The following is a 109,016-nucleotide window of genomic DNA, read 5'->3' as shown; positions in this document are numbered from 1 at the left end:
CGGCAATCCCGGGTTTGTGATCTCTGCAATCCCGGGTTTGTGATCTCGGCAATCCGGGTTTGTGATCTCAGAATTCCCGGGTTTGTGATCTCGGCAATCCCGGGTTTGTGATCTCAGAATTCCCGGGTTTGTGATCTCGGCAATCCCGGGTTTGTGATCTCGGCAATCCCGGGTTTGTGATCTCGGCAATCCCGGTTTGTGATCTCTGCAATCCCGGGTTTGTGATCTCGGCAATCCCGGGTTTGTGATCTCGGCATTCCCGGGTTTGTGATCTCAGAATTCCCGGGTTTGTGATCTCGGCATTCCCGGGATCCCCCTGCGCTCAGGGTTTGTCCCCACAGTGACACAGTGACATTGTCCCTGTCCCGGGTCATTCCCAGTGACACAGTGACATCGTCCCTGTCCCGAGTCATTCCCAGTGACACCAGAGCCATCGTCCCTGTCCCGAGTCATTCCCACAGTGACACCAGAGCCATCGTCCCTGTCCCGGGTCATTCCTCTTTATTCCATCCCCGGACGTTGCTCATTAAAAATAGAAGCGATTTCCTGAAATTTGGAGTTTGAAGCTCAGACGAGCGGCCTCGGACGCGCTGATGCCGAGGGGACGGGACACAGAGAGGGGGACAGGACACAGAGGGGGGGACAGGACACAGAGGGGGGACAGGACACAGAGGGGGGGACAGGAGCCCTCACACCCCCTGGGGACACCGCCAGCGTCACCGGGAGAGCCCCAGGTCCTGGCAGGGGGAAGCTCGGGTCCTGGCAGGGGGAAGGACACAGGTCCTGGCAGGAAGAAGGACTCAGGTCCTGCAGGGGAAAGGACTCAGGTCCTGGCAGGGTAAGGACACAGGTCCTGGCAGGGTAAGGACACAGGTCCTGGAAGGAGGATTAGCCGGGTCCTGGCAGGGGAAGGACACAGGTCCTGGAAGGAGGATTTGCCGGGTCCCAGCAGGGGGAAGGACTCAGGTCCTGGCAGGGGAAAGGACTCAGGTCCTGGCAGGGAGAAGGACACAGGTCCCGGCAGGAGGATTAGCCGGGTCCCGGCAGAGGGAAGGACTCAGGTCCTGGCAGGGGAAGGACACAGGTCCTGGCAGGGGGATTAGCCGGGTCCTGGCAGCTCCTCGGAGCCCCCTCCCGTGTCCCCCCCCTCTCCGGTCCCGGCGGCTCCGTGAGCGCTCCGTGCTCCGCGCTGGGCTCGCAGGGGTTAACGCTGCTCCACAGGGCTCCGAGGGACCCGAACCGGGCGGAGGCTGCGGGAGAGGAGAAAAAAGAGCGGCGTGAGCCGGGCCCGGAGCTGCGGGACCGCGGGGATGGAGCGGCGGGGATGGAGCAGCTCCGTGAGGGAACCGCGGGGATGGAGCAGCGGGGATGGAGCAGCTCCGTGCTGCAGGGGTGGTGATAGAGCAACTCCGTGCTGGAGAAGCATGGATGGAGCAACTCTGTGCTGGAGAAGCGGGAATGGAGCAGCAGGAAGGGAGCAGCTCCGTGCGGGAGATGCAGGGATGGAGCATCTCCGTGCTGGAGAAGCGGAATTGGAGCAGCTCCGTGTGGGAGAAGCAGGGATAGAGCAGCAGGGATGGAGCAGCTCCGTGCGGGAGATGCAGGAATGGAGCAGCAGGAATGGAGCAGCTCCGTGCGGGAGAAGCGGGAGAAGCAGGGATAAAGCAGCAGGAATGGAGCAGCTCCGTGCGGGAGAAGCGGAACTGGCGCAGCTCTGTGCTGGAGAAGCCGGCATGGAGCAGCTCCGAGCTCCATGCGGGAGAAGCAGAGATGGAGCAGCTCCATGAGGGAGATGCAGGGATGGAGCAGCTCCATGCGGGAGATGCAGGGATGGAGCAGCTCCGAGCTCCATGCAGGAGAAGCAGAGATGGAGCAGCTCCGTGCGGAAGAAGCGGAACTGGCGCAGCTCCGTGCGGAAGAAGCAGGAATGGAGCAGCTCCGAGCTCCATGCGGGAGCAGCAGGGATGGAGCAGCTCCATGCGGGAGAAGGCGGAATGGAGCAGCTCCGTGCGGGCCGCAGCCTCCCCGAGTCCGGGACGCTCCTTCGGCTCCTCGGGCTGGCACAGCGCGGATCCCGCCCGGTTCCTGCCGGGGCTGCTCCGTTCCTGCCCCTCTCAGGAACAAAGCAGCGGCTGCAGGAGCGGCTCCTCCACGCGGGCTGATCCCGCAGGACGGACCCGGCAGCTGCGCAGAGGCCGGGGCTGAGCGGCCTGGTTTGGAAAATCCCCCCCGGTTCCAAATCCGGCAGCACCGAACCCAAAAACGCTCCCTGCACATCCCCCTCCCATGTCCCGAACACCCGGAGCTCACCCGGCCGCCTCCCGGCTGCTGCCGAGCCGCATCTCCCGCATCCTCAGAGCATGTAAATGATGTAGGACAGGATCACCAGGCCGATGATGGCGAAAAACATCAGGATGAAAATGTCCAGCATGGTGAGGGAGGGGGGTGGTAGGGCAGGGATGGGGTTTAGGCTGGAATTTGGGGTTTAGGCTGGGTTTAAACTGGGATTTTGGGGCAGAGCTGCTGCTGCGTCCTCCCGTCCCCGCCCGCCTGGCTCCGCTCAGGATGCTGAGATGATGCCGGAGCTGATGGAGCCGCTCTCCAGAGGGAGATAAAAGCTCCAAAACCGGCTCAGCCCAGCCCTGGAGGGTTTTTCGCTTCTGTTCCTTCCTTCCCGATTTCAGGGGGTGCCCATGGGGTGTTCCCCCCTCTCTCATCCTTTGGGGAAAGGTGGAAAAAAAAGGGAAAATGAGCGTAAAGTCACGTTAGGACCAGGTTGATTCGCTTTCCCTGGCATTGCTGCTTTGTTTTCATCGCTTTTTGATAAATAAAATCCTTCCCTACGCTGAAAATCCCTCCTGAATTCTCCAAAACACAGCCCCGGGCTTTGCAAAAACGGGGCGTGAGCAGCCCAGGAGGGTCCCCAGGGATGTCCCAGGCTCAGGGAGATGAAAAATCCCAGCTCTGGAAAGTTCCCCTCGTCCCAAACCAGCAGGAAAAACGGCCTCAAGCAAAGGCAGCACAATCAGCAGGTAAAAATTAAACTTTTATTTTCAATCCGGGTTGTTCCATTCCGTGGGTTTTCTCTTTTTTTTGGAAAAAAAAAAAAAGCCAAATAATTTAATTTTTTTTTTTAAAACTGGTGGGTGCTCAACCCAGGAAAGAGGACACAAGGACAAAAACCCCAATCAAGCAACAAATCCCAAGGAAAACACGTTCTAAGCTCAGCACTGAGACAGAACCAGGGAAGCTGGGATGGACGAGATCTGTTTTTTTGCACGTGATGAGAAGCAATTCATTCAGCTTTTTAATCGTTCTTCTTCCTTGTATTATTATTAAATTTTTTTTTTTTTTTTACTCTTTTATTTATTTATTTATTTTAAATACAGGTTTAGGTGCTTTTTCAGCTATGAAAAAAAAAGGCAAAAAAGTGCATAAAGTTGAGAGAAACAAGGCAGAAATGAAGCAGTAAGAGGTTTGTTTTCCCATGGTGGGGGTGAAAGAGGCACGGGAAGGGGGGAAGAATTTAGGAATGATGGTTTTGAGGGAGGATTAAAAAAAGGTCTGTATCCCAAAAAGGGAATTTCCTGTGTTATTTGGTCCATTAAAAAAGGGTTTATTCACATTGATGCTCCCCCCCGCTCCATTCCCAGGCAAGAACGTGATTGAGAGGATTGAGGAGGGAGAGGCGGCTCCCCCTGCCCTTGTGCTCCCTGTGTTAGCACCAGCGGGGATTGCCACCCCGGCCAGCCCCTCCTGGGCGTTCCTGTGTCACCCTGAACCCTGTCCCTGACCCCTGCAGCTGGGATTCCATCCTGGGCGTTCCTGTGTCACCCTGAATCCTGTCCCTGTCCCCTGCAGCTGGAATTCCCATCCTGGCTGCTCCTGTCACCCCAAATCCCTGTCCTTGTCCCTTTGCTGCTGCAATTCCATCCTGGATGTTCCTGTCCCACTGCAGCTGGAATTCCCATCCTGGATGTTCCTGTCACCCTAAATCCCTGTCCCCTGCAGCTGGAATTCCCTTCCTGGACAGCCCATCCTGGGTGTTCCTGTGTCACCTTACAGTAATTTCACGAATACAAGCCGCACCAATTTGACCAAAATTTTGGTGGAAACCCGGAAGTGCGGCTAATATTCCGGGGCGGCTAATCTATTAACAAAATTCTAAAAGCTGCCAACACGGAAGTGAGAGCCCGCGGCAGCCCCAAGCCAAGCTGGAGCCCGGCCGGCCCCGGCAGAGGTGGGAAAGCCTGGCAGAGGCGGGGCCAGTAGTGTCGGGGGCGGGCGGCAGAGCCTGAGCCAGCAGGGCGGAGGAGCCCGGGAGAACTGGGGCTAGCAGTGCAGGGGAGCATGGCAGAAGCAGGAAGGCCGGCGGGTGGGGCTGCCTGGCAGCGGGGGAAGCCCAGCATAATCGGGGCCAGCAGCGTGGGGGAGCCCGGCGGTTGCGGGGGCCTGCAGTGCCGGCCAGGGCGAGGAAACGCGGCGGCGGTGCAGACGGAGGGGGCGGCCGGCGAGCGTGGTGGCGGCGGCGGCAGCCCTGCCGGCGGGGCGAGCGAAAGCGGCGCTCGCGAAAGCGCCGCCCGGCGAGCGAAAGCGCCGCCGCGAGCCGCGAACCGCGAGCCGCGAACCGCGAGCCGCGAAACCGCGAGCCGCGAACCGCGAGCCGCGAACCGCGAGCCGCGAACCGCGAGCCGCGAACCGCGAGCCGCGAAACCGCGAGCCGCGAACCGCGAGCCGCGAACCGCGAGCCGCGAACCGCGAGCCGCGAACCGCGAGCCGCGAACCGCGAGCCGCGAACCGCGAGCCGCGAACCGCGAGCCGCGAAAGCGCCGCCGCGAGCCGCGAAAGCGCCGCGGGTCGGGCGCGGCGCGGGGCGGGGCGCGGCGCTCGCGAGGCGCGGCGCGGGGCGAGCGGAAAGCGGCAGCGGGGCGGACGGCGAGCCGGCGGCGGCGGCGGCAGCCCTGCCAGCCGGGCGAGCGAACGCGGCAGCGGGGCGGTGCTGACGGGAGAGGGGGGCCAGCGAGCCCGGCGGCGGCGGCAGCACCACCCGGCCAGCCCCGCCGAGCCGTGGCGCTGAGCTGGCCACCCGGCCCCGTCGGCAACCATGAGCGGGCCGAGCCTGCCTGGCCCCGCCCCGAGCCAGTAAAGCCCGCTATGCCGCGATCCTGTTACTAATTGGCCAATTTGTGAAAGCTGCGCACGGATTCTCGCGACGAACGAAAGTGCGGCTAATATTCGGGGTGCGGCTTATCTATTGACAAAGACAGCAACATTGTCGAGGCACCGGGGGTGCGGCTTATAATCCGTGCGGCTTGTATTCGTGAAACTACTGTAAATCCCTGTCCTTGTCCCCTGCAGCTGGAATTCCCATCCTGGGTGTTCCTGTGTCATCCTAAATCCCTGTCCCACTGCAGCTGGAATTTTCATCTTGGACAGCCCCTCCTGGATGTTCCTGTGTCACCCTAATCCCTGTCCTTGTCCCCTTGCAGCTGGAATTCCCTCCTGGATGTTCCTGTGTCACCCTAAATCCCTGTCCTTGTCCCCTGCAGCTGGAATTCCCATCCTGGCTGCTCCTGTCACCCTAAACCCTGTCCCCTGCAGCTGGAATTCCATCCTGGATATTCCTGTCCCACTGCAGCTGGAATTCCCATCCTGGACAGCCCAGCCCTTCCTGGGTGTTTCTGTGTCACCCTAAATCCTGTCCCTGACCCCTGCAGCTGGACTTCCCACTCTGGATGTCATTGTCACCCTAAATCCCTGTCCCACTGCAGCTGGAATTCCCATCCTGGCTGGTCCTGTCACCCTAAACCCTGTCCCTGTCCCCCTGCAGCTGGAATTCCATCCTGGACAGCCCCTCCTGGATGTTCCTGTGTCACCCCAAACCCTGTCCCTGTCCCCTGCAGCTGGAATTCCCATCCTGGGTGTTCCTGTGTCACCCTAAATCCCTGATCCCCCTGCAGCTGGAATTCCATCCTGGACAGCCCCTCCTGGATGTTCCTGTGTCACCCTGAATCCTGTCCCTGTCCCCTGCAGCTGGAATTCCATCCTGGTTGCTCCTGTGTCACCCTAAATCCCTGATCCCACTGCAGCTGGAATTCCCATCCTGGACTGGGTGCTCTGCTCTTGTCACCCTAAATCCCTGTCCCCACCCCACTGCAGCCAGGATTCCCTTTTCCCTGTCCCCAATCCCAGCCCCGAGGAAGGGAGGTGTCCCCAAGGCCGTGTCCCCAGCAGGAGCAGGGAATGTTTCACGTGCTGCCTTTGGTCCCTTATTCCCGTTTGTCCCACCCCCCCTTGGGGACATCCCCGCTGTCCCCAGCCCTGCCCCCGGACCCTGCAGAGGTTCCTGCTCCTCCCTCCCGGCCCAGTTCCAGTTTTACCCCTCAGGAGGAGGGGACAGGGAGGTGGCTTTGAGGTTTTGGTCCGTGACACCATCCCAAAGTGGTCCCGAAAATCTGCTGGGAATGAGAGGTGCAGGGGGCTCGGGGTGGCACAGGGGCCAGGGGACAATGGCCAGGGGACAATGGGGTCAGGGGACAGTGGTGGCAGCACCAGGGTGGTGGCAGCACTCAGCAGCAGCAGGAGAAAAGCAGGAAAATTCTGGGGGGGGGCAGGAAAAGGAGCCCCCAGGACACTCCCAGAGCCCAGCCCAGAGCGAGCTGGAGCTGCAGGGGGCTCAGCCCAGTCTGGGGGGGCTCAGCCCAGTTCCAGAGAGCTCATCCCAGTTCCAGGGGGGCCCATCCCAGTTCCAGGGGCTCATCCCAATCTGTGGGAGCTCATCCCAGTTCCAGAGGGGCTCATCCCAGTTCCAGAGGGGCTCATCCCAGTTCCAGAGGGGCTCATCCCAGTTCCAGAGGGTTCATCCCAATGTGGGGGAGCTCAGCCCAGTCTGGGGGGGCTCAGCCCAGTCTGGGGGGGGCTCATCCCAGTTCCAGAGAGCTCATCCCAATCTGGGGGGGCTTATCCCAGTCTGGGGGGGCTTATCCCAGTTCCAGGGGGCTCATCCCAGTTCCAAAGAGCTCACCCCAGTTCCAGAGAGCTCATCCCAATCTGGGGAGTTTATCCCAGTTCCAGAGAGCTCATCCCAGTTCCAGGGGGGGCTCATTCCAAACCCAGCCCCAAGCCCAGGGCAACCTCAGGATGAGCCTGAGGAGCTTTAAACCCATCCCTGAGCCCAGGGCACTCGGGATGAGCCCAGAGCAACCTTGGGATGAGCCTGAGGAGCTTTAAACCCATCCCTGAGCTCAGGGCACTCGGGATGAGCCTGAGGAGCTTTAAACCCATCCCTGAGCTCAGGAAAACTTCAGGATGAGCTCCAGGAGCTTTAAATCCATCCCAGAGCCCAGGGCACCCTCGGGATGAACCCAGGAGCTTTAAACCCATCCTTGAGCTCAGGGCAAGCTCGGGATGAGTCCCAGGAGTTTTAAAACCCATCCCAGAGCTCAAGGTAACCTCGGGATGAGTCTCAAGAGCTGGAAACTCATCCCTGAGCCCAGGGCACCCTCGGGATGAACCTGAGGAGCTGCAAACCCATCCCTGAGCCCCAGGCACCCCCGGGATGAGCCCCAGGAGCTTTAAACCCAGCTCTGAGCTCAAGGCAACCTCAGGATGAGTCCCAGGAGCTCCAAACCCATCCCTGAGCCCAGGGAAACCTCGGGATGAGCCCCAGGAGCTTTAAACTCATCCCTGAGCTCAAGGCAACCTCGGGATGAGCCCCAGGAGCTTTAAACCCATCCCTGAGCTCAGGGCAAGCTCGGGATGAGCCCCAGGAGCTGCAAACCCAGCCCTGAGCCCAGGGCAACCTCAGGATGAGCCTGAGGAGCTTTAAACCCATCCCTGAGCCGAGGGAAACCTTGGGATGAGCCTGAGGAGCTTTAAACCCAGCCCTGAGCCCGGGGCACTCAGGATGAGTCCCAGGACACCCTTGGGATGAGCCCCAGGAGCTGCAAACTCATCCCTGAGCCCCAGGCACCCTTGGGATGAGCCCCAGGAGCTCCAAACCCATCCCTGAGCTCAAGGCAACCTCGGGATGAGCCCCAGCAGCTGCAAACCCATCCCTGAGCCCCAGGCACCCTTGGGATGAGCCCCAGGAGCTCCAAACCCATCCCTGAGCTCAAGGCAATCTCGGGATGAGCCCCAGGAGCTTTAAATCCATCCTTGAGCTCAGGGCAACCTCGGGATGAGCCTGAGAAGCTGCAAACTCATCCCTGAGCCCAGGGAACTCTTGGGATGAGGCTGAGGAGCTGCAAACCCAGCTCTGAGCTCAGGGCACCCCCAGGATGAGCCTGAGGAGATGCAAACCCATCCCTGAGCTCAGGGCAACCTCGGGACGAGCCTGAGGAGCTTTAAACTCATCCCTGAGCTCAGGGCAAGCTTGGATGAGCCCCAGGAGCTTTAAACCCATCCCTGAGCTCAGGGCAATCTCGGGATGAGCCCCAGGAGCTGCAAACTCATCCCTGAGCCCAGGGCAACCTTGGGGTGAGCCTGAGGAGCTGCAAACTCATCCCTGAGCTCAAGGCAACCTCGGGACGAGCCTGAGGAGCTGGAAACTCATCCCTGAGCCCAGGGCAAGCTCAGGATGAGCCTGAGGAGCTGCAAACTCATCCCTGAGCCCAGGGCAACCTCGGGATGAGCCCCAGGAGCTTTAAACCCATCCCTGAGCTCAGGGCAACCTCGGGATGAGCCTGAGAAGCTGCAAACTCATCCCTGAGCCCAGGGGACAGAACACCCTTGGGATGAACCCCAGGACACCCTCGGGATGAGCCCCCCTCGCCTCTCCCACCCCACAGCGTGGATTTGGTCCTGATGTGGCCTGTCCCTGTCCCTGTCCCTTTTCTGGGATTTCTGGAGGTTCCCCCCACCAGGGACAGGAGCAGGAAAGCCCCGGAGCTTTGAACCGGCGAGAGAAAACCGGAGCCGGAGGGGACACGGGGACAGCGGGAGGGGACAGGAGGCGCACGGGGGGGAGGGGACAGGGCGGGCAGGAGGTGGCCCCGGGCTCAGATGGCCTCCACGTAGTTGGCCGGGAGCATGCCCGTGTCCCCCGTGCGCTCCACCGTGCCGTACATCCAGCCGTCATCGATCTGCTGCACGTTGATGATCGTGTCCCCGTCCTGGAACGACACCTCGTCCTCGTCCGCCGCCGTTGTAGTCATAGACAGCGCGGAAACGCTTCTGGGGACAGGGGACATTGTCACGGACATGGGGACATTGTCACAGACATGGGGACATTGTTACAGCCATGGGGACAGGGGACATTGTCATGGACATGGGGACATGAGAACATTGTTACAGTCATGGGGACATGGCGGGGACAGCGCGGAAACACTTTTGGGGACACGGGGACATTGTCACGGCCGTGGAGACATGGGGACATTGTTACGGCCATGGGGACATGGGGACACTGTCACAGCCACAGCGACACAGAGACAGGGGGGACAGCATGGAAATGCTTCTGTGAGGACATGGGGACACTGTCACCGCCGTGGGGACACGGGGACAGGGAACAGCCCCAGGGGACACAGGGGGACAGTGCGGAAACGTTTCTGGGGAACACAGGGACACTGTCACAGTCCCAGGGGACACTGTTAACGGCCGTGGAGACACGGGGACAAAGAACAGCCCCAGGGGATACGGGGACATTGTCACAGCTGTGGGGACACGGGGACAGTGGGGGACAGCGCGGAAGCGCTTCTGGGGACACGGGACATCGTCACGGACATGGGGAAATGGAGGGGACAGCCCCAGGGGACACGGGGGGACAGCGTGGAAATGCTTCTGGGGGACACGGGGACATTGTTACGGACATGGGGACATTGTTACAGCCATGAGGACATGGGGACATTGTCACGGACATGGGGACATTGTTACAGCCGTGGGGATACGGGGGGACAGCGCAGAAATGCTTCTGGGGGACATGGGGACATTGTCACGGCCCCAGGGGACATAGGGACACTGTCACAGCCATGGGGACACGGGGGGGACAGCGCGGAAACGCTTCTGGGGACACGGAGACGGGGACACTGTTACAGTCGTGGGGACATGGGGACATTGTCACAGCCATGGGGGACACGGGGACATTGTCACAGCCATGGGGACACGGGACATTGTCACAGCCGTGGGGACATGGGGACATTGTTACAGCCCCAGGGGACACGGGGGACAGCGCGGGAAACGCTTCTGGGGACACGGGGACATTGTTACGGACATGGGGACATTGTTACAGCCGTGGAGACATGGGGACATTGTCACAGCCGTGGGGATACGGGGGGACAGCGTAGAAATGCTTCTGGGGGACACGGGGACATTGTCACGGCCCCAGGGGACACGGGGACACTGTCACAGCCATGGGGACACGGGGGGGACAGCGCGGAAACGCTTCTGGGGACACGGAGACGGGGACACTGTTACAGTCGTGGGGACATGGGGACATTGTGACAGTCATGGGGACATGGGGACATTGTTACAGTCATGGGGACATGGGGACATTGTCACAGCCATGGGGACATTGTTACAGCCATGGGGATACGGGGACATTGTTACAGCCATGGGGACATGGGGACACTGTCACAGCCATGGGGACATGGGGACATTGTCACAGCCATGGGGACACAGGGACATTGTTACAGCCATGGGGACATGGGGACACTGTCACAGTCATGGGGACATGGGGACATTGTCACAGCCATGGGGACATTGTTACAGCCATGGGGATACGGGGACATTGTTACAGCCATGGGGACACTGTCACAGCCATGGGGACATGGGGACATTGTCACAGCCATGGGGACACAGGGAACATTGTTACAGCCATGGGGACATGGGGGACACTGTCACAGTCATGGGGACATGGGGACATTGTTACAGTCATGGGGACACGGGGACACTGTCACAGCCATGGGGACACCGGGGACATTGTTACAGTCATGGGGACATGGGGACATTGTCATAGCCCCAGAGGGCACGGTGGGACAGTGTGGAAACGCTTCTGGGGACACGGGGACACTCCTCACAGTCGTGGGGACACGGGGACATGGACCAGCCGTGGGGACATGGTCATAGCCATGGGGACACGGGGACACTGTTACCGCCGTGGGGACGTGGGGACATTGTCACAGCTGTGGGGACATGGAGGGACAGCCCCAGGGGACACGGGGGATACTGTCACAGCCGTGGGGACACAGGGACATGGGAGGGGGACAGCACAGAAACGCTTCTGGGGGACATGGGGACACTGCTACGGCCATGGGGACACGGGGACATTGTCACAGCTGTGGGGACACGGGGACATTGGGGGACAGCACAGAAACACTTCTGTGGGGACATGGTCCACAGCCATAGGGACGCAGGGATGAGGGGGACAGCATGGAAACGCTTCTGGGGGGACAGGGGACACTGTCACAGCCGTGGGGACACGGGGACGTGAAACAGCCCCAGGGGACATGGGGACTTGGGGACATTATCATAGCAGTGGGGACATGGGGGGAACAGGGCGGAAACACTTCTGGGGACATGGGGACATGGAACACCCATGGGGATACAGGGACACTGTCACAGCCCCAGGGGACACGGGGTCACTGTCACATCCATGGGGACATGGGGAACACTGCCACAGCCCCAGGGGACACAGGGACATGGAACAGCCGTGGGGACATGGAACAGCCCCTCCCTGGGGACAGAAGTGTCCCTGTCACAACCCCAGGGCACACGGGGGTCACTGTCACCATGCCAGGGACCCGGGCAAAACCCAAACACCCAACACCCCCCAAACCTCTCCCTGGTCCCTCCCCGGACTCACCCCTCCCCCGGGCGGGGCGTTGCGCGGGGCCGAGGCCGGAGCCGCCGGTTCCTTGTAGCCGTAGGACTGGGATGGAGGCTGCTGGTAAACTGGGGAGAGAGGGGATGGTGACTGGGAATGGGAACTGGGATGGGGAATGGTGGATCCTGAACTGGGAGAGGGGATGGTGAACTGGAATGGGGAACTGGGAATGGGAACTGGGAATGGGGTTGGGGAAACTGAGGAATGGGGATTGGGAACAGGGAAAGGGGAACTGGAATGGGGGACTGAGAGAGGGGATTGTGAACTGGGAATGGGGAACTGGGATTGAGGGATCCTGAACTGGGAATGGGGAACTGGGAATGGGGACTGGGAACTGGGATTGAGGGATCCTGAACTGGGAATGGGGATGGGGAACTGGGAATGGGGATGGGGAACTGGGGATGGTAACTGGGAATGGGGGAACTGGGATTGAGGGATCCTGAACTGGGAATGGGAACTGGGAAAGGGGATGGGAAACTGGGAATGGGGATGGAGAACTGGGAAGGGGATGGGGAACTGGGAAAGGGGAACTGGGAATGGGGATTGTGAACTGAAGAAAGGAGAACTGGGAATGGGGATTGGGAACTGGGAATGGGGATGGGGAACTGGGGAAAAGGGAATCCTGAACTGGGAATGGGAGATTGTGAACTGGGAATGGGGATTGGGAACTGGGAATGGGATGGGGAACTGGGAAAGGGAATCCTGAACTGGGAATGGAGATTGTGAACTGGGAATGAGGGATACTGAACTGGGAAGGTAAACTGGGGGGAAAGGGGATTGTGAACTGGGAATGGGGGATCCTGAACTGGGATTGAGTGGATCCATGAATTGGGACTTGGAAGACCTTGAACTGGGATTTGCAATAATCATGAACTGGGATATGGCTGATCCCAAACTGGGATTCACACTGATCCCAAACTGGGATTTGAGTGGATCCACTGAATTGGGATTTGAGTGGATCCATGAACTGGGATTTGCAATAACCCTGAACTGGGCTGTGAGTGTTTCATGAACTGGGATTTGCAATGACCCAGAACTGGCATATGGATGACCCTGCACTGGGATTTTGGTGGATCCATGAACTGCGGATTTGAAATGATCCATGAACTGGGATGTGGATGATCCTGATTTGGGATTTGAGTGGATCCATGAACTGGATTTCAGTGGATCCATAAACTGGGATTTGCAATGATCCATCCACGAACTGGATTTGGATAATCCTGAACTGGTATTTGGGTTGATCCATGAACTGGGATATGGATGATCCCAAACTGGGATTTGAGTGGATCCATGAAATGGGATTTGCAACAACCCTGAACTGGGCTGTGAGTGCTCCATGAACTGGGATTTGCAATGACCCAGAACTGGGATTTTGGTGGATACATGAACTGAGATTTGAGTGGATCCATGAACTGGGATTTGAGTGGATCCATGAACTGGGGTTTGCAAGGATCCATCCATGAACTGGGATTTGGATAATCCTGAACTGGTATTTGGGTTGATCCATGAACTGGGATATGGGTGGATCCATGAACTGGGATTTGAAATGATCCTGAACTGGGATACGGCTGTTCCCAAACTGGGATTCGCACCGATCCCAAACTGGGATTTGAGTGCTCCATGAACTGGGATTTGAAATGATCCATAAACTGGGATATGGGTGGATCCATGAACTGGGATTTGAAATGATCCTGAACTGGGATGTGGATGATCCTGAACTGGGATTCACACTGATCCCAAACTGGGATTTGAGTGGATCCATAAACTGGGATTTGCAATGATCCATCCATGAACTGGGATTTGCAATGATCCATGAACTGGGATTTGCACTGACCCTGAACTGGGATTTGGATGGATCCATGAACTGGGATTTGAAATGATCAATGAACTGGGATTTGCACTGACCCTGAACTAGGATTTGTGGGTGATCCCAAACTGGGATTCACACTGATCCATGAACTGGGATTTGAAATGATCCATAAACTGGGATTTGAGTGGATCCATGAAATGGGATTTGAAATGATCCTGAACTGGGATTTGAGTGGATCCATAAACTGGGATTTGAGGGGATCCATAAACTAGGATTTGAAATGATCCTGAACTGGGATTCGCACCGATCCCAAACTGGGATTTGAATGCTCCATGAACTGGGATTCACACCGACCCCAAACCGGGCTCTGGGGGTGCAGGAAGGCCCTGGGCTGGCCCAGGCTCACCTGTGGCCCCGGGCTGGCCCAGCTGCTGCTGCTGTTGCTGGGGCTCTGCTCGGCGGTAGCCGCCGCTCTCGGGGGAACCGCGGCGCTCCGGCTCCGAGCCCTCGCTGGGGCTGGGCCCCATCCGGCTCCTCTCGAACTCCTCGTGGTACTTGATCTGCAGGGAGGGGTGGCACAGCTCAGAAATGGCCCTGGAGCAGCTGCTCCAGGGAAAATGGGGTGGGGTGAGGGCTCAGGATGGGAAATTAGGGAGAATTCCGGTAGGAAAGGGAGTGGGGGTGCCTGGGGAGGCACTGAAAGGGTTAAAATTCCATGTGGATGTGGCACTTGGGGATTTTCCAGCCTGAAGGATTCCAGGATCCTTCACTCAGCCCAGCTCTGCTCTTTTTGCCACTTTAGAAAGTCCTAGGTGGCTCCTTCCCCATCCCAGCAAATCCTGGGGGGCTCCTTCCCCCATCCCAATAAATCCTGGGGGCTCCTTCCCCCATCCCAGCAAATCCTGGGGGGCTCCTTCCCCTCATCTCCCATCCCAATAAATCCTGGGGTGCTCCTTCCCCATCCAAATAAATCCTGGGGGGCTCCTTCCCCCATCCCAATAAATCCTGGGGGCTCCTTCCCCCATCCCAATAAATCCTGGAGGGCTCCTTCCCCCATCCAAATAAATCCTGAGGGGCTCCTTCCCCCATCCCAGAAAATCCTGGGGGCTCCTTCCCTCATCCCAATAAATCCTGGGGGGCTCCTCCCCCATCCCACTAAATCCTGAGGGGCTCCTTCCCCTCATCTCCCATCCCAATAAATCCTGGGGGCTCCTTCCCCTATCCCAGCAAATCCTGGGGGGCTCCTTCCCCATCCCAATAAATCCTGGGGGCTCCTTCCCCCATCCCAATAAACCCTGGGGACAAACCCTGGGGACAAGGGACAGTCCCAGACAGGGACAGGAACAGCTCCAGGAGCAGGAACAGGGACAGCCCAAGATCAGGGACAGGGACAGCCCCACGGGACCAGGGACAGCCTTGGGACCAGAGACAGGGACAGCCTTAAGAACAGCCCCCAGGACAGGTTTGGGAACAGGGACACTCTTGGGAACAGCCCTGGGGACAGCGAGAGCCTCGGGATCAGGGATAGAAACAGCCCCTGGAGCAAGGGACAGGAACAGGGACAGCCCCAGCATGAGGGACAGGGACAGAAACAGCCGTAGGAGCAGGGACAGGAACAGCTCCAGGATCAAGGACAGGAACAGCCCCAGGAGCAGGGACAGGGACAGAAACAGGAACAGCCCCAGGATGAGGGACAGCTCCAGGAGCAGGGACAGGAACAGGGACAGCCCCTGGAACAGCCCAGGATGAGGGACAGGAACAGCTCCAGGATCAGGGACAGGGACACCCCCAGGATGAGGGACAGCCCCAGGATCAGGGACACGAACAGGACAGCCCCAGGAGCAGGGACACCCCCAGGAGCAGGGACAGGGGACAGCCCCAAGATCAGGGACAGGGACACCCCCAGGACCAGGACCAGGGACAGCCCCAGGATCAAGGACAGGGACAGAAACAGCCTCAGGAGCAGGGACAGGAACAGCTCCAGGACAGGGACAGAAGCAGGAACACCCCAGGATCAGGGACAGCCCTGGAGCAGCCCCAGGAGCAGGGACAGGGACAGGATCAGGGACACCCCCTGGAGCAGGGACAGGAACAGGAGCAGGGACAGGGACACCCCCAGGATCAGGACCAGCCCTGGAGCATCCCCAGGCTCTGCCCAGGCCGTTCCCAGCCCCATTCCCAGGGGGTTCCCCCCCTGTCCCCATCCCTGGGATGTTTTTGGGGCTCAGCCCCCCCTGCCCTTGCCCCCGTCCCTGGGGATGTTTTGGGGCACAGCCCCCTCTGTCCTGTCCCCATCCCTGGGGATGTTTTGGGGCACAGCCCCCCCTGCCCTGCCCCCGTGCCTGCCCTGCCCAGCAGTGCCAGGGCTGCTTTGTGTTTGTTCTTTCTGTGTCTCCTAAGTGGGTCAGGGCCACCCCAGGCTGGCAGCCAGAGCTGGGAATGGTTGGCAGAGGGTGAGGGGGCCGGGCTCAGCTCTCTGCTGTCACCTCATGTCCCCAAACCCAGCCCCCAGCTTGGATCCCATTCCCTGCCCGGGGTTTGGTGCATCCATCACATCCCAGGGGATGCTGAGAGGAGCACAAAATGAGGGACTAAAAAAATCCATCCTGGATTTTTGTGTGTGAGCTCCTCCCTGCACTCCAAACCCCTTCCCTGCACTCCAGCAGCTCCAGGGAATCTTGGGCTGGAAAAGAAGGAGCAGCTCAGCCTGCAGGAGCACAAGAGGTTTGAGATGGAAAGGAGAGACAGAACAGGGAAGCTCTGCACATCCAAATGCCAAAATTTCCAAATTTCAGGGGAATAGATTTCTGCCAGGATTGCAGGAATGGCTGATCAGGCTGTTTGTCACCTCCTGGAGGTGACAGCAGTGTCACAGTAGTGTGACAGAATTGGGATTGGGGATTCCTCTGAGGCTCAGGATATCCTAAATTTCAGGGACAGGAATTGGGATTGGGGATTCTCCTGGAGCTCAGGATATCCCAAATCCCAAAATATCCAAATTTCAGGAAATGATTTGAGCCAGGATTGCAGGAATGGCTGATCCAGGCTGTTTGTCCCCTCCTGAGGTGACAGCAGTGTGACAGCAGTGTCACAGAATCGAGATTGGGGATTCCTCTGAGGCCTCAGCATATCCCAAATTCCAAAATATCCAAATTTCAGGGGAATGATTTGAGCCAGGATTGCAGCAATGGCTGATCCAGGCTGAGGTGACACCAGTGTCACAGCAGTGTCACAGCAGGACAGGAATTGGGATTGGGAATTCCCCTGGAGCTCAGAACATCCCAAATATCCAAATTTCAGGGCAATGATTTCTGCCAGGATTGCAGGAATGGCTGATCCAAGGCTGTTTGTCCCCCTCCTGAGGTGACAGCAGTGTCACAGCAGGTCACAGCAGAGACAGGAATTGGATTGGGGATTCTCCTGGAGCTCAGAACATCCCAATATCCAAATTTCAGGGAAATTATCTGTGCCAGGATTACAGCAATGGCTGATCCAGGCTGTTTGTCCCCTCCTGAGGTGACAGCAGTGTCACAGCAGTGTCACAGAATTGGGATTGGGGATTCCTCTGAGGCTCAGGATATCCTAAATTTCAGGACAGGAATTGGGATTGGGATTCTCCTGGAGCTCAGCATATCCCAAATCCAAAAATATCCAAATTTCAAGGGAATTATTTGTGCCAGGATTGCAGGAATGGCTGATCCAGGCTGAGGTGACAGCAGTGTCACAGCAGTGTCACAGCAGGGACACAGGAATTAGGATTGGGGATTCTCCTGGAGCTCAGAACATCCCAAATCATCCAAATTTCAGGGGAATTATCTGTGCCAGGATTGCAGGAATGGCTGATCCAGGCTGTTTGTCCCCTCCTGAGGTGACAGCAGTGTCACAGCAGGGTCACAGCAGTGTGACAGAATTGGATTGGGGATTTTCCTGGAGCTCAGCATATCCCAAATCCCAAAACATCCAAATTTCAGGGGAATGATTTGAGCCAGGATTGCAGGAATGGCTGACCAGGCTGTTTGTCCCCTCTGATGTGACAGCAGTGTGACAGCAGTGTGACAGAATTGGGATTGAGGATTCTCCTGGAGCTCAGAACATCCCAAATCATCCAAATTTCAGGGGAATGATTTGAGCCAGGATTACAGGAATGGCTGATCCAGGCTGAGGTGACAGCAGTGTCACAGCAAGTGTCACAGCAGTGTGACAGAATTGGGATTGAGGATTCTCCTGGAGCTCAGGATATCCCAAATCCCAAAATATCCAAATTTCAGGGGAATTATTTGTGCCAGGATTGCAGGAGTGGCTGACTGCCCCCCTGTTTGTCACCTCCTGAGGTGACAGCAGTGTCACAGCAGTGTCACAGCAGTGTGACAGGAATTAGGATTGGGGATTCTCCTGGAGCTCAGAACATCCCAAATCATCCAAATTTCAGGGGAATTATCTGTACAAGATTGCAGGAATGGCTGATGCCCCCTGTTTGTCACCTCCTGGAGGTGACAGCAGTGTCACCAGCAGTGTGACAGAATTGGGATTGAGGATTCTCCTGGGGCTCAGGATATCCCAAATCCCAAAATATCCAAATTTCAGGGGAATTATCTGTACCTAAGATTGCAGGAATGGCTGATCCAGGCTGTTTGTCACCTCCTGAGGTGACAGCAGTGTCACAGCAGGGACAGGAATTAGGATTGGGGATTCTCCTGGAGCTCAGAACATCCCAAAATATCCAAATTTCAGGGGAATGATTGTGCCAGGATTGCAGGAATGGCTGATCCAGGCTGTTTGTCCCCTCCTGGAGGTGACAGCAGTGTCACAAAATTGGAATTGGGGATTTTCCTGGAGCTCAGCATATCCCAAATCCCAAAACATCCAAATTTCAGGGGAATTATCTGTGCCAGGATCGCAGCAATGGCTGATCCAGGCTGTTTGTCCCCTCCTGGAGGTGACAGCAGTGTCACAGCAGTGGTCCCAGCAGTGTCACAGCAGGGACAGGGACACACTCACGTTGCTGAATCTGGTCCTGAGTCTTCCTGATCCTCTGCAGCTCGGGGGTGTCGCCACCACGCTGAAACCTTTGCCCCTTGTTCTTCTCAAACTCCTCCTTGTAGCGGATCTGGGAGCAGGGAAATAAAATAACTGGGTTTGATCACAGTTCAATAAAATAAAAATAAACTGGGTTTGAACACAGTGAAAATAAAATAAAATGAACTGGGTTTGAATAAAGTTCAATTAAATAAAAATAAAATGGGTTTGAATAAAGTTAAACAAAATAAAAATAAACTGGGTTTGAACTCAGTTAAATAAAATAAACAAACTGGGTTTGAATAAAGTTAAAAACAAAATTAAAAAATAAACTGGGTTTGATCACAGTTAAATAAAATAAAAATAAACTGGATTTGAACACAGTTAAAAACAAATAAAAACCAAACTGGGTTTGAATGCAGTTAAAAACAAAATAAAAATAAACTGGTTTTGAATAAAGTTCAATAAAATAAACTGGGTTTGAATAAAGTTAAATAAAATAAAAATAAACTGGGTTTGAATAAAGTTCAATAAAATAAAAAATAAACTGGGTTTAAATAAAGTCAAATAAAATAAAAATAAACTGGGTTTGAACACAGTGAAATAAAATAAAAATAAACTGGGTTTGAATAAAGTTAAAAACAAAATAAAAAAATAACTGGGTTTTGATCACAGTTAAATAAAATAAAAATGAACTGGGTTTGAATAAAGTTCAATAAAATAAAATAAAATGGGTTTGAATAAAGTTAAATAAAATAAAAATAAAATGAGTCTGAATAAAGTTAAATTAAAATAAAAATAAACTGGGTATGATCACAGTTAAATAAAATAAAAATAAATTGGGTTTGAACAAAGTTAAATAAAATAACAAAACTAACTGGGTTTGAATACAGTGAAATAAAATAAACTGGCTTTGAATAAAGTTAAAACAAATAAAAACAAACTGGTTTGAATACAGTTTTAACTAAAACTGGGTTTGAACTCAGTTTAAAACAAAACAAAAACGAAACTGGATTTGAACACAGTTAAATAAAATAAACTGGGTTTGAATAAGTCAAATAAAATAAAAAGAAACTGGGTTTGAATAAAGTTCAATAAATAAAAAAACTAACTGGGTTCGAACACAATTTTAACTAAAACTGGATTTGAACACAAAAACAAAATAAAAACCAAACTGGATTTGAACTCAGTTAGAAACAAAATAAAAAATAAACTGGTTTGAAGTCAGTTAAAAACAAAATAAAAACAAATTGGATTTGAATACAGTTAAAAAAAAATCTGGATTTGAACAGTTTAAAAATAACTGAATTTGAACCTGGTCTTAACTAAAACTGGATCTGAAGAGGTTTTAACTAAAAACAGGATTTGAACCCAGTTTTAACTAAATCTGGATTTGAACTCAGTTTTAACTAAATCTGGATCTGAACACTGCTGATGTTCAGGACACAGGAATTGGCAGCACCCCCAATAAACTAATAAATTAATTAATTAATCAATTAATAAATAAATTAACTAATTTAATAAATTAAAAGGGGTCCCTCAAATTGATTTTCCTGGGGGGGAACTGCTCCCTCCATGCCATGAGAGCATCCAAAGGGAGCCAGAAAAATCAACCCCCTCCCCTGGCACTGTCACAGCACTGAGGTGGACACCAGGTGACAACTGGGGACAGCAGTGGCACTGCCACCCCCCACGCAGGAAGGGTTGGGCACAAATTGCAAAGCTCAGAAAAGGAGCCTGCAATTTCCCTGGCCTGGAAAAGCAGCCTGTGGGCACCAGGGTGGCACTTTGGGGACATTTGTGGCCTCACAGGACATCACTGTGCAGCAGCTTCCTGTGAGTGGGAGGGGAGAGGGGACACAAAGTGACACAAATAGAGGGACACAAATAGAGGGGACACAAACAGAGGGACAGAGGAGTGACACAGAATGGCTGCTGGCCCTGGCACCCAGCCTGGCCCTGTCCCTGTCCCTCCCTGCAGGTGCTGTGTCCCATCCCTGTCATCCTTGTCCTTGTCACCCATCCCTGTCACCCATCCCTGTGGGTGTCCAGGACCCTGTCCCTGCAGGTCCCCAGTGTCCCATCCCTGTCACCCATCCCTGTGAGTGTCCAGACTCTGTCCCTGGCACCCTGTGCCTGCAGGTCCCCAGTGTCCCACCCTTGTCACTCTGTCCCTGTCACCCATCCCTGTGAGTGTCCAGGACCCTGTCCCTGAAGGTCCCCAGTGTCCCATTCTTGTCACCCTGTCCCTGTCACCCATCCTTGTAGTACCCAGTGTCACATCCCTGTCACCTCATCCCTGTGGGTGGTGACCACTCTGTCCCTGTCACCCCATCCTTGCAGGTCCCATCCCTGTCACTCATCCCTGTGAGGGTCCAGGACCTTGTCCCTGCAGGTCCCCAGTGTCACATCCCTGTCACCCATCCCTGCGAGTGTCCAGACTCTGTCCCTGGCACCCTGTCCCTGCAGGTCCCCAGTGTCCCACCCTTGTCACTCTGTCCCTGTCACTCTGACCCTGTGAGTGTCCAGGACCCAGTCCCTGCAGGTCCCCAGTGCCACATCCCTGTCACTCATCCCTGTGGGTGTCCAGACTCTGTCCCTGAAGATTCCCAGTGTCACATCCCTGTCACTCACCCCTGTGGGTGTCCAGACTCTGTCCCTGCAGGTCCCCAGTGTCCCATTCTTGTCACCCTGTCCCTGCCACCCATCCTTGTAGTACCCAGTGTCCCATCCCTGTCACTCTGTCCCTGTCAGCCATCCCTGTGAGTGTCCAGACCCTGTCCCTGCAGGTCCCCAGTGTCCCATCCCTGTCATTCACCCTGTGGGTGTCCAGCACCCTGTCCTTGTCACCTCCTCCTTGCAGGTTCCCAGCTCCTTGTTCTTGTCACCCCATCCTTGTCACCCCACTCCTGTCACCCCATCCTTGTCACCCCATCCCTGTCCCCCCACCCCAGGGTGGCTCCCAGGCTGTTCCCTCTCCAGGAGCCTTTCCCTGCTCCAGCCCCATCCCCAGGCAGGATCTCCCCCCTCCATCCCCATTCCTGCATTCCCAGGAATTTTTTTCCTGCCAAACTGAAGCTGCCATCCCTTTTCCCAAGGTCCTGGAGCAAAAGGAATTCCAGGATCACTGCAGGGACTTTGCTTTGTCCTCCCCAGGAATCAACTCCTCACCCCTCCAAATTTTTGTTTCTGTGCCAGGACACCCAAGCCCTGCAAGATTTTGGTTTACAGAAGTGCACACCTGGCCAGGTGAGGATCCTGCCTGTTTATATTTTTATTTTTTTTTCCCCCACCTGGAATGGAGCTGGGAAAAAGCAAAGCAGGTGTGGGGAGGATTCCCAGCTCAGCAAACACAGCTGGGATCTGAGAGGAGGGAGCTGCACCCCAAACCTGCCCTGGGTTTGGAATTGTTCTCCCAACCTGAATTAATTCCTAAAGTCAAACACACACAGAACTCCCAAATCAAAAAAACACAATGGAAAAGGTCAGTGTGGGTTTTTCCCAAGGGAATTTGAGATATTTTTGGGAATTGTCAGGGCTGGAAGGTCCCTTTGGAGCTCCCCTGCCCAGAATTAATTCAGGAACCTCCAGAAGTCAAACTCACAGAATTCTCAGAATTAATTCAGGAATCTCACACAGAGAACTCCAAAATCATGGAGATAAAACAGGAAAGGTCAGAGTGGATTTTTTCCCATGGGAATTTGGGATTTGAGGGGGTTTTTGGGAATTGTCAGGGCTGGAAAGGTCCCTCTGGAGCTTCCCCCTTCCAAGAATTAATTCAGGAAATCTCCAAAAGTCAAACATGCAGAGAACTCCCAGAATTAATTCAGGAATCTCACACAGAGAACTCCAAAACCATGGAGATAAAACAGGAAAGGTCAGAGTGGATTTTTTCCCATGGGAATTTGGAGAGGGCACCCAGAGAATCATGGAATTGTCAGGGCTGGAAGGGTCCTCCCACCCTGAATTAATCCCAAAAGTCAAACAGACACAGAACTCTCAAATCACAGAGACAAAAAAACACAATGGAAAAGGTCAGAGTGGGTTTTTCCCATGGGAATTTGGGATTTTGGAATTGTCAGGGTTGGAAGGGTCCCTTTGGAGCTCCCCCTGCCAGAATTAATTCAGGAAATCTCCAAAAGTCAAACATGCAGAGAACTCCCAGAATTAATTCAGGATCCTCCAAAAGTCAAACACACACAGGACCCCCAAATCATAGAGACAAAAATGTCATGGCAAAGGTCAGAGTGGGTTTTTCCCATGGGATTTTGGGGTTTTGGGGGATTGTCAGGGCTGGAAGGTCCCTCTCTTTTTTCCCCTTTAACAGGAAAGCACAGTGTGGGATTTCCCAAGGGAATTTGGGATTTCAGGGCTCACCTGGCTCTGGAGCTCGCTCTGCACTGTGGGATTTCCCAAGGGAATTTAGGATTTTGGGATTTGGGGTTTCAGGGCTCACCTGGCTCTGGAGCTCACTCTGCACTGTAGGATTTGGGAATTTGAGGTTTGGGATTTAGGCTCACCTGGCTCTGGAGCTCGCTCTGCACTGTGGGATTTGGGATTTGAGGTTTGGGATTTGGGAATTTGGGCTCACCTGGCTCTGGAGCTCACTCTGCACTGTGGGATTTGGGATTTGGGAATTTAGGATTTGGGCTCACCTGGCTCTGGAGCTTGCTCTGCACTGTGGGATTTCCCAAGGGAATTTAGGATTTTGGGATTTGGGATTTGGGCTCACCTGGCTCTGGAGCTCACTCTGCAGTGTGGGATTTGGGATTTGGGGTTTGGGATTTGGGGTTTCAGGACTCACCTGGCTCTGGAGCTCGCTCTGCAGTGTGGGGTTTCCCATGGGAATTTAGGATTTTGGGATTTGGGGTTTCAGGGCTCACCTGACTCTGGAGCTCATTCTGCACTGTAGGATTTGGGGATTTGAGGTTTGGGATTTGGGCTCACCTGGCTCTGGAGCTCATTCTGCACTGTAGGATTTGGGGATTTGAGGTTTGGGATTTGGGCTCACCTGGCTCTGGAGCTCACTCTGCACTGTGGGATTTGGGGATTTGAGGTTTGGGATTTAGGATTTGGGCTCACCTGGCTCTGGAGCTCGCTCTGCTGCTTCAGGCGCAGGTTCTCGGGCGTGTCGGCCACCATGGTGAAGGATTGCTTGGGGTAGTGTCTGCAGGGAGGGACAGAGTCAGGGACACTGCCACCCTCGGGGACACTGCCACCTGCTCCCCTAGGGACACTGCCACCCTTGGGGACACTGCCACCCTCGGGGACAACTGCCACCTGCTCCCCTAGGGACACTACCACCCTCGGGGACAGACCATTCCTGGGATTCTGGGAGATCCCAGATCACAAATTCTTCCTGGAAATCCCAGAGCATTCCCAACTCAAACCATTCCTGGAGTACTGGATGATCCCAGATCATGAATTCCTCCTGGGAATCCAGAGCATTCCCAGCCCAAACCACCCTGGGATTTTGGGAGATCCCATATCACAAATCCCCTCTGGGAATCCCACAGCATTCCCAGCCCAAACCATTCCTGGAGTACTGGGAGATCCCAGATCACAAATTCCCCCAGAGAATCTCAGACCATTCCCAGCTTTATGAGGAGATCCAGCCCAAACCATTCCTGGAATTCTGGATGATCCAGGATCACAAATTCCCTCTGGGAATCCCAGATCATTCCCACCCCAAACCATTCCTAGAACTCTGGATGATCCCAGATCACAAATTCCCCCAGGGAATCCCAGAGCATTCCAGCCAAAACCATTCCTGGGATTCTGGATGATCCCAGATCACAAATTCCCCAGGGAATCCCAGAGCATTCCCAGCCAAAACCATTCCTGGGATTTTAGAAGATTCCAGATCACAAATTCCCCCAGAGAATCTCAGACCATTCCCAGCTTTATGAGGAGATCCAGCCCAAACCATTCCTGGAATTCTGGATGATCCAGGATCACAATTCCCTCTGGGAATCCCAGAGCATTCCCAGCCCAAACCAGTCCTGGAATTCTGGATGAACCCAGATCATGAATTCCACCAGAGAATCCCAGAGCATTCCCAGCCCAAACCATCCTGGGATTTTGGGAGATCCCAGATAATGAATCCCACCAGGGAATCCCAGAGCATTCCCAGCCCAAACCATTCCTGAGATTCTGGATGATCCCAGATCACCAATTCCCTCTGGGAATCCCAGAGCATTCCCAAATCAAACCATCCTGGGATTTTGGGAGATCCCAGATCTGGTTTTTACAAACCCAGAGGGTTTTCCCTGTTTCCCCAGTGTGAATTCCAGGTGTGAACATTCCCTGGGAAGCAAAGGAGCCCGAGCATCCCTCCAGTGCCATTGCCATGGCAACCACATCCCTGCCCCAGGCACCTGAGAGCAGGGAGAGCAGGGAGCAAACACTGCTGGCCAGGCAGGGCTGGGAAAGGGAAATTCAGCCTGGAAAACAGGGCTGGGAAAGGGAAATTCAGCCTGGGAAATGGGGCTGGGAAAGGGAAATTCATCCTGGAAACAGGGCTGGGAAAGGGAAATTCATGCTGGAAAATGGGGCTGGGAAAGGGAAATTCATCCTGGGAAATGGGGCTGGGAATGGGAAATTCATCCTGGAAAACAGGGCTGGGAATGGGAAATTCATCCTGGGAAACAGGGCTGGGAAACAAAAATCCATCCCTGGGAAACAGAAATTCATCCTGGAAAACAGGGCTGGGAATGGGAAATTCATCCTGGAAAACAGGGCTGGGAATGGGAAATTCATCCTGGAAAACAGGGATGGGAAATAGAAATTCATCCTGGGAATCAGGGCTGGAAAATGCAGAAATCCAACCCTGTGGAGCTCAGGAAAAGTGGAAATCAGGTTTGGAAAACACAGAAATTCATCCCTGAGGAGCTCAGAACTGGGAAACCATGGGAGGAGGAGGGAATTAAAAATAACCTGGAAAACAACAACCTGCACTGAACACAGAGCTGTGTCCTGCTCCAAGCCAGCCTGCACAGCAGCAGGCAGCCAGGATGGAGCTGGATTAGGAATCCTTTGGATTTGGAGGAAATCCCACAAGGATTTGAGGCTTTGGCTCAGCCCTGAGCTCCCAGGCAGGAGGGATCTGTCTGCAGCGGGTGTGGGATGGATTTGGGAATTGTTTTTTTCCCCCCCAGTTATTCCCTGGGGAAGAGGAGTTCCAAAATTTTGAGAATTTAGGATTTGAGATCCTTCTCTGGGATTGGGAATTGTTTTTTTCCCCCAGCTGCTCCCTAGGGAAAAAGGAGTTTAAATCCTTACAGAATTTAGGATTTGGGATCCTTCCCTGGATTTGGGAATTGTTTTTTCCCCCCAGTTACTCCCTGGGGAAGAGGAGTTCCAATATTTTGAGAATTTAGGATTTGGGATGCTCCCCTGGGACTGGGAATGGTTTTTCACTCCAGTTCCAGGGAGCTGCTCCCTGGAGAAAAGGGGTTTCAATCCTTACAAAATTTAGGATTTGGGATCCTTCCCTGGAACTGGGAATTGTTTTTTCCCCCCCCAAGTTGCTCCCTGGGGGAGAGGAGTTTCAATATTTAGGGGATTTCTGATTTGGTATCCTTCCCTGAGATTGGGAATTGTTTTCTTCCCCCAGCTCCAGGGAGCTGCTCCATGGGGAAAAGGAGTTTAAATCCTTACAGAATTTAGGATTTGGGATCCTTGCCTGAGATTGGGAATTGTTTTTTTCCCTCAGCTGCTCCCTGGGGAAAAAGGAGTTTAAATCCTTACAGAATCTAGGATTTGGGATCCTTCCCTGGAATTGGGAATTGTTTTTTCCCCCAGTTCTCTGGGGAAGAGGAGTTTCAATCCCCAGGGAATTTAGGATTTGGGATTCTCCCCCAGGATTGGGATCTGCTTTTGCCCCCAGTTCCAGGGAGCTCCTTTCAGAGAGTTTCAATCTTTAGGGAATTTCAGATTTGGGATTCTCCCCCAGGATTGGGAACCACTTTTTCACCCCAGCTGCTCACTGGGGAAGAGGAGTTTCAATCCTTAGGGAATTTCAGATTTGGGATCCTTCCCTGGGATTGGGAATTGTTTTTCCACCCCAGCTGCTCCCTGGGGAAGAAGAGCTTCAATCTTTATGGAATTTAGGATTTGGGATTCTCCCCCAGGATTGGGATCTGCTTTTCCCTCCAGCTCCAGGGAGCTCCTCTCAGAGAGTTTTAATCCTTAAGGAATTTCAAATTTGGGATTCTCCCCCAGGATTGGGAACCACTTTTTCACCCCAGCTGCTCATTGGGGAAGAGGAGTTTCAGTCCTTAGGGAATTTCAGATTTGGGATCCTTCCCTGGGATTGGAAATTGTTTTTTCCCCCAGCTCCCTGGGGAAGAGGAGGTTCAATATTTAGGGGATTTAGGATTCTTCCCTGAGATTGGGAATCACTTTTCCCCCAACTCCAGGGAGCTGCTCCCTGGGGAAGAAGAATTTCAATCCTTAAGGAATTTTGGGTTCAGAATTTTCCCCCAGGACTGGGAACTGCTTTTCTCCCCAGCTCCCTGGGGTAGAGGAGTTTCAATCCTTAGGGAATTTCAGATTTGCGATCCTTGCCTGGGACTGGGAATTGTTTTTTCCCCCAGCTCCAGGGAGCTGCTTACAGAGAGTTTTAATTTTTAGGGAATTTTGGATTTAGGATTTTCCCCCAGGATTGGGAACTGCTTTTGCCCCCAGTTCCAGGGAGCTGCTCCCTGGAGAAAAGGAGTTTAAATCCTTACAGAATTTAGGATTTGGGATTGGGAATTGTTTTTTCCCCCAGCTGCTCCCTGGGGAAGAAGAGTTTCAATCTTTAGGGAATTTCAGATTTGGGATTCTCCCCCAGGATTGGGATCTGCTTTTCCCTCCAGCTCCAGGGAGCTGCTTTCAGAGAGTTTCAGTCTTTAGGAAATTTAGGATTTGGGATTCTCCCCTGGGACTGGGAATTGTTTTTCCACCCCAGCTGCTCCCTGGGGAAGAGGAGTTTCAGTCTTTAGGGAATTTAGGATTTGGGATTCTCCTCCAGGATTGGGATCTGCTTCTCCCTCCAGCTCCTGGAAGCTGCTTCCAGAGAGTTTCAATATTTAGGGAATTTCAGATTTGGGATCCTCCCCTGGGATTGGGAATGGCTTTTCCTCCCAGCTCCAGGGAGCTGCTCCCTGGAGAAAATGAGTTTAGATCCTTACAGAATTTAGGATTTGAGATCCTTCCCTGGAATTGGAAATTGTTTTTTCCCCCAGCTGCTCCCTGGGGAAGAGGAGTTTCAATCCTTAAGGAATTTCAGATTTGGGATTCTCCCCCAGGACTGGGATCTGCTTTTCCCTCCAGCTCCAGGGAGCTGCTTCCAGAGAGTTTCAATTTTTAGGGAATTTAGGATTTGGGATCCTTCCCTGAGATTGGGAATCACTTTTCCCCCAGCTCCAGGGAGCTGCTCCCTGGGAAGAGGAGTTCCAATCCTTACAGAATTTAGGATTTGGGATTGGGAATTGTTTTTTCCCCCAGCTGCTCCCTGGGGAAGAGGAGTTCCAACCTTTAGGGGATTTCTGATTTGGGATTCTCCCCCTGGAATTGGGATCTGCTTTTCCCTCCAGCTCCAGGGAGCTCCTTTCAGAGAGTTTTAATCCTTAAGGAATTTCAAATTTGGGATTCTCCCCCAGGATTGGGAATCACTTTTTCACCCCAGCTGCTCATTGGGGAAGAGGTGTTTCAGTCCTTAGGGAATTTCAGATTTGGGATCCTTCCCTGAGATTGGGATCTGCTTTTCCCCCCAGTTCCAGGGAGCTGCTCCCTGGGGAAGAGGAGTCTAAATCCTTACAGAATTTAGGATTTGGGATCCTTCCCTGGAATTGGAAATTGTTTTTTCCCCCAGTTGCTCCCTGGGGAAGAGAAGTTTCAATCCTTAGGGAATTTCAGATTTGGGATCCTCCCCAGGATTTGGATCTGTTTTTCCCCCAGCTTCAGGGAGCTGCTCCCTGGAGAAAAGGAGTTTAAATCCTTACAGAATTTAGGATTTGGGATCCCCACCTGGGATTGGACAGGATCCAGGATCCCCCAGAGAACCCTTCAGGGACCCCAAACAATCCCCCAGCAGGCAGGGCCCCTCTCCCACCCTGCCAATCCCAGCAAATCCCAGCTGCTGCTGCCACCAGAGGAGCCCCAGGGAAAAAAAAAATAATAAAAAAAAAAATCAGGTCAGAGGAGTCTCCTCTGTCTGGCTGCAGCATTAGCAGCAGGCTGAGCCTTGAGAAAAAAAATCCCACAAATTCCCTTAAAACCAGGGGGGAAATCCCAAAAATTCCCTTAAAACCAGGGGAAAAATCCCAAAAATTCCCTTAAAATCGGGGGAAAATCCCAAAAATTCCTTAAAATCGGGGGGAAAATCCCAAAAATTTCCTTAAAACCAGGGGAAAAATTCCAAAAATTCCCTTAAAACCAGGGGGAAATCCCAAAAATTTCCTAAAACCAGGGGGGAAATCCCAAAAATTTCCTTAAAACCAGGGGAAAAATCCTAAAAATTCCCTTAAAACCAGGGGGAAAAATCCCCCAAATTCCCTTAAAATTCAGAGGGAAAAAAATTCCCCAAATTCCCTTAAAATTCAGAGGGAAAAATTTCCCAAATTCCCTTAAAAGAGGAAAATTTCCACAGGGAAGTCAGGAAGCAAATCCAGACCAGACCAAACCAAAACCGCCCAAAAATCACAATAAAATAATAAAAATATCCTAAAATCTGGACTAAATAAAAAAATAAATCTGCACTCAAACTGCTGCCTTTGGAGTTTTTCTCAAGCTGGAAATGAGGATAAATTCTGGAGGATAAAAACTCCTGTGAGTTCCTGCAGCTGATGGAATTTGGGAGATTCAGCAGAGAAGAGTTAAACAAAGGAAGCAATTGGTCGAGGCTCGAGGTCACATCCTGCCTTTCAAAGCTGGTTCTAGGCCGAGCTTAAAAAATGAACTGAGCCTTTGTCAGGACTGAAATCAGCCCCGGGGCACAGAGATCCTGCAGGAATGGGAGCAGGGAAAGGTTTGGATCCTGCCAGGATGGCTGGGCCAGGCCTGCAGAGTGCAGCTGAGCCCAGCTCAGCTAAGCTCGGCTTTGTAAAGCAGGGCTTCCCCAGGGTTTGTCTCAGGGTTCTGGAGGTGGCAATGCCAGGGCAGAGCGATCCCAGGGGTGGTGCCAGCAGGATCCATCCCAATCCCAAATCCCAGTGCCATCCCAAACCCCAATGCCATCCTAAATCCCATCCCAAACCCCAATGACATCCTAAATCCCATCCCAAACCCCAATGCCATCCTAAATCCCATCCCAAACCCCAATGCCATCCTAAATCCCATCCCAAACCCCAATGCCATCCTAAATCCCATCCCAAACCCCAATGCCATCCTAAATCCCAACCCAAACCCCAATGCCATCCTAAATCCCATCCCAAACCCCAATGCCATCCTAAATCCCATCCCAAATCCCAATGCCATCCTAAATCCCATCCCAAACCCCAATGCCATCCTAAATCCCATCCCAAACCCCAATGCCATCCTAAATCCCAACCCAAACCCCAATGCCATCCTAAATCCCAACCCAAACCCCAATGCCATCCTAAATCCCAGCCCCAATGCCATCCCAAACCCCAATGGCATCCTAAATCCCATCCCAAACCCCAATCCCACATCCTAAATCCCATCCCAAACCCCAATGCCATCCTAAATCCCATCCCAAACCCCAATGCCATCCTAAATCCCAGCTCCAATCCCATCCCAAACCCCAATGCCATCCTATATCCCATCCCTAATCCCCAATGCCATCCTAAATCCCATCCCAAACCCCAGTGCCATCCTAAATCCCATCCCAAACCCCAGTGCCATCCTAAATCCCAGCCCCAATGCCATCCCAAACCCCAATGGCATCCTAAATCCCAACCCAAATCTCAATCTCATCCTAAATCCCATCCCAAACCCCAATGCCATCCCAGTGCCATCCCAAACCACAATGCCATCCTAAATCCCAGCCCAAATCCCATCCCAAATCCCAATGCCATCTTAAATCCCATCCCAAACCCCAATGCCACATCCCAAATCCCATCTCAAACCCCAATGCCATCCCAGTGCCATCCCAAACCCCAATGCCATCCTAAATCCCATCCCAAACCCCAATGCCATCCCAGTGCCATCCCAAACCACAATGCCATCGTAAATCCCAGCCCCAATCCCATCCCAAACCCCAATCCCATCCCAAACCCCAATGCCATCCTAAATCCCATCCCAAACCCCAAAGCCATCCTAAATCCCATCCCAAACCCCAATGCCATCCTAAATCCCAACCCAAACCCCAATGACATCCTAAATCCCATCCCAAATCCCAATCCCATCCCAAACCCCAATGCCATCCTAAATCCCAACCCAAACCCCAGTGCCATCCTAAATCCCATCCCAAACCACATGCCATCCTAAATCCCAACCCAAACCCCAATGCCATCCTAAATCCCATCCCAAACCCCAGTGCCATCCTAAATCCCATCCCAAACCCCAATGCCATCCTAAATCCCTAATCCCAATGCCATCCTAAATCCCATTCCAAATCCCAATGCCATCCTAAATCCCTTCCCCCAATCCCATTCCAAAACCCCAATCCCAACCTAAATCCGTTCCCCAACCCCATTCCAAATCCCATCCCCAATCCCAAACCCATCCCAAATCCCCAAACCCAATCCCAGCACTGGGAGCAGATCCCTGTGATCCAGCAGGGAAGAACCCCAATCCCAAATCCCAGGAGGGAAATAACACCAATCCCAAATCTCAAATCCAGCAACAAGGAACAGCAGATCCCTGTGATCCAGCAGGAAAGAACCCCAATCCCAAATCCAGGAACAGGAGATCCCCTGATCCAGCAGGGAAAGAATCCCAAACACAGAACCAGGAACAGCAGCAGATCCCTGTGATCCAGCAGGGAAAGAACCCGAATCCCAAATCCCAGGAGGGAAAGAACCCCAATCCCAAATCTGGGAACAGTAGAAGATCCCCTCTGATCCCAATCCCAGCTCCAGGAACAGCAGATCCCTGTGATCCAGCAGGGAAAGAATCCAAATCCCAGTGCTGGGAACAGATCCCTCTGATCCAGCAGATCCCTCTGATCCCAATCCCAGCTCCAGGAGCAGATCCCTGTGACTCAGCAGGGAAATAACCCCAACCCCAAATCCCAGCCACAGCAGCAGTAGATCCCTCTGATCTAGCAGAGAAACAACCTCAATCCCAAATCCAGGAACAGCAGCAGATCCCTGTGATCCCAATGCCAGGAGCAGATCCCTGTGATCCCAGTAGGGAAATAACACCAATCCCAAATCCAGAAACAGCAGTAGATCCCTGTGATCCAGCAGGGAAATAACCCCAATCCCAAATCCAGGAACAGCAGCAGATCCCCTGATCCCAATCCCAGCTGGATTCCCTGATCCAGCAGATCCCTGTGACCCCAAACCCAGCTCTGGGAGCAGATCCCTGTGATCCAGCAGGGAAATAACCCCAATCCCAAATCTCAAATCCAGGAACAGCAGCAGCTCCCTGTGACCCTAATCCCAGGAGCAGATCCCTGTGATCCCAGCAGATCCCTGTGACCCCAATGCCAGCCCCAGGACCAGATCCTGTGACCCCAAACCCAGCTCTTGGAGCAGATCTCTGTGATCTAGCAGGGAAATAATCCCAATCCCAAATCTTAAATCCAGGAACAGCAGCAGCAGATCCCTGTGACCCCAATCCCAGGAGCAGATCCCTGTGATCCCAGCAGATCCCTGTGACCCCAAACCCAGCTCTGGGAGCAGATCCCTGTGATCCAGCAGGGAAATAACCCCAATCCCAAATCCAGGAACACCAGCAGATCCCCTGATCCCAATCCCAGCTGGATTCCCTGATCCAGCAGATCCCTGTGACCCCAAACCCAGCTCTGGGAGCAGATCTCTGTGATCCAGCAGGGAAATAACCCCAATCCCAAATCTCAAATCCAGGAACAGCAGCAGCTCCTGTGACCCTAATGCCAGGAGCAGATCCCTGTGATCCCAGCAGATCCCTGTGACCCCAATGCCAGCACTGGGAGCAGATCTCTGTGATCCAGCAGGAAATAACCCCAATCCCAAATCCAGGAACAGCAGCAGATCCCCTGATCCCAATCCCAGCTGGATTCCCTGATCCAGCAGATCCCTGTGACCCCAAACCAGCTCTGGGAGCAGATCCCTGTGATCCAGCAGGGAAATAACCCCAATCCCAAATCTCAAATCCAGGAACAGCAGCAGATCCCTGTGACCCCAATGCCAGGAGCAGATCCCTGTGATCCCAGCAGATCCCTGTGACCCCAAACCCAGCTCTGGGAGCAGATCTCTGTGATCTAGCAGGGAAATAACCCCAATCCCAAATCCAGGAACACTAGCAGATCCCCTGATCCCAATCCCAGCTGGATTCCCTGATCCAGCAGATCCCTGTGATCCCAAACCCAGCACTGGGAGCAGATCCCTGTGATCCAGCAGGGAAATAACCCCAACCCCAAATCCCAGCCACAGCAGCAGTAGATCCCTCTGATCTAGCAGAGAAACAACCTCAATCCCAAATTCAGGAACAGCAGCAGATCCCTGTGATCCCAATGCCAGGAGCAGATCCCTGTGATCCCAGTAGGGAAATAACACCAATCTCAAATCCAGAAACAGCAGCAGATCCCTGTGATCCAGCAGGAAATAACCCCAATCCCAAATCTCAAATCCAGGAACAGCAGCAGCTCCCTGTGACCCTAATCCCAGGAGCAGATCCCTGTGATCCCAGCAGATCCCTGTGACCCCAAACCCAGCTCTGGGAGCAGATCCCTGTGATCCAGCAGGGAAATAACCCCAATCCCAAATCCAGGAACAGCAGCAGATCCCCTGATCCCAATCCCAGCTGGATTCCCTGATCCAGCAGATCCCTGTGACCCCAATCCCAGCTCTGGGAGCAGATCTCTGTGATCTAGCAGGGAAATAACCCCAATCCCAAATCTTAAATCCAGGAACAGCAGCAGATCCCTGTGACCCCAATGCCAGGAGCAGATCCCTGTGACCCCAATGCCAGCCCCAGGACCAGATCCCTGTGATCCCAACTCCAGGAGCAGATCCCTGTGATCCCAACTCCAGGAGCAGATCCCTGTGACCCCAATCCCAGCCCTGTGACCCCAGCAGATCCCTGTGACCCCAATCCCAGCCCTGTGACCCCAGCAGATCCCTGTGACCCCAATGCCAGCCCTGTGACCCCAGCAGATCCCTGTGATCCACCCCGATCCAGAGCAGGGTGCACCCAGCAGGGATCACTTTGTTCCCCAGCAGGGATCCAGGCAAACCCACAGGGACAAAGCCCGGCCTTGGCTCTGCTCCTGCTGGCCACAGTGGCCCAGGGGGGTTGTTCAGTGGCCCAGGCCAGGGCCCTGCTCCTTGTCCCCACCCAGGGACAGCTCTGAGGGCTCTGGGGTGGCCCCAGGCCAGGCCCTGCTCCTTGTCCCCACCCAGGGATGGTTCTGAGGGCTCTGGGGTGGCTCAGTGTCCCCAGGCCAGGCCCTGCTCCTTGTCCCCAACCCAGGGATGGCTCTGAGGGTTCTGAGGTGGCCCCAGGCCAGGCCCTGCTCCTTGTCCCCAACTCAGGGACAGTTCTGAGGGCTCCCCAGGAGCCCCAGGATAGGTCTTTGCTCCTTGTCCCCAACCCAGGGATGGCTCTGAGGGTTCTGAGGTGGCCCCAGGCCAGGGCCCTGCTCCTTGTCCTGCCCAGGATGGCCCTGAGGGCTCTGGGGTGGTTCAGTGTCCCCAGGCCAGGCCCTGCTCCTTGTCCCCACCCCAGGGACAGCTCTGAGGGTTCCTCAGTGGCTCAGTGGCCCCAGGCCAGGGCCCTGCTCCTTGTCCCCAATCCAGGGACAGCTCTGAGGGCTCTGGGGTTCCTCAGTGACCCCAGGCCAGGACCCCGCTCCTTGTCCCCACACAGGGACAGCTCTGAGAGCTCCTCAATGGCCCTTGGCCAGGACTCTGCTCCTTGTCCCCAACCCCAGGACAGCTCTGAGGGCTCAGGGATGGCCCCAGTCCAGTGTCCTGCTCCTTGTCCCCAACCCCAGGGACAGCTTTGAGGGCTCTGGGGTGGCTCAGTGTCCCCAGGCCAGGGTTCTGCTCCTTGTCCCCAACCCCAGGGACAGCTCTGGGGTGGCTCAGTGTCCCCAGGCCAGGACCCTGCTCATTGTCCCCAACCCCAGGGATGGCTCTGAGGGCTCTGGGGTGGCCCAAGACCAGGATCCTGCTCCTTGTCCCCACACAGGGACAGCTTTGAGGGCTCTGGGGTGGCTCAGTGTCCCCAGGCCAGGCCCTGCTCCTTGTCCCCAGCCAGGGATGGCCCTGAGGGCTCCACAGTGTCCCCAGGCCAGGCCCTGCTCCTTGTCCCCAACCCAGGGATGGCTCTGAGGGCTCTGGGGTGGCCCAAGACCAGGATCCTGCTCCTTGTCCCCAATCCCAGGATGGCTCTGAGGGCTCTGGGGTGGCTCAGTGTCCCCAGGCCAGGCCCTGCTCCTTGTCCCCACACAGGGACAGCTCTGAGGGCTCTGGGGTTCCTCAGTGACCCCAGGCCAGGACCCCGCTCCTTGTCCCCACACAGGGACAGCTCTGAGAGCTCCTCAATGGCCCTTGGCCAGGACCCTGCTCCTTGTCCCCAACCCCAGGGATGGCTCTGAGGGCTCCTCAGTGTCCCCAGGCCAGGCCCTGCTCCTTGTCCCCAAGCCAGGGACAGCTCTGAGGGCTCTGGGGTGGCCCAAGACCAGGATCCTGCTCCTTGTCCCCAACCCAGGAACAGCTCTGAGGGCTCCCCAATGGCCCCAGGCCAGGGCCCTGCTCCTTGTCCCCAACCCTAGGGATGGCTCTGAGGGCTCTGGGATGGCCCCAGGCCAGGACCCTGTTCCTTGTCCCCAACCCAGGGACACCTCTGAGGGCTCCCCAGGAGCCCCAGGACAGGTCTTTGCTCCTTGTCCCCAACCAGGGACAGCTCTGAGGGCTCTGGGGTGGCCCCAGGCCAGGGCCCTGCTCCTTGTCCTGCCCAGGATGGCCCTGAGGGCTCTGGGGTGGCTCAGTGTCCCCAGGCCAGGGCCCTGCTCCCTGTCCCCAACCCAGGGACAGCTCTGAGGGCTCCCCAATGGCCCCAGGCCAGGTTCCTGCTCCTTGTCCCCAACTCAAGGGACAGCTCTGAGGGCTCCAGGCCAGGGCCCTGCTCCTTGTCCCCAACCCCAGGATGGCTCTGAGGGCTCTGGGGTGACTCAGTGTCCCCAGGCCAGGACCTGCTCCTTGTCCCCAACCCCAGGATGGCTCTGAGGGCTCTGGGGTGACTCAGTGTCCCCAGGCCAGGACCCTGCTCCTTGTCCCCAACCCAGGGACAGTTCTGAGGGCTCCCCAGGAGCCCCAGGATAGGTCTTTGCTCCTTGTCCCCAACCCAGGGACAGCTCTGAGGGCTCTCGGGTGTCCCCAGTCCAGTGCCCTGCTCCTTGTCCCCACACAGGGACAGCTCTGAGGGTTCCCCAAACTGAATATTCAGCTTTAAACCCTCACCCAGGATTTGCCAGGGAGGGATTTCCCTGATTCCTCAACAATTCCAGTATCAAAACCTTCACAAAATGTGACTCCAGTCTGCCCAGTTTGGGGGAAAAACTTTCAGGTTTTTCCCAACTTTTCATTGAGAACTCTCAGAATTCTCTCAGGATTTTCACTTCTTTCACTTGAAGTTCAAAGTGCTCAGGTCAAGAGTCCAGCCCAGCCCTGAATGTCCCTCCCAGTCACTCCCAGTGCCCAACTGGGGCACAGGGATGGGGGTGGGGACTGTCCCATCCTCTCTGTCACCAAGAAATCCTCACAGGCTGGCACCAAAATAAATGAAAAAAAAAGAAAAAAAAAAAAGAAAAACAGAAAAAAAGAAAAAAACAGAAAAAACACCAGAAAAAAAGAAAAAAACACAGTAAAAAAAGAATAAAAACAGGAAAAAAAATGGAAAAAAACAGGAAAAAACCCAAAAAAATACATGAAAGAATAAAGAAAACAAAGAAAAAAAAAGAAAAAAAAAAAAAGAAAAAAAAAGAAAAAAAAAAACAAAGAAAAAAAGAAAAAAGAAAAAAAGAAAAAAGAAAAAAAAAAAAGAAAAAAGAAAAAAAAGAAAAAAGAAAAAGAAAAAAGAAAAAGAAAAAAAAAGAAAAAAAGAAAAAATAAAGAAAAAATAAAGAAAAAATAAAGAAAAAATAAAGAAAAAAATAAAGAAAAAATAAAGAAAAAATAAAGAAAAAATAAAGAAAAAAAAATAAAAAATAAAGAAAAAATAAAGAAAAATATAAAGAAAAAATAAAAAAATAAAGAAAAAAAAAAAGAAAAAATACAGAAAAAAAAGAAAAAATAAAGAAAAAAATAAAGGGATTTATGGCCAGGGGGATGAACGTCAGGGCTGGAGGAAGCCCAGCCCTCTTCCTCCTGCTCTCCCTAAGAAAGAAACTCAGGAATTTGGCAGGAGGCCACGGCTGGAACAGAGAGGAGCCTGTGCTGGGAGTTTGGAAAAGCAGAATTTCCCTGCCAGGATAAACGTTCCTTTTCCAGGACAGAGCTGTCCCTCTGCTCCATCTCCAGTAAAATTCGGGAATATCCAAATCCCATCTCAAATCCCATCACTTTTGGAACTCACCTGGAGTTTCTGCTACCCCAGGATGTTCCCCAAATCCAAGCCTGGATTCCCTTCTCTCACATTTCCCTGGAAAATCTCCCAAATTCCCTTAAAGCCAGGGGGAAAAAAAAAAAAATCCCCAAATTCCCTTAAAATCAGGGGGGAAAAACCCAAAAAATTCCTAAAACCAGGGGGGAAAAGGCCTCAAATTCCCTTAAAGCCAGGGGAAAAAATTCCCAAAAATTCCCTAAAACCAGGGGAAAAAATTCCCAAAAATTCCCTAAAATCAGGGAGAAAAATCCCCCAAATTCCCTAAAAACCAAGGGAAAAAAATTCCCCAAATTCTCTAAAACCAGGGGAAAAAAATCCCTCAAATTCCCTTAAAACCAGGGGGAAAAATCCCAAAAATTCACTAAAACCAGAGGGAAAAAAACCCTGAAATTCCCTTAAACCCAAGGGGAAAAAAATCCCCCAAATTCCCTAAAACCAGGAGAAAAAAAATCCCCCAAATTCCCTTAAAACCAGGGGAAAAAAATCCCAAAAATTCCCTAAAATCAGGGGGAAAAATCCTGAAATTCCCTAAAACCAGAGTAAAAAATCCCAAAAATTCACTAAAACCCAGAGGGAAAATCCCCCAAATTCCCTTAAAACCAGGGAAAAAACCCAAAAAATTCCCTAAAAACCAGGGGGAAAATCCTGAAAATTCCCTTAAAACCAGTCGGAATAAATCTCCCAAATTCCCTAAAATCAGGGGAAAAAATCCCTGAAATTCCCTTAAAACCAGGGAAAAAATCCTGAAAATTCCCTTAAAGCCAGGGTAAAAAAATCCCAAAAATTCCCTAAAACCAGGAGAAAAAAATTCCAAAAATTCTCTTAAAACCAGAGGGAAAAAACCAAAAAAATTTCCTAAAACCAGGGTAAAAAATCCCAAAAATTCCCTAAAAATCAGGGGAAAAATCCCAAAATTCCCTAAAATCAGGAGGGAAAAAATCCCCCAAATTCCCTTAAAGCCAGGAGGGAAAACCGCACAATTCCCTTAAAACCAGGGGGGAAAAATCCCCAAAATTCTCTTAAAACCAGGGAAAAAATCCTGAAAATTCCCTTAAAACCAGGGGAAAAATTTCAAAAATTCCCTTAAAATCAGGGGGAAAAAATCCCAAAAATTCCTTAAAACCAGGGAAAAAATCCCAAAAATTCCCTAAAACCAGGGAAAAAAATCCCAAAAATTCCCTTAAACCAGGGAAAAAAAATCCCAAAAATTCCCTAAAATCAGGGAAAAAAATCCCAAAAATTCCCTTAAACCAGGGAATGGGAAGAACAAAGAACTTGGGGCATTTTGTGTGCCTGGAGCAGGAAGGGTTAAAGCAGAGCAGCATCAAAGGGATGGCTCCAGGCTCCTTGGAATGTCAGGAATTTCCCATCCTAATCCTGCTTCCCCTGCAGCAGGAGAGCAGCAACAGCAGCAAAATTTTCCCTAAAAATCCCAACTTTCCCCCTAAAAAATCCCCCAAAACCACACAGCTTTGCTCAAAATTCTCATTTTCCCAACAAAATTCCCATTTTCCGCAAAACAATCCAAATTCTCACCTCAAATTTCCCATTTCTCCCCCCTAACAATCCCAATCTTTCCCCAATTTTTTCAAAATTCCCCATCTTCCCCCAAAATACCCAACTTTCCACCCAACAAACACGCATTTTGGCCCAAAATTCCTTTTTCCCAACAAAATTCCCATTTTCCACATAACAATCCAAATTTTCACCTCCCAATCTTTCCCCAGTTTTTCCCACACACTCCAGAATTTGTCCTATGTGGGGTTGAGGTGCTGAAACACCCCAAAATTAAAATCAGCAGCCCCCCAAAAAATTGTAATTCCTAAAGAAATCAGCAGTAGCCCAAAGAAATAGTTAATCTTAAAAAAAAAAATCACTGTTAACCCTAAAAAAAAAATCATCATCAACCCCAAAATCAGGAGCAGCAGCAGCCCCAAAAAATCCTAAAAAAATCCTCAGCAGCCCTAAAAAATCATCATCAACCCCCAGAAAGTCAGCAATAGCCCTAAAAAAATCGTTAATCCTTAAAAAAAAAAATCATCAACCCCAAAAAAGTCAGCTGTCCCAGAAGTCATCGACCCAAAAGTCATCAATCTCCCAAAAAATCATCAACCCTAAAAAATTTTCTTCCTCAAAAAACTGTCCTCCCAAAAAAAATCACCAGCCCCAAACATCACCATCCTCATCCCCCAAAAATCATCATCCCAAATCATCAACCTCAAAAAATCAGCCCCCCAAAAGTCATCAACCTCCCAAATCATCATCATCAAAAAGTCAAACCACCACCAAGTCATCATCATCCCCAAAAAATCAATCCTAAAAAATTCATCAGCCCAAAAAAATCGTCCTCAGCCCTAAAACATCGTCCTCCCTAACCCCAAAAATCATCATCCTCCTCCCCAAATCATCATCCTCCTCCCCAAATCATCATCAACCCCAAAGAATTGTCTTCCTCAAAAACCTGTCCACCCCAAAGAATCATCAGCCCCAAAAGTCATCAACCTCCTAAAAAAAAAAAAAATCATCATTCTCATCCCCAAATCATCATCATCCTCCATCCCCAAAAAATCAACCTCAAATAACCAGTTAATACTGGTATTAAACCAGTTAACAGTGGTGGTAAAAACCAGGGTTACACTCCCAGTTAATACTGGTATTAAACCAGTTAACACTGGTATTAAACCAGAATTACACCCCAGTTAATACTGGTATTAAACCAGCCAGCACTGGTGTTACACCAGGGTTACACCCCAGTTAATACTGGTATTAAACCAGGATGACACCCCAGTTAATACTGGTATTAAACCAGTTAATACTGGTATTAAACCAGGGTTACACTCCCAGTTAACACTGGTATTAAACCAGGATGACACCCCAGTTAATACTGGTATTAAACCAGTTAATACTGGTATTAAACCAGGGTTACACTCCCAGTTAACACTGGTATTAAACCAGGATTACACCCCAGTTAATACTGGAATTAAACCAGCTAACACTGGTGTTAAACCAGAGTTACACCCCAGTTAATACTGGTATTAAACCAGAGTGACACCCCAGTTAATACTGGTATTAAACCAGTTAACACTGGTGTGTAACTGATGCTTAATACCAGTATTAACAGGGGGTGTAGCCCTGGTTTAACACCAGTATTAACTGGTTTAATACAGTATTAACTGGGGGTGTAGCTCTGGTTTAACACCAGTATTAACTGGTTTAATACCAGTATTAACTAGGAGTGTAACCCTGGGGTATAACCCTGGTTTAAGACCAGAATTAACTGGTTCAATACCAGTGTTAACTGGGTTGTAATCCTGGTTTAAAACCAGTGTTAACTAGTTTACCACCAGCACTAACTGCAGGTGTAACCCTGGTTTAACACCAGCACTAACTAGTTTAACACCAGTGTTAACCAGTTTACTACCAGCAGTAACTGGGATTTAACCCTGCTTTAACACCAGTATAATTGGTTTAATACCAGTATTAACTGGGGTGTAACCCTCGTTTAACACCAGAAAAAAACTGATTTAATACCAGTGTTAACTGGGGTGTAATCCTAGCTTAACACCAGCATTAACTAGTTTAGTACCATCATTAACTGGGGTGTAACTATGGTTTATTTATTAATTATTTAGTATTAACTGGCTCTAACTCTCGTTCAACACCAGTGTTAATGGGGTGTAACTCTGGTTTAACACCAGTGTTAATTAGTTTAATACCAGTATTAACTGGGGGTGTAACATCAGTAATAACTGGTTTAACACCTCATGTTACTACCAGCATTAACTGAGACTTAAGCCTGGTTTAAGACCAGCACTAACTGAGGCTGAGATTCCTCCTGCCAAGGCTTCCCTTCCCTCCAAGAAACACAGGAGAGGAACAGGGACAGAGTTCCTGGAGGCCTTGGGAGGGGAGCATCCAAAAATCCTACAGGAAATTCCAAAAAGATCCCCAAAAAAAAAAAAAATCCCCCCACCAAAAACACCCCCAAAAAAACCACCAAAAAAACACCAAAAAAACACCAAAAAAAACACCAAAAAACCACCAAAAAAACACCAAAAACCCCAAATAATTAAAAAAAAATAATAATTCCAAAAAACCCAAAAAATCCCCCAAAAAACCCCAAACCCCCCGGCACTCACGCGTTGCAGTAGGGCTTCTTGTCGTAGCCCTTGTAGTTCTTCATGTTCAGGGTCATCTTGCAGGTCTCGCAGTGGAAACATGATTTGTGCCAGAACTGTGGGGGAAAAAACACAGGCCTCAGCTCCAGGGATCCAAAATCCTGAAATCCTGCAAATTCCATCAGGGATCCCAAAATCCTGTGGGGAATACTGAAATTCCCAGCCAGGATCCTAAAATCCTGAAATTCCCATCCAGGATCCCAAAATCCTGTGGGAAATCCTGAAATTCCCAGCCAGGATCCTAAAATCCTGAAATTCCCAGCCAGGATCCCAAAATGCTGAAATTCCCATCCAGGATCCCAAAATCCTGCAAATTCAATCAGGAATAACAAAATCCTTCTGGAAATCCTGAAAATCCCACCAGGGATCCCAAAATTTCACTGGAACCCCACAACTCCTACCCAGGATCCCAAAATCCTGAAATTCCCACCCAGGATCCCAAAATCCTCCTGGAAATCCTGAAAATCCCATCATGCATCACAAAATCCTGCAGATCCCATCCAAGATCCCAAAATCCTGTGGAGAATCCCACAATTCCCACCCAGGATCCCAAAATCCTGCAATTCCTACCCAGGATCCCAAAATTTCACTGGAACCCCACAATTGCCATCAGGGATCCCAAAATCCTGAAATTCCCATCCAGGATCCCAAAATTTCACTGGAAATCCTGAAGATCCCATCAGAGATCCCAAAAATTCTGCAAATCCCATCAGGAATACCAAAATCCTGCTGGAAATTCTGAAAATCCCATCAGGGATCCCAAAAGCCAACAATTCCCACCCAGGATCCCAAAATCCTGCAGATCTCCTCTGGGATCCCAAAATCCCACAATTCCCACCAGGAATCCCAAAGTTTCACTGGAACCCCACAATTCTCATCTCCAGGATCCCAAAATCCTGAAATTCCCAGCCAAGATCCCAAAATCCTGTGGGAAATCCTGAAAATCTCACCCAGGATCCCAAAATTTCACTGGAAATCCTGCAGATCTCATCAGGGATCCCAAAACCCTGAAAATCCCATCAAGGATCCCAAAATCCTGCTGGAAATCCACAACTCCTACCCAGGATCCCAAAATCCTGAAATTCCCATCCAGGATTCCAAAATCCTGCTGGAAATCCTGCAGGGATCCCAAAATTTCACTGGAACCCCACAATTCCCATCAGGGATCACAAAACCCCACAATTTCCACCCAGGATCCCAAAAATCCCACAATTCCCATCAGGGATCCCAAAACCCTGAAATTCCCAGCAGGGATCCCAAAATTTAACTGAAATCCTACAATTCCCACCCAGGATCCCAAAATCCTGCAGATCTCCTCTGGGATCCCAAAATCCCACAATTCCCACCCAGGATCCCAAAATCCCACAATTCCCATCAGGGATCCCAAAATCCTGCAATTATCACCCAGGATCCCAAAATTTCACTGGAACCCCACAATTCCAATCCAGGATCCCAAAATCCTGCAATTCCTACACAGCATCCCAAAATCCTACAAATTCCATCAGGAATACCAAAATCCTTCTGGAAATTCTGAAAATCCCATCAGGGATCCCAAAATCCAACAATTCCCACCCAAGATCCCAAAATCCTGAAATTCCCACCCAAGATCCCAAAATCCTGAAATTCCCATCCAGGATCCCAAAATCCTGAAATTCCCACCCAGGATCCCAAAATCCTGAAATTCCCCCAGGATCCCAAAAATCCCACAATTCCCATCAGGGATCCCAAAATCTTTTTGGAAATCCTGAAAATCCCACCCAGGATCCCCAAATCCTGAAATTCCCATCCAGGGATCCCAAAATCCTGTGGGAAATCCTGAAAATCTCACCCAGGATCCCAAAATTTCACTGAAACCCCACAATTCCCACCTGGGACCCCAAATTTTTTCCTTCTAAGATCTGCCAAAAATCTCCCCAAAAATCAGATTTCTGAGCTTCCCTTTCAGAAATTAAGGAATATTTTGGGGTTTACAGAGTTTGGGACCAGTCAGAAAAAAATGGAATAAAAAATTTCTGGATAAGGAAAAAAAAAAAATTTAAAAATTTAAGGTTGGTTAAATTTAATCCTGCCTAATTTGGGATAAAATTCCACCTCTCCCAACTTTTATTTTTATGGATTTTTTTTTTCTTCCCCAGCTCCAGAAATTTATGGATAGAAAAAATTCCATCTGGAAGTGACACCTCAGGAGGGAACAGCTGTGTTTGAGCTTCCAAGCTGCTGCTTTGGGGGTTTTATTTTTATTTTATTTTTTTATTTCATTTCCTGCTGTCAGGTCAGGTGAGGCTGCACAAGCCAAGCAGGAAAAGATTTTTATGGGAAAAAAAAAGCCCCAAAAATTCTGATTGTGACCCCAAATCTCAAGGAATATTTTAATTTTTTTTATTATTTTTAATTTTTGTTCCCACCTGACCCCAGGCTCAGAGCTGGGATTAAAAGTTTGGGCTGGGAGGGGTTTTCTGACTAAAGGAAAATGGTCCAGAGGGACAAAAAAAAATTGTCTAGAGGGGAAATAATCCAGGAAAAAATAAATCAGAGGAAAAAAGGGGTCAGGAAAAACAGAGGAAAAAGGCTCAAGAAAGAAAAAAAGAATAAAGAAAAAAAAAGGATCAGGAAAAAAGGGAAAAAAAGGGATCAGGAAAAAAAAAAAAAAAAGGGATCAGGAAAAAACCCAAAAGGGCTCAGGGAAAATAAAAGGGGGTGGTTCAGGATAAAAAGGGCTCAGGAAAAAAGAGAAAAAAAACAAAAAATGAGAGGGAAAAAAAGTGGGGGATCAGGAAATAAAAAAGAAAAATAAAGGAAAAAAGGGGTTCAGGAAAAAAAGAATGCCCTGAAAAAAAAAAAAAAAAAGGCCCAAATTCCAGCAGGGAACCAGCCCCAATCCCAAATTCAAAATCCCAAATTCAAAATTCCCAAATCCCAAATCCCAAATCCAGGAGCACTGATGCTGATTTTGGGATTTGTGATTTTGGGATTTCCACTTTAAAATGTTCACAAAGATGATTCTCCTCTCTAAACCCAGCCTGGAGCTCTAAGGTGACCCCTCAGCCCCCCAAAAATTCCACCAAAAAATCAATTAGCAGCTCCAAGCACTAATTAGAGTTCAGGTAAATATAAAACTCAGACCTTTAACACTCAACCATCACACCCAGCTGCTGGTTCTTGCTGGGATTTCCACTTTAAATTGTTCATGAAGTTGATTCTCCTCTCTAAGCCCAGCCTGGAGCTCAAGGGTGACCCATCACCTCCCAAACCACCCCAAAAAATCAGTCAAAAACCCAATTAACAGTTCCAACCACTAATTAGAGTTCAGGTAAATATAAAACTCAGACCTTTAACACTCAACCATCACACCCAGCTGCTGGTTCTTGCTGGGATTTCCACTTTAAAATGTTTACCAAGATGATTCTCCTCTCTAAACCCAGCCTGGAGCTCTAGGGTGACCCCTCAGCCCCCCAAAAATTCAGTCAAAAATCCAATTAGCAGCTCCAACCACTATTAGAGTTCAGGTAAATACAAAACTCAGACCTCTAACACTCAACCATCACACCCAGCTGCTGGTTCTTGCTGGGATTTCCACTTTAAATTGTTCATGAAGTTGATTCTCCTCTCTAAACCCAGCCTGGAGCTCAAGGGTGACCCCTCACCTCTCAAACCACCCAAAAATCCATCAAAACCCCAATTAGCAGCTCTAAACACTAATTAGAGTTCAGGTAAATATAAAACTCAGACCTTTAACACTCAGCCATCACACCCAGCTGCTGGTTCTTGCTGAGATTTCCACTTTAAATTGTTCATGAAGTTGATTCTCCTCTCTAAACCCAGGCTGGAGCCCAGCCCTGCTGTCACCTCCCTGTGCCACACCCCGTGCACAAACACTGCTCTGGGCTCTGGGGACGTGACTCAGCCCTGGCAAGGACAATTTTCCTCCTTTTCATGGCTCTGAGCGAGGAATTTGTTCCTCCCCTGTGCTCACAGCAGCTCCTCCATCCTTTCCCAGCTGCTGAATCCTGAGTTTTTGGGGTTTGTTGGAAGTTCCAGATTGTTCTGGGGGTTAAAGGTCATTTCCCAGCTGACAGCAGCATTCCAGAGCCTTCTCCTCAAGGATTTCCCAGGAGGATCTGGCACAGGCACAGCAGGGATCTGTGATGCAGCAGGGAATCAACCCCAATCCCAAATCCAGGAACAGCAAATTCCTGTGATCCAGCAGGGAATCAACCCCAATCCCAAATCTGGGAACAGCAGCAGGGATCTGTGATCCAGCAGGGGAACAATCCCAAATCAAGGAACAGCAGATCCCTGTGATCCAGCAGGGAATCAACCCCAATCCCAAATCTGGGAACAGCAGCAGGGATCTGTGACCCACCAGGGGAACAATCCCAAATCCAGGAACAGCAGATCCCCTGATCCAGCAGGGAATCAACCCCAAACCTAAATCCAGGAACAGCAAATCCCTCTGATCCAGCAGGGAATCAACCCTAATCCCAAATCCAGGAATAGCAGCAGAACACTGTGATCCCAATTCCAGCTCCAGGAACAGCAGATCTCTGTGATCCAACAGGGAAAGAACCCCAATCCCAAATCTGGAGACAGCAGCAGATCCCCTGACCCCAATCCCAGCTCCAGAACAACAGACCCCTGTGATCCCAATCCCAAATCCACATCCCTGTGATCCAGCAGGGGAACAACCCCAATCCCAAATCCAGCAACAACAGCAACAAATCACTGTGATCTAGCAGGGAAAGAATCCCAATCCCAAATCCAGAAACACCAGATCCCTGTGATCCCAGTCCCTAATCCAGGAAGAGCAGCACCAGATCCCCCTGATCCAGCAGGGAAAGAACCCTAATCCCAAATCCAGGAGCAGCAGATCCCAACCCCAAATCCAGGAACAGCCCCCAGCAGGCTCTGCTCCCACCCCAGAGCATTCCCAGCTCATTCCCACCCCAGCTCCCAGCAGGAGTTTCTCAGCAGGGCCATTCCCAGCCTTGAGCAGGGAGCTGGGACACCCTGGAACATTTTTCCTGCTCTCCAGCCTCCAGTTGGGATGCCCTGGAACACTTTTCCTGCCCCAAGCAGGGAGCTGGGATACCCTGGAACACTTTTCCTGCCCTCCATCCTCCAGCTGGGATACCCTGGAACACTTTTCCTGCTCTCCATCCTTCAGCTGGGATACCCTGGAATATTTTTCCTGCCCTCCAGCCCCAAGCTGGGATACCCTGGAACACTTTTCCTGCTCTCCAACCTCAAGCTGGGATGCCCTGGAACACTTTCCCTGCCCTCCAGCTGGGAGCTGGGATGCTGGAACACTTTTCCTGCCCTCCAGCCCCAAGCTGGGATTCCCTGGAACACTTTTCCTGCTCTCCAGCCTGGTGCAGGGATGCCCTGCAACACTTTTCTTGCTTTCCAGCAGGGAGCTGGGATGCCCTGAAACACTTTTCCTGCCCCAAGCAGGGAGCTGGGATACCCTGGAACAATTTTCCTGCCCTCCATCCTCCAGCAGGACACCCTGGAACACTTTTCCTGCTCTCCATCCTCAAGCTGGGATGCTGGAACACTTTTCCTGCTCTCCATCCTCCAGCAGGGATACCCTGGAACACTTTTCCTGCCCTCTAGTCTCCAGCTGGATGCCCTGGAACATTTTCCTGCTCTCCATCCTCCAGCAGGGATGCCCTGGAACACTTTTCCTGCCCCAAGCAGGGAGCAGGGCACCCTGGAACACTTTTCCTGCTCTCCATCCTCCAGCAGGGACACCCTGGAACATTTTTCCTGCCCCAAGCAGGGAGCTGGGACACCCTGGAACATTTTCCTGTCCTCTAGCAGGGAGCTGGGACACCCTGGAACACTTTTCCTGCTCTCCATCCTCCAGCAGGGACACCCTGGAACATTTTTCCTGCCCCAAGCAGGGAGCAGGAAAACCCTGGAACACTTTTCCTCTCTTCCATCCTCAAGCTGGGACACCCTGGAACATTTTTCCTGCCCTCCAGCCTCGCTGCCTGCTGTCCCACAGATGAGATTCTGGATCCTCAGAAATGAGGCAGCACCAGAAGGAGGCTGGAGCAGGCTGGACACAGGGGACCAGGAGTTATTTCTGCTCCCAGCAATGTTCTGGAGAAGGAGGACAGCTTCCAAAAGGGGTTTTAGAGGAGCATGAACACCCTGAGTTTCCCCCTCCTGAGCCTGGAGGTGATCCCAGGTGCTCCCACATCCCAGCAGGATTTCCAAGTGTGAAAATCAATTTTGGGAACTCTTCTGAGCAGCATAACCTCACTGGAAAATCGTGGATTTAAAGGAAAACAGCTCTGAAAGTTCCCAGGTTATCCAGGTGAGTGGGTCAGAGATAATCCATGCTGGGGTAATGAAGGATGCTTTGGATTTATAATAATCATGGAATGGTTTGGGAAAAAAAGCTCCACAGCTGGAGCCACCCAAAAAAAATTCCACAGCTGGAGCAAAAAAAAAATCCACATCTGGAGCCACCCAAAAAAAGCGCCACAGCTGGAGCCACCCAATAAAAAATTCCACAGCTGGAGCCACCCCAAAAAAAAATTCCATAGCTGGAGCCACCCAAAAAAAAATTCCACACCTGGAGCCACCCAAAAGAAAACTCCACAGCTGGAGCAAAAAAAAGCTCCACAGCTGGAGCCACCCAAAAAAAAATTCCATAGCTGGAGTCACCCCCCAAAAAAATTCCACACCTGGAGCCACCCAAAAAAAACTTCCACACCTGGAGCCACCCAAAAAAAACTTCCACACCTGGAGCCACCCCAAAAAAAATTCCACACCTGGAGCCACCCCAAAAAAAAATTCCACAGCTGGAGCTACCTAAAAATTCCACACCTGGAGCCACCCAAAAAAAATTCCAGCTGAAGCCACCCCAAAGAAATTCCACACCTGGAGACACCAAAAAAAAATTCCACAGCTGGAGACACCCAATAAAAAATTCCACACCTGGAGCCACCCAAAAGAAAACTCCACAGCTGGAGCAAAAAAAAGCTCCACAGCTGGAGCCACCAAAAAAAAAATGTCACAACTGGAGCCCCCAGGATCTGAGGAGAGCAGCAGGAGGAATCCCCTGGCCTGGAGATGAGCCCAGCCCAGCTTAGGCTGAGCCCAGCTCAGCTCAGGCTGAGCCCAGCCCAGCTCTGAGTGTCACTTCCCCAGCGGAAACTGGTGGGGGGCAGGGACAGCAGTGTCCCCAAAGCCACTCAGGCTGTGGGCAGGCTGTCAGGCTCTGGGGACAGCTCTGACTTTTCCATAAATGCCAAAGGGAAGGGGATTTTTTGCCAAGGCTGAGCCCTCCCTCCCAGCTGCCCTTCGGACTCTGCCCGGGACAGGGGAACTCCAGGGCTGGGAAAAAAAGGGACAAGGACCAGGAAAAACAGAGACAGAGAACTGCAGGGGGTTGGGACAACAGAGGCAGGGGCAAGGACCAGGAAAAACAGAGACAGGGAAAGTCCAGGGGTTGGGAAAAGCAGGGACAGAGGAACTCCAAGGATCAGGAAAAGCAGGGACAGGAGAACTCAGAGGGTTGGGACAATCAGGGACAGGACACTCAGAGAGCTGGAAAAAGCAGGGACAAGAGAACTCCAAGGATCAAGAAAAGTAGGGACAGGGGCACTCCATGAGTCAGGAAAAGTAGGGACAGGGGAACTGAAGGGCTGGGACAATCAGGGACAGGGACACTCCAGGAGTTGGGAAAAGCAGGGACAGGGACACTCAGAGGGTCAGGAAAAGCAGGGACAGGAGAAACTCGAAGGGTTGGAAAAAGCAGGGACAGGGTGAGAACCAGGAAAAGCAGGGACAGGGACACTCCAGGGGTTGGGAAAACAGGGACAAGGACCCTCGGACGGTTGGGACAAGGGGCAGGAAAAGCAGGGACAGGGGAACTCCAAAGGCGGGGACACTCAGGGATAGGGGCACTCCATGGTTGGGACAATCAGGAACAGGGACAAGGACCAGGACAATCAGGGACATGTGCACTCAGAGGGTTGGGACACTCAGGATTCCAAAGGCTGGGACAATCAGGAACAGGGCACTCAGAGGCTGGGACACTCAGGGACAGGGACACCCCAAAGGCTGGGACAATCAGGGACAGGGACAAGGACCAGGACAGACAGGGACACTCACAGGGCTGGGACAAGGATCAGGACAATGAGGAACAGGGGCACTCAGAGGTGGGACAAGCAGGGACAGGGACACTCGGAGGCTGAGACACTCAGGGACAGGGACAAGGACCAGGACAAGCAGGGACAGGGACACTCAGAGGGTTGGGACACTCAGGGACAAGGACCAGGATACTCAGGGACAGGGACACCCACAAAGCTGAGACAATCAGGACACCAAAGGCTGGGACAATCAGGAACAGGGACAAGGACCAGGAAAAGCAGGGACAAGAGAACTTGAAGGATCAGGAAAAGCAGGGACGGGGGCACTCACAGGGCTGGGACAATCAGGGACAGGGATAAGGACCAGGACAAGCAGGGACAGGGACACGGACAAGGACCAGGACACTCATGGACAGGGACAAGGACCAGGAAAAGCAGGGACAGTCACAGGGCTGGGACAATCAGGGACAGAAACACTCAGAGGCTGGAACAATCAGGGACAGGGACACCCAGAGGGCTGGGACAATCCGGAACAGGGACACTCAGAGATGGGACAAGCAGGGACAGGGAAAAAGACCAGGACACTCAGGGACACTCAGAGGGTTGGGACACTCAGGACTCCAAAGGCTGGGACAGGGACAATCAGGAACAGGGGCACTCAGAGGTGGGACAATCAGGGACAGGGACAAGGACCAGGACAAGCAGGGACAGGGGCACCCAGAGGGTTGGGACACTCAGGGACAAGGACCAGGACACTCAGGAACAGGGACACTCACAGGGCTGGGACAAGCAGGGACAGGGACACCCACAAAGCTGAGACAATCAGGACACCAAAGGCTTGGACAAGCAGGAACAGGGACACTCAGAGGTGGGAGCAGCAGGGACAGGAGCACTCATAGGGCTGGGACAAGCAGGGACAGGGACACCCCAAAGTCCGGGACAATCAGGAAACAGGGGCACTCAGAGGTGGGACAAGCAGGGACAGGGACACTCAGAGGGTTGGGACAATCAGGGACACTCGGAGGCTGAGACACTCAGGGACAGGGACAAGGACCAGGAAAAGCAGGGACAGGAGAACTTCAAGGATCAGGAAAAGCAGGGACAGGAGCACTCAGAGGGCTGGGACAATCAGGGATAGGGATAAGGACCAGGACAAGCAGGGACAGGGGCACTCAGAGGCTGGGACAAGCGGGGACAAGGACAATCAGGAACAGGGCACTCAGAGGTGGGACAAGCAGGGACAGGGACACTCAGAGAGTTGGGACAATCAGGGATAGGGGCACCCCAAAGGCTGGGACAAAATCAGGAACAGGGACACTGAGAGGTGGGACAAGCAGGGACAGGGACACTCAGGAATAGGGAAACTCAGGAACAGGGACACTCAGAGGCTGGGACAAGCAGGGACAGGGACAAGGGACCAGGACACTCAGGGACAGGGACACCCAGAGGATTGGGACACAGGGACACCCCAAAGGCTGGGACAGGAAGGGACAGGGGCACCCAGAGGTGGGACAAGCAGGGACAGGGACAAGGACCAGGACACTCAGGGACAGGAGCACTCACAGGGTTGGGACACTCAGGAACAAGGACCAGGACACTCAGGAACAGGGACACTCAGAGGTGGGACACTCAGGGACAGGGACACCCAGAAGGTTGGGACATCCAGGGACAGTCACAAGGCTGAGACAATCAGGAACAGGGGCACCCAGAGGTGGGACAAGCAGGGACAAGGGACACACAGGGACACTCAGGGACAGGGACACCCAGAGACAGAGACACTCACAGGTGGGACAAGCAGGGACAGGGACAATCAGGAATAGGGGCACTCAGAGGTGGGACAATCAGGGACAGGGACACTCAGAGGTGGGACAAGCAGGGACAGGGACACTCACAGGGCTGGGACACCCAGGGACAGGGACAAGGACCAGGACAATCAGGAACAGGGCACTCAGAGGGTTGGGACACTCAGGGACACCCAGAGGGTTGGGACACTGAGGGACAGGGACACTGAGTGACAGGGCCACCCCCACTCCTCGCCCCTGATTTCAGAACCCAGGGCTCTCCGGGAAAAGCGGGGCCCGAGGCGCTGCAGGGCGGGGTGAGCAGCACAGCTCGGCTTCAGCAAGAGGAAGTGAGAGAGGAGCCCGAGCAGGACAAGATGGTGACTGCAGCTCCTGCAGCTCCTGCAGCTCCTGCAGCCCCTGCAGCCCCTGCAGCCCCTGCAGCTCCTGCAGCCCCTGCAGCTCCTGCAGCCCGGCTGGGAAAGGGCTCTGGGCTCATCCCAGCGCTGGGATCCCCTTCCCTCCCTGCCAGCCCCAGTCCCAACACTGCCCCTCCCAGATATCCACAAACCCCTTCCAAATATCCACACCCCCAAACTCCATTTCCTTCTAAATATCCACAATCTTAAGCCCTTTTCCCTTCCAGATATCCACAATCCCAAACTCTTTCCCCTTCCTATTACCCCAACACTCCCCTTCCTTTCCAAATATCCATAAACACCTCTCTCCCTTCCAATTATCCACAATCCCAAACCCTTTTCCCTTCCAAATATACAGTCCCAAACCTCTCCCTCCCAAATATCCACAATCCCAAACCCTTTTCCCTTCCAGACATCCACAGTCTCAAACTCCTTTTCCTTCTAAATATCCACAACCCCCAAACCCCTTTCCAAATATCCACAAACCCTTTTCCCTTCCAAATATCCACAATCCTAAATTCCTTTCCAAATATCCACAACCCCAAATTCCTTTCCCTCCCAAATATCCACAATCCCAAACCCTTTTCCTTTCCAGATATCCACAACCCCTAAACCTTCTCCTTCCAGATATTCACAATCCCAAACCCTTCCCTTTCAAACATCCACAATCCCAAATTCCTTTCCCTCCCAAATATCCACAATCTTAAACCTTCCAATTATCCACAATCCCAGCACCCCTTTTCCCTTCCAAATATCCACAATCCCAAATTCCTTTCCCTCCCTTTTATCCACATCCCCCAACCCCTTTTTTCCCCTTCCTATCACCCCCAACCCCTAAAAAAAAAAAAGTTTTTAGGGCACAGAGCCACCCCCTGCCCCCAAATCCCAGGGCTCAGGGGTGAGAGTTCAGCTCCCAGCCATTCTTCAGGAAGAAGCATCATCCCTTAAAAATGCGAGCAGCAGGGTCTGCCGGAGCTCAGGAATGTTCCTTTTTTTAGTGCCTAAACTGGTTGTCCCAGAAGCCTGGGAGAGGAGGGGGAGGGAGAGAGGAAAAGTAAAAAAAATCCCATGGGAATGGAGAGCCAGCATCACCTCCAGGTTCTACCAGAGCTTTGGTTTGTAGGGGAAAATACTCCAAAAAATACTCAAAAAAAAAAAAATACTCAAAAAAATTTATATATATTAAAAAAAAAACTCCAAAAAAATACTCCAGATTTAGAGAAGAAGCCTCGGAATGCAGAGATAGGATTTTGGAATAGAGAAGTATCAATTGGGATGGAAGATTAAAAAAAAGAAATTAAAAGAAAAGGGGAAAAAAAAAAAAAAGGGGAAAAAAGCTCGATAATGGAAACCAGATGAGGTTGAGGGAAGCTTTAACTGTTGCTTTCCTCGGGCCTGCACACGGATGTGCTGCCTTTGAAAAGGAGATATTCAAATAAATAAAAATATTTGGTGGGGAAGGAAGAGCTGGGGTAAAAAACTCCAGCCCTGTCCCCTCCTTTTGGGGGGGATGAATTTTGGAAATACCCCCGGGAAAAGGGGGAACCCAAATTCCCTAGGGGGATTCACCACCAGGAAAAGCAGAGAAACGTGGAAATAATTCCGGGAATAAATGGGGGGGAAGGGAAAATCGTGTCTATAAGGAAGTGCTAAAGAAAGGGGGTGAAATCCTGGTGGAGACCCCCAAAAAAACGAGATTGAGCGGGGAAAAAAATTTTAAAAAATCAGGAATGGAGGTGAGGAAGGAAAAACATTAAAAAAATTTAAAAATCCAAATTCTAATCGCGATATTACCTTATCCAAGCAGTTCACCTTCTCCGTGGGGTACACGATCTTCCCGCAGCGCGCACAGTTGGGATTCATGGTTAAAAATCCGCGTGGAGGAGGGGGAAAAAAATAAAAAAAAAAATTAAAAAAAAAAATCAATCCCACCCTCCTCCTCCTCCTCTTCCTCCGCCGCCTTCTTCCACTGAGCCGCCGCCCGCGATGTCGCGACTTTAAATAGTCGGGAAGGGAAAGGGGGGGAGGAAAGGGGCGGAGCGCGCACCCGAGCGTGAGCGCGCACGCCGGAGAGGTGCGCGCCTCTGAAAAGGGAACAACCCTAAAAAAATGCTAAAAAACAACATAAAAAAATCAAAAATATACGTGGCGGGGAGGGCGGGATTCGAACCCGCGACCTTCGGGTTGGCGGGGGGGTGTATGTGGGTTCCTGGCGGAAGCGCGCGGCGAGCGGGGGTATAGCTCAGTGGTAGAGCATTTGACTGCAGATCAAGAGGTCCCTGGTTCAAATCCGGGTGCCCCCTCGAAGAGTTTTTTATTTTAATCTTTTTACCAATTTTTCATTTTTTTCTGTCGGTATTTCCGGGGTGAGGAGGGAGGGTCTCGTTCGCACGCGCGCGCAGCCCCCGTCCCACGCGCGGAGCGGCGATTGCGCAGGCGCGGTGTGACCCTAAAGGAACTCCAGCCACGCCGCCCCTAGAGCGGGGGTATAGCTCAGTGGCAGAGCATTTGACTGCAGATCAAGAGGTCCCCGGTTCAAATCCGGGTGCCCCCTTGTTTTGATTTTTTTTTTTTTTCCCTCCCTTTACCCAAAGTTTTCTCTCCCGAATCATCCCTGGCTGCTCTTTCCATCCCTCCCGGTGTCGTTCCCGGTGTCATTCCCGCCGTCGGTCCCGCTGTTGTTCCCAGTTCTCGCGATGTTCCCAATTCTCGCGGTATTCCCAGTTCTCGCGGTGTTTCCGGTACCGCTGAGGGCGCCGCCTTTCCCGCCCCGCCAGGGGGCGCCACGCGTGGTGAGGCGGGGCGGGCGCGTCACGTGACTTCCGCCGCCTCTTCCGGCGCCAAGATGTCCAAGCGAGGTGAGGCGGGCGCCGCTCTCCGCCGCCATCCGGCTCCATCCGCCGCCATCCGGTGTCCCCGACGCCTCCGCGGCGCAGCGGGGACCCGGGGAGAGGCGCCTGAGCCCGGGCGGGAGCGGATGTGGCGGGTGATGTCGCTGTCGCCCTCCCCGTGAGGCGCGGGCCCGGCGCTCCGCCATTCGGGCCTTAACGCTCTTCTCGACCCGCAGGACGCGGAGGTTCGTCCGGGGCCAAGTTCCGCATCTCGCTGGGTCTCCCGGTGGGGGCCGTGATCAACTGCGCTGACAACACCGGTGAGAGCGGGGGCCGGAACCGGGGCAGAGCGGGAGGGACACCGGGAACCGGGAGAGAGCGGGAGGGACACCGAGAACCGGGGGAGAGCGGGGAAATGGTCCCTGAATAACGAGGGCGAGGGGTCCCGTGGATCCTGAGGGGTTCCATGGACTGGGATAACGGCAGTGCTGCTCCCAATTATCCCGGGATAAGGGCGATGCCGCTCCTGGTTATCCTGGGATAAGGGCAGCGCTCATCCTGGGATAAGGCAGTGCCCCTCCTGGCTGTCCCGGGATAACACAGTGCTCCTCCCAGCTATCCTGGGATAAGGGCAGTGCTGCCCCCGGTTATCCCAGGATAAAGCAGTGCTGGTCCCAGTTATCCCGGGCTAAGGCAGCGCTCCTCCCGGTTATCCCGGGATAAGGGCAGTGCTGCTCCCAGCCATCCTGGGATAACACAGTGCTCCTCCCAGCTATCCTGGGATAAGGGCGATGTGCCTGCCCGGCTATCCCGGGATAAGGCAGTGCTCATCCTTTGGTTAATGGCAGTGCTGCTCCTGGTTATCCCGGGATAAGGGCAGTGCTGCTCCCAATTGTCCCGGGATAAGGGCAGCGCTCCTCCCGGCTATCCTGGGATAAGGGCGATGCTGCACCTGGTTATCCCGGGATAAGGGTGGCACTCCTCCCGGCTATCCCTGGATAAAGCAGCACTGCTCCCGGCTATCCCGGGATAAAGCAGCGCTCATCCCGGATAAGGGCACTGTTGCTCCTGGCTATCCCGGGATAAGGGCACTGTTGCTCCTGGTTATCCTGGGATAAGGGCACTGCTGCTCCCCAGATATTCTGGGATAAGGATGGTGCTCCTCCCGGCTATCCCGGGATAAAGCAGCGCTCCTCCCGGCTATCCCAGGATAAAGCAGCGCTCCTCCCAGTTATCCTGGGATAAGGGTGATGCTGCTCCCAGCTATCCCGGGATAAGGGCGATGCTGCTCCCAATTATCCTGGGATAAGGGCAGCACTGCTCCCCGGAATCCTGGGATAAGGGCGATGTGCCTCCCTGGCTATCCCAGGATAAGACAGTGCTCCTCCTGGCTATCCCGGGATAAAGCAGCGCTCATCCTGGGGTAATGGCAGTGCTGCTCCCAGTTATCCTGGGATAAAGGCACTGCTCCTCCCGGCTATCCCAGGATAAGGCAGTGCTACTCCCTGGATAAGGGTGGCGCTCCTCCCAGCTATCCTGGGGTAATGGCAGTGCTGCTCCCGGCTATCCCGGGATAAGGGCACTGTTGCTCCCGGTTATCCCGGGATAACACAGTGCTGCTTCCCGGAATCCTGGGATCAGGGTGATGCTGCTCCCGGCTATCCCGGGATAACACAGTGCTGCTCCCAGCTATCCTGGGATAAAGCAGTCCTCCTCCCAGCTATCCTGGGATAAAGCAACGCTCATCCTGGGATAAGGGCAGTGCTGCCCCCGGTTATCCCGGGATAAAGCGGTGCTGGTCCCAATTATCCCGGGCTAAGGCAGCACTCCTCCTGGTTATCCCGGGATAAAGCAGCGCTGCTCCCAGCCATCCTGGGATAACACAGTGCTCCTCCCAGCTATCCTGGGATAAGGGCGATGTGCCTGCCCGGCTATCCCGGGATAAGGCAGTGCTCATCCTTTGGTTAATGGCAGTGCTGCTCCTGGTTATCCCGGGATAAGGGCACTGCTGCTCCCAATTGTCCCGGGATGAGGGCAGCGCTCCTCCCGGCTATCCTGGGATAAGGGCAATGCTGCTCCTGGTTATCCCGGGATAAGAGTGGCACTCCTCCTGGCTATCCCTGGATAAAGCAGTGCTACTCCCTGGATAAGGGTGGCACTCCTCCCACCTATCCTGGGATAAAGCAGTGCTCCTCCCCGCTATCCCGGGATAAAGCAGCGCTGCTCCTGGCTATCCCGGGATAAAGCAGTGCTCATCCTGGGATAAGGGCAGCGTTCCTCCCGGCTATCCCAGGATAAGGGCGATGCTGCTCCCGGCAATCCCGGAATAAGGCCAGTGCTACTCCTGGCTATCCCGGGATAAAGCAGTGCTCATCCTGGGATAAGGGCAACGTTCCTCCCGGCTATCCCAGGATAAAGCAGCACTGCTCCCAGCTATCCCGGGATAAGGGCGATGCTCCTCCCACCTATCCTGGGATAAAGCAGTGCTCCTCCCAGCTATCCCGGGATAAAGCAGCGCTCCTCCTGGGATAATGGCAGTGCTGCTCCTGGTTATCCTGGGATAACACAGTGCTCCTCCCAGCTATCCCGGGATAAGGGCGATGCTCCTCCCGGCTATCTCAGGATAAGGCAGTGCTCCTCCTGGCTATCCCAGGATAAAGCAGCGCTCATCCTGGGGTAATGGCAGCGCTGCTCCCGGTTATCCCGGGATAAGGGCACTGCTGCTCCTGGTTATCCCGGGATAAGGGTGATGCTGCTCCCCAGCTATCCCGGGATAAGGGTGATGCGCCTGCCCGGCTATCCCGGGATACAGCAGCACTCATCCTGGGATAATGGCAGTGCTGCTCCTGGCTGTCCAGGATAAGGGCAGTGCTCCTCCCCGGCTATCCCAGGATAACACAGTGCGCCTCCCAGCTATCCCGGGATAAGGCAACACTCATCCTGGGATAACACAGTGCTCCTCCTGGCTATCCCGGGATAAGGGTGATGCTCCTCCCAGCTATCCCGGGATAACAGCTATCCCGGGCTAACGTTTATCCCGGGCTAACCCCCGCTGTCCCCGCAGGAGCCAAGAACCTGTACATCATCTCGGTGAAGGGCATCAAGGGCCGCCTGAACCGGCTGCCCGCGGCCGGCGTGGGCGACATGGTGATGGCCACGGTGAAGAAGGGCAAGCCCGAGCTCAGGAAGAAGGGTGGGTGCCTGGATTGTCACCAATGTCACCAAGGTCACAGGAGTGTCACCAACGTCACCTCCCCCCTTCTCTAAAGCACTCGTTGGGTCTGCGGTGGCCCAGGGAGCTGTCGTGGAAGGGCAGAGCCAAGGCGCCGCTTTTGGGTGAAGTGGCAGCTGCTGGTGCTGTTGATTTCAATCAGCGGTGGGACAGGGGTTGGTTTGGGGACAGCCTGAAGGGACCTGAAATCACATCTGGAGTCAGGGACATCTCCTGGGACACTTCAGGGATCCAGGAATTCATTCCTGTGCCTTCCCAAAATCCTGAGTACAGGAGATGTCACAGATCTGTGAAATTTAAAATTATGGAATCACATCCCTGGATATTTGTCACTGTCCCACGTGACTCCTGGGACACTTGCAGGGATCCTGTGCCAGGGGAGGAATTTGTTCCCAAAATCCTGAGTCCATTTCTCATTTGTGTTCATCCTGAGGACTGTGACACTTTTTCCTTGGGACTGTGACACTTCCCTGAGAGGCTGTGACATTTTCGTTGTGGCTGTGACACTTTTTCCTTGGGACTGTGACACTTTTTCCTTGGGATTGTGACACTTTTTCCTCAGGTCTGTGACACTTTTTCCTCAGGTCTGTGACATTTTCCTGAGAACTGTGACACTTTTTCCTTGGGGCTGTGACACTTTCCTGAGGGCTGGGACACTTTTTCCTTGGGATTGTGACACTTTTTCCCTGGGACTGTGACACTTTCCTGAGGGCTGTGACACTTTTCCCTGAGGACTGTGCCTTTTTTTCCTTGGGATTGTGACACTTTTACCTGAGGGGCTGTGACATTTTCCTGGGGGCTGTGACATTTTCCTGGGGGTTGTGACACTTTTACATGAGGGGTTGTGCCATTTTTTCCTGAGGGCTGTGACACTTTCCTGGGAGTTGTGACATTTTCCTGAGGGGCTGTGACACTTTTTCCTTGGGATTGTGACATTTTCCTGAAGGCTGTGACACTTTTTCCTTGTGTCTGTGACATTTTCCTGAGGGTTGTGACACTTTTATCCGAGGGTTGTGCCATTTTTTCCTGAGGACTGTGACACTTTCCTTGGGAATTGTGACACTTTTTACCTGAGGGTTGTGACACTTTTACATGAGGGCTGTGACACTTTCCTGAGGGTTGTTACAGTTTTTCCTGAGGGTTGTGACACTTTTTCCTGAAGGCTGTGACACTTTTTCCTTGGGATTGTGACACTTTTCCCTGAGGGCTGTGCCTTTTTTTTTTCTTGGGACTGTGACACTTTTTCCTTGGGGCTGTGACATTTTCCTCAGGGCTGTGACATTTTCCGGCGGATTGTGACACTTTTACCTGAGGATTGTGCCACTTTTGTGTGAGAACTGTGACATTTTCCTGAGGGGCTGTGACACTTTTGCCTGTGGGGTTGTGACTCTTTCACCTGAGGGTTGTGACACTTTTTCCTTGGGGATTGTGACACTTTTTACCTGAGTGCTGTGACACTTTTACCTGAGGTCTGTGACACTTTTTCCAGGGGACTGTGACATTTTCCTGAGGTTTGTGACACTTTTACCTGAGGTTTGTGACACTTTTTCCTGAGGGTTGTGACACTTTTTACCTGAGGGGCTGTGACACTTTTTCCTGGGGGTTGTGACATTTTCCTGAGGATTGTTGCACTTTCACCTGAGGGGTTGTGACACTTTTTCCTGAGGCTGTGCCTTTTTTTCCTTGGGATTGTGACACTTTTACCTTGTGTCTGTGACATTTTCCTGGGAACTGTGACATTTTCCTGAGGTTTGTGACACTTTTTCCCTGGGGTTGTGACACTTTTACCTGAGGGCTGTGCCTTTTGTTCCTTGGGACTGTGACACTTTTACCTGTGGGACTGTGACACTTTTTCCTGGGGTTGTGACACTTTTACCTGAGGTTTGTGACACTTTTTCCTCAGGTCTGTGACACTTTTACCTGAGGGGCTGTGACATTTTCCTGAGGGTTGTGACACTTTCCTGAGGGGCTGTGACACTTTTTCCTTGGGATTGTGACACTTTCCTGGGAGCTGTGACATTTTCCTGAGGTTTGTGACACTTTTCCCTTGGGATTGTGACACTTTCCTGAGGGTTGTGACATTTTCCTGAGGGTTGTGACACTTTTTCCTTGGGATTGTGACACTTTTACCTGAGGGTTGTGACACTTTTATCTCAGAGGCTGTGACACTTTTACCTGGGGGTTGTGTCTTTTTTTCTTGAGGGCTGTGACATTTTCCTGGGAGCTGTGACACTTTCCTGGGAGCTGTGACACTTTCCTGGGTGTTGTGACACTTTCCTGGGAGCTGTGACACTTTCCCGGGTGTTGTGACACTTTTTGCTGTGACATTTCCCCCCAGTGCACCCAGCAGTGGTGATCAGGCAGCGCAAATCCTACCGGAGGAAGGACGGGGTGTTCCTGTACTTCGAGGATAACGCTGGAGTGATCGTGAACAATAAAGGGGAAATGAAAGGTGAGAATGGGGGTTTTTATGGGATTTTTATGGGATTTTTTATGGGATTTTTGTGGGGTTTTTATGGGATTTTTGTGGGGTTTTTTTGTGGGGTTTTTATGGGATTTTTAGGGGATTTTTTATGGGATTTTTGGGGATTTTTAGGGGATTTTTGGGGATTTTAAGGGGATTTTTTATGGGATTTTGGGGAGATTTTATGGGATTTTATTGTGATTTTTAGGGGATTTTAATGGGGTTTTTATGGTTTTTTTTGGGATTTTAATGGGATTTTTGAGGGATTTTTATGAGGTTTTTGTGGGATTTTGAGGGTTTTTTATGGGGTTTTTAGGGGATTTTGGGGGGATTTTTATGGGGTTTTTGTGGGATATTAATGGGGTTTTAATGGGATTTTTATGGGGTTTTCATGGGATTTTATGGGATTTTTAATGGGATTTTGGGGGATTTTTAGGGGGTTTTGGGGGATTTTAATGGGGTTTTTATAGGATTTTTGTGGGATTTTGGGGAGATTTTTATGGGGTTTTTATGAGATTTTTATGGATTTGGGGGGGATTATTATGGGATTTTTATGGGGTTTTTTTGGGATTTTGGGGGCTTTTAATGGGGTTTTTATGGAATTTCTTTGGGATTTTAATGGAATTTTTATGGGATTTTTATGGGATTTTGGGGGGATTTCTATGGGATTTTGAGGGATTTTTATGGAATTTTGGGGGGATTTTTATGGGGTTTTTATGGGATTTTTATGGATTTTGGGGGGATTTTTATGGGATTTTTGGGGGTTTTATGAGGGATTTTTGGGAGATTTTTACAAGGTTTTTATGGGGGGATTTTTATGGGGGTTTTATGGGATTTTTCTGGGATTTTGAGGTCTCTGGGAGCTCCTTTGCACCCTCTCAGCCCCGTGGTTCTGTCCCTGTGTTCCAGGCTCAGCCATCACTGGCCCTGTGGCCAAGGAATGTGCAGATCTGTGGCCCAGGATCGCCTCCAACGCCGGCAGCATCGCCTGAGCCCGCCCTGGCACACAAAATAAAACCCCTTAAAGCTCCTCCTGCCAACCCTGGGCTGGGTTTATTGCTAAACAGGGGCAGGGTTGGACTGGGGAGAAATTCTGGGGGTTTAGGAGGTTTTTCTGGGGGTTTAGGGGTTTTTTTGGGGTTTTTATGGAGTTTTTTTTGGGGTTTTTTTGGGGATTTTTATGGGGTTTTAATGGGGTTAATGTTCCACCCATTCCTGATATTTCTGTGCCACTCCTGAGGATTTTGTGCTGCCCATTCCCAAAGTTTCTGTTCCATTCCCAATTCCTTCTGTGCCATTCCCAATGTTCCTGTGCCATTCCTGATTTTCTGCCAGCCATTCCCAATTCCTTCTGTGCCATTTCCAATGTTCCTGTGCAATTCCTGATGATTTTCTTCCATTCCTGATGCCTTTTGTTTTGCCCATTCCCATTATTGCTGTGCCATTCCTGATTTTGTGCCATTCTTGATTTTGTGTCACCCATTCCCAAGGTTTCTGTGCCATCCCCAATGTTCCTGTGCAATTCCTGATTATTTTTTGCCATTTCCAATATTTCTGTGCCACTCCTGATGTTTCTGTGCCAATCCTGATTTTGTGCCACCCATTCCCATTATTGCTGTGCCATGCCTGATGTTTCTCTGCCATTCCTGATTATTTCTGTGCCATTCCTGATGATTTTGTGCTGCCCATTCCCAAGGTTTCTGTTCCATTCCCAATTCCTTCTGTGCCATTCCCCCTGATTTTTGCCATTCCTGATTTTCTGCCACCCATTCCCAATGCCTCCTGTGCCATTCCTTATTTTGTGCCACCCATTCCTGATATTTCTGTGCCATTCCTGATGATTTTGTGCCATTCCTGAATTTGTTCCACCCATTCCCAAATGCCTTCTGTGCCATCCCCGAGGTTTCTGTGCCATCCCCAACATTTTGTGCCATTCCTGATGATTTCCTGCCATTCCTGATACCTTTTTTCCACCCATTCCCAATATTTGACCCTTCCTGACCATTCCCAGATTGGATTTCTGGATATTTGGGGAATATTTCTGGATATCCCAGAGCAAGGAGACACCCATGGGTGATTCCCTGAAACCTTGGAAGGGCTCTGGGTGTGATCCCAACATTCCAAACCTGCAGCTGGAAGGAATTTCTCCTTTCCCAAGCTAAAATATCACTCCAGATGTGCAAGAACCCCAAAAAAGCTGCTCTGGTTTCTCACTTTTAACATTCCTGCTCTGTGAAGGTTTTTTTCCACAACTTCACAGTTGGATTAAAAATTTTTTTTTTAAGTTTTGGTGTTGCAGAAGCTGTGGCTGCAATTCCTGAGGCACACCCTGAGACCAAACATTTTGTGGTGACATTTTGGAGTCAGTGCTGGAAATGTTCCTTTTTCTTGACCCATTTTTGGTTTTTTTAAAAGGGAATTCAAGTGGGAATTCTGTGCCTGCCTCCCCAGGAGCGGGGTGAGAGCTGTGGGGTTGAGGGCTGGGATGTGACAGCCAGCCCTGGAATGTGACAGAGCCACTCAGGAGTGTCACCTGTGTCACCTGTGTCACTGCCCAGGTGGGGGCATAGCTCAGGGGCAGAGCATTTGACTGCAGATCAAGAGGTCCCCGGTTCAAATCCGGGTGCCCCCTCTCTTTTTCCCATCTTTTTATCCCAAAAAAAATGTGGTTGGGAGCCCAGAATTCCCAGATTTTCCCCCTGAGCTCTCTGTGTGTGTGTGTCCCCCAGCTCAGCACCAGGTGGGGGTGAGGAAAGGGATGAGGATTTTTGGGAGGATCTGGATTTTTTTCTGGTATTAATCAGCAGAGTTTTTGAGCTGGGATTGGATCTGGGACTGGATCTGGAATGGGGGAAACTGGGACTGGATATGGAATTGGAAACTGGGACTGGATCTGGAATGGAGTCTGGAATTGGAAACTGGGACTGGAATTGGGCTGGAATCTGGAATGGGAAAAACTGGGACTGGATCAGGAATGGGGAAAAGGGACTGGAACTGGGATTGGAACTGGATCTGGAATGGGAAAACTGGGACTGGAAGTGGGACTGGATCTGGAATGGGGAAACTGGGACTGGAACTGGAATGGGGAAAATGGGACTGGATATGGAATTGGAAACTGGGACTGGAATTGGGCTGGAATCTGGAATGGGGAAACTGGGACTGGATATGGAATGGAGTCTGGAATTGGAAACTGGGACTGGAATTGAGCTGGAATCTGGAACAGGGACTGGAACTGGAATGGGGAAACTGGGACTGGTTTTGGACTGGGGAAACTGGGACTGGGACTGGGCTGGAATCCTGAATAGGAAAAACTGGAACTGGAATAGGGAAACAGGGACTGGAACTGGAATGGGGAAACTGGAACTGGAACTGGAATGGGGAAACTGGGACTGGGACTGGAACTGGGATGGAATCCTGAATGGGAAAAACTGGGATTGGAGCTGGGCTGGAATCCTGAATAGGAAAAACTGGGACTTGAACTGGGCTGGAATCCTGAATGGGAATCTGGGACTGGATCTGGAACTGGAATGGGGAAACTGGGACTGGATCTGGAATGGGGAAACTGGGACTGGATCTGGAATGGGAAAAACTGGGACTGGAACTGGAATTGGAACTGGATCTGGAATGGGGAAACTGGGACTGGAACTGGGATTGGAACTGGATCTGGAATGGGGAAACTGGGACTGGATCTAGAATGGAACTGGAATGGGGAAAACTGGGACTGGAACTGGGCTGGAATCCTGAATGGGAAAAACTGGGACTGGAGCTGGAATGGAACTGGAATGGGGAAACTGGAACTGGATAACGGTGGGATCCGGAATCGGGGAAAAAACCAGGACTGGATCCTGACTGGAATCTGGAACGGAAAAAACGAAACCTGGATCCAGGTTGGAATCTGGAATGAGGAAAACCAGGACTGGATAAAGGTTGGAATCTGGAATGGGGAAACTGGGATTGGATAAAGGGATTTGGAATGGAGGAAATCCAGGACTGGATCAGGGTCTGGATACGGAATGGAGCAAAACCCAGCCAGGATCAGGGTGGGATATGGAATGGGATCATGGTCAGGATATGGAATGGAGGAAAACCTGGATGGGATCATGATCAGGATATGGAATGGAGGAAAACCTGGATGGGATCATGGTCAGGATATGGAATGGAGGAAAAACCTGGACTGGATAACAGCCAGAATAGAAGACCTGGACTGGATCAGAGCAGGATATGGGATGTAGAAAAACCCGGACTGGATCACAGCTGGAATAAAGATTTGGAGAAAAGCTGGACTGGACTGCAGCCAATATGGAATGGGGAATATCCTGGACTGGACCAGGGCTGGGAATGGAATAAAGAAATCCCATTTGCTGCATTTTATCCCGCTGAACTCTCTGATCCAATCCACAGAGAGAAAAACTTTTTTCTTTCCCAAGAAATGTTTTAACTTTCCCTGTCCCAGGGGGTATAGCTCAGTGGTAGAGCATTTGACTGCAGATCAAGAGGTCCCTGGTTCAACTCCAGGTGCCCCCTCTCTTTTTTTTCATTTTTCCAACTTCCTTTCACCCAAATCTTTCACAGAAAAAAAATCCCAGGAGAGCTCTGAGCTGGTGCTGTGTGTGGGGTGTTGATTCTGAGCTGCAGCAGGCAAGGAACAGAGTGGCAAAGTTTTGGGGTTGTGCTCTCAGCTCTCACTGTCTGTATTTTTTAGCTTTCCCTTCAACCCAAATTGTAATAAATTTCTAGTTTGCATTTCTCAAATTATCAATGAAATGCTTCATGAACACAAATCAGGACCAACATTTAAACTGTGACGTTTAATTGGAACCAAAATTTCCTTTGTACATATTCTAAAAACGAAAAGTATTTCTCTGTCAGCTCCATTTTTAAGGCTCAAATTTAGTTTCCATATTTAATTCCAAACCCACTGTATGAAGAGCAGGAATTCTGTATTGCAGCATGATTTTGATTTCTATTTTATTGTTGAACCCGAATTTTTTCAACATTCCAAGGAAATTTTATAAAACCTAACTCTGAATCAAATGGATGAAGACAATCAGTTAAGCTGTAAATTTAATATTCCTTGGTTTTCTTTTTATTAATTTTCTCTTTTATTTCAGCAGGTCTCTTATGTGCTGTCTCATGATTTTAAGTATTTAGATGCGTTTTTCTGGCCTTAATTCTGTGTAATCATCACCAGGATTTCTCATTTTTAATCATAATTTATCACCTTGAACTCCCTGTACCCTTAGCTGTGCTGCACAGGGAGCTGTCAGCAATCCAATCCACGGACAGAAAAACTCCTCACTTTGCAAATAAATGTTTTGAAATGTGTTGAAGGGTTTGGGACCCCCTGGGTTGGGTCAGAACCCCCAAAATTCGGGGTGGATGGGAACCCCAAAACCCCAGCGCAGATTTGGGGTGGAAAAACCAAATTTCTGCCAAACCCCCTGGAGGGGAATCTCGGATCTTGGAGCTTTGGTGCCGCAGGGTTTGGGGAGAGGAGGGTGGGGAAGCCAAAAAGGGAGTCAGGAAATGTCCCCCAAAAAACGGGACCAGGAAATGTCCCCCAAAAACGGGACCAGGAAATGTCCCCCCTAAAAACGGGACCAGGAAATGTCCCCCCTAAAAACGGGACCAGGAAATGTCCCCCCTAAAAACGGGACCAGGAAATGTCCCCCCAAAACGGGACCAGGAGATGCTCCCCCCAAAAAACGGGACCAGGAAATGTCCCCCCAAAAACGGGACTGCGAGCTCGGGAAATGCTCGGGGAGGGGGTCCCTGCTCAATTTTGGGGTGCAATCCCACAGCCATCACTGTCAGGGGGGTCCCAGCTCTATCCCCGACAGGGACAGGGATGGGACAGTCACAGGGGACAGGGATGGGACAGGGATGGCATTGGAGGGGGGACAGGGATGATCTCAGGGGACAGAAAAAGCATCGGGGAGGGGCAGGGACAATGACGAGGGACACGGGTGGACAATCACGGGGGGAGGACGGGGATGCTGGCAGGGACAGCGACACTGGTGGGGGACAGGGATGAGCAGAGGGGACAGGGACGATGATGGAGCACAGGGACGGTGATGGCGGCGGGTGACAGGACAGGGACGGGGGACAGGGATCGACACGACACGGGTGGGCACACGGGGGGCCAGCAGCCGAGGGGCACAGGGGGGCACAGGGGGACAGCGGCACGTGACCGGCGCGTGACTGCCACGTGACCGGCAAATCTCGCGTGAGAAAATCTCGCGTGCAAAATCTCGCGTGAGAAAATCTCGCGTGCAAAATCTCGCGTGGAAAAATCTCGCGTGGAAAAACACGCGTGAAAAAATCTCGCGTGGAAAAATCTCGCGTGGAAAAAACACGCGTGGAAAAACACGCGTGGAAAAAAACTCGCGTGGAAAAAACACGCGTGGAAAAATCTCGCGTGGAAAAAACACGCGTGGAAAAAACACGCGTGGAAAAAACTCGCGTGGAAAAACACGCGTGGAAAAAACACGCGTGGAAAATACACGCGTGGAAAAAACACGCGTGGAAAAATCTCGCGTGGAAAAAACACGCGTGGAAAAATCTCGCGTGGAAAAAACACGCGTGGAAAAAAACTCGCGTGAAAAAATCTCGCGACCGGCACGCGACCGCCACGCGACCGCCACGCGACTGCCACGCGACCCGCACGCGACTGCCACGCGACCGGCACGCGACCGGCACGCGACCGGCACGCGACCGGCACGCGACCCGCACGCGACTGCCACGCGACCCACACGCGACCGGCACGCGACCGCCACGCGACTGCCACGCGACCGCCACGCGACCCGCACGCGACTGCCACGCGACCGGCACGCGACCGGCACGCGACCCGCACGCGACCGGCACGCGACCCGCACGCGACCGGCACGCGACCGGCACGCGACCGGCACGCGACCCGCACGCGACCGGCACGCGACCCGCACGCGACCCGCACGCGACCGGCACGCGACCCGCACGCGACTGCCACGCGACTGCCACGCGACCGGCACGCGACCGGCACGCGCCCGCCACGCGACCGCCACGCGACTGCCACGCGACTGGCACGCGACCGGCACGCGACCGCCACGCGACTGGCACGCGACCAGCACGCGACCGGGGTCCCGCCCCCCCCCCCCCCCCGCCCCGCTCCGTTCGGTCCCGCAGGATCCGGGCCAGCTCCGCCGCCGCTGCCCACGCGGGGACACCGCGGGCGGGTGACCGCGTGCAGGTCGTTGTCCCCCGGGGTGCTCGGGCTGGACCGGGGCCGCTGCGGCGACGAGGTTGCGACAGCGACACGGTGCGGGACACCCCTGGGTGACAGCGACAGGGACAGGGATGGGACAGCCGGTCCCACAGCAGAGCGGCTGTGACATCTCGAGAGGCGGGGTCTATCGCGATATCAACCAATAGCCCGCCAGAATGGGTCCCCATCCCCTGTCCCTGTCCCCATCCCTGTTCGGTCACACACGTCTCCTCTCCCCCACCTCAAACCCAGCCCGATTTGAGACACAATTTGTGTTTATTCACCAACACCCCCAAACCCAGCAGCCCCCCAGGGCCGGGCAGGGGGTCTGGGAGGGGCAGGACCCCCTTGGGGACCCTCTCTGTCCCTTTGGGGTGTCACACGTTGATCCCCATCAGGTTCACCGGGCGTCCCCCGTAGCGTTTGGAGATGTCGGCCTCGATCTGCAACGACACCGGGGTCAGAGTTTGGGGGGCACCACGGGGGTCTGGGGGATTTTTTGGGGTCCCTCACCAGTTTCTGGAGCTCCTTGGTGCTGTCCTGCAGCTGCTGCAGTTTGGGCTCCAGCGCCGCCTGCTCGGCCAGCGCCCGGCGCCGCTGCTGGGCCAGCGCGTCCCTCTTGGCCACCAGCAGCTCGGCCTGGAGCAGCTTCTGCCGCAGCAGCGCCGACACCCGCTCCACGTACCTGCGACATGGGGACAGCGTGGGACACGGGGACAGCGGGGACACACGGCGTGGGGACAGCGGGGACAGCGAGGTGACACTGTGTGACATGGGGACAGCGGGGACAGCGGGGTCACAGTGTGGGACATGGGGACAGCGTGGGACACGGGGACAGCGGGGTCACAGTGTGGGACATGGGGACAGCAGGGACAGCAGGGTCACACAGCGTGGGGACCGCGGGGTGACACTGTGTGACATGGGGACAGCGGGGACAGCATGGTCACACGGCGTGGGGATAGCGGGGACAGTGTGGTCACAGTGCGTGGGGACAGCAGGGTGACACTGTGTGACACGGGGACAGTGGGGACAGCGGGGTCACAGTGCGTGACACGGGGACAGCGGGGACAGTGGGGACACACTGTGTGACACGGGGACAGCAGGGACAGCGGGGTCACAGTGCGTGGGGACAACGGGGACAGAGGGGACAACGGGGACACACTGTGTGACACAGGGACAGCGGGGACAGCAGGGACAGCAGGGACACACTGATGGTGTGGGGACAGTGGGGTCACACTGTGTGACATGGGGACAGTGGGGACAGCGGGGCCACACTGAATAGTGTGGGGACATCAGGGGTCACACTGCATGGCATGGGGTCACCTGAGTCACCTCTGCGTGGCCTGGGGTCACCTGGTGACACTGTGTGGCATGGGGACAGCTGGGGTCTTTTAGGGCTATTTTAGGGTTATTTTAGGGGCTGTTTTGGGGTCATTTTAGGGCTGTTTTAGGGCTATTCCAGGATTATTTCAGGGCTGTTTTAGGATTATTTTATGGTTATTTAAGGGCTGGTTTAGGGCTATTCTAGGTTTATTTCAGGGTTATTTTGGGGCTATTTTAGGGTTATTTTAGGGTCATTTTGGGGTTATTTTAGGGTTATTTTAGGGTTATTTTGGGGCTATTTTAGGGTCGTTTTAGGGCTGTTTTAGGGCTATTCTAGGATTATTTTGGGGCTATTCCAGGGTTATTTTAGGGTCATTTTAGGGCTATTCTAGGGCTATTCAAGGGTTATTTTAAGGCTGTTTTAGGGTTATTTCAGGGTAATTTTAGGGCTATTCTAGGGCTATTCAAGGGTTATTTTAAGGCTGTTTTAGGGTTATTTCAGGGTAATTTTAGGGCTGTTTTAGGGCTATTCCAAGGCTATTTTAGGAGCTGGTTTAGGTGTTTTTCAGAGCTGTTTTGGCTCAGTTTGGGGCACCTGGGCGAGGCGAGGATCATGCACAGGTGCTGCACGCTGGGGGAGCAGAGCTGGGCCAGCAGCTCCCGCACCGTGGCCAGCTGGGCCCGCAGCCGCTCGCTGCTCTGGCCCTGCAGCACGGCCGGGGCCAGCTGCAGCTGGCTCATGGCCACCACATCGGCCTCGTCCTCCATCTCCAGCAGCCGCTGCGCCAGGAACAGCTCCAGCTGCGGGGACAGGGCAGGGTCACCGCCAGGGCCACCTCAGTGCAGGGCCAGGGCCACCTTGTCCCCCCTGGTGGCCACTCCGTCACCCTGGTGGCCATTCCATCCTCCTGGTGGCCATTCCATCCTCCTGGTGGCCACTTCATCCTCCTGGTGGCCACTCCGTCCCCCTGGTGGCCACTCCCGTCCCCCTGGTGGCCACTCCGTCCTCCTGGTGGCCACTCCCGTCCCCCTGGTGGTCACTCCGTCACCCTGGTGGCCACTCCAACCCCCTGGTGGCCATTCCATCCCCCTGGTGGCCACTCCATCCTCCTGGTGGCCACTCCATCCTCCTGGTGGCCACTCCGTCCCTCTGGTGGCCATTCTGTCCCTCTGGTGGCCATTCTGTCCCCCTAGTGGCTACCCCATCCCCCTGGTGGCCACTCCATCCTCCTGGTGGCCACTCCGTCACCCTGGTGGCCACCTGCGTCCCCTTGGTGGCCATTATGTCCTCCTGGTGGCCACTCCGTCACCCTGGTGGCCACCTGCGTCCCCTTGGTGGCCATTATGTCCTCCTGGTGGCCACTCCATCCTCCTGGTGGCCACTCCATCCCCCTGGTGGCCATTCCGTCCCCCTGGTGGCCACCCCGTCCTCCTGGTGGCTGTTCCATCCCCCTGGTGGCCATTCCGTCACCCTGGTGGCCACTCCGTCACCCTGGTGGCCACCCCGTCCCCCTGGTGGCCATTCTGTCCCCCTGGTGGTCACCTCCATCAGCTCGTCCAGGAATTGGTTCCGAGTCTCGGCGTTCTCCAGCAGGGTCAGCGCGTCCGAGCCGCGGGCCACGTCCTCGGGGGCTGGGGGGGACAGGACAGGGGGTGGGACACCCAAAGGCAGCTCAGTGTCACCCCAGGGTACCCAAAAAAGCTCTGGGCAGAGCCTAAAAATCCTGGTCAGAGCCCAAAAAGCCTTGGTCAGAGCCCAAAACCCTGCCCAGCACTCAAAAATCCTGGTCAGAGTCCAAAAATCCTGATTAGCACCCAAAAATCCTGGTCAGAGTCCAAAAATCCTGATTAGCACCCAAAAATCCTGGTCAGAGTCCAAAAATCCTGATTAGCACCCAAAAATCCTGGTCAGAGCCCAAAATCTCTGCCTGGCACCCAAAATCCCTGCCCAGCACCCAAAAATCCTGGTCAGAACCCAAAATCCCTGCCCAGCACCCAAAAATCCTGCCCAGCACCCAAAAACCCTGCCCAGCACCCAAAGAACTCTACCCAGCACCCAAAATCCCACCCCAAATCCCTCTGGGGTGTCCAGGGGTACTGGAGGATGAAAGGGATGGGACCCCAAACTTCAGCTCAGCATCACCCCAGGGCACCCAAAAATCCCTGCCCAGCACCCAAAAATCCTGCCCAGCACCCAAAAATCCTGCCCAGCACCCAAAAATCCTGCCCAGCACCCAAAAAACTCTGCCCAGCACCCCAACCCCACGGTCTGCCCCACCCCAAACCCCTCTGGGGTGTCCAGGGGCTCTGGGAAGTGGAAATTTGGGATCCCCCCAGCCCTGCTCACCCTCAGTGCCAGCCTCCAGCACGGTGATTGTCCCCTCCTGTCCCCCTCCATCGCCCCAGTCGATGCCATCGTCCCCCTGAGGAGCAAAGGGTGGCACTGGGTGACATCAGGGGGGATTTGGGGACACGGGGACACCCTGGGGGTGTCACAAACCTGGGGACTGGGCTCTGCTGTGATTGTCCCCTTCTCTCCATCGCCCCAATCGATGCCATCGTCCCCCTGAGGGACAAAAGGTGACAAAAGGTGACATGAGATGACAAAAGGGGGACTTGGGGACACAGGAACATTGCCCCAGTCAATGCCACCATCCCCCTGAGGTACAAAAGGTGACACAGGGAGGATTTGGGGACACAGGGACATGCCGGGGATGTCACCCACCTGAGGACTGGGCTCTGCTGTGACTGTCCCCTTCTCTCCATCGCCCCAATCGATGCCATCGTCCCCCTGAGGGACAAAAGGTGACAAAAAATGATATAGGCAGGATTTGGGGACACAGGGACATCACCCCAGTTGATGCCATTGTCCCCTTGAGGTACAAAGGGTGACACATGGAGGATTTGGGGACATGGGGACATTACTCCAGTTGATGCCATTGTCCCCTTGAGGTACAAGGAGTGACACAGGGGGACACAGGGTGACACAGGGGGGATTTGGGGACACAGGGACATTACTCCAGTTGATGCCATCGTCCCCCTGAGGTACAAGGAGTGACACAGGGTGACACAGGGACATCACCCCAGTTGACACCATTGTCCCCCTGACGTACAAAGGGTGACCCAGGGGGATCTGGGGACACGGGCACACCGGGGATGTCACCCACCTGCGGACTGGGCTCCACCGTGATGCCCCAGTCGATGTCCCCGCCCCGGGGCGGCTCCTCGGGGAAATCGCCCCAATCGATCTGCGGGAAACGAGCCCCAACCCCCCCCATGAGCCAAACAGCCCAGCAGGGCCACCCGGTGTCCCCGCGTGTCCCCTCCCCCGTGGACCCACCGTGTCCTCGGGGGGCGGCTCCGGTGCCTGGCGCAGCTCCGGGCGCTGCAGCAGCCGCGGCTCCCGGCCCGTGCGCCAGCGGAACACTGAGCAGTTCCCGTGCACAGCAACGAGCCGCAGCAGCGGCAGCACCGCCGCGCCGGGACTGCCACACGGGAGGGACGGGACATCAGGGGTGGGGACAGCGGGGATGGGGACAGAGGGGATGGGGACAGCGGGGATAGGGACAGCGGGGATGGGGACATGAGGGATGGGGACAGCGGGGATGGGGACAGCGGGGATGGATGGGGACATCAGGGATGGGGACATCGGGGATGGGGACAGAAGGGATGGGGACATCAGGGATGGGGACAGCAGGGATTGGGACAGAAGGGATGGGGACAGCGGGGATGGGGACATCAGGGATGGGGACAGCGGGGATGGGGACAGCGGGGATGGGGACAACAGCGGGGATGGGGACAGCAGGGATGGATGGGGACAGCGGGGAGGGGGACAGCGGGGAGGGATGGGGACAGCGGGGATGAGGGCAGCGGGCACGGGGACAGCGGGGATGGGGACATCAGGAATGGATGGCGACATCAGCGATGGATGGGGACATCAGGGATGGGGACAGCGGGCACGGGGACATCAGGGATGGGGACATCATCGGGAATGGATGGGGACATCAGGGATGGGGACAGCGGGGATGGGGACATCAGGGATGGGGACATCAGGAATGGATGGGGACATCAGCGGGCACGGGGACATCAGGGATGGGGACATCATCGGGAATGGATGGGGACAGCGGGGATGGGACAGAGGGCATGGGGACAGCAGGGATGCGGACATCATCAGGAATGGATGGGGAGAGTGGGCATGGGGACATCAGGAATGGATGGGGACAGTGGGGACACGGGGACATTGGGGATGGATGGCGACATCAGCGGGCACGGTGACAGCGGGGGCATGGGAACATCGGGCATGGGGACATCGGGGGTGTGTGGGGACATTGACGGGGACGGGGACATCGGAGGTGCACAGGGACATTGGGCACGGTGACATCGGGCACAGGGGTGTCACCAGGGATGGGTGACATCGGGCATGGGGACATCGGGTATGGGGACACCTCAGCATCCCCAGCACCGGCGGTTTGGAGACACCAGGAGCTGTTTTGGGGTTGCTCTGGGGGAGCCGGGGCTGTTTCAGGGGAGGTGAGGGATGGCTTGGGGCGGTTTTGGGACAGTTTTGGTGCCAGGGCCGTGGGGCTGTCCCCACCTGTCACACACGAAGGCCACGCTGGCCTGGTACAGCTCGATGGCGTCCCCGAGGGCGCTGGCGCTGTCCCCAACGCGGGACAGCAGCGACGGCAGCGCCTGCACCTGAGCCAGCAGCTCCTGGCGCACGTCCTCGCCCTGGGGACACCGAGGGGACACCTGGGGACACCCTGGGACACTTGGGGACACTGGTCCCAGTGTGACCCCTCGGGGGTCTGCTTTGGGATCTGTTTGGGGCTATTTTGGGGCTCTCCCATCCCCATTCCATCTCTCCCATCCCCATTTTAGTCTCTCCCAGTCCCATTTTTGGCTCTCCCATCTCATCCCACGCCATCCCATTGATCCCATCCCATCCCATCCCATTGATCCCATCCCATCCCATCCCATCCCATCCCATCCCATCCCATCCCATCCCCACTCCATCTCTCCCATCCCCATTTTAGGCTCTCCCATCCCCATCCTCATCCCATCCCCATTCCATCTTTCCCATCCCCATTCCATCTCTCCCATCCCATCCCCATTTTAGGCTCTCCCATCCCCATCCCATCTCTCCCATCCCCATTCCATCTCTCCCAGTCCCATTCCATCTCTCCCAGTCCCATTCCAACTCTCCCATCCCCATTTTTGGCTCTCCCACCCCCATCCCAGTCTCATTCCATCTCTCCCACCCCCATTCCATCTCTCCCATCCCCATCCCATCCCCATTCCAGCTCTCCCAGTCCCATTTTTGGCTCTCCCATCTCATCCCATGCCATCCCATTGATCCCATCCCTTTGATCCCATCCCATCCCATCCCCATCCTCATCCCATCCCCATTCCAGCTCTCCCACCCCCATCCCATCCCCATTTTGGGCTCTCCCATCCCCAGCCCAGTCTCATTCCATCTCTCCCAGTCCCATTCCATCTCTCCCACCCCCATTCCATCTTTCCCATCCCCATTCCAGCTCTCCCAGTCCCATTTTAGGCTCTCCCATCCCCATCCCAGCTCTCCCACCCCCAGCCCAGTCTCATTCCATCTCTCCCATCCCCATTCCATCTCTCCCATCCCCATTCCAGCTCTCCCAGTCCCATTTTTGGCTCTCCCATCCCATCCCATCCCATCCCATCCCATTGATCCCATCCCATCCCATCCCATCCCATCCCATCCCATCCCATTGATCCCATCCCATTCCATCCCATCCCATCCCATTGATCCCATCCCATCCCATCCCATCCCATTGATCCCATCCCATCCCATCCCCATCCCATCCCATCCCATCCCATTGATCCCATCCCGTCCCATCCCATCTCCATCCCATCTCTCCCATCCCCATCCCATCCCCATTTTAGTTTCCCCCACCCCGTCCCACCCCCGGCACTCACGGCGATGCCGTACTGCCGGCAGGATCCCAGGTAGCGCTCCCGGAGCTCGCTGGCCCTGACCTGGCACTCGTCCTCGCGCCGCGCCAGCTCCTGCTGGGCCTGCAGCCCCCGGGCCAGCTGCCGCCGCAGCGCCGGCGCCTCGTAGCTGACACTGCGGCTCAGCAGGCTGCACAGCTCGGCTGGGGGACAGCAGGGTCACCCCGGGGCTCAGGGGGTCACCCCGGGGTCCCAGGCACCCCAGGGGGCTCAGGGGGTCCCAGGCATCACAGGCACCCCAGGGGGCTCATCCCACTGGGATCTGGTGTTCCCATAAACCTTGGGCTTTAAATCCTGTCCCATCCCAGTTTGGGAATGAATTCCACTTTAAATCCTGTCCCATTCCAGTTTGGGAATGAATTCCACTTTAAATCCTGTCCCATCCCAGTTTGGGGAATGAATTCCACTTTAAATCCTGTCCCAGCAGTTTGGGAACTGAATTCCATTTTAAATCCTGTCCCATTCCAGTTTGGGAACTGAATTCCACTTTAAATCCTGTCCCATCCCAGTTGGGGAATGAATTCCACTTTAAATCCTGTCCCATCCCAGTCTGGGAACTGAATTCCACTTTAAATCCTGTCCCATTCCAGTTTGGGAACTGAATCCCACTTTAAATCCTGTCCCATTCCAGTTTGGGAACTGAATTCCATTTTAAATCCTGCCCCATTCCAGTTTGGGAACTGAATTCCATTTTAAATCCTGTCCCATTCCAGTCTGGGAAATTAATTCACCCACCCAGGCGGTTCTTTGGGACACCTCAGAGAATTCCCATTCCCATTGCCATTCCCATCCCTATTCCCCATTTCCCAATCCCATTCCCATCTCATTCCCATTTCCCATTTCCCATTATTCCCATTCCCACTCCCCCCTCACCCAGGTAAGCGTTCTCCTTCTCGTAGAGGGACACGATCTCCTGCCAGTCCTGGGGACCAACAACAGGGTCAGGAGGAGGAAGAGGAGGAAGAAGAGGAAGAGGAGAAGGAAGAGAAAGAGGAGGATGAAAAGAAAGAGGAGGAAAAAGAGAAAGAGGATGAAGAGGGGGAAGGGAAGGGAAGGGAAGGGAAGGGAAGGGAAGGGAAGGGAAGGGAAGGGAAGGGAAGGGAAGGGAAGGGAAGGGAAGGGAAGGGAAGGGAAGGGAAGGGAAGGGAAGGGAAGGGAAGGGAAGGGAAGGGAAGGGAAGGGAAGGGAAGGGAAGGGAAGGGAAGGGAAGGGAAGGGAAGGGAAGGGAAGGGAAGGGAAGGGAAGGAGGAAGAGGAGGGCGCTCCCACCTTCATCCTCTGTGAGGAGTAGCGCCCAAAGAGGTTCTTGGTGGAGGCCTCGGTGCCCTTGAGGATCTCCACGATGCGCAGGCAGTGGAAGTAGTGCAGGACTGGGGGAGCAGCAGCGGGGTCACAGGAGGGGCTGGGGGACCCCGGGGGGTTTGGGGGATCCCTGAGAGGTTCTCGGGGCTTCCTGGGGGGTTTTAGGGGGTCCCCAGGAGTTTTGGGGATCCCTGGGGGGTTTAGGGGATCCCAGAAGGCTTTAAGGGATATCCCCAGGAGAGTTTTGAAGGTCCCTGGGGGGTTTTAGGGGATCTCTGTGAGGTTTTAGGGGATGCCCAGGAGGTTTTGGGGGGTTCTTGAGCTGCCACCACCCCTTGGTGAACAAATCTCAGGTGTGATCCCTCTACCCCAAATCCCGACTTTCCGGGGGGTGGGAAATCCATTCCCAAATCCCCAAACCCCAATCCCCACACCCCAGTCCCGCTCACAGGAGCCCTGGAGCAGCTCTCGGATCTCGGGGTGCTCGGGCATGTCCTGCAGGGCCGCCTGGATCCGCTCCCGCACCTGCTGCACCTGAGCCTGCCAGCGCCGGCCGCAGTGCCGCCGGTCCTGCAGCCAGTCTGGGACAGGACAGGGACATGGGGACATGGGGACATGGGACAGCCAGTCTGGGGACACGGGGACATGGGGACATGGGGACAGGGACAGCCAGTCGGGGACAGGGACATGGGGACAGGGACACAGGGACCTGGGCTGGGAACATCCCTGAGCTATGGGGACACGGGCACAGCAGAGGGACATTGGCTGGGGACACCCCCTGGATCTGGGGACATGGGGGACAAACACTGGGAAGAATTCCCGAGTCTTTTCCAAAACCCTGGGAGGAATTCCCAGTTCTGGTGGGAAAAGGAGGGATTTGGAATTCCCGGATTTCCCGCCAGCTGGATGAGAAGGGAGGGGGTCAAATACGGGAATAAATTCCCGAATTCTTCCCCGGTTTGGAGGGAAAGGGGGATGGGATAACCGGGATAAATCCCGGTTCTTTCCCGGTTTGGAGGGAAAGGGGGATTGGGATAATCGGGATAAATCCCGGTTCTTTCCCGGTTTGGAGGGAAAGGGGGATTGGGATAATCGGGATAAATCCCGGTTCATTCCCCGGTTTGGAGGGAAAGGGGGATGGGATAACCGGGATAAATCCCGGTTCATTCCCCGGTTTGGAGGGAAAGGGGAGCCGGGAGAGGCCAGACCCGGGGACTCGTTCCCGTACCCATGAGTTTGCTGGTCTGGATGTCGATGGGAACATTCTGGTAGTCCTGGGGAGCGACCTGGGGGAGGACAAGGACACGGTAGGAGCGGGGCTGCCGCTACCGGGACCGGCACCGGGACCGGCACCGGGAGCGGAGCGGGGCTGGGACCCTCCGCTCCAGCGCCAGGCCTGGGCTGTCCTCGCTCCAGGACCCTTCCCTGATCCCGGTCCCGGTTCCGATCCCTGTCCCTGTCCCTTCCCCGGTCCCATTCCCGGTCCCGGTCCCGATCCCTGTCCCTGTCCCTTCCCCGATCCCGGTCCCGGTCCCGGTCCCGTTCCCCACCTGCATCTTTTCCGTCCCCGCCTCTCCACTTCCGCCTTTCCCACCCCAGCCAATCACCTGCCTCAGCGCCCGCGCCTCGGCCAATCAAAACGCGCTCCTGCCCTCTAACCAATCAGATGGCGGCGGTGCGGAGGCAGCGCCACGTGCCGGCATTCCGATTGGCTAAGGGAGAAAAGGGCGGGGTCAGAATGGACCAATGGGAGCGAGCGGTGGGAGTTTGGGGGGTCCCAATTCCGGTCCTGGTCCCGATCCTGGTTCTAAACCGGGTCCCAATACCGGTCCTGGTCCTGATTCTAAACCGGGTACCAATCCTGGTCCCCATTCCGCTCCCGATCTCGGTTCTAAACCGGGTACCAATTCCGGTCCCGGTTCCAAAACCGGACCGAATCCCGATCATGGTCCCAGTTCCGATCCCGGTTCTAAACCTGGTCCCAATCCCGGTCCCGGTCCCGATCCTGGTTCTAAACCGGGTCCCAATCCCGGTCCTGGTCCCGGTTCTAAACCAGGTTCCAATCCCGCTCCCAATCCCAATCCCGGTTCTAAACCGGGTACAAATCTCAGTTCTGGTTCTAAACCTGGTCCCAATCCCGGTCCCGATTTCGGTTCTACACCGGGTACCAATCCCAATCCCGGTCCCGGTTCCAAAACGGGTCCCAGTCCCGGTCCTGATCCCAATTCCGCCTTAGTCGCAGTCCTGGTCTCAGACCCGGCCCCAAGGTGCCGCAGCACCGAGCCAGGATCCCGGGATTCCCCCCCGGCCGTCCCGCGGGGCTCCCCGGAGGTTCCAACCAGATCCCGGCCCTGCGGGGATCCCCGGATCCCCCCCGATCCCTCAGGGATCCCCAGCATCCCCCAGAGTAGATCCCAGATCCCTCCGGGAACTCCAGGTGCTCCCAGAGCAGATCCCAGATTCCTTGGGAACCACCTGGTGCTCCCAGCACAGAGCCAGGATCCCTCTGGGACGCTCAGCCGCCACCCCAAAAGGAACCCAAATCCCTTGGGGACCCCTGGGAGGGGTCCTGGAGCAGACCCCAGATCCCTCGGGGAACTTCAGGTGCTCCCAGAGCAGATCCCAGATCCCTCGGGGAACTCCAGGTGCTCCCAGAGCAGATCCCAGATCCCAGCACAGAGCCAGGATCCTGCTGGGATCCCAGAGCAGATCCCAGGACCCTCAGACACCACTGGACAGACCCAGGATCCCCCTGGAACCCTCAGCAGCCACCCCAAAAGGAACCCCAATCCCTTGGGAGGGATCCTGGAGCAGATCCCAGATCCCTCAGGCACCGACAATCCCCTACAGAGCCAGGATCCCTCGGGATCATCCCCCTGGATCCACTCGGGGGGAGCAGCTCCATCCCCCCGCGAGGGTCCCGCGGTGTCCCCGTGTCCCGGCGGGGCTGGGGTGTCCCCACCGTGGGGACACGGTGCCGCAATTCCTCCGTCCCCGGTGCCCGACCCCCGAGGCCACCGCGCCCGGGGCGTTGTCACGGCCGGTCCGCGGCGGTGACAGCCACCTAGGGCCACCTAGAGCCACCCGAGGCCACCCAGGGCCACCCGCCCGGGGCTGGCACCGCTCCCTGTCATGAATATTCAGCACCGCCCGGCCCGGCCCCGCAGTTCGCTCCGGCGGGAGGGGTTTGGGAACGGGTTCACCTTGACGGGAACACCGGGACAGCGACAGGTGAGCGGCACCTGCCCGCGCTGCCCCCCCGGGACACCCCGGGATAACCCCGGGACACCCCCGGGACATCCCCGGGACATCCCCAGGACACCTGAGACACCCCCGGGACACTCTCGGGACACCCCCGGGACCACCGGAGGAGGCAGGAGCAGGTACCGGGATGGGATGTGGGGACCTTGGGGACACTCTGGGGACACCGCCAGGGATGGTCCCACCTGTCTGTGGCACTGGGGACACAGGGGCCACCAGCGGGGTGGTGACCGCAATCTCTGTGTCCTTGTCCCCATGTCCCAGAGGGAAAAGGGGATTTTTTTTATCCCCCCACAAAACATCGAGGAGGGGTCGCTGGTGGCTGAGCGCCACTGGGGACACGGGTGGGGACAGGGATGGGGACACGGAGCTGTGCTGGATCTCGGGATGGCATCAGCGCCTCGGGAATCCCCTCCGTGCCCGAGGCTCGGGATCCGCCTTCCCTCGGTTCCTGCCCCGGAGCCACGCTCGGCTCCGGAGCCTCCCCGGGACCTTCCCAAGCCCCCGCAGCGCTCCCGGCCGGTCCCACCGGGGACAGGAGAGCCCCGAGCCCGGGCCGGGCAGGTGGGGACCCCCCGGTGCCACCTCCCCGGTGCCACCTGCGCCCCAGTTCCTGTTCCTGTTTGCTCAGCGCTCTCCCTCCCTGCCCGGCCGCTACACGTGGCTGATAAGGGCAGAGCTCCCTGCGCTGCCAGAGCCTTTTCCCGGCTTTCCTCGGGAATTCCCGACCCGCCGAACATCCACCCCCTGCATCCATCCCACCACGAGCATCCCATGGCGGGGAGGAATCGCCGCCTTCCTCCTCCAACCCCGGGAGGGTCCAGAGAATTCCAGGAGGGATCAACATTCCCAAATCGCCTTCCAGGATGGCCGACGGGCACGGCTGGTGGAAGCTGACGTTCCTGAGGAAGCGCCAGGCAGCGCCCACGGTGCTGTACGAGAGCCCCGACGGGCACGGGGCACCGGGAGGGGACAGCGCGGAGGGGACGGGACCGGAGGGGACCCCCGGCTACGCCGCCCGCTTGGAGAAGATCGTGGATAAGAACACCAAGGGCAAACACGTCAAGGTTTCGCATTCCGGCCGTTTCAAGGAGAAGAAGAAAGTGAGGGCGACGCTGGCCGAGCATCCCAACCTGTGCGGGGCCGGAGAGCTGGAGGAGAAGTGAGCCCGGCGAACTCAGGGTGGAATTTATCTGGGGGATAATCCCGGAGCTCGCAGGACTGACCCCGGGGCCGGTGATCCCCGTCCCTGCCGCTCCCCAGCGCTGACTGGTTCGTACTGGGATGAGGACACTCCCCCCACGGCCCGCCTGGCTCTGTCCCAGCGCAGTCCCAACCCCTTCCTCCTGTCATTTTGGTCACTTTTTGTGTCCAAATCCCCTCCTCCCGTCACTTTTTGTGTCCCAATCCCCTCCTTCCATCACTTTTTGCTCACTTTTTGTGCCCCAATCCCCTCCTCCCGTCACTTTTTGTGCCTCAATCCCCTCCTCCCATCACTTTTTGGTCACTTTTTGTGCCTCAATCCCCTCCTCCCATCACTTTTGGTCACTTTTTGTGCCTCAATCCCCTCCTCCTGTCACTTTTTATGTCTCAATCCCCTCCTCCCATCACTTTTTGTGCCTCAATCCCCTCCTCCTGTCACTTTTTGGTCACTTTTTGTGCCTTAATCCCCTCCTCCAGTAATTTTGGTTCACTTTTTGTGCCCCAATCCCCTCCTCCCATCACTTTTTGGTCACTTTTTGTGCCTCAATCCCGAGTCACCTCCGAGAGGGGATGCGACACTTTCCTGTCCCGAGGGAAGGACCCTGCGGGGACAAATCCATCCCCGTGGGGACCTCGGAGCGCTCCCAGGAGGAGCCGAATTCCGCAGGGAATCGCTGGGGAGCTCCCCCCGAGGCTCCTGGTGCTTGCTGCTAATTAACTGTGGTTAATAAACCGAGCTGGGAGCGGAGGCAGCTCCGGGAGAGCCCCGCGGATCCCGAAATCCGGCAGGGAAGGGTGGGAAAAATCTGGATCCCTCTGGGATCTCTCTGGGAGTCATCGCGGGTAATTCCTGACCCCGAGGGACACTCGGGGCTGGCCTGAGCCATTCCTGACCCCCTGGACAAGGGGACACTCGGGGCTGGACAGAGCCCTCTGTGACCCCCTGGACAAGGGGACACTCGGGACTGGACAGAGCCTGGAGCCCTCCCTGGACAAGGGGACACTCGGGGCTGGACAAAGCCATTCCTGACCCTCTGGACAAGGGGACACTCGGGGCTGGACAGAGCCATTCCTGACCCTCTGGACAAGGGGACACTCGGGGTGACCAGAGCCATTCCTGACCCCCTGGACAAGGGGACACTCGGGGTGACCAGAGCCATTCCTGACCCCCTGGACAAGGGGACACTCGGGGTGACCAGAGCCATTCCTGACCCCCTGGACAAGGGGACACTCGGGGTGACCAGAGCCATTCCTGACCCCCTGGACAAGGGGACACTCGGGGTGACCAGAGCCATTCCTGACCCCCTGGACAAGGGGACACTCGGGGTGACCAGAGCCATTCCTGACCCCCTGGACAAGGGGACACTCGGGGTGACCAGAGCCATTCCTGACCCCCTGGACAAGGGGACACTCGGGGCTGGACAGAGCCATTCCTGACCCCCTGGACAAGGGGACACTCGGGACTGGACAGAGCCCTCTGTGACCCCCTGGACAAGGGGACACTCGGGGCTGGCCGGAGCACCCCCTGACCCTCTGGACAAGGGGACACTCGAGGCTGGCCTGAGCCCCCCCAGGACGGGAACCCCCCCCCTTTGTGTCCCCAGGACAGCAAACACGGAACCGGGGCGGATTTTAGGGATTGGTTTCACTCAGGGCCGGGATTCCCGGCAGCTCCGGTTGCCCCGGGTGAGCCCGGCCCTGCCCGGGTAAATAATTAACCCGATATTAACCCAGAGCCTTGGCACCTCCGCAGAAATCCAGATTTATTTTTGTCCAAGCAGCTGGAGGAGGGGACGGGGTGAGGGTTGGGATCTCACGGCTCTGGGACAGGGCAGACACGATTTAAGTTAATTAAATAACAATGAATCGGGAATCGAGCACATTCCAGGATTCCAGGTAAAACGTGGAGAGAGAGAGAGAGGTGGCAGCGGCCGGACAGGGACAGGGACAGGGACAGCGACATCACGGGGGTCACAGCACCTCCTGCACAATCATTAACACGATTAATTAACCACCAGGAGATGCATTTGGGGACACTCCAAGGATGAGGGAAGCTCTGAACCCATTTCCCAGCACACGATTGCGGACAGGGACAGGGACAGGGACAGGGACAGGGACAGCGACAGGGGACAGGGACATCAAGGGGGTCACAGCACCTCCTGCACAATCATTAACACGATTAATTAACCCCCGCCAGCGCTCGCAGCCCGATTTGGGGACACACCGAGCTGAGGGCATCTCCCAGCACACGACAAGGGACAGGGCGGGGTGGCCGCGACACCGGGGACATTTCCGGGGACATTCCAGGGGACATTGTCAGGGTGAGAAGCGCTCGTAGACCCAGTCGCCGTGTCCCCGGTGGGTCATGGCCCCGAGCGGCTCCTCGCGGTCCCGCAGGCGCCGGAACACGATCCGGTCGTGCAGCCGGTTCGTTTGGCCCTGCCAGAACTCCAGCACCTCCGGCTCCACGATGTACGCGCCCCTGGGAGGGGCAGGGGGGGTCAGGGGGGTTTTTGGGGTTTTTTTGGGGGTTTTTTTGGGGGATCAGCTCACCAATAGTGCGGTCTGGGCACGGTCGTGTCTCGGTACCGCTCCTCCAGCTCCGCGTTTTTCTGTCTCAGGTACTGCGGGGTGGGGAAGGGAGAGTGAGGGGGGTCCCGAAGGATGATCCCAAAGGGAATGGGAATGGGAATGGGAATGGGAATGGGAGGGTGAGGGGGGTCCCAAAGGATGATCCCAAAGGGAATGGGAACGGGAATGGGAATGGGAATGGGAACGGGAATGGGAATGGGAGGGTGAGGGGGGTCCCGAAGGATGATCCCAAAGGGAATGGGAACGGGAATGGGAATGGGAGGGTGAGGGGGGTCCCGAAGGATGATCCCAAAGGGAATGGGAGGGTGAGCAGGGATTTCTAAAGGATGATCCCAAAGGGAATGGGAGGGTGAGCAGGGATTCCATCGATCCCAAAGGGAACGGGAACGGGGAGAGTGATTGGGAATTCCATCCCTCATCCCAAAGGGATCCCAAAGGGAATGGGAGGGTGAGAAGGGATTTCTAAAGGATGATCCCAAAGGGAATGGGGAGGGTGAGAGGGGATTCCATCACTGATCCCAAAGGGAATGGGAATGGGAGGGTGAGCAGGGATTCCCAAAAGCTGATCCCAAAGGGAATGGGGAGAGTGAGAGGGGATTCCAACCCTGATCCCAAAGGGAACAGGATGAGCAGGGATTCCCAAAACCTGATCTCAAAGGGAATGGGAACGGGGAGAGTGATTGGGGATTCCATCCCTCATCCCAAAGGGATCCCAAAGGGAATGGGAGGGTGAGGGGGGGTTCCTAAAAGTTTATCCCAAAGTGAATGGGGACGGGAGGGGGTTGCCAGAGGCTGATCCCAAAGGGAATGGGAGGGTGATCAGGGATTCCATCGATCCCAAAGGGAATGGGGAGAGTGATCAGGGATTTCTAAAGGATGATCCCAAAAGGAATAGGAATGGGGTGAGTGCTGATCCCAAAGGGAACAGGAGGATGAGCAGGGATTCCCAAAGACTGATCCCAAAGGGAACTGGAAAGGGGAGGGTGAAGGTGAGTTCCTAAAGGCTGATCCCAAAGGGAATGGGAACAGGAGGGGGGTTCCTAAAGGCTGATCCCAAAGGGAACAGGGAGGGTGAGGAGGGATTTCTAAAGGATGATCCCAAAGGGGAGGGCGGGCAGGGATTCCATGGATCCCAAAGAGAACAGGGAGCAGGGATTCCATCGATCCCAAAGGGAACAGGAATTCCATGGATCCCAAAGAGAACAGGGAGCAGGGATTCCATGGATATCAGAGGGAACAGGGAGCAGGGATTCCATGGATCCCAGAGTGAGCAGGAATTCCATGGATCCCAGAGGGAGCAGGGATTCCATGGATCCCAAAGGGAACAGGGAGCAGGGATTCCATGGATCCCAGAGGGAGCAGGGAGCAGGGATTCCATGGATCCCAGAGGGAACGGGGATTCCATCGATCCCAAAGGGAACAGAGAGCAGGGATTCCATGGATCCCAGAGGGAGCAGGGAGCAGGGATTCCATCGATCCCAGAGGGAACAGGGATTCCACGGATCCCAAAGGGAACAGGAATTCCATGGATCCCAAAGGGAACAGGGAGCAGGGATTCCATCGATCCCAAAGAGAACAGGGAGCAGGAATTCCATGGATCCCAGAGGGAACAGGAATTCCATGGATCCCAAAAGGAACAAGGACGGCGCTCGGGGTTTCCCCGGCCGCCCCGGGCCCCGCTCACCTCCCGGTCGGGGATGACGGAGCTCTGCCTGCTGGCCAGAGCCCCGATCTGGCTGCCCCTGGGGCGGGAGTGGAAATAGCGCTCGGACTCCTCCTCCGGCAGCCGCTTCACCGAGCCCTCGATGCGCACCTGGCCCGGGGCAGCCACAGCTCGGTGCCAGCCCCATTCCTTGCCTGTTCCACCCCAAAAATCGCCAGGATCGCACCGAACCGAACCCATTCCCTGCCTGTTCCACCCCAAAAATCACCAGGATCGCTCTGAACCCATTCCCTGCCTTTTCCATCCCAAAACTCACCAGGACCGAACCCATTCCCTGCCTGTTCCACCCCAAAAATCGCCAGGGCCGAACCCATTCCCTGCCTGTTCCACCCCAAAAATCACCAGGGCCGAACCCATTCCCTGCCTTTCCACCCCAAAAATCGCCAGGACCGAACCCATTCCCTGCCTGTTCCACCCCAAAAATCACCAGGGCCGAACCCATTCCCTGCCTGTTCCACCCCAAAAATCACCAGGATCGCTCTGAACCCATTCCCTGCCTGTTCCACCCCAAAAATCGCCAGGACCGAACCCATTCCCTGCCTGTTCCACTCCAAAAATCGCCAGGATCGCACCCAACCGAATCCATTCCCTACCTTTCCCACCCCAAAAATCACCAGGGCCGAACCCATTCCCTGCCTTTCCACCCCAAAAATCGCCAGGACCGAACCCATTCCCTGCCTGTTCCACCCCAAAAATCACCAGGATCACTCTGAACCCATTCCCTGCCTGTTCCACCCCAAAAATCACCAGGATCACTCTGAACCCATTCCCTGCCTGTTCCACCCCAAAAATCACCAGCACTGAACCCATTCCCTGCCTTTCCACCCCAAAAATCACCAGGACCGAACCCATTCCCTGCCTGTTCCACCCCAAAAATCACCAGGATCGCACCCATTCCCTGCCTTTTCCACCCCAAAATTTTCATCCCAGATTTTCCACCCCAAATCCCCCCCAAAATCGCGGGGACCCCTCCTCACCTGGCGGCAGAGCGGCTCCCAGTAGAAAACGAGGGAAGCGAAGGGGTTGGAATCCTGGAGGGAAGAGGAGGAGGGGGCTGTGGGCTCCGGGAATTCGGGATTTATCGCGATTTATCGGGATTTATCGGGAATTTATCGGGATTTAATCGGGATTTATCGGGAATTTATCGGGATTTATCGAGATCTGCCTCCAGCCCCCCTCCCCAGCTCCAGGAATTTGGGATTTATGGGGATTTATCAGGATTTATTTATTGGGATTTATCGGGAATTTATTGGGATTTATTGGGATCTGCCTCCAGCCCCCCCAGCTCCAGGAATTCGGGATTTATGGGGGTTTTCCCTCCAAGATCCAGGAATTTATCGGGATCTATTGGGATTTATCGGGATTTATTGGGATTTATCGGGATTTATTGGGATTTCCCTCCCTCCCTTCAGCTTCAGGAATTTGGGATTTATGGGGATTTTCCCTCCAAGATCCAGGAATTCGGGATTTATCGGGATTTGCCTCCAGCCCCCCTCAGCTCCAAGGGATCCACGATTTACCAGGATTTATCGGGAATTATTTATCGGGATTTATCGGGATTTATTGGGATTTCCCTCCCCTCCCCAGCTCCAGGAATTCGGGATTTATCGGGATTTATTCAGTGGGATTTATCGGGAATTTATCGGGATTTATTTATCGGGATTTATTTATCGGGAATTTATCGGGATTTATCGGGATTTGCCTCCAGCCCTCCCCAGCTCCAGGAATTCGGGATTTATCGGGATATATCGGGATTTATTTATCGGGATTGATTGTGATTGATCAGGATTGATTGTGATTGATCGTGACTGATCGGGATTGATCAGGATTGATCATGACTCATCAAGATTGACCGTGACTCATCAGGATTGATCGGAATTTCTCGCGATTGATCAGGATTGATCGCGATTGATCGTGACTGATCGGGATTGATCAGGATTCATTGTGATTGATCAGGATTGATTGGGATTGATCAGGATTGACTGTGATTGATCGTGACTGATCGGGATTGATCGGGATTGATCAGGATTGATCGGGATTGATCAGGATTGATGGGGATTGATCAGGATTGATCAGAATTGATTGGGACTGATCGGGATTTCTCAAGATTGATCGTGATTGATCGGGATTTCTCAGGATTGATTGCGATTGATCAGGATTGATTGGTATTGATCAGAATTGATCATGATTGATCAGAATTTCTCGGGATTGATTGCGATTGATCAGGATTGATCGGTATTGATCAGGATGGATTGTGATTGATCGTGACTGATCGTGATTTCTCAGGATTGATTGCGATTGATCAGGATTGATTGGTATTGATCAGAATTGATCGTGATTGATCATGACCGATCGGGATTTCTCAGGATTGATGGTGATTGATGATGATTGATTAGGGCTCCCCCAGCCCTCACCAGCTCCCGGCCCTTCCTGCTCTCGTAGTTGGTGAAGAAGCGGAACCCGTCCTGCCCGAAGCCCTTGAGCAGCACCATGCGGGCCGAGGGCCGCCCGTCCCTGCGGGGACACGGGTGAGGATGGGGACAATGCCACCCCTGTGTCACCCTGGTGTCACCCCCCTGTTACCCCAGTGTCACCCCTGTGTCACCTCCCGTCCCTGCGGGGACACGGGTGAGGACGGGGACAATGCCACCCCTGTGTCACCCTGGTGTCACCCCCGTCACCCCCTGCCACCCCCCTGTTACCCCAGTGTCACCCCCTGTGTCACCTCCCGTCCCTGCGGGGACACGGGTGAGGACGGGGACAATGCCACCCCTGTGTCACCCTGGTGTCACCCCCGTCACCCCCTGCCACCCCCCTGTTACCCCAGTGTCATCCCTTGTGTCACCTCCCGTCCCTGTGGGGACAGGGGTGAGGATGGGGACAATGCCACCCCTGTCACACCCTGCCACCCCTGTGTCATCCCCGGGTCACCTCCCGTCGCTGCAGGGACAGGGGTGAGGATGGGCACACAGCCACCCCTGTCACCCCATGTCACCCCCTGTCATCTCTGTGTCACCCCTGGGTCAGCTCCCGTCCCTGCGTGGGGACACTGCCACCCTTGCCACCCTTGTGTCACCCCAGTGTCACCCTCTGCCACCCCTGTGCCACTGCTGTGTCACCTCCCGTCCCTGTATGGGGACACGGGGTGAGGACAGGGCACACTGCCACCCCGCTGTCACCTCCGTGTCACCCTTGTATCCCCCCCATGTTCCCCCAGTGTCACTCCTGTGTCACCCCCATGTCACCTCCCGTGTCACCCTGGTGTCCCCCATGTCTCCCCGTGTCCCCGTGTCACCTGGTGCAGGTGGCCAGGCACATGGCGTTGACCTCTCCGATGCCCGGACACTCGAGCGCCTCCTGGAACCAGGCTCGGAACTGCTCGATGGGGTCAAGGGACACCAGGTGCCGCTCCTCGAACGCCTGGGGACACCGGGGACACCGGGGGGACATGGGGGGACACTGTCAGGGGGGATCTGGGGACACTGCGGGGGTGGCACCGTGCTCGAGGGCACGGGAGGGGCAGCAGGGGGGAGGTGGGGGGGGGTCCCCAAGCCTTGGGGACATTCTGGGGGTGGTCACCCTGGTCCCCGAGCTTTGGGGACATCCTGGGGGTGTCACCCTGATCCCCGAGCATTGGGGACATTCTGGGGGGGGGGTCACTCTGGTCCCAGAGCCTTGGGACATCCTGGGAATGTCACCCTGATCCCCGAGCTTTGGGGACATTCTGGGCGGGGTCCCTGAGCTTTGGGGACATCGTGGGGGGTCACCTTGGTTGGGGAGGGGTCCCCGAGCCTTGGGGACATCCTGGGGGTGTCACCCTGACCCCCGAGCCTTGGGGACATCCTGGCGGGGTCCCAGAGCCTTGGGGACATCCTGGGAATGTCACCCTGATCCCCGAGCCTTGGGGACATTCTGGGGGGATGTCACCCTGATCCCCGAGCCTTGGGGACATGCTGGGAGGGTCACCCTGGCTTGGGGGGGATCCCCGAGCCTTGGGGACATCCTGGGGGTGTCACCCTGGTCCCCGAGCCTTGGGGACATTCTTGGGGCGGTCCCAGAGCCTTGGGGACATCCTGGGGGTGTCACCCTGATCCCCGAGCCTTGGGGACACGCTGCGTGGGAGGTCACCCCGGCTGGGGGTGGCACCCACGAGGAAAGGGGAGGGTTCCCCAAGCCTTGGGGACACCCTGGGGACTCCCCCCGGTGCCAGGACCCCCCGGGTCCCCGCGGTCCCCCCGCCCCACCTCGGTGTCCCCCCGGTAGCTCTTGCGCAGCGCCCCCAACTCCATCGCGGCCCAGCGGAGCCCCCACCATGCCGGGGGCGGGGCCAAGCGCGGCCACGCCTCCTCCGCGCCAGCCAATAGGGAGCGGCGAAGCGCGCGCGCCTCTGGGAGAGCTGGGAGCTCATTGGAGGAGAGGGAAGGGGCGGGGCTAAAAGACCCGGAAGTGGAGTCGGGGTAGGAATGGGTGTGGGGGGGCTCTTAAAGGGGCAGCGACCTCGGTGGGGACAAGAAGGGGGGACAAAAAGGGACACGTGAATTTGGGGACAGTGGGAATGGGATAGGTGGGATGGGGAGGTGGTGACAAGGGGCTGGGACATGGTAGGACAGGGATTTGGGGACATTGGGATGGCGGGGATGGGACATTTGGGATGCTGTGACAAAGGACGGGGATTTGGGGACAGAGAAGGCAATGGGACATTTGGGATGCTGTGACAAGGGACAGGAATTTGGGGACAAACCCAGCAGCTCACAGCACAACCAGCACCAAATTTCCTGCAAATTTCCTGTTTTATTCCAAAAAAAACCCCCCCAAATTCCCTCAATTTTGGGCATTCCCACTTTTCCCACCCTGCTGCACCCACAACATTCCCAAAAAAAAAAAAAAAGAGAAAGAAAAAGAGCCTGGATTTGCCTCTGGTGACTAAATTTATTTAGCAAGGAAAAGCTCCCGGCTGCCTCCGGGTACAGCTCAGAAAACTGGGAACAGATCCATCACATAATCCAGGGAAAACAACTAAAAAATAAAGTGGATTTGTTTAATTTAAAAGCTCCAAAGCAATATAATCTATGATACAATGTACACTGTACACAAAGGGGGAGTTCACACACAGGGCAGGAAAAAAAAAATAAAAATAAAAGGGGGGATGAAGTCCCAAAATTCCAAACAAAAAAATAAAGAGAAAAAAGGGAAAATGCCGACGTTGCTCGGAAATAAAAATTGGGAGAGAGGAATTGGCCATGAGAGGGGGGAAAAAATTGAGTTTTGGGAGAGAAATCCAAGGGGATTAAATAGATTAAAAAAGCACTCATGATCCACAGGGTGGGGATCTGGGAGAGGGGGAGTGTAAGGCAACGATCTCCATAGAAAAAAAGGGATTTTTTCCAAAGGGGTTATATAGATATTTATAGCTATTTATAGACTTTAAATATAAAGTAAGGAATGTGCTGTGGAGCCTCTCCCGGGCTCCTGCCCCAAATTTGGGGGGCTCTGGGTCACCCCCCCTGAGGCTGTGGGGTCGCAGTGACCCCCCCTGCTCCTTTCTGGGGTGCTCTGCGCGTTTTTTGGGAACGGGGATTGTCCCCAAGGTCCCCTCCTGGGAGTGCTGGCCCGTGGATCCGGGGTTGGGATGGGTTTGGGGTGGCAGGGGTGGGTGTGGGGGTGCCAGCCCTACAAGTTCTTGGTGACCAGGTGGGTTTTGTAGTGCTTGGTCAGGTGGTCGGAGCGCATGAAGCGTTTCTGGCACTGCGCGCACTCGAAGCGTTTGTCACCTGTGGGGGGACAAGGAGGGGACACTCAGGGGGGCTGCCAGCTCAGGGGACAGCCCTCAAGGGGAGTGACAACACCAGGACATGTCCCCATCCCATTCCCAGGACAGCTCTGTCACCACAGAACCCCCCAAAATCCTCCAGTCCCTCAAATCCCCAAATAATTTATGGTGGTCCCAAATTATCCCAGTGGGTTTTGGGGTGTGACACCCCCAGGACATGTCCCCACCACCCCCTCATCCCCTTCCCAGGACACCTCTGTCACCAGAGACCCCCCCAAATTCCTCCAGTCCCTCCCAGTGTCTCAAACCCCAAAATAATTTATGGTGGTCCCCAAATTATCTCGGTGGCTTTGGGGTGTGACACCCTCAGGACATTGTCCCCACCACCCCCTCATCCCTGTTCCAGGACACCTCTGTCACCAGACACCCCCAGGACATGTCCCCATCCCTGTCCCAGGACACCTCTGTCACCACAGATCCCCCAAAATCTTCCAATCCCTCCCAATATCTTAAACCCCAAAATAATTTATGGTGGTCCAAGATCATCCCGGTGGTTTTTGGGATGTGACACCCCCAGGACATGTCCCCAACACCCCCTTATCCCATTCCCAGGACAGCTCTGTCACCAGACACTCCCAGGACATGTCCCCATCCCTGTCCCAGGACACCTGTCACCACAGATCCCCCAAAATCTTCCAATCCCTCCCAATATCTTAAACCCCAAAATAATTTATGGTGGTCCCAAATTATCCCTGTGGCTTTTGGGGTGGTGACACCCCCAGGAAATGTCCCCAACACCCCCTTATCCCATTCCCAGGACACCTCTGTCACCAGAGACTCCCCTAAAAATCCTCCAGTCTCTCCCAGTGTCTCAAACCCCAAAATAATTTATCCTGGGATATCCCAGAGCTATTTAGGGGATCTGCTCTGGGAATGGAGACACTCTGGGGACACCCCAGACCTGTTTAGGATTTGTGCCCTGGGAATGAGAGACATCCCAGGACATCTCAGGACACCCCAGACCTGTTTAGGATTTCTGCCCTAGCAATGAGGGACATCCCAGGACACCCCAGACCCATTTAGGATTTCTGCCCTGGCAATGAAGGATATCCCAGAACATCCCAGACCTGTTTAGGATTCCTGCCCTGGCAATGAGGGACATCCCAGGACACCCCAGACCCATTTAGGATTTCTGTCCTGGCAATGAGAACCCTCTGGCCCCATGCAGACCTGTGTGGGGGCTCTGCTCTGGCAATGGTGACACTCTGGGGCCATCCCAGACCTATCTAGGATTCCTGCCCTGGGAACAAGGGACATCTCAGGACACCCCAGACCCATTTAGGATTTCTGCCCTAGCAATGAGGGATATCCCAGAACACCCCAGACCCATTTAGGATTCCTGCCCTGACAATGAAGGACATCCCAGAACACCCCAGACCCATTTAGCATTCCTGCCCTGGGAACAGTGACCCCCTGCCCCCACAGACCTGTGTGGGGGCTCTGCCCTGGCAATGAAGGATATCCCAGGACACCCCAGACCCATTTAGGATTCCCACCCTGGCAGTGGTGACCCCTCTGCCCCCCCAGACCTGTGTGTGTGCGCGCGTGCCGCTGCAGCTCGTCGGAGCGCGTGAAGCGCTTGCCGCAGAACACCCAGTTGCACACGAAGGGCCTCTCGCCCGTGTGCAGCCGCACGTGCGCCCGCAGCAGCGACGTCTTGCGGAACGTCCGCCCGCACTCGGGGATGTGGCAGATGTGCTTCTTCTTGCTGCCATCGCCAGGCCTGGGGAGACAGGACAAGGGTGAGGGGGGAACCTGGGAGAGGATCTGGGGGATGAGGGGTCAGGATCCAGAGGGTGAGGGGTCAGGATCCAGGGCGATGAGGGGTCAGGATTCAGGGGGATGAGGGGTCAGGATCTGAAGGGATGAGGGGTCAGGATCCAGGGGGATGGGGGGTCAGGATCCAGGGGGGTGAGGGGTCAGGATCCAGAGGGATGAGGGGTCAGGATCTGAAGGGATGAGGGGTCAGGATCCAGGGGGATGGGGGGGTCAGGATCCAGAGGGATGAGGGGTCAGGATCTGAAGGGATGAGGGGTCAGGATCCAGGGGGTGAGGGGTCAGGATCCAGGGTGATGAGGGGTCAGGATCCAGGGGGGTGAGGGGTCAGGATCTGAGGGGATGAGGGGTCAGGATCCAAAGGGATGAGGGGTCAGGATCCTGGGGGGTGAGGGGTCAGGATCCAGGGGGGTGAGGGGTCAGGATCCAGGGGGGTGAGGGGTCAGGATCCAGGGGGATGAGGGGTCAGGATCCAGAGGGATGAGGGGTCAGGATCCAGAGGGATGAGGGGTCAGGATCTGAAGGGATGAGGGGTCAGGATCCAAAGGGATGAGGGGTCAGGATCCTGGGGGATGAGGGGTCAGGATCCAGGGGGATGAGGGGGAACTCAGGAGAGGATCCAGAGGAATGAGGGGTCAGCCTGGGACAGGATCCAGAGGGATGAGGGGTCAGCCTGGGAGAGGAAAGAGGATCCAGAGGGATGAGGGGTTAACTCAAGAGAGGATCCAGAGGGATTAGGGATCAGCCCAGGACAGAGGATGCAGAGGGATGAGAGGCTAGTATAGGAGAGGAAAGAGGATCCAGAGGGATAAGGGGTCAGGATCCAGAGAGATGAGGGGTCAGCCTGGAAAAGGATCCAGAGGGATGAGCCGCTCCAGGAGAGGCAGATCCCAGCAGGATTAGGGGTGAGGTTATTCCAGGAGAGGCAGATCCAAGCAGGATTAGGGGTTAGGTTACTCCAGGAGAGGTGGATCCAGAGGGATTAGGGGTTAGGTTATTCCAGGAGAGGCAAATCCAAGCAGGATTAGGGGTTAGGTTATTCCAGGAGAGGCAGATCCCAGCAGGATTAGGGGTTAGGCTACTCCAGGAGAGGTGGATCCAGAGGGATTAGGGGTTAGGTTATTCCAGGAGAGGAGGATCCAAGCAGGATTAGGGGTTAGGTTATTCCAGCAGAGGTAGCTCCAAGCAGGATTAGGAGTTATGTTGTTCCAGGAGAGGAGGATCCAAGCAGGATTAGGGGTTATGTTATTCCAGGAGAGGCAGCTCCAAGCAGGAGGAGCCCTTCCCACCCCCTGCACTGACCTCTTGTCACCATCCTTGCAGTTGGGGCAGGTGCAGGCCATCCTCCTCCTCTTCTCCCCAGGCTGCACGTCCCCGGCCAGCGCCTGCTCCATCTGCAGCTGGATCTGGGTGGGGCTCAGCCCGCTGATGGTCACGTTGTTGCCGGACACGTTCTGCACCGTCAGCTGCTGCTGGCCTGGGGAGGGAAAAGCGGGCAGTCAGATCCATCCACGCTCCTCCCACCAGCCCCTCTGGAGCAGGGAATATCCCAAATTTATCTGCATGCAGCACAGCCCCCTTTTTGCCACTGCTGCTCCCGGTAAAGTCCCTTTTTTCTGAATATACTGTGCGGTTTTTCAAAGTTTTCAAAAGTTTTGTTTTGGTTTTTTTTTTTTTATTTTTCGACCCTTTTTAGCGGGGCGGGGAAAAAAAGATGATCTCAAAGAGGAAACAAAAAAGAAACTTTGAAAAAACGTGCAATATATTGAGCAAAAAAAACGGGACTTACCCCGCAGCCTAAGGGCCGCTCCAGGCTCGGGCGTCCCTGGCAGCCGCGACAGGGGCTGGAAAGAAGAAGATGGGGTCAGCATCAGCAAGCAGGGCTGGGATTGGGATTGGGATGAGGATTAGGATTGGGATGGCTGCTCCCAGTGCAGCAGGAGGAGGAGGAGGAGGAGGAGGAAGGACAGGTGGGGTTTGGCAGCAAGAGGAGCAGAGGCAGCGGGGAGGGAGCGCAGGCAGAGCACGCCAAGCCGAGGGGTGGGAGGAGGAGGAGGGTGGGAATGTCCTGGCTGAGCCCTGGCTCAGCTCATCACACCCTCACCAGGTTAAGTAGAATCTCTGATTAAATCCCTCCCTCCATTTAAAAACAGAAAAATAAAAATTAAAAAATGTAATCCCAGGAGAACCGCGCTGGGCTGGGATTTGTGGATTTGTGCTGATGCCTGGAAAAGGAGGAGCAGATTCCAAACCACGGCAGGCAGCAGGTCAGGAAGGAAATAAAACTCCCCACAAAGCCTTGGGAAGGGTTTGTCCCCCGTGGAATGGGGACAGGAAGGTGACATTCCTGGGATCTGGCCGTGTCTGGCTGGGTTTGGAGATCCCCGAGTCAGGGGTTCGCTCCCTGGAATGGTGATCCCAGGAGATGGAAAAATGGAGCTGAGTGTCAGGGTTTGGGAATTTGGGAGAGTTCCTCGTTCCCTGGGATGCAGGAGATGTTCCAGGAGCTGGAAAAATGGAGCTGAGTGTGTGAGGGTTTGGGAATTTGGGAGAGTTCCTCGTTCCCTGGGATGCAGGAGATGTTCCAGGAGCTGGAAAAATGGAGCTGTGTGTGTGAGGGTTTGGGAATTTGGGAGAGTTCCTCGTTCCCTGGGGATGCAGGAGATGTTCCAGCCCTGGATGGGATCTGGAATGGGATCCAGGGGAGATTTAAGGACATCCCATCCTTGGGAATCTCCAGGATCTGCCCACTGTCCCTCCTCAGGAGCACAAGGGACCTGATTTAATCTGATTTAACATAATTTAGGAATTTCCCATCCTCAGGGAGCTCAAGGAGCTGCTCACTTTCCCCATCCTCCTTCAGGAGCACGAGGGATCTGATCTGAATTGATCTGATCTGATTTAATCTGATCCAGGGACATCCCTCAGAAGCACAGGGGATCTGATTTAATCTGATTTAAGGACATCCTATCCTTAGGAAGCTCAAGATGCTGCTCACTGTCCCTGTCCCTCCTTCTGGAGCACAAGGGATTTGATTTAATCTGATTTAATCTGATTTAGGGACATCCATTCCTTGGGAATCTCCAGGATCTGCCCAGTGTCCCTCCTCAGGAGCACGAGGGACCTGATTTAACCTGATTTAGGAATTTCCCATCCTTGGGAATCTCCAGGATCTGCCCAGTGTCCCTCCTCAGGAGCACGAGGGACCTGATTTAACCTGATTTAATCTGATATAACCTGATTTAGGAATTTCCCATCCTTGGGAATCTCTGGGATCCACCCACTGTCCCTCGTCAGGAACACAAGGAATCTGATTTAACCTCATTTAACCTGATTTAGGAATTTCCCATCCTTGGGAATCTCCAGGATCTGTCCACTGTTCCCCCTCAGAAGCACAAGCGATCTGATTTAACCTGATTTAATCTCATTTAACCTGATTTAGGAATTTCCCATCCTCAGGAAGCTCAAAGATCTGCCCACTGTCCGCCCTCAGGGGCATGAGGGATCTGATTTAATCTGATTTAACCTGATTTAGGAATTCTCCATCCTTGGGAATCTCCAGGATCCAACCACTGTCCCCCCTCAGGAGCACGAGGGACCTGATTTAACCTGATTTAACCTGATTTAGGAATTTCCCCTCCTCAAGAAGCTCATGGAGCTGCCCACTGTCCCTCCTCAGGAGAAGGAGGGATCTGATTTAATCTGATTTAATCTGATTTAGGGACATCTCATCCTCAGGAATCTCAAAGATCCATCCACTGTCCCCCCTCAGGGGCACAAGGGACCTGATTTAATCTGATTTAGGGACATCCCATCCTTGGGAATCTCCAGGATCTGCCCAGTGTCCCTCCTCAGGAGTACAAGGGACCTGATTTAACCTGATTTAACCTGATTTAATCTGATTTAGGAATTTCCTCTCCTCAAGAAGCTCAAGGATCTGCCCAGTGTCCCCCCTCAGGAGCAAAAGGGACCTGATTTAACCTGATTTAGGAATTTCCCATCCTCAGGAATCTCCAGGATCCACCCACTGTCCCTCCTCAGGAGCACAAGGGATCTGATTTAACCTGATTTAACCTGATTTAGGAATTCCCCATCATCAGGAATCTCAAAGATCTGTTCACTATCCCTCCTCAGGAGCATGAGAGATCTGATTTAACCTGATTTAACCTGATTTAGCAATTTCCCATCCTTAGGAATTTCCAGGATCCATCCACTGTCCCTCCTCAGGAGCATGAGGGATCGGATTTAATCTGATTTAATCTGATATAACCTGATTTAATCTGATTTAGGGACATCCCATCCTCAGGAATCTCAAAGATCCACCCACTGTCCCCCCTCAGGAGCACAAGGGACCTGATTTAATCTGATTTAGGAATTTCCCATCCTTGGGAATCTCCAGGATCTGCCCTGTGTCCCTCCTCAGGAACATGAGGGACCTGATTTAACCTGATTTAACCTGATTTAATCTGATTTAGGAATTTCCCCTCCTCAAGAAGCTCAAGGATCTGCCCAGTGTCCCTCCTAAGGAGCACGAGGGACCTGATTTAACCTGATTTAGGAATTTCCCATCCTCAGGAATCTCCAGGATCTGCCCACTGTCCCTCCTCAGGGGCACAAGGGATCTAATTTAACCTCATTTAGGAAATCCCCATCATCAGGAAGCTCAAAGATCCATTCACTGTCCCTCCTCAGGAGCATGAGGGATCTGATTTAACCTCATTTAATCTGATTTAGGAATTCCCCATCATCAGGAATCTCCAGGATCTGCCCACTGTCCCTCCTCAGGAGCATGAGGGACCTGATTTAATCTGATTTAATCTGATTTGTGACATCCCATCCTTGGGAATCTCCAGGATCTGCCCACTGTCCCTCCTCAGGAGCACAAGGGACCTGTTTTAACCTGATGCAACCTCATTTAACCTGATTTAATCTGATTTAGGAATTCCCCATCATCAGGAATCTCAAAGATCCGTTCACTATCCCTCCTCAGGAGCATGAGGGATCTGATTTAACCCGATTTAACCTGATTTAACCTGATTTAACCTGATTTAACCTGATTTAGGACCTCCCCATCCTCAGCAATCCCCCCTCCCACCAGCTGCCACCCACCTCCGCTGTTGGTGATGGTGACAGGCACCCCCTGCACCTGCACCCCGTTGATGTTGATGGTCTGCATGGCCTGTGCAGCTGCTGCCAGCTGTGCAGCGTTGAGGCTCAGGATGCCCCCGGCCGGGGCGATCTTGGGCAGCGGCCGCTCCTTGCGCGGGGCCGGTTTGCGCGCGGGGCCGGCCGCGGGCCCGGGGCTGCCGCACGATGTCCCCGAGGAGGGAGGCTGCTCCTGCAGCAGCACGGTCTGCAGCTCCCCAGAAGGGCTCTTGAAGTAGATCTGGAAGGGAGGAATGAGAAATGGATGGGATTTGGGTGGGATTTTAATTGTGGGTTTGATTTTGGTTTAAGTTCTGTTGGGTTTTGGAGAGTTCCAAGGCGCAGCTTGTGTGGGAAATGAATCCCAGCCCCTCAGTGGGAAGTGCAGTAATTTCATGAGTATAAGCTGCACTTCTGGGTGCCAACAACTTTTCATTCTTTGTTCATATATAAATTGCACCTGATTATAAGCCACATGTTACAATACAGAGTGTGATAAAAAGATCTATCATTATCTGTTGAGGGTGGGGCAGTGATCCTGATCTCTGTGGGAGATATTCTGCTAATGGGCATCCATTGAAACCAGGCAGGGCAGTGTTCTTTATCTCATGGGATATCTCCTGTTCATGGCCATGGTTTATAAACCAGGCAGGGCAGTGTTCTTTATCTCCATGGGATATCTCCTGTTCATGGCCATGGTTTATAAACCAGGCAGGGCAGTGTTCTTTATCTCATGGGATATCTCCTGTTCATGGCCATGTTTATAAACCAGGCAGGGCAGTGTTCTTTATCTCATGGGATATCTCCTGTTCATGGCCATGGTTTATAAACCAGGCAGGGCATTGTTCTTTATCTCATGGGATATCTCCTGTTCATGGCCATGGTTTATAAACCAGGCAGGGCATTGTTCTTTATCTTTTCACAACCCATCCTTCCTCCAGCCAGTCATTTTCTGCTCATGGCCATTGAGTCCCACTGTGGCACTGATAAAATTACTGCATCCCATTGGGAGTTGCTCCAGCCAGGGGGAAGAGCCCAACATTTCTTACCAAGATAAAAACAGAGGGTTTGGGACACTAAGGGAGCCCCTTTCTCCACTGGATTCTAGAGCAACACTAAACCAAGCTGGGAATGTCCCACAAAACCTTCCAGCTCCTAAACCCCGAGTTAGGACCAGAGCAATGCCTAAATCAAGCTGGGAATAGCTCACAAAACCCTCCAGCTCCTAAACCCTGGGTAAGGATCAGAGCAATGCCTAAACCAAGCTGGGAATGTCCCATAGAACCCTGGATTAGAATCAGTATGAATCCACTCAGCAATGTCTAAACCAAGCTTAGAATGTCCCACAAAACCCTGGGTTAGGATCAGAGTGAATCCACTCAGCAAAGCCTAAACCAAGCTGGGAATAACCCACAAAACCTTCCAGCTCCTAAATCCTGGGTTAGGATCAGAGCAATGCCTAAATCAAACTGGGAATGTCCCACAAAACCCTCCAGCTCCTAAACTCAAGTTGAGGATCAGAGTGAATCCATTCAGCAAAGCCTAAACCAAGCTGGGAATGTCCCACAAAATCCTGGGTGAGGATCAGAGTGAATCCACTCAGCAATGCCTAAATCAAATTGGGAATAACCCACAAAACCCTGGGTTAGGATCACAACAATGCCTAAATCAAACTGGGAATGTCCCACAAAACCCTCCAGCTCCTAAACCCCGGGTGAGGATCAGAGCTGGGGGGCACAAGGAGGAGATTCCAGGGGGCTGTACCTGGGTGGGAGTGGGCTCTGCCGCCTGGATCTGGAAGTTCTGCGAGGATTTCTGCGGCACGGTGGGCAGCGTGGCCGAGGCCGCCTGCACCACGCGCAGCGCCTGCTGCGGGATCTGCACCACCTGCGACTCCTGCTTGGGCTGCACCACCTGCACCTGCTGCACCACTGCTGGCTGCCCTGAGGCAGGGCTCTGCACGATCAGCAGGTTGTTCCCAGCCTGGATGATGTTCTCTGCTGTCGTTTCGATCAGCACCGTCTCCACCTGCTCCGCCACGGCCACGGCGGCCGGCTGGGCGGGGGACATTGCCTTTTTCCGAGGTTTTTTACCCGGTTTGGAGGGGCTGTCCGTGACCAGCTGGCCCTGCCCACTTCCCTCAGGGCTCACCAGGTTGTTGACTGGCAGGGTTAAGGTGACGTTGCCACCCCCGGGCAGTTTGACCACGCCGCTCGCCGTTCCCGCTTTCTGCGCCGGCGCCGGTTTGATGGGCACGGGTTTGTGTGAGGATGAGGAGGATGGAGTGAGGATGGCCTGGTTGGTGCCTGGGATGATCTGGATCTGGTTGGGCTGCACCTGGATGGTCTGAGCCGTGCCAGGCTGCAGCTGTGGCACCGCCTGGTACTGGATGTTGGAGGAGGAAGAGGAGGACGACGAAGACGAGGAGCGCGAGCCTTTGTTGAGCACGGCCGGGTTCTGGATGGCAAAAACCAGCTGGCCCCCGGGGTAGGAGGTGCCCACTTGGGATCCCTGGATCTGGAAGAGGTTCCCCTTGGAGGACAGGATGCCAATGCTGTTCTTGGCCGAGCCCAGGGGCAGCGGGGCGGGTTTGATGGGCACCAGTTTGCGAGGGGTGGGCTGGGGAGGCGCCGGCGGCGTCACGGCGGCTTCCACGGCGGGGGGACCGATCTTGCTACATGTGGCTGCCAGCAGGGCCAGGGGAGAGGGCTGGGAGTCCTGGGGAGAGAGGGCAGCAATGGAGACCCCATCCTGGGCTGGAAAACCTGCCCTGGATCCCATCCTGGGCTGGAAAACCTACCCTGGACCCCATCCCAGGGCTGGAACATCTCCCCTGGATCCCATCCCAGGGCTGGAACATCTCCCCTGGATCCCATCCCAGATCCCATCCTGGGCTGGAACATCTCCCCTGGATCCCATTCCAGATCCCATCCTGGGCTGGAACATCTCCCCTGGATCCCATTCCAGATCCCATTCTGGGCTGGAACATCTCCCCTGGATCCCATCCTGGGCTGGGACATCTCCCCTGGATCCCATCCCAGGGCTGGAACATCTCCTTTAGATCCCATTCCAGATCCCCATCCCAGGGCTGGAACATCTCATTTGGATCCATGGCACAAAGACCCCACATCTTCCCATTCCCAGCCCAAAATCTTCTCAGTTCCACCCAAAAATCTTCCTGTTTCCAGCCCCAAATCACCCAATTCCCAGCCCACACCATCTCCCTGCTGCCTGTTTTTCCAACCTTGGGGATGAAAAGGAATTCAGGGAAAGATTCCTGGTTTTGAACAGTTTCTTTTTAAAGGGTTTAAGCCCATCCAGTCCTTCCTTACACACTCCCAGGTGACTGCACCACCTTTTTGGGCAGCCCATTCCAATTCCTAATTTTTCTGTGAAGGGAATTCCTCCAAATTATCTTTCAGCAGCTCATCCCAATTCCTAATTTTTCTATGATGAATTCCTCCACCTCATATTTCAGCAGCTCATCCCAATTTTTCTGTGAAGGAATTCCCCTACCTCATCTTTTAGCAACCCATCCCAGTTCCAATTTTTTCTATGAAGGAAATTCCTCCACCTCATCTTTTAGCAGCTCATCCTAATTTTTCCGTGAAGGAATTCCCCCCAATTCCTAATTTTTCTGTGAAGGAAATTCCTCCAAATCACCTTTTTAGCAGCCCATCCCAATTCCCAATTTTTCTGTGAAGGAATTCCTTCATCTCATATTTTAGCAGTGGTGCCACCACCTTTTAAATCCCATCCTCATGTCCTTAAAACCCATGGACACCCTAAAAACCTCCTGGAATTTCCTGAGGATCAGGATTGGGAATGATCCCCTCCCCAGAGTGCTTCCAGGAGCTGTGTCCTGCTCTCCTGAATCCCAAAAAATAATCCCAGGACTGACCTGGGCAGCGGAGGCGGCGGCGGGCTGCAGGTATTCGCTGGGGCTGACGGCAGCAGTGGCAGCCATGCTGTCCTCCAGCTGTGGGGACACAAAATTTCAGGAGTTTAGGATTTTTTTAGGATTTTAGGATTTTTTTAGGATTTTTTTTTCGGATTTTTTCGGGTTTTTTTAGGATTTTTTTGAAGATTTCAGGGATTTTTAGGATTTTTTTAGGATTTTTTTCGGATTTTTTCAGGGGTTTTTTAGGATTTTTTTTTAAGATTTTAGGGGTTTTAGAATTTTTTTAGGATTTTAGGATTTCCAGCAGAATTCTGGATTTCCAATGGGATTCCTGGATTTCCAACAGAATTCCTGGACTTCCAACAAGATTCCTGGATTTCCAGTGGAATTCCTGGATTTTCAACAGAATTCCTGGATTTCCAGTGGAATTCCTGGATTGCCAATGGGATTCCTGGATGAAATTTGGGAACTGTTCCAAATCCCATCAGGAAATTTGAGAACAATCCCAAATCCCATGACAGAAATTTGGGAACTGTCCCGAATCCCATCGGGAAATTTGGGAATCATCTCGAATTTCACCGTGGAAATTTGGGAATTGTCCCAAATCCCACTAGGAAATTAATTCCATCATGAAATTTGGGAACAGTCCCAAATCCCACCAGGGAAAATTGGGAAGCAGCTCAAATCTCATGACAGAAATTTGGGAACTGTCCCAAATCCCATCAGGAAATTTGGGAACCATCCCAAATCTCATGACAGAAATTTGGGAACCATCCCAAATCCCATCAGGGAATGAATCCCATCAGGAAATTTGGGAACAATCCCAAATCCCATGAGGGAAATTTGGGAACCATCCCGAACCCCATTGGGAAATGAATTCCATCATGAAATCTGGGAACTGTCCCAAATCCCACTGAGAAATTTGGGAATTATCTTGAATTTCACCACGGAAATTTGGGAATCGTCCCAAATGTCACTGGGAAATGAATCCCATCACGAAATTTGGGAACAATCCCAAATCCCATGAAGCAAATTTGGGAACCATCCCAAATCCCATGAAGGAAATTTGGGAATCAACCCAAATATCATGAGGGAAATTTGGACACTGTCCCGAATTCCATCGGGAATGAATCCCATGAGGGAAATTTGGGAACAATCCCAAATCCCATGAGGGAAATTTGGGAACCATCTCAAACCCCATGAGGGAAATTCGGGAACCATCCCGAACCCCATGAGGGAAATTCGGGAACCATCCCGAACCCCATGAGGGAAACGAACCCCCCAACCCCACGAACCCTTCAGAGCGAACCAACCCCAACCCCAAAGGGAACCATCCCGACCCTTCCCCAAATTCCCCAAAATTCCTGCCCCAAATCCCCTCCCCTCAAAACTCCCTAAACCCGGGGCGGCTCCACACAAACCCCGCCGTGTGGGGGAACCCCGGGCCCGCCCTGACCCCGGGACCCCCGCAGTGACCCCGGGACCCCCGCGGGCCCCCCGGCCTCACAGCCCGGCCGCTCCCGGGGGAGGCGGGTCCGAAAGGCCGGGCCCGCCCCCGACCGGGCCCCGCTGCCGGAAGCGCCGCCCGCCCGCCGGGCGCTGTGGGAGGGCGGCTGGAGGAGGCCGCAGGTCGCTCCCCGCCCCGCCGGCCCCGGAGCGGCCGCGCCCCGGCCTCGCTCCCCCCTCACTGACCGGCCGGGGGCGGCGGCGGCTCCGACCCGCTCACGGCGCCATCTTCCTCCGCCGGGCACCGCCCTGTTGCGCCCGCCCCCTGAGGGAGTTTCGACCAATCGCGGCTCGGTTTCTCAGAGAACTGGCCAATGGGTGGAGAGATGGTGGAGCGGAGGCCAATCAGCGGTGGGGAGAGGGTTGATGGGCAGCTGAGGCGAGCAGTAAGGTTGGTGATGGAGGGACAGTTCCGCCAATGAGCGTGGAGCTCCGGAGTGACGGACGGCAGAGGAAAGCCAATAGAAGGGCAGAACTTTGATTGACAGCGCAGACAGCCAATGGGCGAAAGCCCAGGCAGTGTCCATCCGTTGTTTGATTGACAGGCCATCAAGGGGGCGTACCCCAGTGGGCGGACTCCGTACAAAATGCTGCTTCTGATTGGCCACAGCATTTTGATTGACAGATCGATCAAGCAATGGGAGGGGAGATGTGGACGAGCTGCGCTTGTGATTGGCGGAGAGGCGTTGAAGCCGGATGACGTCAGCGGGGTCCCCCAGGCGCGCGGGGAGTCCCGGGGATCCCCCGCGCCCCTCACCCGTCAAAGCCCCCTCGGGGCTCCCCGGCGTGGCCACCATGGGGGATTCGGGGTGGCCCGGGGGTCACGGCGCTCCTGAGGGACCCCAACCCCTCCGGAGGGGGGGCACAGCGGGGTTTGGGGTGTCCCGTCCCCTGCAGAACTCGGGGTGCCCCATCTCCCCTCAGAGGGTTTGGGGTCCCCAGCCCAGTCCCCTTGCAGAGTTTTGGGGGTTCAAGGTGTGGAGAGTTTTGGGGTGTTCAAGCTGCCAGAAGGGATGGGGGGTCCCCAATTCCCTTTGCAGAAGTTCGGGGGTTCAGGATGTTTGGGAGAAGTTTGGGGGGTTCTGGACGCTCGGAGGTTTTTGGGGTCCCCAACCCTCCTGAACAGATTTTGGGGGTACCCAAAGGCGGTACCACTCCCCAAAAAATCTGTGTGCCCAGGAGGGGGATGCTCAATGTGCTAGAGGGGCTCAGGGGATCCCCATCACCCCATCCCCACCTTGGGGTGCCCCATAGCCACATCCCCACTTTGGGGCGTCCCATAACCCCATCACCCCATCCCTATTTTGGGGTGTCCCCCATCACCCCATCCCCACCTTGGTGTCCCCATTACCCCATCACCCCATCTCCACCTTGGGGTCCCCTCCATCACCTCATCCCCACCTTGGGGGTCCCCTCACCCCATCCCCACATTGGGGTCTTACATCACCCCATTCCCACTTTGGGGTGTCCCATAACCCCATCCCCACTTTGGGGTGCCCCCATCCCCCCATCCCCCCATCACCCCATCCCCACTTTGGGGTGCCCCCCACCCCTCCATCCCCACCTTGGGATCCCCTCCATCACCCCATCCCCACTTTAGGGTGCTCCCCAAAATTCCATCCCCACCTTGGGGTCCCCCCCTACACCCCATCCCCACCTTGGGGTGCCCCCCAAAATTCCATCCCCATTTTAGGGTGCCCCATAACCCCATCCTCACCTTGGGATCCCCTCCATCACCCCATGGGGTGCCCCCCACCCCTCCATCACCCCATCCCGACCTTGGGGTCCCCCATCACCCCATCCTCATTTTGGGGTGCCCCCCACACTCCATCCCCACCTTGGGGTGCCCCCCACCCCTCCATCACTTCATCCCCACTTTGGGGTCCCCTCCATCTCCTTATCCCCACCTTGGGGTGCCCCCATCCCCATTTTAGGGTGCCCCCCCCACCCCATCCCCACCTCGGGGTGCCCCCATCCCTATTTTGGGGTGCCCCCATCCCTATTTTGGGGTGCCCTCACCCTCTCTCCCCCCTCGGGGCCCCTCGGCGGTGCCAGCGCTGCCAGCCCGGGGGTGCCCAGCTGGGCTCCATCCCCCACGGGCCCGGCAGCTCCCACTGGAGCCAAATAATTGCTCGGTGCTTTGTTGTGCCGTGTCTGTGGCCGCGGGGCTCCCATTTGTGGGAAGCTGCTGTGCCTGAGCCTCCCTGCCTTTAATTAGCTCCGCTTACTCACCCGCCTGGCACCCGCCCCAAAAATGCCACCCGGGGGTCCCCTTGAGCCGCCCTGCTGTCACCGAGCTGGGGAGGTGACACTGATGGGCGGTGAGAGGGGACAGTGCTGGATGGTGCGGCGTGGTGGGGTGGGGACACGGGGAGAGAGGGACACGGGGACAGAGGGACAGAGGGACGCGGGGACAGAGGGACACGGGGACAGAGGGACAGAAGGACACAGGGACAGCGGGACACGGGGACAGAGGGACGCAGGGACAGAGGGACAATGGGACACGGGGACAGAGGGACAGAGGGACAAGGGGACACGGACACAGGGACAGAGGGACACGGGGACAGAGGGACGCAGGGACGTAGGGATACAGGGACAGAGGGACACAGGGACACGGGGACACAGGGACAGAGGCACACGGGGACACAGGGACAATGGGACACGGGGACAGAGGGACACGGGGACAGAGGGACACGGGGACACGGGGACACAGGGACAATGGGACACGGGGACAGAGGGACACGGGGACAGAGGGACACGGGGACACGGGGACACAGGGACAATGGGACACGGGGACAGAGGGACAGAGGGACACGGGGACACGGACACAGGGACAGAGGGACACAGGGACACGGGAACAGAGGGACACGGGAACAGAGGGACACAGGGACACGGGGACAGAGGGACACGGGGACACGGGGACACGGGGACACGGGGACACGGGGACACAGGGACAATGGGACAGTGCCTGTGCAGTGAGAGCGGACAGGGACGCGCAGGCTGGGATGGGGACACGGGGACACACAGCAATGTCCCTGTGGAAGGGATGGGGTGGGGCTGGGTGGCTCGGAGGGGTCGCGGGGGTTGGGGACACTCGGGGACACCCGCAGGGTTGGAAAAGTCGCGGGTTTATGTCGCTGTGCTGGGGACACGGGGACAGCCACGTGTCCGGACCTCGGTTCTGTCCCTGCGGCCCTGGAGCTGCTGGGGGACACCCGAATGGCATCGCCACCCCTTGGAGGGGACCGTGCGACATCGGCCGGGCTGACAGGGACATCCCCGAACGGCATTGTCACCTCTCGCGGTGCGACATCAACCGGGCTGGCAGGGACATCCCCAAATGGCATCGCCACCCGTGGAGGGGACCCTGCGACATCAACCGGGCTGGCAGGGACATCCCCAAATGGCATCGCCACCCACGGAGGGGACCCTGCGACATCAGCCCGAGCTTGTGGGGACACCCCGATGGCATTGTCACCTCCCAGGAGGGGACAGGGTGGCCCCCCGGCCCCGCTGAGGGGACAGGTCACCGCCTGTCGCTCCCTGCCTCAGTTTCCCCAGGCGGGAGTGACGCCATCCGTGTCACCGTGCCGGGGAAAGCGACATCGCCACCGTCCTGGAGGTGACACTGGTGAGCAGTGAGAGGGGACAGCGCTGGATGGCACGGCGTGGATGCGATGGGGACACGGGGACACACAGCAGTGTCCCTGTCCCCAGTGTCCCAACCCTGGTGCAATGTCCCTGTCCCCAAAGCATCCACATGTCCCAATTCCCATCCAGGTGTCCCATCCGCACCGCATCCGTGTGTGCCATTCCCAGTGTCCCCATGTCCCAGCACAGCCCGGTGTCCCTGTCCCATCCCTGTCCCCTGTCTCCTGCTCCTCTTCCTCTTCCTCTTCCTGTTCCCTGTCCCCGTCCACGTCCCCGTCCCCATGTCCCCAGCATAGCCCAGAGTCCCTGTCCCCATCCCTGTCCCTGTCCCATCCCTGTCCCTGTCCCATCCCTGTCTCTGTCCCCGCTGTCCCTGTCCCTGTCCCCGCTGTCCCTGTCCCATCCTTGTCCCTGTCCCCACTGTCCCTGTCGCTGTCCCCCCTGTCCCGAGCCGTGCTGGCGCTGTCCCCGCTGTCCCCGCTGTCCCTGTCCCTGTCCCCATCCCTGTCCCATCCCTGTCCCTGTCCCTGTCCCCGTCCCTGTCGCTGTCCCCGCTGTCCCCGCTGTCCCTGTCGCTGTCCCCGCTGTCCCGAGCCGTGCTGGCGCTGTCCCCGCTGTCCCCGCTGTCCCTGTCCCTGTCCCCGTCCCTGTCCCATCCCTGTCCCTGTCCCTGTCCCATCCCTGTCGCTGTCCCTGCTGTCCCCGCTGTCCCCGCTGTCCCTGTCCCTGTCGCTGTCCCCGCTGTCCCGAGCCGTGCTGGCACTGTCCCTGTCCCTGTCCCTGTCCCTGTCCCTGTCCCTGTCCCTGTCCCCGCTGTCCCCGCTGTCCCTGTCCCTGTCCCCGCTGTCCCCGCTGTCCCCGCTGTCCCCGCTGTCCCTGTCCCTGTCACTGTCCCCGCTGTCCCGAGCCGCGCTGGCACTGTCCCTCTCCCCACCCCGTGCCGGGCCGGTTTCCCCAGCCCGTGAGTGACAGCCGGGCAGATACGGCAGCGAGATTAGCACGGGACTAATTAAAACTCCAATTAAAAATCGCGTTTAACCCTCCCCGAGCCGCCAGCTCCGTCCTCGCGAGGCAGAGGTCGAGTCCCGACAGCAATTCCTGCTCCGGCTGAGGAAACGCCGCCTCCGGGCACGTCGTGACCCGGCACACGCTGCGGGCAGGGAATCCCATCGCGATAATCGCGATAGAGATCTCTGCCCGGCTGGCAGGTGGCCCTGACCTCGGGGAGAGGGTGGGCAGCTGGCACAGGGCTCGGTCATTGTCCCCGCGGGGACACGGCTGGAGGGCAGGGAGGGGTTTGTGACAGATTGTGACACCCCCGTGGTGGCTGTGACACCCTCGTGGGCGCTGTGGGTGGCTGTGACACCCCCGTGGGGCTGTGACACCCTCATGGGGACTGTGACACCCTCGTGGGGGCTGTGACACCCCCGTGGGGACTGTGACACCCTCGTGGGCACTGTGACACCCCCGTGGGCACTGTGACACCCTCATGGGGCTGTGACACCCCCGTGGGGACTGTGACACCCTCGTGGGCACTGTGACACCCCCGTGGGCACTGTGACACCCTCATGGGGCTGTGACATCCCCGTGGGGACTGTGACACCTTCGTGGGCACTGTGACATCCTCGTGGGGCTGTGACACCCTCGTGGTGGCTGTGACACCCCCGTGGGGGCTGTGACACCTTCGTGGGGCTGTGACACCCCCGTGGTGGCTGTGACACCCCTGTGGGGGCTGTGACACCCTCGTGGGGGCTGTGACACCCTCGTGGGGACTGTGACACCCTCGTGGGGGCTGTGACACCCCCGTGGGGGCTGTGACACCCTCGTGGGGACTGTGACACCCCCGTGGGGATTGTGACAGCCCCGTGGGGACTGTGACACCCCCGTGGGGATTGTGACACTCCCGTGGTGTCTGTGACACCCTCGTGGGGGCTGTGACACCCCCGTGGTGGCTGTGACACCCCCATGGTGGCTGTGACACCCCCGTGGGGACTGTGACACCCCCATGGGCACTGTGACACCCTCATGGGGACTGTGACACCCCCGTGGGGCTGTGACACTCCCGTGGGGACTGTGACACTCTCGTGGGCAGTGTGACACCCCCGTGGGGGTTGTGACACCCTCGTGGGGACTGTGATACCCCCTAGCACTGTGACACCCCTGTGAACACTGTGACACCCCCGTGGGGGCTGTGACACCCTCGTGGGGGCTGTG

At 54.5% G+C, this 109,016-nt stretch overlaps 6 protein-coding genes, 1 long non-coding RNA gene and 5 other non-coding genes across 16 annotated transcripts; 7 read left to right on the top strand and 5 right to left on the bottom strand.

The window, feature by feature from the left end:
* Positions 1-478: 478 nt before the first annotated feature.
* Positions 479-2,648, bottom strand: LOC117006597. The gene is made up of 2 exons (XR_004420009.2): positions 2,311-2,648; positions 479-1,250 (listed from the first exon to the last, which is right to left on the bottom strand). It is a non-coding gene; the product is annotated as an uncharacterized LOC117006597 (long non-coding RNA).
* Positions 2,649-8,530: 5,882 nt separating this feature from the next.
* LASP1 (LIM and SH3 protein 1) lies at positions 8,531-53,834 on the bottom strand. The gene is given in 8 exon segments (XM_033079127.2): positions 8,531-9,143; positions 9,145-9,174; positions 11,798-11,886; positions 14,035-14,188; positions 18,619-18,735; positions 23,727-23,811; positions 41,489-41,583; positions 53,627-53,834. Coding segments are annotated over 8 exon segments (783 nt in total). The 5' UTR covers positions 53,696-53,834; the 3' UTR covers positions 8,531-8,999.
* Positions 53,835-54,063: 229 nt separating this feature from the next.
* Positions 54,064-54,135, top strand: TRNAC-GCA. Its single transcript has one exon. It is a non-coding gene; the product is annotated as a tRNA-Cys (tRNA).
* Positions 54,136-54,314: 179 nt separating this feature from the next.
* Positions 54,315-54,386, top strand: TRNAC-GCA. Its single transcript has one exon. It is a non-coding gene; the product is annotated as a tRNA-Cys (tRNA).
* A 213-nt stretch (positions 54,387-54,599) lies between these two features.
* RPL23 (ribosomal protein L23) lies at positions 54,600-61,389 on the top strand. The gene is made up of 5 exons (XM_033078875.2): positions 54,600-54,690; positions 54,900-54,983; positions 57,728-57,856; positions 60,234-60,347; positions 61,269-61,389. Exons 1-5 carry the CDS (start codon positions 54,678-54,680, stop codon positions 61,349-61,351), a joined length of 423 nt encoding a protein of 140 aa, XP_032934766.1. The 5' UTR covers positions 54,600-54,677; the 3' UTR covers positions 61,352-61,389.
* Positions 57,919-58,050, top strand: LOC117006714. Its single transcript, XR_004420014.1, has one exon. It is a non-coding gene; the product is annotated as a small nucleolar RNA SNORA21 (small nucleolar RNA).
* A 1,530-nt stretch (positions 61,390-62,919) lies between the features above and the next one.
* Positions 62,920-62,991, top strand: TRNAC-GCA. Its single transcript has one exon. It is a non-coding gene; the product is annotated as a tRNA-Cys (tRNA).
* Positions 62,992-64,811: 1,820 nt separating this feature from the next.
* Positions 64,812-64,883, top strand: TRNAC-GCA. Its single transcript has one exon. It is a non-coding gene; the product is annotated as a tRNA-Cys (tRNA).
* Positions 64,884-67,856: 2,973 nt separating this feature from the next.
* On the bottom strand, positions 67,857-77,810 carry CDK5RAP3 (CDK5 regulatory subunit associated protein 3). 4 transcript variants are annotated; one of them, XM_033079279.1, is made up of 16 exons: positions 77,765-77,810; positions 77,443-77,500; positions 76,664-76,795; positions 76,182-76,282; positions 75,787-75,835; positions 74,878-75,056; positions 73,517-73,653; positions 72,263-72,407; positions 72,090-72,170; positions 71,648-71,713; positions 71,423-71,488; positions 71,270-71,345; positions 70,466-70,554; positions 69,518-69,723; positions 68,113-68,284; positions 67,857-68,042 (listed from the first exon to the last, which is right to left on the bottom strand). In XM_033079279.1, the coding sequence occupies exons 1-16, from the start codon at positions 77,768-77,770 to the stop codon at positions 67,977-67,979; spliced, it is 1,629 nt and encodes a 542-aa protein (XP_032935170.1). In that variant the 5' UTR covers positions 77,771-77,810; the 3' UTR covers positions 67,857-67,976. The 4 variants fall into 4 exon arrangements, with proteins under 4 accessions (XP_032935170.1, XP_032935172.1, XP_032935173.1 ...); XM_033079281.1 differs by having other exon boundaries at positions 77,443-77,488; positions 77,765-77,799; XM_033079282.1 differs by lacking the exon at positions 71,648-71,713.
* A 2,531-nt stretch (positions 77,811-80,341) lies between these two features.
* Positions 80,342-80,641, top strand: PRR15L (proline rich 15 like). Its single transcript, XM_033078698.1, has one exon. It carries the CDS (start codon positions 80,342-80,344, stop codon positions 80,639-80,641), a length of 300 nt encoding a protein of 99 aa, XP_032934589.1.
* Positions 80,642-82,424: 1,783 nt separating this feature from the next.
* On the bottom strand, positions 82,425-89,344 carry PNPO (pyridoxamine 5'-phosphate oxidase). The gene is made up of 7 exons (XM_033079277.2): positions 89,238-89,344; positions 88,289-88,413; positions 87,408-87,507; positions 85,971-86,024; positions 84,955-85,083; positions 83,232-83,302; positions 82,425-83,160 (listed from the first exon to the last, which is right to left on the bottom strand). The coding sequence occupies exons 1-7, from the start codon at positions 89,280-89,282 to the stop codon at positions 82,995-82,997; spliced, it is 690 nt and encodes a 229-aa protein (XP_032935168.1). The 5' UTR covers positions 89,283-89,344; the 3' UTR covers positions 82,425-82,994.
* A 558-nt stretch (positions 89,345-89,902) lies between these two features.
* Positions 89,903-103,403, bottom strand: SP2 (Sp2 transcription factor). Of its 2 annotated transcripts, none has more exons than XM_033079231.1 (7): positions 103,338-103,403; positions 101,646-101,723; positions 99,509-100,462; positions 97,709-97,985; positions 93,902-94,076; positions 92,353-92,546; positions 89,903-90,764 (listed from the first exon to the last, which is right to left on the bottom strand). In XM_033079231.1, exons 2-7 carry the CDS (start codon positions 101,709-101,711, stop codon positions 90,664-90,666), a joined length of 1,767 nt encoding a protein of 588 aa, XP_032935122.1. In that variant the 5' UTR covers positions 101,712-101,723; positions 103,338-103,403; the 3' UTR covers positions 89,903-90,663. The 2 variants fall into 2 exon arrangements, with proteins under 2 accessions (XP_032935122.1, XP_032935123.1); XM_033079232.1 differs by lacking the exon at positions 103,338-103,403 and adding an exon at positions 103,067-103,093.
* Positions 103,404-109,016: the final 5,613 nt, after the last annotated feature.

This window comes from Catharus ustulatus, chromosome 23 (genome assembly GCF_009819885.2).
Source record: "Catharus ustulatus isolate bCatUst1 chromosome 23, bCatUst1.pri.v2, whole genome shotgun sequence".
Classification (NCBI taxonomy): Eukaryota; Metazoa; Chordata; class Aves; order Passeriformes; family Turdidae; genus Catharus; species Catharus ustulatus.
Note: the sequence above shows the minus strand (reverse complement) of the source record. Positions and strands in the feature narration are given on the sequence as shown.

What these genes read in the sequence shown, in the direction of transcription:
- RPL23 (XM_033078875.2), top strand. An exon ending in GCCCGAGCTCAGGAAGAAGG is followed by an intron (nt 57,857 to 60,233) that starts GTGGGTGCCTGG and finishes ATTTCCCCCCAG; the next exon opens with TGCACCCAGCAGTGGTGATC. An exon ending in CAATAAAGGGGAAATGAAAG is followed by an intron (nt 60,348 to 61,268) that starts GTGAGAATGGGG and finishes CCTGTGTTCCAG; the next exon opens with GCTCAGCCATCACTGGCCCT.
- CDK5RAP3 (XM_033079279.1), bottom strand. An exon ending in AGAGCTGCTCCAGGGCTCCT is followed by an intron (nt 76,283 to 76,663) that starts GTGAGCGGGACT and finishes CTGCTCCCCCAG; the next exon opens with TCCTGCACTACTTCCACTGC. An exon ending in AGCCGCCCCCCGAGGACACG is followed by an intron (nt 72,171 to 72,262) that starts GTGGGTCCACGG and finishes CGTTTCCCGCAG; the next exon opens with ATCGATTGGGGCGATTTCCC.
- PRR15L (XM_033078698.1), top strand. Translation starts at nt 80,342, where the DNA reads ATGGCCGACGGGCACGGCTGGTGGAAGCTGACGTTCCTGAGGAAGCGC.
- PNPO (XM_033079277.2), bottom strand. Translation starts at nt 89,282, where the DNA reads ATGGAGTTGGGGGCGCTGCGCAAGAGCTACCGGGGGGACACCGAG. An exon ending in GGGAGCCGCTCTGCCGCCAG is followed by an intron (nt 85,084 to 85,970) that starts GTGAGGAGGGGT and finishes GCCCCGGGCCAG; the next exon opens with GTGCGCATCGAGGGCTCGGT. An exon ending in GTGCCCAGACCGCACTATTG is followed by an intron (nt 83,161 to 83,231) that starts GTGAGCTGATCC and finishes TGCCCCTCCCAG; the next exon opens with GGGCGCGTACATCGTGGAGC.
- SP2 (XM_033079231.1), bottom strand. Translation starts at nt 101,711, where the DNA reads ATGGCTGCCACTGCTGCCGTCAGCCCCAGCGAATACCTGCAGCCCGCC. An exon ending in CCGCCGCCTCCGCTGCCCAG is followed by an intron (nt 100,463 to 101,645) that starts GTCAGTCCTGGG and finishes CTCTCTCCCCAG; the next exon opens with GACTCCCAGCCCTCTCCCCT. An exon ending in GCACGCGCGCACACACACAG is followed by an intron (nt 90,765 to 92,352) that starts GTCTGGGGGGGC and finishes GTCCCCCCACAG; the next exon opens with GTGACAAACGCTTCGAGTGC.